This window comes from Danio rerio, chromosome 11, assembly GCF_049306965.1.
Source record: "Danio rerio strain Tuebingen ecotype United States chromosome 11, GRCz12tu, whole genome shotgun sequence".
Taxonomy (NCBI): domain Eukaryota; kingdom Metazoa; phylum Chordata; class Actinopteri; order Cypriniformes; family Danionidae; genus Danio; species Danio rerio.
Genome location: NC_133186.1, coordinates 2,140,613 through 2,267,705, shown reverse-complemented (window position 1 = coordinate 2,267,705; position 127,093 = coordinate 2,140,613). Strand labels below are relative to the sequence as shown.

At 35.1% G+C, this 127,093-nt stretch overlaps 8 protein-coding genes, 1 long non-coding RNA gene and 1 other non-coding gene across 30 annotated transcripts; 4 read left to right on the top strand and 6 right to left on the bottom strand.

Moving 5' to 3' along the window:
• Positions 1–12,106: 12,106 nt before the first annotated feature.
• On the top strand, positions 12,107–17,485 carry LOC141376500 (single-strand selective monofunctional uracil DNA glycosylase-like). The gene is made up of 3 exons (XM_073916226.1): positions 12,107–12,194; positions 14,281–14,560; positions 15,679–17,485. Exons 1-3 carry the CDS (start codon positions 12,169–12,171, stop codon positions 16,204–16,206), a joined length of 834 nt encoding a protein of 277 aa, XP_073772327.1. The 5' UTR covers positions 12,107–12,168; the 3' UTR covers positions 16,207–17,485.
• A 1,385-nt stretch (positions 17,486–18,870) lies between these two features.
• Positions 18,871–22,656, top strand: smug1 (single-strand-selective monofunctional uracil-DNA glycosylase 1; the record flags this gene model as incomplete). Its single annotated transcript, NM_001386344.1, is given in 3 exon segments — positions 18,871–19,150; positions 20,680–21,702; positions 21,732–22,656. Coding segments are annotated over 2 exon segments (808 nt in total), but the record flags the coding sequence as incomplete, so codon positions are not given.
• Positions 22,657–28,365: 5,709 nt separating this feature from the next.
• On the bottom strand, positions 28,366–34,012 carry LOC141376503 (uncharacterized). 3 transcript variants are annotated; one of them, XR_012386920.1, is made up of 5 exons: positions 33,749–34,012; positions 33,136–33,177; positions 31,498–31,618; positions 29,308–29,350; positions 28,366–28,760 (listed from the first exon to the last, which is right to left on the bottom strand). It is a non-coding gene; the product is annotated as an uncharacterized lncRNA (long non-coding RNA). The 3 variants fall into 3 exon arrangements; XR_012386921.1 differs by having other exon boundaries at positions 29,308–29,347; XR_012386919.1 differs by lacking the exons at positions 33,136–33,177; positions 33,749–34,012 and having other exon boundaries at positions 29,308–29,347; positions 31,498–32,868.
• Positions 34,013–34,770: 758 nt separating this feature from the next.
• hoxc6b (homeobox C6b) lies at positions 34,771–40,682 on the bottom strand. Of its 3 annotated transcripts, NM_001328159.1 has the most exon segments (4): positions 34,771–35,673; positions 36,073–36,410; positions 38,852–38,866; positions 40,514–40,682. In NM_001328159.1, coding segments are annotated over 3 exon segments (645 nt in total). In that variant the 5' UTR covers positions 38,857–38,866; positions 40,514–40,682; the 3' UTR covers positions 34,771–35,371.
• Positions 40,683–48,653: 7,971 nt separating this feature from the next.
• Positions 48,654–48,763, bottom strand: mir196c (microRNA 196c). Its single transcript, NR_030653.1, has one exon. It is a non-coding gene; the product is annotated as a microRNA 196c (primary transcript).
• A 6,064-nt stretch (positions 48,764–54,827) lies between these two features.
• On the bottom strand, positions 54,828–59,603 carry hoxc11b (homeobox C11b). Its single transcript, XM_009300573.5, has 3 exons — positions 58,850–59,603; positions 57,857–58,118; positions 54,828–56,112 (listed from the first exon to the last, which is right to left on the bottom strand). The coding sequence occupies exons 1-2, from the start codon at positions 59,535–59,537 to the stop codon at positions 57,886–57,888; spliced, it is 921 nt and encodes a 306-aa protein (XP_009298848.2). The 5' UTR covers positions 59,538–59,603; the 3' UTR covers positions 54,828–56,112; positions 57,857–57,885.
• A 6,544-nt stretch (positions 59,604–66,147) lies between these two features.
• hoxc12b (homeobox C12b) lies at positions 66,148–67,261 on the bottom strand. Its single transcript, NM_131545.1, is given in 2 exon segments — positions 66,148–66,386; positions 66,649–67,261. Coding segments are annotated over 2 exon segments (852 nt in total).
• calcoco1b (calcium binding and coiled-coil domain 1b) lies at positions 67,040–124,306 on the top strand. Of its 11 annotated transcripts, none has more exons than XM_073915558.1 (14): positions 67,040–67,186; positions 108,656–108,815; positions 108,881–108,983; positions 110,757–110,959; positions 112,531–112,743; positions 113,307–113,455; positions 115,138–115,207; positions 115,908–116,162; positions 118,020–118,145; positions 118,458–118,520; positions 118,603–118,690; positions 120,725–120,864; positions 122,400–122,479; positions 123,078–124,306. In XM_073915558.1, the coding sequence occupies exons 2-14, from the start codon at positions 108,684–108,686 to the stop codon at positions 123,103–123,105; spliced, it is 1,650 nt and encodes a 549-aa protein (XP_073771659.1). In that variant the 5' UTR covers positions 67,040–67,186; positions 108,656–108,683; the 3' UTR covers positions 123,106–124,306.
• Positions 74,190–77,367, bottom strand: hoxc13b (homeobox C13b). Its single transcript, NM_131546.2, is given in 2 exon segments — positions 74,190–75,056; positions 76,678–77,367. Coding segments are annotated over 2 exon segments (822 nt in total). The 5' UTR covers positions 77,237–77,367; the 3' UTR covers positions 74,190–74,793.
• zgc:174719 lies at positions 79,699–84,166 on the top strand. Of its 7 annotated transcripts, none has more exons than XM_073915389.1 (9): positions 79,699–79,752; positions 79,893–79,936; positions 81,353–81,517; positions 81,975–82,059; positions 82,157–82,294; positions 82,414–82,507; positions 82,904–83,072; positions 83,202–83,319; positions 83,692–84,166. In XM_073915389.1, the coding sequence occupies exons 3-9, from the start codon at positions 81,445–81,447 to the stop codon at positions 83,750–83,752; spliced, it is 738 nt and encodes a 245-aa protein (XP_073771490.1). In that variant the 5' UTR covers positions 79,699–79,752; positions 79,893–79,936; positions 81,353–81,444; the 3' UTR covers positions 83,753–84,166.
• Positions 124,307–127,093: the final 2,787 nt, after the last annotated feature.

Below are 127,093 nucleotides of genomic sequence, written 5' to 3'. Positions count from 1 at the left end.
AGCGTTAACTCTACATTATAAAACATTAGCGGTTTACAAATGCTGTATTGTTGACTTATAAGTAAATGTTTAATGTGCTTAATAATTGTACCTTCACACTTTGCTTCTGATTATTTTTTCACTACTAAATTAAGGACTGCATTATTTACAAACCATTTGTATTTGAAAGTATGAATTATAAAAGTACAATTGTTAGGCACATTATAAATGTGCTTATAAGTCAAGAAAACAGCCTTTGTAGCTGTATTTAGAAACCCATTACTAATGTCTTATAATGTAGATTTAATGCTTAACAAATAGTGAATTAACTACTGTACTTGCTAATGCTTAATAAATAATTTATATTGTGTCGTTACTATAAAGGGTTACCTAAATGTTTGAAGTGTTTTGACTAGATTTGACAATGATTTATTTTGTTAAGACAAGCACCTTACATGTGGGTGAATGTATAATCAGTGTGCTATGGTTATTAATTTCTTTCACTAGAGAAAAATTTTGAAAATGGATGTTTCATACATATTTGACATTTTATTGGCATGCGTAAAAGATATGAGTTCAATTTAATGAATACTTTTATAAAGTGAGTTTTTATATTATGTACAATGAATTGCTGTAAAACATTTGAATGCATTTGGGAAAATTAAACAGTATGTGAACAGTGTTTAATGTTTCCTGTGAGATTTTGTATATTGATTTTACATTTATAATATTTTTTACATTTAAAATTACAAAAAATGAATAGTAACACACAGTTGTGTTAAACACATACAAAAATAACACATCTGTGTGTCAACTTATGCTGCACATTAATGTGTTACATTTTATGACACATTTTGTGTGTTAAACTTAACTCAACATGTGTTGTCCCTGAGCACACTCAGGACATGTGTTGAAAATAACACATGTTGTGTTGTTTTCAACACATTCCTTTTTAGAGTGTAGAGATGGGTTGCGGCTGGAAGGGCATCTGCTACATAAAAACTTGCTAGGTTAAATTGGTGGTTCACTCCGCTGTGCCGACCCCGGATTAATAAAGGGACTAAGCCGACAAGAAAATGAATGAATGAAGTTGAAGGTTCCTTCTGTGGTGGCAACCCCTGATAAATAAGGGTCTAAGCCGAACGAAAATGAATGTACTTTTCCACTGAATTGCGTACACGAAAACACACTTAATTGTTTTTACTTATGAATTTCATTTGTCTAGAAAATACTTGTTGATTTGTTAAATATTTGAACTTAAAACAAGACAAAAACTCAAAGTAAGAAAAGCATGTTGGCCTACGTCCTGTGAAAGGTGTTTCTGTCCATCTGTTTCCTGTTTGTAGTGGACAGAATCAGCAGGAGACCGGAAACAACCCTGTCACCTCAGTGAGACCTTACGAAAACAAAACGTGTGTGTGCGCGCGTGCGTGCGTGTGTGCGTGTTGCCGCGCAAGACAACGAAGAGCTGACAGAAACTGACAAAAACCATAAGGAAAATTGATACCAAGTAAAAGGTAAACAAAAATAAGGTAAAAAAAATAATAAACGTACTTGTAAATGTTTGAATGAAATGAAACGTTGAATTTACAAAATGTATTGTGTTTGAATGGAGTTGAGTTGAGAACTGGCATGAGTAGGGCTATAACTCAAGAATTGAATAATATGAGTGAATATTATAATAGTTACTCTGAATCCGCTAATTTGAATTAAATACGAAAACAGTTTATGTATATATATATATATTGCTTTGTAGCCTACTTAAAGTGGAAATTGTTTACAGTTTTTACAAAAAAAAGACCACAGCAAAGTTAAATCATGTAGGGATATATATATATATATATATATATATATATATATATATATATATATATATATATATATATATATATATATATATATATGTGTGTGTGTGTGTGTGTGTGTGTGTATATATATATGTTGCAACTGTAAGGGCATCCGCTGCGTAGAATATATGCTGTATGGGTTGGCGGTTCATTCCGCTGTGGCGACCCCTGATTAATAAAGGGAATGAATAAACCTCGTGTTTATTTCCCTATGATCTAAATATTGCTGGCGCCACCGTGTGGACATATATATATATATGTGTGTGTGTGTGTGTGTGTGTGTGTGTGTGTATATATATATATATATATATATGGAGGACTGCATCCATACATCTCTGCAATGACTCAAATCACTGATTAATAAAGTCATCTGGAATGGCGAAGAAAGCGTTCAGCAGGACTCCCAGAGTTCATCAAGATCCTTTGTGTTCATCTTCAACGCCTCCTCCTTCATCTTACCCCAGACAAACTCAATAATGTTCATGTCTGGTGACTGGGCTGGCCAATCCTGGAGCACCTTGACCTTCTTTGCTTTCAGGAGCTTTGATGTGGAGGCTGAAGTATGAGCTGGAGCGCTATCCTGCTGGAGAATTGTCGCTCTCCTGTGGTTTGTAATGTAAAAAAAGTCTTGATGCCTCAGGCTGTTGATGTTGATCATCCATCACTCTGCAGATCTCCCCATACTGAATGTAACCCCAAACCATGATCTTTCCTTCACCAAACTTGACTGGTTGCTATGAGAATCTTGGCTCCTTGTGGGGTCTTCTGCAGTATTTGTGATGATTGGGATACAGCTCAGAAGATGATCCATCAGAGAAATCCACCTTCTGACACTTTTACACATCATCAACTAGAAGTCAAGTTATTACAACAAGACTTTTGTCAAGGAGGTGAATATATATATATATATATATATATATATATATATATATATAAAGAAAGAAAGCTTTATTTTCATATGACTAATCCACAACAAAAATATTTTCCATCTTTACCTCTGCACATGCATCATATATTGCACGGTTACAGTAACTATGAACTTTCTTTGCTTTCTAATCCATCCTCATTATCTGAGGTTACTGTAATCCCCTGCGTGTGCGATTACATTTATAATATTATTAAATGGCTATTTCTTCAAATACTGATGTAAATCTCATTGTGAATGTGATGCATCATCATTACATATTTCTAATTTAATATTAATTGCATTGTAATTATTCATATCCGCCGGGCTTATGGCAGTGTAATGCAATAGATGAGGTTATTATAAATGAGACGACCGCTCTTGTTTTTCTCCTTGATTTTAATGAATGAAGTCACTTTGGCTTCATGTTTAACCTTTTAATAACATCATGCTGTGGAGCTACTAATAATAACGTTTATTATCATTTCTGTTCATAAAGTTAATGTTAGACCTTTTGTTTTGATTTATATCTTATGCAGTCTTTATTTATAAGCTAAAGAGTCTCTCTTATATACAAAAACTGCATGCAACTGTGCTTCAAATAATAGAATATATTAAAAGTTAACTCATACATGTATGTAGATATGTGTATATATTTTCTTATAATAGGTGAATCTTGTAGGACGAATGTCTGTTAGTCAAATTAAAGTGTCAATAAAAGCTGGAGTTATTAACTTATTACCTTCTTATTATTTTCTTCTGATTATTATCATTATCAACTTATAATATCAAAAACTAATAATGATATAATATTACATTAACTTCAATTATTATTAATATTAGTAAGATCTTATAATAGGGTGACTTAGTGGCACAGTGGGTGTAGTGCCATTGCCTTACAGCAAGAAGGTTTCTGGTTCGAGCCTCGGCTGGGCCAGTTGGCATTTCTGTGTGGAGTTTGCATGTTCTCCCCGTGTTGGTGTGGGTTTCCTCCGGGTGCTCCAGTTTCCCCCACAGTCCAAACACATGCGCTATAGAGGAATTGATTAACTAAATGGCCATAGTTTGTGTGTGGGAATGAGAGTGTATGGGTGTTTTCCTGTGATTGGTTGCAGCTGGAAGGGCATTCGCTGCGTAAAACATATGCTGGATAAGTTGGCGGTTCATTCCGCTGTGGGGACCCCAGATTAATAAAGGGACTGAGCCAAAAAGAAAATGAATATTGACTTTTATTATTATTATTATTAATAATAACAACAATAATAACTTAATATGTTAGGTTATTATATTAAGTTATTAACTTATATTGTTAGTATAATTAATGTTGTTTTTATTATTATTATTATTATTATTATTATTATTAACTTGTAATGTTAAATTATTACCTTATATTATTTTTTAATATTCAGTTATTAGGTTATTGACTTACATTTTTATAAGCATTATTAATACCTTATTAAGTTATTGATTCACTTATTATATTTCTTATTAATATATTATGTTATTATATTATAAGTTAATGTAATTATATTATATTATGTTATGTTAACTTATATTATTGTATTATTAACTTATTATATATTAATGCTATTATATTCTGTTAGCATATTATATTAATAATAATAATAATAACTTGATATGTTAAGTTAATATATTAATTTATTAACTTATTATGTTATTGTTGTTGTTATTATTATTATTATCATTAATAATAATATCAACTTATTGTTGATAACTTATTAAGTTATTAACGTATTAACTTATATTATTAAATTATAAGTTCATTATATTATATATACTATTATTATTGTTATTATAAATATTATTATTAACTTGGTTATTAATAATTTAGATTTTCAATTTTTTTTTCTTTTGATATAAATTTTGAAAGCATAAAAATCTTAAAAACACGCATGCATAATTTGAATATTTTTTTTATTCTATATCAAGAACAGTTACTTTTCTTTGATATTCAATTCTCTTTAGCTCACTAAAGGCTCATTTTATTTGATCAAAAATACAGTAAAAAAATAATTAATTAATTGTAAAAACAGAAATCAAAAGATGCTTTGATGCTCAAGAAATGTTTCTTATATATGTTTTCTTAATATAATGTTTCTTAATATTATATTATATTATATTATATTATATTATATTATATTATATTATATTATATTATATTATATTATATTATATTATATTATATTATATTATAATTTATTATATTATATTATATTATATTATATTATAATTTATTATATTATATTATATTATAATTTATTATATTATATTATATTATATTATATTATATTATATTATATTATATTATATTATATTATATTATATTATATTATACTATAATTTATTATATTATATTATATTATATTACATTATATTATATTATATTATATTATATTATATTATAATTTATTATATTATATTATATTATATTATATTATATTATATTATATTATATTATATTATATTATATTATATTATATTATATTATACTGAAAACAGTTTAATTCAGCAAGGATGAATTAAATTGATATTTGTTTAGGTAGCAGTAATAATGTTTATGTTTAAAGCTGCAGCTTACTAAACTTTCCATTGATCTAATATAAAATAGGCTATTCTAATAGGCAGAATAGTCCATTAGAATGATTTCCAAGGGAGCATGTGATACTGATGACTGGAGTAATGATGCTGCAAATTTAGATGAGGAAAATAATATATGAAATAAAAGAGTAAATATGAAAATAAATTTAGTTGTAGTTTATTTTAAAATATGTTTTTCACCTAAACGCAGCTTTAGAGAACACATTAGACAAGCTTATTGATCTTTCTGCTCCTTATAATAAATGTATGTTGTTTATGTTGTTTATTCGTATGAAGAAAACCTAAGTGATTTTTAAGCCTATATGTTCATCTAATTATACATAAAGCTTTACTGAAGAATGACTCAATGCATGCCTTAAAATGCAGTAAAACACATGCAAGCAGACGAACAGGAGCGTCAGATCTGAAACCCACAATAATTAGTGGTGTTCAGGCTGAATAAATTGAGATTAGTACTGATGTTTACTTTCCATGTTTGTGGCGGTTTAAAAGCATCCGTCTTGTTCTCCCCTGAAATCAATGTGACACTCTCAAGTCCCATGTTGCCACTTCATAACGTCTCTTATTGAGCCCGAACGGCCTCACAATCTGATTTGGCCACAATAAACTTGCCTAATGGGTTTGAATGTCACATTTTCAATGCAAACACAAATTCTGATTATTATGCTGTGTTAGAAGAGAATGTCAGAAATCAATTATTGGACTAATCCACATTAACTTTAAGTCAAGATTTCTGTAAGAAGCTCATCTGTTTATATTCGTCACAGTCTTGTTTTTGTTTCTTGACTGAATTTTTTACACTGTAAAAATTGCTGGGTGCCACACAATTCCTTAATCTCATTGCATATGAGTATAAAACAATTAAATTGTCATTAAAAAAAACTCAAGAACTTGTTTCGGCTCATTTTAAGTAAGCAGTTTGAACAAGCAACAATTTCTTTGTGTTTATTTGCATGAGCTGAAACAGGGTACGCATACTGTAAAGCCTTTAATGGAATTTGCAGACACGCTAAACGATCCGCACGCGGCAATAAATCTGTCCAAAAATAGTTTAAAAAAGACAGCAGAGGCAATCAGGGTGAGAAATAGACAAAAAGAGTCCAATTCCAGTCCAAGATGTTATTTATGGCTATTGTTATATATTTCACGACAAAGTATACACACTGAAAGGAGTTTTACACTGGATTTACTACATTTTATTAAGGTAAGTGGTTGCAAACAATTGATATAAGCTGAATATAACCAAACAAATGAAATTTAGTAATGTTCAACTTCATTTGCTTGTTTAAATTCAGCACATTTCAAATGTTTGCAACCACTTACCTTAAAAAAATAAAGCAAATCTAAGATAAATCAATCATGATTTATTATCATCAATAAAATGATTCAGTGTGTATACTTTCACATGAAATACACAACAATAGCCATACATAACATCTTGAATCATAATTAATCCAATAGATTGTTTTTTTCAGTGCACTATAGCGATGTAAACATAATAAACATATCATCTTCTTGTTTTATGTTCAGTTATTTACTGAATTATCAAACAATAAAACTCCTATATTACTCTCTGAAACCACTACTGCTGCTTATACTGTATCAAAGCAGTTAGAAGTTTAGAGTAATTTGCATTTTTTAACTTTTTCGACCTAATATTTAATTGTGACCGTGTCAAATAAAACAATTTAACTATTCAGCTAAACAAAAACAATACAAAACCAAACACATGTCCAAAAGGAGTAAGCATCAGCTTGTTAATGAATTGAAAACTTCACTTAAATTAAGCTCAATTTAAAAGAGCCGTTTTCTGTTTTAAATTTTTTTTAAAAATATTAATAATTTCCTTGATCTAAATTTTCAATATCATTACTCTGGTCTTTGACATCACACAATCCCTCAGAAACTATTTTCTATATGCTATTTTGCATGTTATTTACAAAATAAATGCAAAAAAAAAAAAAAAAAAAAAAAAAAAAAAAATATATATATATATATATATATATATATATATATATATATATATATATATATATATATATATATATATATATATATATATATATATATATATATATGTAATAAACTAAACAAAGCGATACAACCCAAAGCAAAACTATTTTACCTTCACTCTAATGTTGGTACAGCATGGTACAGCATTGGAACAGTAAAGCATTTACCACTTTGTAATGTTGCTGTTCCTTTTCACAATATTTAAAAGGCATTTAGGGACTGTTTCAGGTCTTATTTTGTCCCATTCTTCTTGCAAACATGTCTGAAGGTGGGCAACAGTACGGGGTGTTCGTTGTCACATTTTGCACTTCATTTCATTCTCTATTGGAGACAGGTCTGGACTGCAGACAGGCCAGTCAAGCACCTTTATCCTCTTCCTCTGCAGCCAGGACTTTGTAATGTGTGCAGAATGTGGTTTTGTATTGTTGAAATATGCATGAGCGTCACTGGAAAAGATGGCAGCATAATGTGCTTCAAAATCTCTCTGGTGCAGTACAGAAGTGCAAATGACCTTTGCCAAGGGCACTGACACAACCCCAGACTATGACAGACCCTGGCCTTTGGACTTCTGGATGATCTTTTTCTTTGATCAGGAGCACACGGAGTCCATTTCTCCCAAAAGTACCTGAAAAACTGATTCATCTGACCACAGTACGCATGTCAACTGTGTGGTGGTCCATCCCAGATGCCTCTGAGCCCAGAGAAGTCATTGACGCTTCTGGACACTGTTAACATATGGCTTCCTTTTGGCACAGTACAGTTTTACCTGGCATTTGTGGATGTAATTACGTATTGTGGTACTTGACAAAGGTTTGCAGCAGTAGTGCTGAGCCCATAATGCATATAGATGAATGAGGATTCCTGATGCAGCGCTGCCTGAGGAATCAGAGAACTATCAGAGAAAGTTCAGCTTAGGCTTGTGTCCTTATTTACGCACTGAAACTCCTCCAGATTCCTTGAATCTTTTAATGATGTTCTGCACTGTTGATGGTGAAGTATCCAAATGTCTTCCTATTTGTCTTTGAGGAACATTTTTTTAAAACACCCTGCTGAAAAATCCAGCTTAAACCAGTCTAGGCTGGTTTGCTGGTTTTAACTGGTCGACCAGCCTGGATTTAGAGGGGTTTTGGCCACTTCCAGGCTGGTTTCCAGCCATTTCCAGCCAGGTCTTAGCTGGTCAGGCTGGAAAATGGCCAGCCAAATCCAGCTAAAACCAGCTTGACCAGCCTGGTTTAAGCTGGATATAGCTGGTTTAGGCTGGACTCCCAGCTTGGCTATAGGCTGGTCAAGCTGGTTTTAGCTGGTCATCTCCCAGCCTGACCAGCTTAGACCAGCCTGGAAATGGCTGGAAACCAGCCTGGAAATGGCCAAAACCCCTCTAAAACCAGCCAGGTCGACCAGCTAAAACCAGCCAACCAGCTTAGGCTGGTTTAAGCTGGATTTTTCAGCAGGGATTTTAATAATTTTCTCATGTATTTGTTGTCAAACTGGCGATCCTCAGCCCATCTTTGCTCCTAAAGGACTAGACCTTTCTTGGATGCTGCTTTTGTACCCAATCATAATTACTATTACCTGTTGACATCACCTGTTTCACATCACATCATTATTTAACCAGTTTACTTGAGAACTAGCCCTAAACTGCTCTTGTCTCGACTTTCCTTCGACAGGAAAGGATGTATATTTACAATTGAAATGAAGTTGACCAGACAAAACATAAAAAAGTCCAAGTAAATTTGGAAATCAATACTTTCTTTGTTTTATTTATTTGCGTTTTCCATACTGTCCCAGCTTTTTCTGGTTTGGGGTTGAATTTTTGACCACAAATGCAAGATAAAAAGCTGGTTTTGTGGTTCAGGGTCTAATATTGTATGAATCAATCAATAATCAAAATTTCTTCATATTATTTTATGAATATATTTATGCTCCAGTAGGGGTTTATTTGATTAAGAACCAGCATAAATTCTAATCAAACAGAACAATCAGTGTAACTGGTGATATTTTATATTGTGGGCTTCGTTCTGCTTCTGAAGGGCAGCACTAATGTGTTAAGTAATGTAAGGTGCTCTTAAAAGGCAATGTTATTCTGCAAAGTCATGCACTCTGCCAAACATTAATAACCCAAAGAGCTTTTACTGCAGACTCTAATCATCAGCCGAGTTCACACGGAGGCAAAGCAGATCAGTCAGAGACAAGAAACAAACATCTTATTTACCTTTAATTAATCAGATCTCTCACACATTTATACAAACAAGCTTAGATCCATGGTACAAAATAAGGTGGATGCGTTGTAAAAAGATTCATATAATAAAAAATAAATAAATAAAAAAAACTGGCAGCTTTGGTTGCCAGAATATTGCTGTTAATGTAACCCCGCCGGTCATACACCGCCCAACCCGCTCCGAGCTGGGATTGAACCGGCGACCTTCCGCATGGGAGTTGGTTGCTCTAACAAGGAAGATAAAGATCATGTCCTCTAGCGTATGTTGCTAGAGCACCTTTAGAGGTCAGAGGAGTGAGGTTTACCTCCACAGCACTTACTAGCTGGCCTCCGTTTCACTCACCCCGCTAAACCTCACTCCTATCCGGGTCACAGCACCAATGTAACGAGAGTGTTGGCAGGTATGGGTTTGGACTTGTGGGGGAAACCGGAGCATCTGGAGAAAACCCACACCAACACAGGTAGAACATGCAAACTCCACACAGAAACGCCTGCTGGTCCATCAGGGGCTCGAACTAACGACCTTCTTGCTGTGAGGTGACAGCCCTACCTAATCATTAAAGGGGACCCGTTATGCAAGATGGAAAACATGTCTCCGATGTCCCTGTGTTTGAGCTCAAAATACCACACAGATGATGTGTTATAACTCTCTGAGGCCGATTCTTTTAGGCTTTTATACTGATTGTGGTGTTTTGGTGACTGTCGCTTTAAATTCAAATGAGATTGTTCTTTTTTCAAAAGAGGGCGGAGCTACAAATGCCTGTGTGTCAGCAGAGTGGCAGATTCAAAACAAGACTGAACTCCTATGCTAATGAGGGAGAGATGGTCACTAGTGGCTTTCCCGCTTTGATGACATCATACAAAGGGAGAATGTCAATCAAAGTGTTTCTGCTGACTCTATTATCAAGTCTGATTATAAATAAATAATGTTAATCAATTGTAATTATTAGCAGCTAATTATATTCACACACTGCTGCAAGTCATTCTTGCATAATAGGTTGTCTTTAAAACAGTTTCCCCCTCATGAACAGCTAATGAGAAAAGTTCTTGAAGATACTTCCTCATGGTCTTTGAAGATTTTATACGGATTCAGCTTGGGACCCATTTGGGAGCCATATTTAAAGCTCATAAGGGTTTTTCATTTTCATCATTTAATGCAGGCTGCAGGCAAAGTACAATAGATTAAAACAAAAACAGCGAAACATACCTGGTGATGTTCAATCATGCATATTTGATACTCATGATGCTGTTCATTTCACATGGGTTGTTGTTCTCCTGTGTGTTGTGTTTCTGTGATCATCAGTCAGTGTGAAGAAGCGGTGCTTGAAACTGTCACTCTCTGACCTCCAGCAGGTTCAGATGGAGGTCAGGCTCTCTCTCTCTCTCTCTCTCTCTCTCTCTCTCTCTCTCTCTCTCTCTCAATTCAATTCAATTCAATTCTATAATTGCTTTATTGGCATGACAAATGTAAAAAAAAAATATTGCCAAAGCAGTTATAAAGTTACATAAAAATAAAAGAACATACATGTTTAAAATAAAAGAAAAACACAGTAAACAGTAGCAGTAGTAGTAAAAAAAGAAGATATATAGATATAATAATTAAATAAAAATATAAATAATACTTCATATTATCCAATATATCACATTATTATTCAATATATCATATTATTATTCAATATATCATATTATTATTCAATATATCATATTATTATTCAATATATCATATTATTATTCAATATATCATATTATTATTTAATATATCCCTCTTTCTCCCTCTCTCTCTCTCTCTCTCTCTCTCTCTCTCTCTCACATTAGTATTATAATTAATAATAATAATAATAATAATAATAATAAATCTGAATAAACTGTACACTTAAAAATAAACATTTATTGATAAAACAGTAATATTAATAATAATCAGTATTTTTACAGTGATTTATTTATAATAATCTAGGTGTGTGTCCGTGAGTGTGTGTTTGCAAGTGCATCATCACTAATCATTCTCTCTCAATTTAATTCAATTCAATAATTGCTTTATTTGCATGACAGATGTTACAAATGTATTGCCAAAGCATGTATAAAATGTATTATTGTATGTATTATTATTTTATTATTGATTTATTTTTCATTCTCTCCTAATTAAATTCAAAATTGCTTTATTGGCATGACAATGTACACAATACAAAATTGCCAATAATAAGAATAAAATATCAAAATTAAATTAGAAACAAAATATCAGAACGATTTAAACTTATTTATCTATGCAGCCTGGGTAAGGTCTTGAAGGGATACAGCTGCGGATTCTTACATAAATACATGGCATACTTTTGTGACCATCTACAACAATTATTAATATTTTACATTACTGTGAGGGTTAGGGTAGACGTTAGGAAAATACAATTAATGGATAATTTATTAAATAATAAATAATTCGCGTTACACGTCGACTGCAGCTGTATCCCTTCTAGTAACAACCATCTGCCCGCTGACAACACTAGAAAACCGCAGGAGAAGAAGAAGAATCCCGGCATGCAGCGCGCTCTCATCGCTCTTTTGTTGCCGGAAAAAAAGAAACCTCAGGACGAATCATGTTAGCACAGCTCGATACAGAGAGGTAAAGCACAAATACGCGATCAAATAACAACTAATATTAGTAATCGATTTTATATAACGTCTTTTTGTGGGAATATTCGCGCCATGTTTGGTATCGAAGCCTGTGTGTATGTGGATGGACGAGAGAATTGAAAATATTCATCACGAGCATAATGTTAAATTTAAACTCGCTGTATTGTTAATATATTGGGGGAAAGTTGATTTTATATGCGGATTTTCTGCTTAATAATGTAATTTCAAAAAAGTATTTAAAAAAAAACAAGTTTACCTCAGTTATTAATTGGTATAACCATTTCATGTAGTGTGTATATTATAAGTACATTTACAAAATGTAATCAATCAGTGTGGGACAAATTGACCACTGCATACAAAATCAAACCTGCACTGAAAATGAAAGTTTTTTTGTTGTCCGACTACAGTAAAACTATATTTTATAATAGTGTAATTACTTTATATAGTAATTATAGTAAGTATATTTTCAGTTTTTTACATTAGTGTGCAGTCTGAATTGCTGTTTAGAATAAAACTGATTTAATTCAATAGAACAGCCGTATACTGCAAATAAAACCTCAATAATTATGATACAAGAGCGATCTGATCAGGATTTTTGGGGCTGATAACCAATATCTGAAAGCAACATCAGCTCATAACACATCAAATCACCAACCATGGAGTCAGTCTGAGGTCCTTCTTTTATCATAGATATTAATATGATCTTTTTTTTTCAGCTACAGTAAAACTATATTTTATATTTTATTTATATACAGAATTTCTCCTTAATAATGTAATTTCTGAAAATTATGTTTTTTGCAAATCCTAGGGACATTCTACCAGAAACGTACATTATCTGTCCTTGAAATAGAAATACAGTACATAAAAAAGTATTTCATCCCAGAAATGTCTAAAATGGACTGATGGGTGATTTCTGTGAGTTGTTCTGTAAAGGAATATGTCATTCATTTCACTCTCAGATTTTTGTTCTTTATTAAAAACACATTACAAATGTACAAACTCTGTCATCAGCACAATTGAACATACAGCTTTAATAATTTTTATTATGCTAAAAACTGTTATTTAGAAAAAATATACTTCAGAAATTGCAAGTTTAATTTATCAATTACATCAATTGAATAAAAACATGAAACTAAATAAATACTACAAATATATAATAAAAATAAATTTACAATTTATCAAATTTCCCATTTAATGTATTTTATTAACGTCTACCCCCATTCCAACCCTAAACCCAACCGTCACAGCACTGTGAAAACAGTAGTTGTACCGGGTATTATTTATATTATCTATTAAATTACCCAATAAATTGTATTTTTTAAGACTTACCCCAACCCTTAACCCAACCATCACAGTACTGTAAAAATATTAATTACTGTTATATAGTGTCATTAAAAAATGCTGCTATATTAATGTGCATATCCCACTTCCGGCCTGCCCACTTAATTTTGCTTTGTCCAAGTAAAGCTACTTAATCGTGCTGACATCCATCCAATCACCAACAATACACTTCAATAAAACCTATAGACATTATAGCAAATTCCCCATTAAATTCCCTAATCAGAGAAAGAAAACCAAAAATAATTGTTCTTCATGATAATACTGGGCCGTTAGAAAAAAATCCTTAGTGTTTAAGTCTAAAATTTAATTCTTAATGGTCTAAAAAGGGGTTTTAAAGGTCTTATATTTTACTGAATAAAATCTGCAGAAACCCTCATACAATATAGAGAGCGTGTTACAAGCTGTCACTGTTCAAAAATAACCGAATGTTAAAAAGTTTAGACATTAAAAACAGCTGATTATGTTGCAAATTATCTGATATTTTTTTATTATCTTATTCTGTTTTTATGTACAGTCATGAACACACCTATTTGTAGAGCAGGCAGTTTGAGTGTTTTCTGCCCTTCATTATTCCTATAGTCATTTCTCCTATAGGCAGAAGTTCTGCGTTGCAGAATAAGCTCAATAGGCTACTTGCATGCTCGGTGAATAGAATTGCCCCTAGTAGACAAATGAAGTCTTAATTAAAACTAAATCATTGATTCATTAACTTATGCGAATTGTTTGATGTGTAGGTTGGAAAGTGGAGATGCATCTAAGAGAGAAGTGCCTGATCTGGCTGTTGAGCGGCTCTTCAACAGCTCCACAGCCGCTTCCCGGTTCTTGCAGGCTGAGCTGGAGCTGAACGCCCGGCTGCAGATGCTGTCCTTTGGAAATCCCGTGCGGTACACGTACAACCCCCTGGAGTACGCCTGGGAGACTCATCAGTGTTATGTGGAGAATTACTGTCAGGAGGGGCAGAGTGTCCTCTTTCTGGGCATGAACCCGGGACCCTTCGGCATGGCACAAACAGGGGTCAGAACATTTTCCTTCTTTACTCTCATTTTTTACTGCATCTGCTGGTGTTCAGTTAGAAATTTAGATGTAGCATGGTGTTATGTGTGATTTACCGATGTACAAACATTGTCTTGTTTTTCCAGACTTGTATGATGTTTATTTATTTGGTCTAGACACTTTTATTTATCTAGCAATTATATAAATATTGGGTATATACAGAACAGATGTGTTTTAAAGCAGCTTAAATATATAAATGGTTAAATATATACATTTTGCTTACAAATATGTACATCTAGTGTATAGAATGGTGTAAAGTATAAAGTACTAGAGCTGGGCGATTAGGCCTAAAATCAAAATATTAATTAAATGAACATTTATCTTGATTATGATTAATGAACGATTATTTTATTTATTTGTTTATTTATTCGTTTGCTTATTTATTTGTTGGCCGTCATAGTTCACTGACAAGTTTTGTACAGCCAATATGCTCACATATTACAAGTGAGTGATTTCTGAATGAAGGCTGCATTACTTGATAACTTGACGCGGTGGCGCAGTAGGTAGTGCTGTCACCTCACAGCAAGAAGGTCGCTGGTTCGAGCCTCGGCTGGGTCATTTGGAATTTCTGGGTGGAGTTTGCATGTTCTCCCTGCATTTGCGTGGGTTTCCTCCGGGTGCTCCGGTTTCCCCCACAGTCTAAAGACATGCAGTACTGGCGAATTGGGTAAGCTAAATTGTCAATAGTGTATGAGTGTGAATGAGTGTGTATGGATGTTTCCCAGAAATGGGTTGCAGCTGGAAGGGCATCCGCTGCGTAAAACATATGCTGAAAAAGTTGGCAGTTCATTCCGCTGTGGTGACCTCAGATTAATAACGAGACTAAGCCGAAAATGAATGAATGAATGAAACTTGTAATACACAAACTAAAGTAACATTACCAAAAAAGTTGACCCCCCCCATCATCACTGTATAATTCGCACACTGATTATAACCACTTGAGGGAGAGTAAATAGTGAGTCTATGTTCATTTTGGGTTGAACTGTCCCTTTCATAGTTAGTCTTTGTCATCAAATGATTCTTGTTCACAATATTAATTTGCTCAGAAATTCTCCTTGGTTTTCTTCATCGTGATCAAGGTTCCATTCGGGGAAGTGAAAGCGGTTCGCAATTGGCTGAAGATCACGGGAAGGGTGGGGCGTCCGGCAGACGAGCACCCGAAGCGGCGAATCACAGGCCTGGACTGCACTCAGAGTGAAGTGAGCGGCGCTCGGTTCTGGGGCTTTTTCCAGGAGCTCTGCGGAGAACCGAACAACTTCTTCCGCCACTGTTTTGTGCACAACTTGTGTCCTCTGATCTTCATGAGTGAGTCCGGCAAGAACTTGACCCCTCCCGAGCTCCCGGCGGCAGAGCGAGACGCTCTCCTGTCCTGCTGTGACTCTGCCCTCTGTCGGGTCGTCACAGCACTGGGCATCTCCATGGTGATCGGGGTGGGGAAACTGTCAGAGCAGCGTGCCCGACGAGCGCTCTCAGAGGCGGGCATCAGCGTCAGGGTGGAAGGCATCATGCATCCATCCCCTAGAAACCCACTGGCTAATAAAGGCTGGGCGAGTGTAGCCCGAGATAAACTAAATCAGCTGGGGGTTTTGGGTTTGCTGACTAGATGATGAGGATACGGCTACTTCATATTAACTCTTCTGTGTTGTTGCGCATGTTTGTCTACTCTGGGGTTGAATTTGAGTCCTAATTTGGCCACAACTTTGTTTCAGCAAATGGAACAATTTTTGGTAAACAAATCTTATTTTGAAGCATATTTTAGGAAAATGCTTTGAAATGTTTTAAAATCAACAATGCATACTAATTGACTACCCTTTCATTATGTTGGGGGCTGTTTTTGCCCCATTGACTTCCATTATGACAACACTTTTTGAATGCAAAGCCATTAAAAGCCATTGTACCTTTGAAAGAGTACAAATTTGTACCTTAAAGGTCCATATTAATACCTCAAGGGTACATATTAGTACTTAAAAAGTACAAACGTATTCCTCTTCAAATTGTTTAGTTACTAATATATACTTTTGAGGTACCAATATGGACCCTTTAAGTACAAATGTGTACCTATTAAAAAGGTACAACCCCAGTGACAGCTCATGTATCTTTATTTCTGAGAGTGTAAATACATCATGTAACATTAACTAATTGAACCTTACTGTAAAGTTTTGGTAATCTTAAGTGTAATAATGAAGTGTTTTATCTTTTTATTTCTTTTTTATGTTTAATATTTATCTGTGTGGGTGTAAATACTGTATATAAATAATGATAGATAGTTTTTCAATTTATTTTATGTTAAGCTGTTGCCGAATATGCGGTAAATTTGATCATTACATTTTAGTTTATTTAGTTTTGTATATGCTTTAGTGTTTAATTTGGCTAAAATATTTAAATATTTGATTTGGATTTTTACATCCCAGTGCTTATGTGTGTCTTATTTTACCCAGCATTGAAACAACCCAGCATTTCTTTCCCATTTTCTCTTGAATATTTAGATATCATGCCTCTTTAGGAACTATAAAAAATGCTTTAATGTTTAATTTGGCTAAAATATTTAAATATTTGGGTTGGATTTTTACATCCCAGTGCTTATATTTGTCTTTTTTTAGCCAGCGTTGAAACAACCTATCATTTCTTTTTAAAGTTTTTAGGTATTATGTCTCTTTTGGGGCTAAAAAAATGGGTTAAAAAAAGTCAAATCTATATGACTAAATGTGACTTAAAATATTGTGTTACTGTAAATATGTTTGATTATAACACTAACTAACCCACTGTGAGTTCAGGAAGTTGTGTGAATGAAGTTAAGTCTGATTTTTCTTTGTAATGGAGGTAAATCTGAATGTTTAGTCAGATATGTTGGTGCTGGCAATAAAATCTACCTCATGTTCATCACCATCCTGTTATTCTGTGTTCATCTGTTAAAGGTAAACCAATACATTCAGCATATCTGATGTCAATTAAGATGTTTACTACTTTAATCAGTTTTCAATTAAGGCAAATAGATGATCATACAAAATATGAAAACCGAAACTATTAAGTAGCTTTATGTTTATATATATATATATAACTGGAACTGTTAAGTTGATTCAACTTAATTTTATAATTATGCACATATTTAATTTACTTACAAATGTTTAAGGCAACAGGTTTACTCACTTTTTAAGTGAAGTTAACTAAACATTTTAAAAGCAACTGGTTTACTATTTATTTTATGTTAGGTCAACTAATCACAATGTACATCGCCCTCTGAAGGGCACTGGAGTAAACAAATCATGGCCGACTAATCCAAAATGCTTAAAACTGGCCACCTCCAAGGGCATTTTGGAGGGAAGGATTTTGAAAATCATATAATTTGAGCAGGAATGTTTTTTGGGGGTCACACACTGCATTCAACTCAGATGGGCTCATCTCAATGCTCTAATTCCTCCATAGGGATCTTCCGGAGGGATTAGGGCATAGGGATAAGCCTTTCCAAATGGAAATCAGTGTGTGTGTGTGCGTGTGTTGATAAGAACATTAGATCTTATATCAGGTGAAAATGAAATTTTTTTAAATGTGTGATTATAATTTAACAATGGGTGACATGGTGGCTCAGTGGTTAGCACTGTCGCTTTACAGCAAAAAGGTCTCTAGTTTGAGCCTCGGCTGGGCTAGTTGGCATTTCTGTGTGGAGTTTGCATGTTCTCCCAATGTTGGTGTGGGTTTCTTCTGGGTGCTCCGCGGTTTCCCTCGCAGTCAAAACACATGCGCTATAGGGGAATTGGATAAACTAAAGTGGGCGTAGTGTATGAGTGTGTGTGTGAATGAGTGTGTATGGGTATTTCCCAGCCGGAATGCTGTGTAAAACATGTTGTATAAGTTGGTGGTTCATTCCGCTGTGGCGAGCTCTGAAATAGAGACTAGGCTGTAAGAAAATGAATGAATGAACAAACAATCTCTTTATTATTTATAACAATGACAAGATTGTCCTCTTTTGTACTTTGGGTGTGTAAAGTGGGTTTATTCTCATCTTTCAGTTTCAGTTTTAGCTTTAAGACACACACATTTGTAGTTCACACATGATTCTTATGACATGCTCTTTGTTAACACTTTTGCCTGACATGCTCTTTTGCCTGACAAAACTCCTGGAATTTTTTTTAGGCAGAAGTTCTGCGTTGCAGAATAAGCTCAATAGGCTACTTGCATGCTCGGTGAATAGAATTGCCCCTAGTAGACAAATGAAGTCTTAATTAAAACTAAATCATGCATTCATTAACTTATGCATATTGTTTGATGTGTAGGTTGGAAAGTGGAGATGCATCTAAGAGAGAAGTGCCTGATCTGGCTGTTGAGCGGCTCTTCAACAGCTCCACAGCTGCTTCCCGGTTCTTGCAGGCTGAGCTGGAGCTGAACGCCCGGCTGCAGATGCTGTCCTTTGGAAATCCCGTGCGGTACACGTACAACCCCCTGGAGTACGCCTGGGAGACTCATCAGTGTTATGTGGAGAATTACTGTCAGGAGGGGCAGAGTGTCCTCTTTCTGGGCATGAACCCGGGACCCTTCGGCATGGCACAAACTGGGGTCAGAACATTTTCCTTCTTTACTCTCATTTTTTACTGCATCTGCTGGTGTTCAGTTAGAAATTTAGATGTAGCATGGTGTTATGTGTGATTTACCGATGTACAAACATTGTCTTGTTTTTCCAGACTTGTATGATATTTATTTATTTGGTCAAGACACTTTTATTTATCTAGCAATTATATAAATATTGGATATATATAGAACAGATGTGTTTTAAAGCAGCTTAAATATATAAATGGGTAAATATATAAATTTTGCTTACAAATATGAACATGGCGAAGCAGTGGCGCAGTAGGTAGTGCTGTTGCCTCACAGCAAGAAGGTCGCTGGGTCGCTGGTTCGAACCTTGGCGTTTCTGTGTGGAGTTTGCATGTTCTCCCTTCCTTCGCGTGGGTTTCCTCCGGGTGGTCCGGTTTCCCCCACAGTCCAAACACATGTGGTACAGGTTAATTGGGTAGGCTAAAATTGTCCGAAGTGTATGAGTGTGTGTGTGAATGTGTGTGTGGATGTTTCCCAGAGATGGGTTGCGGCTGGTAAGGGCATCCGCTGCGTAAAACACTTGCTGGATAAGTTGGCGGTTCATTCCGCTGTGGCCACCCCTGGATTAATAAAGGAATGACAAGAAAATAAATGAATGAATGAAATATGTACATCTAGTGTATAGAATGGTGTAAAGTATAAAGTACTAAAACTGGGCGATTAGGCCTAAAATCTAAATATTAATTAATTACATTATTAATTAAAAATAACATTTAACTTGATTATGATTATTAAACGATTATTTTATTTATTTATTTATTTATTTTTTAGTTATTTATTTATTTATTTGTTTGTTTGTTTATTTATTTGTTGGCCGTCATAGTTCACTGACAAGTTTTGTACAGCCAATATGCTCACATATTACAAGTGAGTGATTTCTGAATGAAGGCTGCATTACTTGATAACTTGACGCGGTGGCGCAGTAGGTAGTGCTGTCACCTCATAGCAAGAAGGTCGCTGGTTCGAGCCTCGGTTGGGTCATTTGGAATTTCTGGGTGGAGTTTGCATGTTCTCCCTGCATTTGCGTGGGTTTCCTCCGGGTGCTCCGGTTTCCCCCACAGTCTAAAGACATGCAGTACTGGCGAATTGGGTAAGCTAAATTGTCAATAGTGTATGAGTGTGTATGGATGTTTCCCAGAAATGGGTTGCAGCTGGAAGGGCATCCGCTGCGTAAAACATATGCTGAAAAAGTTGGCAGTTTATTCCGCTGTGGTGACCTCAGATTAATAACGAGACTAAGCCGAAAATGAATGAATAAATAAAACTTGTATTACACAAACTAAAGTAACATTACCAAAAAAGTTGACCCCCCATCATCACTGTATAATTGGCACACTGATTATAACCACTTGAGGGAGAGTAAATAGTGAGTCTATGTTCATTTTGGGTTGAACTGTCCCTTTCATAGTTAGTCTTTGTCATCAAATGATTCTTGTTCACAATATTAATTTGCTCAGAAATTCTCCTTGGTTTTCTTCATCGTGATCAAGGTTCCATTCGGGGAAGTGAAAGCGGTTCGCAATTGGCTGAAGATCACGGGAAGGGTGGGGCGTCCGGCAGACGAGCACCCGAAGCGGCGCATCACAGGCCTGGACTGCACTCAGAGTGAAGTGAGCGGCGCTCGGTTCTGGGGCTTTTTCCAGGAGCTCTGCGGAGAACCGAACAACTTCTTCCGCCACTGTTTTGTGCACAACTTGTGTCCTCTGATCTTCATGAGTGAGTCCGGCAAGAACTTGACCCCTCCCGAGCTCCCGGCGGCAGAGCGAGACGCTCTCCTGTCCTGCTGTGACTCTGCCCTCTGTCGGGTCGTCACAGCACTGGGCATCTCCATGGTGATCGGGGTGGGGAAACTGTCAGAGCAGCGTGCCCGACGAGCGCTCTCAGAGGCGGGCATCAGCGTCAGGGTGGAAGGCATCATGCATCCATCCCCTAGAAACCCACTGGCTAATAAAGGCTGGGCGAGTGTAGCCCGAGATAAACTAGATCAGCTGGGGGTTTTGGGTTTGCTGACTAGATGATGAGGATACGGCTACTTCATATTAACTCTTCTGTGTTGTTGCGCATGTTTGTCTACTCTGGGGTTGAATTTGAGTCCTTATTTGGCCACAACTTTGTGTTTCAGCAAATGGAACAATTTTTGGTAAACAAATCTTATTTTGAAGCATATTTTAGGAAAATGCTTTGAAATGTTTTAAAATCAACAATGCATACTAATTGACTACCCTTTCATTATGTTGGGGGCTGTTTTTGCCCCATTGACTTCCATTATGACAACACTTTTTGAATGCAAAGCCATTAAAAGCCATTGTACCTTTGAAAGAGTACAAATTTGTACCTTAAAGCTCCATATTAATACCTCAAGGGTACATATTAGTAGTACTTAAAAAGTACAAACGTATTCCTCTTCAAATTGTTTAGTTACTAATATATACTTTTGAGGTACCAATATGGACCCTTTAAGTACAAATGTGTACCTATTAAAAAGGTACAACCCCAGTGACGGCTCATGTATCTTTATTTCTGAGAGTGTAAATACATCATGTAACATTAACTAATTGAACCTTACTGTAAAGTTTTGGTAATCTTAAGTGTAGTAATGAAGTGTTTTATCTTTTTATTTTTTTTTTATGTTCAATATTTATCTGTGTTGGTGTAAATACTGTATATAAATAATGATGGATAGTTTTTCAATTTATTTTATGTTAAGCTGTTGCCGAATATGCGGTAAATTTGATCATTACATATTAGTTTATTTAGTTTTGTATATGCTTTAGTGTTTAATTTGGCTAAAATATTTGAATATTTGGTTTGGATTTTTACATCCCAGTGCTTATGTGTGTCTTATTTTACCCAGCATTGAAACATCTCAGCATTTCTTTCCCATTTTCTCTTGAATATTTAGATATCATGCCTCTTTTGGAACTATAAAAAATGCTTTAATGTTTAATTTGGCTAAAATATTTGAATATTTGGGTTGGATTTTTACATCCCAGTGCTTATGTTTGTCTTATTTTACACAGCATTGAAACAACTCAGCATTTTTTTCACTTTTTCTTTTGAGTATTTAGATATTATGCCTCTTTTGGAGCTATAAAAATGCTTGAATGTTTAATTTGGCTTAAATATTTAAATATTTGGGTTGGATTTTTACATCCCAGTGCTTATATTTGTCTTTTTTTAGCCAGCGTTGAAACAACCTATCATTTCTTTTTAAAGTTTTTAGGTATTATGTCTCTTTTGGGGCTAAAAAAATGGGTTAAAAAAAGTCAAATCTATATGACTAAATGTGACTTAAAAGATTGTATTACTGTAAATATGTTTGAGTATAACACTAACTAACCCACAGTGAGTTCAGGAGGTTGTGTGAATGAAGTTAAGTCTGATTTTTCTTTGTAATGGAGGTAAATCTGAATGTTTAGTCAGATATGTTGGTGCTGGCAATAAAATCTACCTCATGTTCATCACCATCCTGTTATTCTGTGTTCATCTGTTAAAGGTAAACCAATACATTCAGCATATCTGATGTCAATTAAGATGTTTACTACTTTAATCAGTTTTCAATTAAGGCAAATAGATGATCATACAAAATATGAAAACCGAAAATATTAAGTAGCTTTATGTTTATATATATATATGTATATATATATATATATATATATATATATATATATATATATATATATATATATATATATATATATATATATATACACAACTGGAACTGTTAAGTTGATTCAACTTAATTTTATAATTATGCACATATTTAATTTACTTACAAATGTTTAAGGCAACAGGTTTACTCACTTTTTAAGTGAAGTTAACTAAACATTTTAAAAGCAACTGGTTTACTATTTATTTTATGTTAGGTCAACTAATCACAATGTACATCGCCCTCTGAAGGGCACTGGAGTAAACAAATCATGGCCGCCTAATTGAAGTCTTGTTCCAAATTGCTTAAAACTGGCCTCCTCCAAGGGCATTTTGGAGGGAAGGATTTTGAAAATCATATCATTTGAGCAGGAATGTTTTTTGGGGTCACACACTGCATTCAACTCAGATGGGCTCATCTCAATGCTCTAATTCCTCCATAGGGATCTTCCGGAGGGATTAGGGCATAGGGATAAGCCTTTCCAAATGGAAATCAGTGTGTGTGTGTGCGTGTGTTGATAAGAACATTAGATCTTATATCAGGTGAAAATGAAATTTTTTTAAATGTGTGCATATAATTTAAAAATGGGTGACATGGTGGCTCAGTGGTTAGCACTGTCGCTTCACAGCAAGAAGGTCGCTGGTTCGAGCCTCGGTTGGGTCAGTTGGCGTTTCTGTGTGGAGTTTGCATGTTCTCCCTATGTTGCCGTGGGTTTCCTCTGGGTGCTCCGCGGTTTCCCTCGCAGTCAAAACACATGCGCTATAGGGGAATTGAAAAAACTAAAGTGGGCGTAGTGTGTGTGTGTGTGTGTGTGTGTGTGTGTGTGTGTGTGTGTGTGTGTGTGTGTGTGTGTGTGTGTGTGTGTGTGTGTGTGTGTGTGTGTGTGTGTGTGTGTGTGTGTGTGTGTGTGTGTGTGTGTGAATGAGTGTGTATGGGTGTTTCCAAGTGATGGGTTGCAGCCGGAATCCTGCTGTGTAAAACATGTTGTATAAATTGGTGGTTCATTCCGCTGTGGCGAGCTCTGAAATAGAGACTAGGCTGAAGGAAAATGAATGAATGAACAAGCAATCTCTTTATTATTTATAACAATGACAAGATTGTCCTCTTTTGTACTTTGGGTGTGTAAAGTGGGTTTATTCTCGTCTTTCAGTTTCAGTTTTAGCTTTAAGACACACACATTTGTAGTTCACACATGATTCGTATGACATGCTTTTTGTTAACACTTTTGCCTGACATGCTCTTTCTCCCAATGTGAGCTCGGAGAGTAATTGCAGCTTCCTCTAATAATGATTTTCTTTCTCTGTGCTGTATTATTAATTAAGCCAGTGAGTCTTGCCAATAACATTCACTTTGTGAATAAGAGCCTCTGACTACAGGAAAACACACACTGATTGAGGGCGAAGTGAATACAAATGGGGGGAAATTGTACTTCAGAAAAATGCATGAAAATAAGAAAGAGAGAAGCAGATTTGGAAAAAGTGAAGGAAAATATCTAAGCATTTGCAAAGAAAAGTCTGCTTCACTATTACTAAACTAATATACAGTTTACTTATTACTAAAAGAGCTTGCTTATTTCTAAATTAATAAATATTGTTTGCGGCTTAATCCCTTTATTCATCAGGAGTCGCCACAGCGGAATGAACCCTTGCGAGCATGCAAACTCCACACAGAAATGCCAACTGACCCAGCCTAGGTTTGAACCAGCGACCTTCTTGCTGTGAGGCGACAGCGCTATACCCACTGCACCATCGCTCTACATGTTTATATTTATTTATAAATCACAGTTCAACATTTATTAATGCTAATGCATTGTTAAAATCTGAAGTTGTGATACTTTAATAAATGCACCGAGTTAGGAAGGACGCACAATGAATGATCGTATTTCATTGATGTTAAAAAAGATGAACACATGCTGTATAGCAGCGATTTCCAACAGGGACTCCCAGCCCACAAGAGGGCCTCAGCTAGCTCTGTAGGGGGTTGCATCCTATTTAAAAAAAATAATAGTGGACAATTAGTGGACAATTTGTGTTTAAAACATTCTTTTATGTTGTTGAGGCCAAATTCTGACCGACCATCTGAATGTGTCAGCAGAAATGGAGACTCATCAGAGCAGGCAACGTTTCTCCAATCATCTATTGTCCAGTTGTGGTGAGTCTGTGTGAATTGTAGCCTCAGTTTCCTGTTCTTAGCTGACAGGAGCGGCACCTGTGTGGTCTTCTGCTGCTGTAGCCCATCCGCCACAAGGTTGGACGTGTTGTGTGTTCAGAGATGCTCTTCTGCAGAGCTCGGTTGTAGCGAGTGCTTATTTGAGTTACTGTTGCCTTTCTATCAGCTGGAACCAGTCTGGCCATTCTCCTCTGACCTCTGGCATCCACAAGGCATTTGCGTCCACAGAACTGCTGCATACTGGATACTTTCTCTATTTCAGACCATTCTCTGTAAACCCTAGAGATGGTTGTGCGTGAAAATTCCAGTAGATCAGCAGTTTCTGAAATACTAAATAAAACAACCATGCCACGTTCAAAGACACTTAAATATCCTTTCTTCCCCATTCTGATGCTCAGTTTGAACTGCAGCAGATCATCTTGACCGTGTCCACATGCCTAAATGCATTGAGCTGCTGCCATGTGATTGGCTAATTAGAAATTTGTGATAATGAGCTGTTGGAGAGGTGTACCTAATAAAGTGGCCAATGAGCTGTTGGAAAGGTGTACCTAATAAAGGGGCCAGTGTGTGTGTGTGTGTGTGTGTGTGTGTGTGTGTGTGTGTGTGTGTGTGTGTGTGTGTGTGTGTGTCTSTGTGTGTGTGTGTGTGTGTGTGTGTGTGTGTGTGTGTGTGTGTGTGTGTGTGTGTGTGTGTGTGTGTGTGTGTGTGTGCGTGCGTGCGTGTGTGCGTGTGTGTGTGTATATATTTGTATGTGGATGTTTATTTTTATTCAGAATCAGAATGAACTTTATTCACCAAATGTGCACAATAGTTTTTTGTGTGTTTTTTCTGGAGCACGGGATAAATAAATACCTAAATATCAACACAAGAACACAGAAGGACATTTAAATAAATGTAAAATACGTAAACAATAAACATTATGATATTAAATATATAGATCTAGATGGTTTATGAGCAATGTGCAGCTTTTTTTTGAGTGGTCACATAATTTTTCACCCTCAACTCTTATTGATATTCTGGCCTGGAGATGAACTGAATTGCTTTACTAAAAGAGACTGAAAAACTGCAAAATTCATGCTGATCTTCAGTGCTGTATTGTTATTCAGTGATCCCACAGAATGAAGGCAATGTGGACATGCAGGGTGACCTCCAGCTGAACCCGGGGAGCCCGAATGTGGAGACACTGAACATGAGCATTAGCCTCTGTTTAATGGCGGACGCTTGAAGAGCCATCAATACAAAGACAAATGAGTGCTCAGGTTATTACAGCAGAATTAGAGCCGAGGGACGGACAACCAGTGTGACAAATGAAGAGGTGTGGAGATACAATGGAGACCGTGAGCATGAGGAAGAAACCAGTGCAGGGAATATGATGACAGAACAGAGATGGTGTTACTGTTTTATCATATCCAGGAAGGACATGGAGGCAGAACCGCAGAGACTGGAAAAAAAAAAAAAAAAGATTTGGCTTTTGAGCTTAAACTCTCTGTATATAGATGATTTGGTCACACTTTACAATAAGGTTCATTAGTTAATGTTATAATAGTAATGCATTTACTAACATGAACAAACAATGAACAATACATTTTCTACAGTATATATTCATGTTAATCAACGTTAGTTAATGAAAATACAGTAGTTCATTGTTAGTTCATGTTAACTCATGGTGCATTAACTAATGTTAACAAGCATGGACTTAAATGTAACTAATGCATTAGTAAATGTTCAATTATGATTAATAAATGCTGCACATGTGTTGTTCATGATTAGTTCATGTTAGTTGTTCCTTTTAGTGTTTCCGATGATTTAGAGTATTACCACTTAATCTCTGTACGTGTGTTTTGGCAGTTTGTTTGTGTTTTTGTGTTACAAAGAAATGAATTGTCATGTTTGTTGTCACAGAAATAAAACTGAGGTGGTACTTTTTCAATCTGTGTACTTTTTAGGCACTCATAGACATTGGTTTTGTCGTATTTGTAATTTTTCACGCACAGAATTTAAGGTACTAAAGCTTTCGAGGCAGCACTTTTTCAATTTTACTACTTTATAGGCACTAATAGACAATATGTGGCCTGATTGCACACGTCTATGGGTTACAGAGGCCAGCTGAAGTGCTGTGCAGGTAAACCTCGCTGCTTTGACCTCTAAACGTGCTCTAGCGACAGTCATTGGAGGTCATGGTCTTTAGCCTCCTTGGTAGAGCAACCGACTTCCATGCGGAAGGTCGCCGGTTCGATACCAGCTTGGAGCGGGTTGGGTTGTGTAGAACCGGCGGGGTTACATTGGTGACATGACTGAGATGGGAGTGAGGTTTAGGGGTTGATTGTAACTGACGCCGGCTAGTGAAGTGCTTTGCAGGTAAACCTTGCTCCTCTGACCTCTAAAGGTGCTCTAGCAACAGGTCTTTAGCCTCCTTGGTAGAGCAACTGACTCCCATGTGGAAAGTCGCCGGTTTGACACCACCTCGGAGCAGGTTTCTTCTTGCAATCAGTCACAATTACAAATACTTACACAGTTGATGCAAATGTTACAAAAATGTGCTGTAATTCAGATACATATAATAAAAGGAGTAAATTAAGGAGACTTTTATTTTTAAAAGTCATGTTTGTACAACACTAATCACATTTACTGCTTTTCCTCTGCCCTGTGACTGTGCTTATATTAGTGGTTTAATATTTAATTAATATGTCTTCTAAATATAGCTTGCCTGTGTTTTCATTACAGCCTACGAATCAGTAAAAGGCTCTGCTTGTTCTGTAAGTAATCAAAGTTCTTGTTCAAAAATGATCAAATGAATATTTTGTGAATCAGTATCCCAAATTAACGTTTATAATAAAGTTTTTTTTGCATTCATTTTCTATTGATCCACATGTGTCTCATTATATCAGGAAACAAAGAAGTCATTCACTTGAAGATGAAAGGTAGTTGACAACAGGTAAGAGAGACTCCAAACAATAGCAGAAAACAATTTTGCAATAAATCCTGAATCAACATTGACTTGGTTTTTCAAGATCTAAAAGACTTTAAAGCGACTCAAAGATGCTTCTGTCATGTTCAACAGGTAAGATGCTTCATTTTTAACATGAGTTTGTAGGATAGCACTTATAATGTAATATTATTGAGTGTTGTCATACTGTTGTGTTGAATTGTACAGACTGATGAATTACTAACCAAACAGGTCACCAGATTAACAACATATAATCAGATGTCTGAAATAATTTTTGCAAGATCAGTTTTTCCAGTTTTCTATTTTGTTTACACTAATATTTACAAAAGCATGGCATTTATTCTCACACGTGACATTGTTTTTGTTTTAGATTTGAATGTGTATCTTCATGCCCAGGATCACAATTATGCTTGTGCAGGTAAAACACACTCATGTTTCTGTATGACATGTAGTTTTAGTTTATTAAAATCCAATTAATGACAAAAAAAAAACATAATGTACATTTAATATAATAATTAAAACAATTCATTAGTAAAATCTCCATCACCTGTTCTTTTCATAATTAACACACTGTTTTCATTCAAGGTTATTACATCATTTACATTTGCACAGCTGTTAATGTACACTTAATGCTTTTAACTTTTCTTTTCACATGGAATTTGTCTTTTAATTCAACATCAAACTTCATCATTTAATTTGAACCTCGCTCATTTAAGATATTGATTTGTGCGTTTGTAGTTGCTTTGATTGCTACTAAAAAGTCCCTTCGCTTCCTTGTGTGTGAGTGTCTGACAGCTTCAACGGACCTGCAAACACCGGAAAATTATAAAAGAAAGTAAATATATGGTTAAAGCATCATTTAGTCAACAATACACAAAAGCGTTTAGACTATAACACACAATTCCCGTCGATAATGAAGCTGTTTTGTTATTAAAATATAAATCGGCTCTTTAATGAGCAGACTGAGGTCAAACTGTTTAAGTCAGGGGTGTCCAAAGTCAGTCCTGGAGGGCCGGTGTCCTGCATAGCTCCAACATCCTCCAACACACCTGCCTAGAAGTCAAGTATACCTAGAGATATCTTGATTAGCTGGTTCAGGTGTGTTTATTTGGGGTTGGAACTAAAATATGCAGGTGACCAGCCCTCCAGGACCGAGTTTGGACACCACTGGTTTAAGTATTAAAATTGAGTATTTATTTTTTTGGATTCAGTTGTGGTTCAATGAATCTGCAAATAGATTCTTTATTTATTCTTTTACAAATTAATGCATTTGTTATTGTTATTTTTTTATTGTTATTTTTACTGTCAATTAACTAGAGCACTCATACATTTAATAGATTTTCATGAACTCACCCATAAACTGATATGTCATCCCATTTTAGAATCCCAAAATCTGCTTTTTAAAAAAAAAAAAAAAAATTTATTTTTAATTTTTTGACTTTGTATAATGAAATCAGTGTTTTCCAAAAACAAATTCCTTTTTTGGGAGTAAACCTATAGAACAAAATCAATGCCAAAAGTATTGAAATAAAAAGCTTATCGAATAGCATAAGCTGAAAAAATAATACACTGAATTAACATCTGCTTGCATTTCAAATGTCTTGGATTGCCAGGGTTTGTAATTTTAGGTCCTGAAATTTAACACATCTGTTTATTCAAGCTGTGAATATTTCAGCTAAAAATATTTCAAACACATTTTCATACTTAAAAATTAAATAATTCTTATTCAATTTCCAGATTTCATGTATAATATTTAAAAGACAATTTTCAATTCACTTTATTTCAGTAAAAAAATTGCTTCCAGAAATTCAGTGGATCAAATTCGGTACTGTTAAAATTAAAATGTTGTGCTGTTATTGGCTTTTTTCCTCCCTTATTTACTGGTTTAAACATACTAAATTGGTCCTCCTGCTAGTGAAAAAGCAGCTGGAGATTGTCAATCTGCAATCTATTCTTTTCCTGCATTTCCCGGATGTAATGTAAATTTTTAAGAGCCGAATTTGATCCACTGAATTTTTAGAAGTGAATAAATTTTTTAGCTGAAATAAAATTAACTGAAAATTACCTTTTGAACATTATGCTTCTTATTTTTCACCGGTGTTAAATATTTTGTGAGTAAAATCTGGAAATTGAATAAGAATTATTGAATTTTTAAGTATGAAAACATGTTTGAAATATTTTCAGCTGAAATATTCACAGGTTAAGTGTTAAATTTTAGGACAAACCCTGGCAATCCAAGTCATTAAAATGCAAGAACTTGTTAATTCGGTGTATTATTTTTGTCAGTTTGTGTTATTCATCAAGCTTTTTATCTCAATACTTTTGGCATTGATTTTGTTCCATATAAACCTTGAATTGGTTACTTAAAGTGATTGTTTACCCAAAAATGCAAATTCTGCTATCATCTACTCATCCTTCACTTGCTTTTTTGTTTCACAAAAAAGAAGATATACTGAGGAATGTTTTTAAAAAATAGCCATTGACTTCCATAGTATTATTTTAACCATAACTTTGCATGTCACCTTTTTCCAATATCCTTCATAAGACCTTGTTTTGTGTTCAACAAGTAAGAAATTCATAAAAGTTTAGAACCACTTGAGTGGGAGTAAATGGAGAAGATATTTTCCCTTTTGGGTTTTAAACAAATAATGAAATGTAGTAATGGCTACCTGAAATACATGAGTTTCTTGGCTATATTTATATTTTCAGATCATATTGCTGTAGGGTGATACGCTAAAACTATATTATGAATACAGTGCTCAGCATAATTGTGTTCGCCACATTTTGAAAATGAATGTTTGTATTCGTTTCTCAGTAAATATTGGCAGTGTATTTTGGTGCATTTAAACAAAACTGATTTATTAAACAGATATATTTATTAAAGTAATATTTTAGTCATCAAACATATTTAGAAATTGAAAGATACTACAATTAATCCAAGCAAAAAAAATTAAACCTAAATTTTTTCATTTTGTTTTTTGCTTCTCTTGATTTTTCATCTTTTTTTTTTAAAATGTGTATTTAATATTTTTCTAAAGCATATAAATTTGGATGTACTAGTTTTTGGGCCATTATTGTAAGTTATTTAGTTAGATAAGCTCCAGAATTGGCTTCAGCACACTCAAAAAAATACAAATTTGTCTGCTTGTTCAAACTACTTATTTAAAATTAGCTGAATTAACACAATTCATGAGGTTTTTTTGGAATAACTTAAATGTTTTACATTCAGTCCCCTTACATTGGTAAAACAATTAAGTTAACTGAAGAGATTTGTGTTGGAATAACATTAAGGAATTGTGTGGAACTCTTTTTGTGTGCTGGCTAATCTAATGTATAAACAAATATAATATTGCATGATTACATACAATATTACAATGCTGAGCACTGTACATATAAATTGTAGCCTATTTAAATTGTTGATTATATTTCGCTTTTTTATCCCACAGTTGTTTAATTCAGGTAATCAGAAGTTGCAGGTGTTGCACATGTAATTACCACTGAGTGACCAATATTATGTTTATATTTAGCTATAACCAGACAAACCTGCAGATGCACATGTTTATGATTTAGAAATATGCATGTTCGATCTACGTCTGGCTGTCCAGAAGCAGTGTTCACATTCAGATCTCCTTAAAAACTCTGATTATTTAACATCAATGGTAGCCTTGAACAAAAACAAGAAGAAAAGCATGTTGAGTTGCTTGAGATAGCTTAAAAAGCATTTCTCAAGCAGGCATTCAATTACTTTATTAATTGGAATCACATGGGTTGGAAAGGGACAGATATATATTTCATTACAACTTCATTACATTAAACAAGATTATTAACTGTAATGTGCGGGGGGAGCCATTTGCCAGAGCTAATCAAGCAGTTCGTCTAACATTTGGAGCCACGCTGGACATTTGCTTGCTGTTAATTTTGATACCAGCTCGTGCATTGTTTGTGGGCTATAGGCTACATGTTCTCTTGACTACATGTCCTACTTTACTGTGTGTTAAAATATGTTCATGCACACAAAAATTCACGTCAATTAGCCTATTAAACACATCACAACGCCACGTATGACATAAAGTATGTTACTTGTTTTATGCACCGTGGTTGATAATAGATTTTTCATACTTTTCCCTCAAAAGTCTTTTTGGAAACAAATTTTAACATTTTGCACGGTAGTTTGTTTGTTCAAGACACCCCCAGCAATGTCTGTTTAGCTAAACAGGAAGCAACTGTCGTAATTGCAGATGTAAAAGGAAAGCCATAAAGTTTTATGACGTGTAAGGGCAATAAAGTTTTACAAGTCTGTGGTGTAAATGATTGAAACAGAACTAAGGCCAGTCAATCAGCTCGCATCACTGCAGATCTTACTTCCTGAAAATGCCAAAACAAATAGTAAATAACGCAAAAGTAGGCTATCAGGACAAATAAACGCAATACATCAATATATGACACTTAAATAGGGCTGAAGCGGTTTTTATTTTTGTATTCGTCTAAAAAACTAAGTTATGCTAAGTTTTCCGAAAAAGTAAAGCTAAAAAAATGCGCATCTATCCTTTAATTTTTCACCGAAGCATGTATTTATAACCACAATTTAATATTTATTTAAAGACTTTATTTATTAAATTTTTTGTCGACATAAATGACTATTTTATAAATTTCTAAGGCATCCAAATAGCGATTTTAATATGTAGTGTTATTATAACTCTGAAAAAGCGGGGAAAATCACTTAGAAGTTATATTTAAGTTTTACATTTAATTAAAAAGAAACGGCAAATAAGACATTGGTGAAAACGTGAATATTTTAGGTAGAAATATTGCAATATAAGAACAGGCGGGCTTTTTTGACTTTCCAATTCAAACTACTAATTTTAACCGAGTTGTGTAATAAAATCATGAAATGTTTTGTTTGTTTGTTTCGTTGCATTGTTTTCTTATCTGAGCTAGCATTACGATATAAACAAGTATGTTGGAATTCACTTGGTATAAGTGCTTATAATAAGACAAAACCCGCTCCGTGCACTGCATTATAACAACACTGCTTTTAAATTAAGACTGTGCGAGAATTTAACTGAGACCTAAAGTTTGTCCTTAACCCCCAGCTTTAAATACCTCATGCCTTCATATATTTATTGTGAAATTATGATCTAGACGGGGAAATGCAAATGCGATTCAAATTAAGTTTCTTGCCGGGTTTGATGTACCAACTCGTCATTTTTTTTGTCAATCGTTCTGTGTTGGGATCACAATTCAAAACACAGTTACAGTGGTGTTAAGCATATAAAACAATGCATATTTAATATTATGTATATTCACATTTAATATTATGTGCTAATATAGATACATTCTTGTTAAGAGCCTATCAGTATGTTTTAATATCATTAATTTGAAAAGTGATTTGAAACTAGCACTTTAAACAGATGTATATAGTCAACATTTGAAGAGGATCAAAACATTTCATAGTAGTGCTAAAACTATTGAATTTCAACCATTCTTGTCTTAGGATTAACTTTTTGCATCCACTTTAGATGTTGACTGTAATAACTAAAATCAAATGTTAATACTTATGTACAACGTGCTGTTAGTTTAAAGTGTCACGAAAAGTTTGATTCAATCATCCCGTCATAAATTTTGTCTTGCCGGCATTAGCATGCAGTTTTACGAGCATCTGATGACTGTTATAAAATTTACTACTGCTAGTTTTACCATTTCCGAATAAGCCGTATATAACTCTCAAATAACAATGAATAAGTTACGAGAAAACGTATCACGAACACTGAAAACTAAAACAAGAAATTCTTACCGTGCCTCAAGTGTGGTTGTCCAGTATAGCTTTATTGTCGCTTATTCAATTTAATTAGATTTAACTTTGAACAATCCTCCAAACTGAACATGAAACAGAGCTCGAGGTTTATTCTCAAATGCATATGTGTGTGGTACGATGTTTCTGTGGATCAATCATCTTTCGGGAATGCTACATTTTCATGTATATTTTTCGGAATTAGATGACAATTTGAAGGATCAACTGCAAGCTTCACATTTGTCGACGGTCTGTCCTTTATTCGTTCACAGGAGACAATCAAGCAAAAGCAAAAATCCAATGCATCAAGACATATGTCCAACTATTGTTAGAAAGCTTATGTTTTATCATTTTTGTTTACCAAATTATGCTTCAAATGAATACAAGTATCGTACAATCGGTTAAATGAGCAGCTTATGCCGAAATATTTTAAGACTGTAGTTGGGAGTTTAGAGCACAAGGGAAAGAAATAGACAGTCAATTTATTTCCTTCACCAGAAATGGAGTAAATGCATAATAAACATGCGATGTTTATCACTACAATTGTCGTTAATATACCCCTTAGCTCATCTCAGTTTTTGGGAACAAAGCAACAGAAAAAAGACCATAAAACAGAGTTATCTATTAATTAATCTATTAATGTTATTTGTATTTAGGCCTATAATTAAAATGTGTTCTTAATTCCGATTAATAAATAACGGCTCATTACCCGGTCCATGCTTCCCAAGTTTAGAAATATCGAGCCTACGTGTGCAGGGTTGCATATTGTTCAAACCAATTTATTAAAGATTGATCTAGTGTTAGTTTTCTGTATAGGCTACTCTAAATCACTCTGTAGGTCGTAAACTGTGGTTTATTAGCCTATTCTGCACGTCGTCGTCCCTCGAATTGGCTGCATGAAAATCTCCTTTTGAAAGATCATGAAAAGGAAAAAAACTTCTCAGTATATATTTCTGGTGTGGTTCTCGTTAGTTAGTTATTTCAAGGTGCACACTTGCAATTTAATAATAAACAGGAAATCAGGCATTGTTATATTGATTACAACTTTATTGCGTAACTGTTCGAACATTTTATTATCTTGCTTTTTTGCTAAAATTCAACATTTGGAAAAAAAGAGTAATGAAGGATACTTTTAACAACGTATGTGGTTCTTCCAGAACGCATCACAAAGTAAAGAAAAAACACAAAACAGTACGTCAAGCTAAACAAATGCTCATCAAAAGTATTTGAATCTCATATTTACAAACATGTACAATGCACTTCCTAGGACCAGAAGAAATGATTGTAGTTTAATATTTGGAATTTTCATATTTGGTCTACATCAACAGTCCCTTATTTGCACTTCAGAGTACATCAGAACAAATAAGATGTTTAATGACAAGATTAAATCACACAAGATTGGTAAAACATTTTCAGTCAGAGCACTGATTTATGAATTAAATTGCTCTGGATAAACAGCTTTTCAGAATCATAGTGAAATAAGTGGCGAAGCAACACACGCTTTGCATCTAAAGGAATTGTAACAGTTTTTGGTTTTAATTGTGCAAATTGTGTAAATTCCATAGGTAGCTTAGTTATGTAAGAACGTTTTCAAACGGAATGTCTTTTAATTAGTTAGTAAGTCAATCAGTCATGCTCATCTTTTTCGGCGGTTTCCCCTGTTTCTTCTTTGTCCGTGTCTTGGCCAGCTCCTACCGAGCCATTGTCATTGAGGATGGACGTGAGATTGCTCTCCTTCTTCCATTTCATCCGGCGGTTCTGAAACCAAATTTTAATCTGGCGTTCCGACAGACACAATGTGTTGGCAATCTCAATTCGTCTGCGTCTTGTCAAATAGCGATTGTAATGAAATTCTTTCTCAAGTTCTAAAGTTTGGTATCGCGAATAGATTTGGCGACCTCGCCGTCTGTCAGACCCATAGCCAACTCCTGTGAGGAAAGAGATCATTTGGTTAAAGTCAGTAAAAATGCTCCGAATGTTGTACACTCAGACAGTTCGGCTAATATATAATTTTTTTAAAGTCAAGCGACAAAATTCCTTAATAAATTGTTAATTAAATTCCTCATTAAATTAATCAGACTTTAAACTAGGAGTTCTATCCTTAATATAGCCAAAAATGTGACCCTATTGTACAATGTTTTTTTTTTTTTTACACAAAACGTTTTGCATTGAGCAGTGCTGTTGACCTATGTTTCAGCCAAATAGATGCTGCAAGGCATCAAGACGTTTCATTAATGCTTTATGGGGTTATAAAGCGTGGCTTTCCCAGTCGTAAAACAGTCCGTCGCGCACTAAATATAGCCTGTCCCTTTTGTTTCTGTACTCACCACTATGCGAGTTCATCCGCTGCATCCATGGATATATTTGAACACTTCCTTTCGGTTCCATAGTCTTGCCTTGGTCTGAAGCGTAATCCTGCGTCAATGAACCCTGTGTTTGCCCAAAGCCTTGCCTGCAACTTGGAAGCACATCTTTGTCCTGGTAGAACATATTTGACCCGTATTCGTACGGTCGGCTTGACCCAAACATAACGTTTTCTTGGTGTGAATAGAACGGATTGGAGTATATCCGGTTTTGGGCAACGGCGGCGCCATATGGCGAAAAATGTCGCACCGGGTCATAGTTTGTCGAGCTGATGGCAACGCTGGGTAGAACTTCTTGACCGCTGTTTAAATGACACGACAGCGATGGGTTCGTAAAATAGGAATTCATCCCTTCTTCTTTAAAAAACAACACTTTTTTTCCTAGGCCTCTCTTCCCTAATCTTTCTACACACTCTTTTTTCTCTTTAATTCGCAGTCTGTATCCTTGTTAATCTTCGTGTGTAAAAACTTTAACATTTATATCACGACATTAACAAAGAATATGTACGCAGCCTAATAGTTCCAAATCTTCGCTATACCATGGACCAGATGACAATGTCAGCTGACCACTTATCCTCCAATAAAAATCAGGAAGCCACAATTAAGCAGCGAAATAAGATCGGGTTTTCTTTGCCCTGTTAAAGCAGCGTAGGAAAAGGAACATAAAGCATGCACACCCCCTTATATTGAGATATTTGATTATTGATTCTTCTCTCTCTCTCTCTCCCTCTCTCTCTCACTCGCTCTCTCTTTCTCACATACACGCACGCGCGCAGACACAGATACACAGTAAACAGCAATCGAAATGTGTTGTTTTAATAAAAAAAACATTGCTAACATAGTTTGAGGGTGTCGTGGTTGTATAAATCATCCGTTTTTTGGCTCGTCAAAGTAATGTCATGTAATACAGAATTATGCCCACAGGCCTCAGCCCCCTATAGAATAAACTAGATTAAGGTTTAGTAATACAATTACGTAATTAGTGAATAGCTCTAGCTTCACTGGCCTGGTCAAAAAATCGATTAATTTATTTTGCTTAGACGCCTAACGACGCAAAGAGTGCAAGCTGTAATTGTTTTTCATTTTATTGAATTTGCATGCATTTTTCATTAGGGTTATTAAAATGATGATATAACATTTAAAACATTGAATGTTACTGGGCAGAAAAAAATCGAATACAATCACAGCCTACTCTTGCTTGAAACAAATTATTTACCCGCGAAAGTCATAATAGCGATATGCACAATAACCAAGAAATGAGCAACAAAATCTTAAATTTGGATGTGTAATTGTTTATTCAATGCTGTTCATTTCACTCGACTCGGTGACCTTTTAATCAAAAATAAATACATTTAATTTATCGTTAAAGGTTAAAATAATTTTGCCGACTTTTTTATGTCTGCAATGATGAAACAAAATTGACCATTTCAAATCATTAAATTAACCCACTACTTCAGGTGAAGACAGATGCCCCTTAAAAATGTTCGACTTCGACTAAATCGACCAAATAAATGTTGTTTCACCCGTAGTTCAGAAGGATGTTTAAAAGAGGGGGTGGTTTATGGTTTTACTGCAGAAGAATTCCTTAACGCCTATGCAAGTCGTAAAAGCAGACAAACGACATCGCTTCTGGTTTATTGGCTTAAACAGTTATGCATATGTTGTGATCTAACATTGAAATGACACAGATTTGCTTGCTTTTAAAGAGCATCTGATTGCACCATGCATCTGAGTCCTTGCCAGTGGGTTACTCCAATATGTTCTCGTTTGAAATTGTTTTTCTGTTTTCTTTTTAAATATAGTATCGATAAAAAATGCATAAGATGAAAACAAATTATTTGTTATTTGATAAAAATGTCTCTACTATTTAAGATGCAACACGACGGATAGAGGCTTACATTTTAGAAATGTTCTCAAATATGTTTACATTAATCAATGAGAAATATTTTACAAACATACAGAAATTGACGGAATATCCACTTTACAATCAGTATATATTTATGAGGTATTTATTGTGTTCATGCTTTAAGCTACTGCAAAAACATTGTTGCTATTGAGAAGGAGCAAATATGTAAAGGATCCGTTAAATCAACGGTGTTATCGTAGACTTAAAGTTACATAAACTGTTTACACATCAGAATAAGTATCGTGTAAAATCATGTGCGCCAAAACATTAACAATTTAAATATACTATAAAGGTGTTTTAAAAGGCAAACAAGAAATCTATATTTTAAGTTGTAAAGAAGCCTTGTTGTTTGTGTGTGTGTGTGTGTGTGTGTGTGTGTGTGTGTGTGTGTGTTTATGTTTTGTTTGTAGTAAGTTGTAGACAGGTCTACATAGCACTTGGTGTTTTATTTAGCTATTTTTGAGAACAGTTTTTTAATTTGTTTAGATTTTCTTTTAGTTGTAATCAAAGCCGACTAATGCATATTTTGAATGACTTGTTGAAATTGATATATATTTAGAAAAATGTCACGTGCTCTCTCAAAATAAAATGTAACTAAACAAAAAACACACGCTGTCATGAGTGTGCAGGAATGTGTTTTTATTGCAGTTGTCTTTGGCGGCTTAAGGCATTTTACAATCAGATAACAACCCATTCAATAGAGTGCCACATCCGAATCAGTTGTTTGCAATAGTTCAATGAGACGGCAAATGCCAGCTAAAAGTCGTAAACACACATTGCTTGTAAAATACTAAACAGCAGTAAATCCATGAATAGTTTGGTTAAATAAATACTTACAACATAGTTCCAAATCTGACGAGAAAAAAAATTATATTAGCATAACACAACATAAATTTGGCAACAGAAAAAACAGCAATGATAATAATAATGATAAAAAAAAATAATAATAATAATAAAATAAATAAATAAAAAATAATAATGATGTAAAGAAGTAAAATGGTTTTATTTTCACAGTGGTTTTGTATTTCCACTACCATTTAAAATATTTTAAAACGACTTTGAGAAAACTGGATTAAATTGCTAAATCACACAATAGTAGAATTAATTTCATAATCAATAGTCTTTATATGATCTTCTAAAGTCTATCTTTGTTTTATCCAAACAGCTGAAATATTTTGTATCAAGCCTTGTTAACCGTTTGAACTTAGGGCCCCTCAGTATAATGCTGTTTTTGTTATTTGTGCATATGTTTATGGATTTTTAGAGATTCACAATTGCTATGCAGATAACTGTTATTGGTATATTAGAGATTTAAACATTATTGTTTTTTAAATGTCTAATTTCACATAGTTTTATACATTTATGTATTAATTTATTGACTAATTGGAAACACCGTATTTCCCAATAACACGCATTCAGTTTCTCTTCTGTCTTCTATGAGTTCTAAGGCAGTTTAGAATTTGGTCCACATTTGGACTTTTACCTTCTTAAAATAACTTCAGAAAAGTATTATTTGCAAACTCTAAAGAATGATATCGTATTAACAGCCAATGACTATCAAAGTACAACATTGTTCAGTAAATGAAATGGTGTTAATTGTGTTTTGAAGTCATTCTTGCATGCGATTTCTGACCAAAAATTCAGAGTAGCATGGTAATCATAAGGGACCGTGTCGCAATTTGTCACTTTCTTCAAAATTGAACAGTTGAATTTTAGCCAATTACAGCTGTAAAACACATTACTTACATTATTCACTCTAATCAGATGATTTTATTGATCACTATCTAAATCTAATCATACTTTCAAAATATATTGAAATGTTTGAATATGCAAATATTAAACTAACTGTAATTTCTAAGGCCCACAGTTACTAATCATTTTTAAATCAATGCAAGATTTTTTAAGTATGGCAACAATTTGTTCTTTATGTCTAATTTTGTTTGCAAGATATGATGCTTAGAATTACTGCTATTAATAAGCCATTCATTTTGGATTTTGCGTCAAACTCCATATTAGGTGTTATTATGCTGCATATTAATAGTTATTAAGGTGTAGAATTAGATCGTACAGAATATGTTGGCTACTTTATAAATAATAAACAGCCAACATCTTAACAATAGGCAGGTAACAATTCAATTTATTACTTAAACTGAGGTATTACCGAAGCTTCTTTCATTGGATATTTTTCGCACCCTTTTACAAATGTGTACTAAAAAAATAATGTGAATGGCCTCTAAAATTGACGAAGAAAAACACTAAAGACATAGCAGGTAATGAACGCTAGATGGCAGTGCTGCTAGCCCCATTTATGCCTACAAAGATAACTTTAGGCATTACTTAACATTCTAATGTGTTCGTGTGAACTAAAAACAATTTGCATAGACATTTTTATTTAAAATATAATCTGCGCATGTGTAAAACTGTGTGTTTCTGAATGTGCTCAAAATTCCACTTATAAGTTAGCTTAAGCAGAAAGAAAGCGCGGAAGCCCAGACTTACCATATCTTAACACATTTCTCTTGTGACGCGTTTTGAGAGATCTTCAGCTCCTGAGGAAAGGGTGGGAGGTAATTGCAAGAGCTTCAGAATTAGCTGCGGTAATCCAAAGCGAACATCCATTTCTTTTTCCTTCACAGCAAAGACAACGTTCTCGTCTTAGTGTACATACATTCTTACTAATGTAGGTTAGTCTTCTACCATTTCTTTCCTAATCTGTGAAAACTAAACGCGATGAGAGAGGTAATGAAGATTGAAAAACAGTTGTCAATAAAATATTACAGTAGCTATTGCAATCGAAAGACTAAAAACTGAATGTTCCGTGTTCAGCCTGATGGGGAACGCATATGATTGAGCCAGAGACAACAGTATAAAGTTCATTATCATGGAGAGGACACCATGTGACTTAGCACAGCCAATCCAATCCTTGGTTTAGTCATAAACTTTTATTACATAGCTGTAAATTTTCCACCAAACAACTAAGAATGTGCTTTTTTTCTATCCTGGACGGCCACTATTCTTCGAGGGGGCTTTCTTTTGCATATGAATGCATTCAATCTAATTTTATATTTTTCAAACTTTAATTTTGAGGTTTTTTTTAATATGTGCATTTATATAAAGACATTTATAATCTGCTTCATGCATATTACCTGTAATAGTTTTCTTAAATTGGATAAGATTCAAATAGTAATTAAAATTGGCCTGGTGCATTACTTTAAGAAAATGAAACTCAATAATATATTCACTTGCTTTGTTTAAAAATGGTCGTGGGTTATTAATAGTGCATTTGATGTGTCTGAAGCTCTATCTGAATATAATTTTTATACGGATAGAATGTTATTCTCACTAAAATCAGGCTTTTCCAATTTGGCCTAAATGGTCTTGTTTTGACGTCACATTACTTTACGCAAGATTTATTATGTCATAGACTAAACTTTAAAAATGAAAGAAAGAAAGAAAAAAAGAAAGTAAGAAAGAAAGAAAGTAAGAAAGAAAGACAGAAAACGCCTGTATGTTTATTCTGAAATATTGAATGTGGCCTTACACAGTTGTTAAGAGTTTCATGACTTCAGTTTCCAGGATAGCGATGCCAGTTACTTGGACTCACAGACACGCAAGCTCGCGCGCCTACATTACTAGCCTGTTTATATTTCATTGCCATGCTCGCTGGTAAACCAACACATTTCCTCTCTACAAACGTTCTTACATTGCGCGAATTGTCTGAAATAGCCTACTAGTAAAATCTTAAAATGTTAAATAATAGGAAATCTAGACATTCTAAATGTGTAGTATACTGCTGAGGAAATACTACATATAACATGTTAAAATTTTTCCGGTTCAAATGTTCTTCATAAATATTGCAGGATAATGTTGAAGACAAAAATGGACTCGCTTTATTTTAAAAACTACATTTTTGAATAAAATGAAAGCAGAAACGTAGCGCTCCCACATGTTATAACCAAATGCATTAAATGTTATACAGTATATATGATATAATTATTATTGTAAACAAATTCACTTTTCTTGTTTAGTTGTTCTAACCAATTTAAAGTCGGTTATGCCCTTGCAAAGTTGTAATATTAATAGAATTTCTTTGCACGATTTTGCTTTAATAATATGAGGAACACTTGATATTGTTGTGATGGTTGATAGTATGCCAATTTTGAGCCCAAAGCACTGATAGCCTACTTTTGCTGCAAGTTTTTTCGAAAGCATATAGACTATAACAATTCTGATAACCAAAATCATCCACGCATCTAAAAACAACTATTAAAATGCAAAATATGTAATGGTCATTTTGTTTAATGCAACCAAACTGCAGTAAGTCAGTATTGCACGAATCGCTCTTGTCTTAATTATTTTTATTTGACATTAAGCTATTCAGAATATATTGTGTCATATTCGGAGCACAGCAATTGACGGAGTGATTTTTATTGTTTAATGTGCGACTTTGTAAGTTATAAACTCCTAAGAAAAATAATATTTACCACATATCTTTCTTTTAATCATATATACACAAGAAGGCAGTTTGCTTTATAAGTTATTTATATAATAATTTATTCATTTTAATTATTTTGTTGCTTTAGAGTGCACTGTAAAATTATCCAAATTGTGGTTAGCCTAAAAGCCGAACGAAAAAATAGCTACACATAAATCTTTAAATTAACTCTTGTTGAGAATGAAAGCGAAAAAAGCAAACATGATCATAAAATACGATGCCGTTTTCTTTCTTTTATGTCTGAATTCTCAGCCAATACATGTCAATGTTCAAATATAAGTCGTTTAACAATAAAAATAGACAACAGGGCCCTAAAATCATTATGTTAATGCCCCAGTATTTAATCCCCCATGTTTCTTTTCCCTCACATATTTTTCTTCTTCTTCATCGGTTTTTAAAATAATATTTACTATTATTTTACACGTTAATTTTATATAATGTATAATATGAGATAAATTATTGACGTATGGCAAATCCCTCAATTGAGAATGTTGCAGACTGTTATTATAATTTAACCCACCAGATGGGGTTGGTTATAATGAGTCTGTGCAATTCTGTTGTTAGATCCAACCGGAGGCTAACAACAATTATTATATTATTATTTATATTTATTGGTTGTTATATATTAAATTACCCCCCACATTAACTCAAAAATAGTAATTCCTTTAAATATGTGTTATGTTGATGTCCATATGCCCACTTTCCGCAGGTGTATCCCTTCTTGAATTTACTATGCAGTTGGTGCTGGTGCCACGAAAACTTCATACTCAATCAAATTTAGATACTTTAATTAGAAGGTTTATGCGTTTAATGATGAAGTTGAACTAATTTCAGGCTCTCAACAGAACTGGGCCGTTGATCAAATATTCAAAACATTTTTATACGACAAGAGTTATCAAACAGCAGATTATAACTTTATTCCAAATCATCAATACTGGATTATAGATATGTATATAGCGCACAACTTACAAGTAAGATCATCGTTATATGTAGTTAAATGTTTTGCACCACCACAGATTGAAACGTGATGGATTTGTTTTTAAGGAAGTGCTGCTCTCTGCTGGTGGATAATTGTAAATTCATATTCTAACATCTGGTCGTTATTCTATACATCAGTGTTGCCAGTACACCTTTTTTTCTGGCACGTCCATTGCCGATCTATTAGGTTCAAGAGCTCACAAAAGTATAATATGCAGGCCTCCAGAAATAAATAAGCACTAAGCAATGCTATAAGGCACCAAAATGGTCAGAAACGACTTTCTAGTCAATACAAAATATAATATTGTAAACAATTTAAGATTTGTTTAAATGCTGAAACAACTTCTGTTTAAAACGAACAGAATAATTTTATATTGACCGAGAGTATGTGTATAGCCAATGTCATGAACGCAACATGGTTTGACATGGAGAGCAGTGACACCTAGTGTTCATTTCAATGCCCTCAATGGACTGTAGATTTAATAATGATGCCTAAAACCAAAACTATACCAAACTGTTTTATTTTTTGCTTCTATCTTTGAGATGCGTTGTTTTTGTTCGGGATTAATTTGAATAAAAATGACCTAAATAAATAGGGAATATTATAAATATGAATTTTGATACTGCTCACACTGGGAATCTAAGAGTAGGAATGTGGGAGTTTATAAATCAGGACCAAACCAAAGTTTTACAGCCCTCATAGCATACTATAAAGTTATTCTTTTGCAGTTGTTTTGTATACATTTTAGTTTGTGGAGCTGTTAATATTCCAGAAACGTTTTATTTGTTTGACTTTCGCTATACTTTTAATGCTTTTATTATCCTTTACCCCACATGTCTAGATCCTGCTTTGCTTGGGGCGATAGTTAATTGCACAGGCTAATCGAACAGAGTTGTAAAACAGTTATTGCTGTTTGAAACCATTTTCACCGTCAGATTTGTTTGTGGTTCGTTAAAAAAAGCCATAAAGAAATGAGGCAATGAGAGTAAAATGCAACCTCAGTTATTTAGTTTGCTTGCCGAAAACCGGAAATGTCCAAAGCTCTAAATATTAACAATGCTAATGACCACAAATGCGGCTGAAAGTGATTTGTTAACCGTATTCTCTTGCATCTCTGCACCTTGGTTTAATTTCAGACACATTCTTTACGTTAGGCTTTACCTAAAATACGAGCCTGAGTCCTAAACCTGAGATTTTCCGTGTTAATGTTGGTAATATATTTGCAGCTGCATTTCCCCAAGCGATAAACACAAACTTTAAACACTTTAAATGAATCCGAACAGGCAAAAAAAGTTCTCACGCCAAACCCGAAAAAGACTTTAGATCGTTGTTTCAGCTTCACGCGTGTTTTGAGACCTTAATCGCAAATTTATAGTGGAGCTTCGTTATGAGAAATCGGAGAGGTCTGGGTTATGAACATGCGATGCGGCGGTGGAAATGTTACTGTTAGACCTATACATGACTGCAAAACACAATTTTAGGATGAACATCTTTGCCATCCCTTGTTTTGTAAAAAGAACATCTCATTCAAAGGTTTTTATCAATTTCTATATCTATATTTGATTTTTTTTTTACGAGATCGTACTGTTTAGAACAAAAAAAAAAACATTCTTCGTATGTGCAGTATGCAAATATGAACGCATATATCTATTTTAAAGATTAAAATTTTGATTTTGGCAGGAGAGTTGGTTTTAACAGTTTTGTGATTACGAATGCGTCTAAAGCAGGGATGCCCAAACTAGAGCTCGCAGGCCAAATATGGACTATGATAACTTTTGATTTGGCCCCCTTTGCCATCTGAGAATAGTTCATAAATTGTCTTTTCAAATTTAATATAAACTTGTTTTTTTTTTGTTAAAATACAAAAAAGCTGCCTAAAATTAAAATTTTTAATGTAAATGGTGTAAATTAATCAGATAGTTTAAGATGTACGACGGAGAGAGGACAATGCAGAGACTTTGAGCAAATCAAGGCAAAGGCAGATTCTGCTTGACTCTGGTATTCAGTATTGAACTCTAGTGTGTTTTAAATGGTATTGTTTATGTTTTTATTGCAATAAGTTAAGTTATAAAAGTTACTGCACTGCTTAATGCGATTCAAAGTATTGTTTTCTTTTTATATGAAATAAATTAGGAAATTACCCATGGAGATTTTAATTTAAAATAGTTTGGTATATTTTTGGCCTACGACTATCAGTGATTTTTGGTTGCCCTTCAAACGAAAAAGTTTGTACACCTCTGGTTTAAAGTATCCCAACATCGCAAATCTAGTCATATAATCCCATTATCAATACTTTAATCGATTCTATACAACCGTACATTCCAATTACAATCCATTAAAAGTAAATATAAGACCGGTGATCTACTCACTATAGTGTTTGTTATGTCTTTTCGTAATAGACAAATATACAATTTTCTAATCTAAATAAAACAATACAGACTTCTCTTCTGGGTTATATAATAAACGCACTTTTAAACACTTTTAATCCATTACAAATATTTTCCGCAATACCAAAGCTCTTAAGATTCTACAGATAGCCTTTCCAAAGATAGTTGTCCAAACATTTGCACATAACTAGGATATTCATTACTCAGCTGTTTGAAAAATGTCCATGCGGGATTAAAGATTAGAGAGTTTCTTCCTCCTGCCACCTGCCTTTAAAATCATTAAGCTCCAGCGAGATCGTGTCCATGACTGTAACACTGACCTGTTAAAAGACGACAAGTCAGATCTAATTTACTAATGTCCATTAAAAAGAGATCATGCCTGCTCTCCTCGAAAGCAAACAACATCACACCATCTTGCACCTTCCCGTTAATAGTCATCTGTTATCTGAAGGCTCTTAATGTGGGTTTTATTTTTGTCAATTAACCAATGTACTGTCTTGTCAGAGCAAATGTCGTCCAACGATAATAACCTATCCAATATGATGTTTTCTGATCAGGGCTTCTGGAGGTTCAAGAAACGTCATTGTGTGACACAAAAATAAGGCAGAACATCTTTTCGTAGGACAGCTGGGGAAGCAGCCATTTCCATTGAGAAAGTCGCTTCTATTTGTCTTTAGAACTGTTCTGTACAGAAAACACGCCCACATATTTTACCGCTCTGTAAATTAATCAATAGGAGAAGACAGACCCCTAGCCCGATTTCACCAATGTTCCTTGATTAACATCTATGTTGATCATGGAACAACAATCCAATCAGCCAATCAGAATTAAGGAATAGTTAGGTTAGGTTTATGCACTTCTACATGATTGGTATCCACTATTATTCCCCCTCTGATTTTGGGAATAATTTGCAGTTATTGGGTTTATGGTTAGGGAATGGGTACGGATTACATTTTCGAACAAAATTGATGTTCCAACATGGATGTTAATGCAGAATCGTCCTGGCAAAATCATGACGTGCGAAGACGGACTTGTAAAATTAACATTTTGGCTGCATATGCATGGCTTATTAGTTTTCCCCCGTTTTATTTTAGCACAGTTGGTTACCCTAAAACCTATGCGTTTTTTGTTTGTTTTAAGGTTATAATGTCGCTATCCATGTATTTGTTAGCAATTACTGCATGAGGCTAAAAGAGATTATTCCCCAACCACCAAAAAAGTTTCTAAAAGGCTCAGTAATAATACCAACATAATATTATAAGATTATAGAAAAAGAAATAAGTTGTTTAAGTTATATACTAACTGTTTAATCACGAGGAAGCCTCAAACCGCACCCAAATATACTGTTTTGTGGAAGCATTGTGTTTTCTGTAAGCACATATCCTATTTTTAGCAAACGATTTAAAAACTGTACAACAAATTTGTATGCATTAATTCCTAGAAAACTATTTACTGCTAAAGCTATAAGAACAAGCCCACGGAAAGGACATGGACATATTTATGTAATCTACATTTTTGTGAACTCCAATGGTTGATAATTAAAGATGTAAGTGGAGATTTTGCAGAATTTTCAAACATTACATATGACACAATTTTATATTTGTGGAATCCAAACATGAACTTGTATGCTAAATATATTTATTTGATATAAAATCAGATTTTATATACTATCACTTAAGTGAAACTCAAAAATGATATTAAATATTAATCCAATTAATCGCTACCATATTTTTAAACACACATTTAAGTTTGAAATGAAAAAAGCTAAGAAACAAACTCTGAAAACCGGAACATTTTCCAGTAATATAGGCTAACTTTCTGTACAACCATTTCTTTCTGCATTGTCACTGTCAAGACTATAAACAATGTAGAAATTAACAGAAGATTTCAACTAAGTTTTCATGTTGCACTAAGAAAAATTTCATGAAGGTAAATTTAGCAGTTAGCTTAATATTTAATTTGTGGAGTGCACTGCCGATTAATGAAATTGACAAAATCGATTTTTAATGTAGCATATAAAAACCCAGAAAATCAAATCAGTTGTTGTAAAAGTTCTGCATGTATTGAAATAGCATATATAAATCTGTTTGTATATATAACAGTGCTTCTAAAAATGATAAGTAGATAACAGAGCGAATACAACAATAATTCGAGTGCTTCTTTAGCACTGATAAAATAAACAGCGTTTCACAACAGATTATATGGCAGTACATTTTATTTGTTGAACAGATTGCACATTCAGTTTGAAGTCATTACATATAGGCTACAAACATCTGAATTTTGCATTTACGAGTCAGTAAACCAAATTATATATCATATTTTCAATGTTTAGGTATACTGTCAGGTGCACAATATTTGGCTAAAAATAAAAAAGCCCAGGATTACGTATAATTTTGCAAGGTGTATCAGTTTGTAGCCTAACTTTAATGAGAATACATATGAATAACAACGCCCATAAAAAATCTATGTATATTTAAACGTTTAAAAAAAATGATGAGCCACGAATTGATTTGAGCCACGAAATCCCCGTTCGCCAACAAGCTATGTCAAGGCGTGTCTGTCTTACCAACAAAGCGGAGAGATTGTTTCTTACAACCTCTGGGTTTATAACCCCAATTCACCCACTGGAAGCCATAGAGTTTTCTTTTTACTGGCCACCATATAAACCCGACGAAGATGTTGAAAGGATAGAAGGATACTGTGTATTGTAGAGCCGCCGGCGGTGGTTCATTTACAATGCCATTTGCGCAGTCTGCAAGGGTAATTTGGCGGAAATGAACGGCCTTGATGAAGGCAAACTGACGTAATCAAGGCAGTTTCTTGTTGTCGAGCCAGGAAGTCAACCCCAACAACATCAAACTACCTAAACCACGCATCAGCTGGACGGGCTATCCACTTCAAGACCTTCCTTTATTATCAGTTCGGTTAAGGGTATTGGACATATTTAATTCTCATACAATATCAAATCAACTGTTATCTGCAAACACACGGAAAATACCCGCGCATAATCTAAAGCAATGCTCCAGCCATGCCCTTCGTGAGATCACAATACATTTCTCAAACAACCGTAGACGACGCCAGATTGACATCCATTTATTCGACATTAAAAATTAAATTCATTGTATCGATGCATTTCAATTATCCTCTCTTCAGAAAAATATACAAAAAAAAAATCTTCTAAGATAATTCAAATATATTAGTCGCTCTAAAATGATAATAAAATAGCACACAGAACATTAAACAGTGACGTCACCACATATCCCCATGGTGTACATAATCATAACATTTTAAGAACAAAGAAAGATGTTACAATAAAAGAAAAAATCCAATGCATTTATTTAAATTTGATAACACCTTCAGCTTTAAATGTGCTGTCCAAGTTAAAGCAGTGTGTGGTCTTACCTTCTTTCCCTTCTGCTGTCGACGGTTCGTGATCCAGGTTTTTTATATCCATATTTTAATATCATCACGCTTCTATGTCCCTCTTATAATTCCCCTAGTATTATAAAACAGTGCCTGCATGTAATAGCATCCTCAAAAGGGCGAAGCGCCATTGTGCACCATGAGAAATGAGCTCCAGAGAAAAACACGAAAAAAATCCCCACGCAAGCCCGTCCTCCTCTTCGCATTAAAACGCATCTTTGTCGCGTCTGCTCTGTGTAATTTGCTGGTAATAAAATCCTGATCCAGCAATCAATCGAAGCCGATACTGATAGCTTGTGATCTTTACTTACATTGCGTTACTTAAATCAACACAATTTTGTTACACTTTATTTAAACAGCACACTTCAAAAGCGTTTCATAGCCTTCTCATCAGACATGGGGATATATTGTGTTCCGTATAGGACTAAGTAACATATAAAGCCTATAAAGAAGTAAATTTATGCATAAAGAAAAACTGTGGGCCTACAGATATTATAGTATGTCTCGTTATATTGAGGCTAAATTTAAATCGAATATCATGCAATTGTTTTAGTCTGGTATATGGAAAGGGATTGAAAGGGATTTTCACTTGTTATTGGGGCATGGTAGAATCTGCATATTTAAATACAAACACTTAAATAAAATTGTGTTTGCGTTTTATGTTTCACAACGTTTGTTACATTTATCCAAATATTTTATTTATTTATGCTGCCAAATTTAAACGTTCCTAGCTTCGTTACCTTAAAATATCTATAGTATAATGTTGTATAGGCAGTATTAGCTAAATTACAGTGGATAGGCTATAGGTTAAAACAAAGTTGAAAAACGAGGGATCTTCAGAATATTGCATATAGTAAAATGTATGTACTTCAGATAACTACATCAGATGATATATTATATAAAAATTCATGCTTAAATATGATCACTTTTATTTGATTTAAAATAAAATATATTGTCCTGCTACAATATTTGTAACATTAATTAAACGTGATAGTTATTGTGTCTTGTAACTGCAACAAAGTATTAAGCATTTGTTTAAGCAGGTTTAAATAAATGCTTTATGAGGACTGCTTTGAATGCGGGACTGATGCAGTCGCCATTGTGAATAGCTTTTTATGGTGTAAGGGTGCCACCATTGAGGCAGCACGCTGCAACTGCAGTCCTACGACTTTCTATCCAGTATTCATGAAGCAAACGATCACGTGCATGATATATTTCCAATATATTCCAATATCTATGGGGATGGCATTGGTAGATAAAATTAGGTTAAAAAAAAAGCACTAAACACGATTAAAAACATCAAAACACGATTGAACACCGTCAGCTTTAAAGATGCTGAGACTAAACATGCACTGACGTACAAAATAGCTTACATGTAGTTATAATAAGTTCGTAAATGTTTTTTTTACACAGTTTTATGTTTAGTATTTATGAAACGTAAGACCCACCCCTAAATAGCCTGCAACTTGAGCAGATCGTACGGAAATTGACCATCCAGAAATTAATCAATTATTTGCCATGAGATTGTGTTGTCTTGTTAGACTACTTGTTTGTTTGAACACACCCTAATGCAGTCTTTTTTGTTCAAAGTATCTACATTTAAATGATGACCCTTAAAGCATAATTCTGAGCGTTTAAAATGAATTTTATGTTTCATTATAACGATTTCTTGAGAAACTGACTTGGTCAGGTATGGTGTATTTTTTGGAGATAGAGGGCTCTGTGTCTTCACTACAGAAAACTGGCAAATTTTTCCGTGTTCTACTCCATCTGGTGCACAGCTTTGTCCATGTAGGATACTCAACCCCGGATGAGCAGTATTGGCCAATCATTCCGGGTATAGTTGATTGTATTTTAAGTATACCCAATCTCAATCTTTAAAACTGTTAACCATTTACTTTCATTGTAATGTTTTCCTACTATTGATGTCAATAGTTTCAGGTTTTCAACATTCTACAAAATATCTTCTTTTGAAAAAACTCAACTCAGTGGTTTGGAACCACTTGAGAGTGAGTAAAAAGTGAGTTAAATTAAATGTTATGGTTGAGCTATCCATAAAAAGGCTTAATTTTCCACATTCAACTTCATCTTGTGCATGTCTTAACTTACACTGAACTAAACTGAACGTCATCTGTGAAAACTGTGTGGACTGTGGCAGTTTGAGTTTGCTAGAACTTCATCTATGTTAGACTGCTTTGACACAATCGACATGGTTAAAGTGCTAAAAAAATAAAGATGAATTGAATTGAATCTTTTAAGCATACTCAACCACTAATAAGCATGGACAGATGGAGGGGAGGCTGGGCTGCTTGCAGACAATATGCGCTGGTGTCCACAGTCTTGATGACCAAATGCGTGTCTGTGTTCTGCAATGGTCTGCGCAATTTCCTTGTAGTGTAATTGTCATCATCAGAAGCAATCTTTGCAAAATGTCCTTGTGTAGCTCAGTTTTTCTGACATAATGTGAATGATCAAACAGAACAAGACCACTGGGTGATACGGTGCATGTATTACACCATCTGCATAAGCTCAAAATATATCACCCAAAAATGAAAAGTGCTTCATCATTTCCACATCTTTAACTTTTTCCTAATTTATATGAATTTCTTTTGTTGAACACAAAAAAGATTAAAAAACAAAACAAAATGCTGGTAGTTGGCACCCATCGACTTCTTTATTAATTTATTTTCCACTATGCAACTTAAAGGGAGTCCACAAACACCTGCCTTCAATCAATCAATCAATCAATCAATCTATCTATCTATCTATCTATCTATCTATCTATCTATCTATCTATCTATCTATCTATCTATCTATCTATCTATCTATCTATCTATCTATCTATCTATCTATCTATCTATCTATCTATCTATCTATCTATCTATCCATCCATCCATCCATCCATCCATCCATCCATCCATCCATCCATCCATCCATCCATCCATCCATCCATCCATCCATCCATCCATCCATCCATCCATCCATCCATCCATCCATCCATCCATCCATCACCTGATGATTTCTAAAATCTATTAATTTTTATTAAACCTTACGAATTACCATATTTTATCCATAACCTACAGAAAAAAATAAACGAAGAATAGACCTGGGTCTATTGGTGTGTGTGCACCATTGCATGCAAGGTTTCTGTATTTATTTATTCTGTATTTAGGTCGCGAGTCACTGGCATTGTCATTTTGGGGTTTGCGGGCTAAAAAGTTTGGGAACCCCTCATATATATATATATATATATATATATATATATATATATATATATATATATATATATATATATATATATATATATATATATATATATATATACATACATACATACATATATGTATGTGTGTGTGTGTGTGTGTATGTGTTCAAGAGAAGAATGAAACTAATTAAAGGTTTAAAACCACACTAGGGAGAATAATTTTACTAGAGAAGTAATTTTGATATTTATTAACTATTATTTTTAATATACTTTAAATCTATGTGGACAGATTTAGTGTATACAAGACAGAGCATAACAAGGAAAATTATATGTACATTACAGCCTTGGCATTAACTTGTCAAAAGAGGCTTTCGAATCAGTGGAACACTTTCACAGTTCTTAAAAATATCTCTAAAAGTAGCTGCTTTTTAATGCATGGTTGCACTGTGGGAACTTTAAATGATTTTAGTGCTAGGAATGCTATTTGGGGAACTAAATTACCTCCTATTTCAGAGGGTGTTATCCAGCACAAATTGTGAAATGTTGTTTTAAAATGTTACTAGAAATTTAAACAGCTTATGTTAAGGCTTTTGCGTGAATGCATAAAATACAAAATGGTGACAGTATTTTGAAGAAAACACTCAAATAGGTAATGTAGCGGTTACCCTTTGTGTTCTTTTTTCTAATCCTCTAAGATATATGTTATCATGATATATGACGATATAAAGCAGTCATGGAAGGTTTAGTCCTTCTTCTCGCTCTTTCAGTTGATGTTGATGTTTTTATCAAACAAATAGCACACAAGGAAACACAGCTTTAGTCTTGGTTGATTAGTTGTTGATTTTGTTGAATTCAACTCTTGATGTTGCTTTTGGCTGGATTGCATTACTTTAGACTTTGAAAGTAATACTTGAAAGTGTGAAATGAAATCTCTGTGAACCAGGTCTGGTGGCTAGTTCCTATAACTGTGTTCCTGTAACCTGCTGTGAAAGTCAGTCAATGTTTACAGAGACTATAAGTGAATAAGTATGCCTTTTAGCCACAACAAATACCCGTAATTAAACACTGTTTGCATAGTACATGTGCTTTGCATTGACTGCTTCTGTTTTGGCTTAATTTCTTATCAGTAGGCTAACCAAGTTATAGTTCCAGTGTTTACCTTGTCTGATATGAATTGCAATAGTTATAGAGTCTTTATTAATAATTGAAGTTGTCCTTGCCAATCATTTTTTAACCTCTTAAGTACCACAGGCATTTTAAAACAATACTATCCTATATCAAACATAAACTAATATTGAGAAATTACTTAAATCTTACTTTACTTAAATTATGTAGTGATGGTAATTTAGAAATTTATTGCAGGATTTTTTTTTCATTATTTTATTAATTTGAAAGTTGGCTTTTGTCACAGAAAAGGTGATACACACATACAGTATCATGAAAAAAGATTTTTAAAAGTTGTATATATAAGTATGCATGTATATTGTTATTTATAGTAATAGTTTTTTTATGTATCCCATCATATGAAAACATATTTATTTTTAATGTTTTTAAAAATAATTAAAAACCTATCAAGATTTTTTGATGGTGGTTAGAAGATTTTTTTAATATTATTTTGATTCAAACAAAAGGTTGTAAATCACACTGTTGTGGTGTAAATCAAGGAGCACAACCAGCACCTAGTGGACAGTGTTTGTAGCTACTAAAACTCCTACTACGAATTTTTTTGGTGGGTTGGGTGTCAGATGTGGAACAGCTTCTTCATATGTATGGATTTAATTTGACATTTAATTTAATCTTGAAATGAAATATACAGGTTTTTTTATATCAATACATGATGCAGTAAATGTTTATTAAAAAATAAATAGCTTTTTTATTAACTTTAATGTTTTTTATTCTATTTAATGTTGAAGATGAATCAATTTTCTTTCAAATTAAAAAAATTAATTAATAAATTGGCGAAATGGTGGCTTAGTGGTTAACACTGTGGCCTCACAGCCAGAAGGGATTTCTGTATGGAGTTTGCATGTTCTCTCCATGTTGGTGTAGGTTTCCTCCGGGTGCTCTTGTTTCACCCACAGTCCAAAGACATGCCCTATAGGTGAACTGAATAAACTAAATTGGCCATAGTCAATGTGTGTGTGAGAGAATGAGTGTGTATGGGTGTTTCCCAGTACTGGGTTGCAGCTGTAAAGGCATCCGATGTGTAAAACATGCTGGATAAGTTGGCGATTCATTCCGCTGTGGCTACCCCTGGTGAATAAAGGGACTAACCTGAAGGAAAATGAATGAGCCCAAATTAGTTAATATTTCAAACTGTTACAGAATTACATTGATTTTAATCTGGACGCTCATTTTCAGGCATAAACATTATTTTAAACAACATAAGTCTAAGCAACAGTTGTATTTAAGGTAAATGAACCTGCTCAGTATTTATCTGTCTTTCTATAGTTGTTGGGGCATTGATATTAGGGATAATTAAGATTAATTCAGGCATTAACTAACACAAATCACATAAAATCTACTCACAATATCACAAATCACTTACATAGTTTTGTTCATAAACTATGACTAGGACTGCATTACAATATTGATTATAAGTCATATAATAGGGCAATTATAGTGACTGAAATCAAAATATAATTTACATTGCTTTACAATAGGAATTTACAGTTTTATATATTAAATTGCATGTTAATTTGAATATATAGGTTGTTGTTTCAGAATAAATGCACTTTATGAAATGAAAAGTTGGCTACTGTCAAACATACTGCATCAATGATAATGCTTGTGAAGATAATAGTCGTATAATTACAATACTGTTACAATTTTAGAATTTTGCATTTTTTTCATCCAGTAATTGTTCCCCTGCTCTTATATTCAGTTTGATTTGATTTTCTTCTTTCCTCCTGCTGTTTTGTAATTTGCTTAATTGCAAAAATACCTTATTTAATACACATTGTATACACTATGCCATGGGGGTAATAAGAGAGAGTGTGTGTGTGTGTGTGTGTGTGTGTGTGTGTGTGTGTGTGTGTGTGTGTGTGTTTGTGTGTGTGAGCGTGTGTAGGTGGTGAACAACACAAGTAAACAACAGATATACAATGTTATATGTTATTTATTTTTTAAACCGCATATTTTAGAATGAAACATTCCATATTTACTTGTACGCATTTACGTTTTTTTTGGCCAAAGCGACAATCGAGTAATACAGCAAGCGATTCATTTAAAGATGGTAATAACGCAGGAGCAACACAAACTTTTAACAACGTCCATAACAAATCAAGGTATAGAACAAGGGTGTGGGTGGATGGGTGGGGGTATATAAGTTGCATATGGAATAGGCATATTGTCTGCTTTTAAATGCTCTGGGAAGAGATTTTACAGGTTAAAAAGTTAATATTGTCTCTGCTTCGGCTTTCCGTATAAAGTGTTTTCTTTCCACCAGCAAGAAAATCGTCCTAAAATCGGAGGAACTATGAGTCGTCGCTCGCTCACCGACCGCGGGCTGGAGCAGAACACGAAGCCGTCCAGAAGGTAAGCCACACCCGGTAGCCAGTACAGATTAAAGGTGTGCGCTCTTTTTGTCTCGTTGAAGAATATTTTCATCTATGACAAACAGACAAGGTTAAGTTATATTTTAATTTTGGTACATTCGTAACAATGAGCAAATAAGAAATTAATTGTTCCTATATGGATGAGATGCATTTACTGAAATGGTGACTTGCTTTATGTAGCTTTACAAAACTATTAGGCTATATAGCTAGGTAATTGGTTCGATGGGGAAATGCCGAAATGCACACAAGGTTATAAAGATGCCTGCTGTGTAAGTCGGGCGCACAAGGACGCTTGAAGAGAAAGCTTCTATGAGTTACCGTCCATTCTCAGCTGCTTTTTAGTCTATAGAAAGATGCGCTCATTTTAGGGAGGGGCGGACAAAATGGGAGGACTTTCGTAGGCGTGACCCGGCATGACCTAGGCGGTAAAAATCTGCGGGCCAAGTCCAAAGTCACTTGTCATGTTGCATGTAGTGATTTAGCACCAAAACCCAACTGAGAATCCAATTTGAATAAAATTAACATTAAATTAAATTATATATGTATTTTCAAAGCAATCCACGCTCGTAGGATATATAAATAAAATAAAAAACAATGTGTATGGCCTCAAGCTGCTTACGTTGTAGACTTTCTGCTTGGTGTAGGGCTGTTGTAAACAGATTGTATATATTGAACATTTATTCGTTGTTGTTTAAACAACTAGATATTTTTAGACAGGGCATTCACGTGTATATAATGGTGTTAATACCCTAAAAGTGCAAATATAAAAGAGACCTTCTGTTTCTGACAGAAGACGAAATCTCAGTTCAGCCTCAGGTACAATTAGGCGGAAAACCAGCTCTCGCCTGTATGCCTTTACGACTGTGTCTAGACTTGAAGAGTTTCCAAACGACCATTGAAAAATACTTTTAGTGCTGTCTTCCCACTTCACGCTCTCTCTTACACATAAGGACACACCAAATATGCCAAGATGTTTTTGTTGTTCCTGTTGTTAAATAACTTTTTTTAATCAAGCGAATTTCCTTGCAGTTTACTTAAATGTGCTCACTACGAAAATTCCAAAGAAATATTGTTAAATTTGTAAGCAGTGGAATTGTATTATTGTTTACATAAGTAGTTGAACATGTGTTTTATATTGCATTTAAGTTTAGCCATTTTATTATACGTGTAATTTCATGATTCTATTGGTATTGGAATATGGTGTAGTAAATAGTGAATTAAACGTTTTTAAGTTTCTATATAAACAAATATGTAATGTAATTTAATAACTGTCTATTAAAAAATAGCTAAAATTTATTTAACATATTTATGCGTATGACTTTATCATGAAAAATACAACCTTTGTTAAAACACTATAATTTTAGCTGTTAACCTTTCCTATTTCCTGTCTATTATTATTATTATTATTATTATTATTATTATTATTATTATTATTGTTGTTGTTGTCGCACCGGCAAAACAGTCAGCTCAAGTAAATACAAATATACACGAACCACAGCCCCTATTTTGGAATATTGGTTTTAATTGCATAGCATGTTGATGTAAGATTACAATATTCCTGTGTTTTCAAACAGTTTGTTGATCAATACAGTAATAATTATAATAGTGATAATAGTAATAATAATGGAGGTTAAATACTGAGGATCTTCTCATTGAAACAAAAAATGATTTTTCAAAAATGACAGTTTTAATTTTTTCCCTCACGCCAGTCTCTTTCTGAGAATATCCACTTCAGTACACATGCCATTATTGTCTGAAAACAAAATCGGTTTAATTTCCTTTCAGAAATAACATACTTCTTGTCCCTCGGAGAAATGTTCACAGTTCACATCAGCGGGTTTCCAGAGAAATAGTGTAGGCGATCTCGGCTTAACTTCTTTTCCTTCATTCGTCTGTTCTGAAACCAAATTTTGACCTGTCGGTCAGTAAGGTTTAATATTCTGGAGAGCTGAAGCCGTTTCTCCTTGTTGATGTAAACGTTAAAGAAGAATTCTCGCTCGAGTTCTCGGATCTGAAACTTGGTGTATGGACATCGCTTCTTCCTCATTCGCGGAGTAGCTTAGAACAAATAAACAAATGAGAAAACAGTCAAAAATCGCCACATGAACATCATCAGTTAATATTGTTTTTATTTTTCCCATTATTGTACGTCTCGCGCTACCCAATAGCTACTTTAACAAGTGTACCTTGGTAAATAATAATAATAGTAATATAACCGCATATGGAGGCTGTTTGTTATTGTTACATTCTATTTATCCGTAAAATGCATGTTAAGTAAATTAAATAGCCTATGTACATAGCAAATACTAAATTAATAAAAAATACACATTCGGGTTTGGTTGGTAAAGTTCTAAATAAAAAAAGAGATGCAAATGATGCTCTGTAATTGGTAAAACATTCTGATTAGGTAGATATTTGCTTGATGGGTTTTACTTAAACTGGTTTCAGTCTTCTCAGATGCTGAAAGCAATGTTCTGCTCAATTGCTTTTTATCATTGACTGCTTAAAGTTACATCCCCTAAAATGTTCATCGCAAGTTCATGATCAAAGTTACTATTTGTCACAATTGCTCCCTCTTACAATTTCACAGACTAACAGATAGTTCGCCCGTGTGAAACATGATGTTTTTTCAAAGACCTTTCCCATCGTAAAAATTCTTCCCGTGCAAAGAAAAAGCTTTGTAGGTTATAATAAAATCCCTTGAATGCTTATAAAACTCCACATAAAATCTAACAGACGAAACGCCGCTCTACCCCAACCTTTCTTTCTTTTACAATCGTTATACTTACTAGAGTGACCGGATTTGGTTTGGTTGTCGTTTTTTGTTCCCGACGAGGTTTCAAAAGAACCCGAGGTAGTGTTTTTCTCACACTCAAGCTCTTTCTCCCCATCTGCAGTACTGCGGAGAACTGAAGACACTTGAGACGCCGACTCCGGCTTTCCAGAGCTGCCTTTCTGCAAACAGTTACCTTCAGATCCACCATCTGCTCCGCTATGGGCACAGTCTAAAAAACGATCAAAACTCTGCGGAAGAACGTTGGTCTTTCCGATGCTCGAGTAAAAGCCAGTGCCGGGATGGTTAATAGCCGGGTGGTAGTGGTGGTGATTGTAGACATTTTCGTTTTTCATCAACATTTCCGTCATGGTGGCTGACGGCGGAAGGCAATCTCTGTGCACTAAGTCCTCCTCCGCATAACAAGATGAATAGTTCCCCCTGTGGTGCCACTTTCCCGACGGATTCAACTCGAATGGCAAATCCCTCACTTGCGGTACTTGCGTGAAGTTAGTGGAATAGGAATAAGTTATTTGCCGTGACTGGGCCTGTGGTAAAAACGAAGAGACTGTAGAAAATTCTGGGACATAATAGGTGCTGGGGAGGTACAGATTTGAGGCGCAGCTCGCCCGCTCACCGAACTCGGAAGTCCTTTCTTTACGAGACTGGGAGCAGAAGTTGCCTATATTGACAGAGTTGAACATTATTCCCTTCAGTCCTCCGCAAGACCAAAATAGATGCCTTGGATTCGAACAGTAGAGGAGAAATTTGGAAAGGCGAGATGACGTGCTATCCCACTAACTGGTCCTTAGACACGTGATCGAAAGTAGATATTCTCATATATCAATTTGGAACGGTTGCAAACGTAGGAGTGGTTCACTCAAAGGTGCACGCGCTAGAAATGTGCAGTTTCAAAGCGACGAGAGCATAATTGCTTTTAGCTGTTCCCTCCAGTACTTAACATTTCAATCTAAATTTGAGTGTGTACATGTGTAATACTTGCAATTGGTACATTTTGGAGCGTTGCGGCAATTTATAATAACGTAATGAATGCCTTTAGTGTATAAATGGAATTAGCTTTCTGACCGCTTTTTTTCTGTCAACAAAAAGTAAATCTCTGAAGTGAAATGACTTAATGCTGTGGTAATGTAGAGCACTAACCCAAAAACAAAAGTAAACGTATAATGTAAAATATTATATAACACTGATATCAATGTCTAAAATGCAATGTTAATTCATGATAATCAGCTCGTATAGCATGTTTACATGCAAACCTACATTGCAACAGCAACAGCCTTTAGTCCTGCGGTCGCGTCAAGTGAATGTCTATCTCCAGTCAGTCATTTCGGTTTTGTTGAATTTATTTCATGTAAATGCTGCTGTATAAGTCAATTAACATTTCACGCATGAGTTTCGAATAGACTTGTAATATATTTGATAAGACTTTTCACGTTTTATAGACTATCCTTAGTCTCCAGTTGTACGTCAATACAAACAATACGGCTAGCTATTCCAGAGGCTATATTATAAGCTGTTATGTTATTCGGTTCAAGACTAGGTAGCCTAAATGCTGTTATCAATGGCGGTGTGTTCACCGAAGCCGTAGTTTCACCAAACAAATACTAAAATAATTCAAGTATCATGAGGACAAAACCAACAGCTGGGATTATAATTAAAATGTCATTCAAATGAGTGTTCAACATTGTTTACGTTGAAATATGAAAAGAGTATTGAGAAATTGGTAATCGACATTTTTATTCAAGACAAAAAGTTCTTTAGCAACCAAATCTGTTTTATGGATTAGATAGCAAAGTTTCAAAATAGACAAACCATTTTTTGTTCCTCAAAAATCCTTGAAGATAATTTTTTTAATAACCATTTTTGTGTTTTTTTACGTTTTTGCGTCATAGAAAATATTTTGAGCACTGACAAATTTTTATGAATGCTTAAAGTATTTTCATAACAACAAATAACCTTTATTTTTAAAACTGCTTTTCTTTGTGTCAACCGTTTAGTTTTATTATAGCAACAAAGTGTGCTGTCCTCTGGTCTCCGAAATAGACGCGACAATGCCGTTTGATAAAGGTAATTTATTAAACAATCCTGTTTGCTGGTTAAGTTTAGACTATATGTCTTTGTATCATAGTGGCAACACATTGTCAATTTTTTTTATATCAACTATGTAACTTAATAGAATAAACGTATATCTGCGTATTTACATCGAATTGTGCGTTGAACAGAGACCAAATTCGCAGCAGGTTAGATGTGGCATATGCATATACGAACGTATTATTTGACTCTTTAGTCTACGGTTATGTTAGTTGGATGATAGCCAAACAGTTAAACTCCCTTGCTTAAACTGTGGGCAGTTTCAAGTGTGAACCAAGGCCGTGCAATAATAACAAGGCCAAGAGTAAGCAGGCCAAGTAACAAGGCCAAGAGTAAGCGAGCAGCATCAATTTGTAACAATGCTTTGAAGCTGATATATTGATTCAGTCTTGTTAGCAACCAGTTGTATTTAATCAGTTGAACTCTTTAATTTGTTAGCAGCCTATTCCGAGAACGGATCATAAGCCACATGAGACTTGGTGTACTAGCTTACTATTTATGACTGAATAACTGTTGGCATGCCTCAAGGGGCGGGATTGGGAGATAAGACTATGGCAATCCATATGTGCACACACTATAATTTTACCAAGCTATACAAAAAAAAAAAAAAAAAAAAAAAAAAGAAAGAAAGAAAAAGAAAAGAAAAAAAAACTTAGGCCATTTATCTTCTTAATTTCTAAAAAAGAAATAAAAAATAATAAATAGACTATTTCAGTACTTTCATATTATTCCCTGTAAGCCAATTTAGTTTTCAAAACGGTGACAATACATATAAATTGTATTATATTACAATTTATTATTCTGTTGTCTTTTAGAAACCACACAAAACCCATGAAACAAAGTACGAAAGACTTTAGATTTTATTTCATAAAGCTGATTAGTTTTGTTGCAAAATATAATTATAAAAAATGTCAGCGTTACAGTACAAAAACACCAACACAATTATTACATATTACCAGGGTTGCATGTGTTTAACGTTTGCTTGAGAGGGTGAACTTTTAATGCAAAACTTTTAAATAAAAAATTGCCTCTTAGTTATCATTCCTTAAAATATTTAACACTGCACGTACTTTTCCTTATCGAGAAAAAAATCGGAAGTTGCAGAAATCGCTTGCAGTCATGCATGGCGCCCCATGAATGTTTCTCACTTTGTTTAATTTCCTCCGCTACTTCCTACCATTTTCAGTTAAGAGAAAACCGAGTGTTTGCGTTTGAAGTTAGTTTTCGAATCACTTCAGATATATTACCTATATTTCCTGTTCTTCCTGTCCTTCCAAAATATACATTTCGAGCCATTTCCTTGTCACACCACATCTAGCTGTGTTGTAAGTTTTATTTTATTGCTTTCTCTGCTCTGACAAAACAAATCGAAAACCGCAGTCTGAACTCAGCAGGACCAAATTCTCAAGGTTTTACACACAGTAAAGATTTTAGAGTCAACGAAAACACGCTTTTTAGAAAAACAAACAAACATTTTGTTTACATGTTGTGAATCTGAATTGCTTAATTAAAAACCAGCCGATTTATCAAACATTTCAATGTTTATGTGTATAACGTTTCCCTGAGTTGGTGTTTTAAAGTATTTTTTAACCATAAAAGTAAATAAATATTTGATTAAAATCATCTCCTATATTTAAGCTTTTCAGAATAGTGCATTCAAAAATATAAAAGGAAGCAACATAAATAATAAATCACGGCTAACTTGCTAAAAATATGTACATTTTGTGAAATTTTTATAAAAGAAAATTCATACATGAACCAAAACTTATCGATTTTACAATTCTTTTTTTTTTTATTACTTTTTTTATTTATTTTTTTGGCTAGTCTAAAATTGTCCAGTGAAGTCGACCCTTCGCTTTACGAACAGCAAACAAGAAGAGATTAGTTAGATCCGTATGGACCAAATACGCTTTAAAACATCGCGTGAACATCTTTATGTCCAGTCTTCCTATTAAAAAAATATAGGCATGTTTATGTTCAGTAAAACCGTTTAATATGGACCGACAGACCTTTAATAACTGACACACAATGCAGATTACTTGTAATAAACCACAGGAATCCTTTTGTTCCTTCGTGCTTTAAGTCTCAGGTCACACAGTAAAGCCAGGAAACGAGAGACAACGCGAAGACAAACATAAAAGATTATATCTTAAAATGTCTCTCAAAAGCGTTCGAATTTGTTTAACTCGTTAGCCTACAACAAATATAAAAGCATGTCTTAAATATAAGTGTATGTCTAACGACTAGAAATACAAATGTAGTCCGTTTGGTTTTGCATTATGCGAAAGGTAAAAAAAAAGCCAATAATATAATGAATAATCTGAACGAAGTACGTTTAACGGAACGAATATATCATTGAACCATAAGATTTAATAATTAATGAATGAATAAGAAATATTGTTTAAATTTATACTACCTGTAATCTAGATTAAACAAATTGTTTTGGCCGATATTACTTTAAACATTCACAAAAAGCATACTTTAGTCTCAGGTCACACAAAGCGAGAAAACAAGAGACAACGCGGAGAAAAACATAAAAGATTATATCTTAAAATTGCTTAATAGTATTCGAATTTGTTCTACTTATTAGCCTACAACAACTACAACAGTATGTCTTAAATACAAGTGTATGTCCAAAGACAAATGTAGTCCGTTTGGTTTTGCATTATGCGCAAGCTAAAAAAAAATCCAATAATATAACGAATAATCTGAACAAAGTACGTTTAATTGAACGAAAATATTATCAAACCCCAATTTTACTCATTGGTTTATGTATGAGAAAGAATATTTAATTTTATACTACCTGCAATCTAGTTTAAACCAATAGTTTTGCCCGAAATTGCTTTTTACATCCTCAAAAATCGATGGTTCCATAAACAACGTTTAGACTCCACTGAAATGGTTTGACTGTTTGCTTCACAAAAAGCTTCTGTAGTGAAAATTAAAATGCTCTTCACTTAGAAACTGTTCACTGAGAGTTCCTATGGGAAAACAAAATGGTTCCTCCTTTGCCATCACTACCTACTGAAAGAATTTACTAAAGATTTTTGAATATATATTGTATGAGCCTAGAATGTGTATTTTGAGTTTACAAAGATTTAACGTGTACTAGCCTACTTTCATTTGTATTAAGACAGTTTCCTGATTTCGGGTGCGATATAAAAAATCTAATCTGTTCGCCTTTTTATTGCCCAAGAAGCGAAATAAACGCATTTAGGAAGACATCTGCAATGTCCATTTTCTTTCACTATAGGTCAATGTCCAGCTAACCCCCCTCGGCCACATTCAAGGTCTGCTTCAATGCCACAGACAGGCTGTTGTAAAGATGCCCGAGTCTGTCTCAAAGTCGAATCCGCTGTTACCTTAATCCTTTAAGCACATTTAGCCCTCCCGCAGAAACAAAAAGCGTGTTACGTGTTGACGTTCAAAGTTTTTATACCTAGATTCTTGACAATGCATCCTATCTGACAACTTCATAAAAAACACTCAAAGTGAATAACACTGATATCATTTCCATAATAAATATGCATGTTTTACACAACTGAGGGTTGTGTTTGCACAAAAAAATTAAATAAATAAAGTAAAAAGGACATTAAAGCGACGAATTTCATTCATTTTGGTATGCAACGTTAACTTTAACAAACTCTAAAAATGTTGATAGCTGCACATTCAGACATTCTCCCTAATACACAATTTCAGAAATGTATTCTTTGCAAACTCTAAATAACTCTAAATCACATTAGCAGCCAATGACTATCAATGCACAACATTGATCACAATCAAATAAATAGTGCTAATGTTGTTTTGAAGTCATACTTGCATGCGATTTCAGGCCGAATATTCAAAGTAGCGTCACATATTGTCACTGTTCAAAAATGAATGAACGAATCGAATTTAACGAATATAAAATCAACTTTACCCGAGTGAATTATTTCCCAAAGTGACAAATTCACAAAATAATTTAAGTTACCCTATTAGAAAATTTAGTTATAGTTAATTCCTAATACGGAAAGGGAAATATATTGTTTTAGCAACAATATTTAGCAATAAAAAATGCATGCTCATTTCGCGTGATATTATTTGTTGCAAAGAGGACGTTTTTTATATTAAAACAAATAATGCAAAATACCAGATTATGTTATTGTCAGACAATAACACAACACAGGTAACAGTTACACAGGTGACCACTTTTATTAGAAATTAATTGCACACTTACACTGACTCAATCATTTAATACTTATTGGTGTAACAGACATTTACCACCAGGTAACATGTTTTAACAAAAACAAGACATTGCACTGATTATAAATTCCTATTATCCACAATAACACTATACATTGCTTTGAATATTCAGTAAACTAGCGCTATAAGCACTTTCGCATGCAAATACTGTATCAGGGACATATCCGCGGTCTGCCCTTTTGTCTGGACATCACCGAAGCACCAAAAATTGGCTATCACAGCTTCATTTTTACTTACAAGCTAAAATTGCCACTAGGATGGCCTTATGGCAATCTTTTATCTGTTCCCTTACCCGCAGAAAACCTGCAGTTATCATATTTAATCTTTTTGGGTGAAAGTTCCACCAGTTGTGATATATAAATCGTACGATTTGTATAGAATTTAAAGTAAACAGTAAAACTGTAAGCTGTTACCTCAACCGCTGGGCGTGAGCAGATTGAGATGATATCAGTTCATAGGAATTTTCCACCAATTTGCATAAACAAAAATTAGGAAATCTAATGAAACTTTTGAATAGTTCGACATTTACAGCTTTGCCTTTAATGTGCTGTTTGTACGAAGGTGCATGATGGAATCACATTTTGAGGCATTTAAGCTATGCACAGTGTTGCAGAAAAAATAAAAGCTTTATTATTGTTTTAAAACTGTTGTTTTTATTAACAACAATAATAAATATATTAATTATTGTCCTGATGTTATATTAACACTTCTGTTGTGTATAGCAAGCTTTTCGAGATGTATGCATGATGCAGGGTGTTTTATATTTCTCGTGTAATTCCATGCGTTACTAAGAACTGTAGTGGTTACTTAATGGCCAAGAATGAATTATTATTTGTGCACAGCGAACTGATACTATGCGTCATACATATCAACTGCATGTGTGTAATTTGCAAACAATCAGAAATATGTTCAAATAGCATGTCCTGTTGCCAGTTTATGTATAATCCAACATCATCCATTGCTCTAAAAGTAAGATAAAGCCTGCTCTCGCATCAAGAGCCTTTTCTTCTTCATTCGACGATTTTGGAACCAGATTTTCACTTGTTGGTCCGTGAGATTTAGCCGGTCAGACAGTTCCCTCCTCCGCTGTCTGGTGATGAACTCGTTGAGGATGAACTCGCCTTCCAACTCGTTCAGCTGAAGTTTTGAATATGGTTTACGCTTCTTTCGAGTTTGTCTGTGCATTGGGTACCACAGAGCACCTAAACAAACAAAAAAAGTATGTTAACATTAATGTTTGCCCAATACAAAAGCTCTAACAAACAGTCTTATCAAAACATATACAATACGCAATGGCTTCGCATATCGGATGACTTTAAAGAAAACCAATTAAAACATTACATATATCAAACACTAAATCAGAATGCTATTTTATTCACATTTATAAAACATGCATGGATTATTTTCAAGATCCTCATGTTCATATGTTGATCTTATTAAGATATATAATAGAAAAAAACTCACCTCCGTTTAGTGCTGCAACACTTGTTTGGATGTCAGGGGATGTTAGTGAATGCGTGATGCCTGATGAGGTCTTGGCCCCCTCGTTTATGAACGAACAGCCAGAAACCGATTCAAGAGACCGACACAAACGAGGATTTGGGATTGGCTGTTCTGCAGGTGTCAGGCAGTCATATTTTGAATAACTTCCTCCGTTGTCCATTCCGTTCAGATTGTTCTGTCCGTTCTCTGCAGTAATGGATACAGATGAGTTATCCAATGCTTTCTCTTTTGATATAAGATTGGTACTGTTATTGTCACCACCGCCGCTGGTGGCGCATGCACTGTCACTATAAAAACATTTGTTGTCTTCCTGCCGAGTAATGTCGCATGATTGATTGTATGTGTGGTTTAGGGTAACGGGGCCGCTAATATGAGATTGTGGGTATCCACTGCATGCTTCCGATGGGTTCCAAGGCAAAGAGCAGACATTATCTCTTCTGGATAAGCGGAGGGTTTGCAGTCCTGCTAGCTGTCCCCCCGACGCACGGAAATTGGAGAGGTAAAATGCATCTCTTGCATTAATGTTAACCAATTGTCCAACAAACCCCGGATTAAAGAGATTATGCTCGCCCATTTCGGCGGGCCCGGCTAAGAGTTTGTAGTTTATAGCAAATCTGACATTTAACGTATAAGGAAACCAGGCTGCGCCCCATTGGCTGTATGGTCACATGACACTGCTTGAGAATGAGTCGCAGAAGGTGCCACCCACTGTTTTTTTCTCTTTTTACAAAAAGAAGTATTAACCTTAAAATATTAACAACTTATTTTAATATTTTCTTGTTAAACGCCTCCTGAACTGCTTTAAACGATTGTTTTTCTTTTATGTGCGTGATTAAATATTTTGTTTAGCACTTTATTATTATTTTGTCATCAAATCAGACGTATTTCATCTTAGATCAATGCAAATGAGAGCATCATCCTTAAATGAAATGTCAAGTTAACTTGCACTGCTTTATTTGAGCATTGTTGTTATCATCATTCACTCATCCTTGTTCAAAACCTGTTTGAGATTCTGTCTTGTGTTTTACACAAAGGAAGATAAACTGAAGAATGTCAGAAAAAGCAGCAATTGACTTTCATAGTATTTGGTATGTTTTCTGATCCAGTGGATGTCTGCTGCTTATTTCCCCAACATTTTTATCATTGACTTGTTTTGGGTTTAAAAGAAGAAATAACTTATTAAAAAGTTTAGAATTACTTCAGTGTAAAGAAATAGAGAGGAAATTGTATTTTTTGGGCGAACTGTCCCTTTAAAGCTCACAAAAAGAGTAGAGGCTCAGTGACACGTTTCCCTCGTATACATTTTATCAGCTAGTCTCATTTTAAAATTATTTTTATATTGAACATTCTGATTTTGAACAAATCCCGAGATCCACTCAACAAAAAATGTAAAATAAAATAAAAAAAAACAGCAATATTGTAATAATAAGTACACAATCAGGATTAAAACATAAACGATACAGTGTCCCTCATATTTAACCAAAATTGTACAGTTTTTTTATTTTACTGGCACCATTTATTTTGGCTGTGGTGTGTTCCAAACTAATAATGTCCAGTAGATAGAGCCTCCAGGATAGATCAGTTAGAGCAGATGGATCCAGCCATAGTTTCAGGATTTATTTATTTATTTATTTATTTATTTATTTATTTATTTATTTATTTATTATTATTTATTTTTATATATTTAGATTTATTTATGTATTTATTTATTTTTGCAGCAGCAGTCAACAACTGACAGAATCTTTCTTTGGTTGATGGATAAAGAGAGTGATGAATCAGCATATAAGAAAAAGCAATGGGTCGCATTGGCTCTGAGTTTCCATTAGTTCTGATAAAAAGTGCCTAGTCTCATTATGATTTAGCAATTCTCAAATTATGCATTTCTAACCAAATACAGGTTTCCAATGACCATGTTTAGAGTTGTTTAGGTGATATGGACAATATTTTAGTATAACTAAGGCAGAGTGCGTCCCCAGCATCCTCATTAAAGTTTACATGAGGTGCAAGCTTTTGATGCATGATTGGAGAATATAATTTTAATAAATGTAAATTTTATGTAGAAAAAAGATAAACAATTTCCTAAACGTAGCATTTTATTTTAAATATGTTTTATGTTCCCATCATCGTTTATCCATTGCACGTTCAAGCATGGGGAATTTATAAATGTAGAGCATTTGATGCATATTTGGAGAGGTAATATAAATTTGATAAAGGCTTTTTTGTCGAAGAAATGTCTTAAATGTAGCATAGACCAAAATATTTTATATAAGTGTTTAGCTTTATCGTTTACTCGCCAGTTTATTCATTGCACGGTCACGCACTACAAATAAAATAATCGTTATCTAAATATGTAAACCAATGCTTGTATAAGCAAATGTAATTAAATATAGTAATTCATTTTAAAAATAACTTTGCTTCTTAATTTAGCATTTTAATATTTAACAATTTAAAGTGTAAAGGTTTTGGATGTGCTGCTATTTAATGACCAAATCCTAAAATTAAATCTCGACCGCAGAACGACATAAGGGGTCAATTAATGAGAAGATAATTTCGATGTAAGGCCAATAAACCCTTCACATAACATCTTAAATCCTTCTCCGCTTCCCAATATTTGTATTTTAACCATGCAGTGCCGCACCCACACTCTTCTCTGTAAAGCTTTGTCCATGTTTAGGCTTTGTGTCAGTTCAAGGTCACTGCCTGGATGCGCGGAACATTTAAACAACAGGGTTGTATTACGTGAACTTGAAATCCTTCATGTATAGACACACACCACCATCACATTGCAGTTTGGCCTTCCCAAACAACCGAGCTGACTGTGTTTTCTGCATTTTAAAAGCATTTACTAAAGACAATCGTTTGTGAAGCCGAAAGTGCTGATCTGAGAAACAAATTGCATTGGTACATTTTAAAAGTAAAAGTTATAAAACATCTATGTACATCAGTGAGGCCTGACATTTATGTAATTTTCATTGAAACTGTTAGATTTTTATTGCATTTAAATCTAAATGGCTTCGAGATCCATGTTTGGCCAGAGATAGGTAAATTATTTTAGAGGTTATAACGCGCGGTTGTAAATAAACTGTATTTTTATTGGCAGCCATCTCATGTTATTTTATAATTACACTTGTAATCAAAATCACAATTCGTAGTTTAGTTACACACGTTAATTTTATTAAAAATCAAATTATATGTGAGCTGAAGAAATGCATATTTAGGTTTTCGGATGAAAGTTTGTGTACGTGCATAAAAGTAAAAGGAAAAAGGAGGGGAAATAAGAATAAAATGTAAACGAGAATTAAATGTAAAAAGAGGCAAATAGAGGACAGAGAGAAACAACTGGAATGACATATCATATCTAATCATCTTCACAGACAGATGAAAGTATGTTCTTTAATTGCAATTATGCAAGGCCAACAAATAAAATTTACCTATTTGTCAAATTCAGATTATACGCTGCAAGCCACATTTTGTTGTAGGTTATACTGAGCATTAATTCCACAAACTGTAAAAACTATGCTTTAATAAGATTACTGAGGTGCGTTAAACAAGAAATTACTATATTGTGTTTTGTTTCCCTATTATGTGACCGTTCCCATTGCCCTTACATTTACACTCTTTCACCACTAGAGGAAGTCAAAGACCATCTTCTAGGCTTTTTTCCTCTTCTGTGCTGAAAGGATCTAAATAAGGCAAGCTAATTAATCAGAAAGGAACTCTGTTTTCGCACTCATTCATTAAAACGAGAAGAATAAATCAATCAAATCGCATATCCTTGTTGGTTTTTGATGGAAAATATTTATTATTATGCCAACAGTTGCTCATGGAGCAGAATGATGATGTGGGACACTCTAAAAATAGTTTGAAAAACACATAAATTATGGCTAAAATAAGTTAGTTAAAATCATTAAGCCTATTTATTATTTTTGTTTATCCCAGGTTTATTTGGCCATATTTTACTCAAAACAACCTGTTAAAGGTTAAAGGTACTGTTAAAACAACCTAGCATTTTTTAGAGGGTTATCATGTATTCGTGGGATAGACCATTACAATGTGTTCATGTCATTGGCTCATGAAAATGTCCAGCTTGTTATCAAACTGTTTTATAACTGTAGGCGATTCAATCATAACTTTATGTTAAAACAGCTACCACAACATTATTTATCAATATGTGGCTCTTTTTGGATTTTCAGAAGCTATAGGAATTGATATGCGTCGGGACCCTTGTTTGTGTTTACATCCCTCAGAATGGTCTGCCAGTCGACACAGCGTGTTTAAAATTCAACATACTTTAGATTTGATGAGATCATTGCAAACTGTAGAAAGAGCTACGTTTGCATCTAACAGAGGTTAATAGGGGTTTTGGACAATTCCATGTTGGTTTCCAGCCATTTCCAGCCTGGTCTTAGCTGGTCAGGCTGGAAAATGACCAGCTAAATCCAGCTTGACCAGCCTGGTTTAAGCTGAACATAGCTGGTTTTGGATGGGCTCCCAGCCTGGCTATAGGCTGGTTAAGCTTGTTTTCTTCCAGCCTGACCATGCAGCTAAGACCAGGCTGGAAATGGCTGGAAACCCTGGAAATGGAAAAAAACCCTTCTAAAACCAGGCTGGTCAACCAGCTAAAACCAGCCAACTAGCCTAGGCTGGTTTAAACTGTTTTTTTAGTAGACATCATTTTTTCATCAATTATGTGCAGTCCAAAAAGTCTCCCCATGTTTGCATCTAAAGATTATAGAGATCTTCTTGCATATTTTCAATGCCGCTAAGCGGTTTGCAGCATTTATAAATCTCCCATGCCTTCAGTTTTTTCAGTATGCGATTTAGCTTCTATGTGCGATTTGATTTGACGGAAATCAAAGAACTGATTTTTCTACTCAGCCAATCCCAACAGACGAGAAAAAATAAAGCAGTGATTGCAGTCTGAAGGAAAATAGTGGAGTAAAAAATACCAATACAGCACAAAAAAATTTACTTAGGGGAAAGTGAAAGTACGCATTATTAAAACTGCTTAGTAAATTACAGTTTCTGAGAAAAACTACTCAATTACTGTAATTTGAGTTTTTTTGTGATTGGTTACTTTACACCAATGGTTATTAACAAGTATTTCAGTCAATGTTCATCGACGTTTGATTATATGTAATACAATGTAATGTAATGCATTGTAATGGATCTCGGCTATGCACATTTTAATATAGCAAACTAGCTTGTCAACAATAAGTTGCCAACTTCGCAAGGAACCCCCGGAGTGTGACGCAAGGGGGAACCCGCGTTAAATGAACATCACGAAAAAGAAAGAAAAACGACAGGGAACAAAAACAAGCAGCAGCCTAGTCGTCATCCATCGTCATCAGATTATTACCCCACAATCTGGGCGTTTCCTAACGCAGTTTACTGTTTTATAATCTTTAAACGACGGAGATGTGATGCAACTATAAAACAAATTTCACAAACGAAATCAGTTACTACTTGTGACTTAATTTTCCAGCAAACAATGTTGTGTTTAATAGACGTTCAATAGACATCTAAACATAGACAGCTTGGCTAAAACAAGGCAAAATTTTGACTGTTAGTGAAAATCCAACAGACATCAAAGAAATTAGATTAGTCGTCAAATAGACAGACTTTATATGTGTAGTCATTCATTTATGTTTATTTGATGACTAGTCTAGTTTTGGCCTATTTATAGACGTCTATTAGATTTTCACTGACAGCACAAATTTAGCCTTGCCTTAGTCAAGACGTCTTTTAGACATCTTTTAAAAACAAGAAATGCTTGCTGGGTGTGCAGCTTTTCACCTCTGATTGTTGTCGAACGCATCATAAGCAGGTTATTTGTTTCCAAAGTTGGTAGCACACAAACTTCAAAATTCGAAAATTATTTGGTTGTAGTTCAGCACTCTAAAAAATGCCAGGTTACTTCAACACAATTCTGGGTTTATTAGGGACTAACCCAACTTCTTGGGTAATTAAAAAAATTAAATTGATATAACTATATTACGCAATTTTTCGGTTAGTCCACGTTTTACCCAATTTGGTTTTAAATGGCTCAGCATTTCTTAGAGTGTGGCTGTTATAAAACCTAAATTTAATGTACAGAACATGTAGAGAACCATGCACACAAAAATTCATAGACCTATGAGCGGGGGCAGGAGTTATAGACAAAATTATAAATGGGGGCCCAAAAATGTATTTTGCCTATGTGACATAGTAAGGTTACTCCATGGTGTCCGTTGGGTCTTAAAAGTCTTAAAATGTGTTAAAAATAGGCCTAAAAGGCTTTACTGAAATATTGTCTTGTAGGTCTTAAATAATTTTAATGGGTTTTCTTTTTCCTTTGCTTATATATACCCAATCGATCCAACACGCATCCAGTTACCAACAATACCTCTCAATAAAACTTTTAGCAAAACTCTATTTAGAATATCACAGTCTGCTATGTATACATTTAAACAAGTTTTTAAAAGTCATGTTGGGAAAAAATATTAAAAATCCTCAAGTCTAAAATTTCATTCATAACAGTCTTAAAAAGACTTGGTGAAACTTGCATAAATCCTGAAATCCGGCCCTGCCTATCTAACCCCATCTAAACCCAGGGCAATGTCATCCATTGATTCCGTTCTATAAAAACTGACTGACAATAGATATTTGATGTTTTACATGTGAACACTTTTCACACGCATTCACACACTTTACAAAGCAGAAACGGACTGACAACATCAAATGTTCTCATGAGCTGACATAATGTAAACAATTTCAGTTCAAAAAGTAGAATGAATTAGAATTAAAAATAAAATACACAATGTACGTGTTACCCGTGGTGCACGACGCACGCACGCACGCACACACACACACACACACACACACACACACACACACACACACACACACACACACACAAACATTTTGAAGTTTGAAAAGTATTGTAAATAGATGATGTTTGTAATAAATCCTGTACATTTAATTTAGAAATGTAACATGCAGACATATGTAGCAAATAAGTTGACATTATAGGAGTACAGAGAAGCTATAGTGTTAAATGATTGAAAGCAAACATTTTACAAACACTGATTGGTGTTTACATTTTAGCAATTAATGCGTAATAAATATGTAGCCTATAGGCCAACTGGCCTGCCTATACTGTCCATGCACTCTAGTTATATATGCAGTCTTAGCATGTGCATTTTGTGGTGCGGTTTGAAACATTTCTATCCATGAGCAGACATTGCTTTAAAAGACTGCAGAATAAAATGGATAACGTTTGAAAAAACTTATTTCAAGAAATAACACGATCTGCAATTCGTGACTTTTTGATTTAGTGGCTTATTCTTACGATCTCAATTGGTACAATTTAGTACGATTTGCTTATCCGCCAAAGACGGCTGGGTTTAGGGTACTGCTTTGTCACTGAACGTATTTTCTGAATATATTTTTGACTGCATTGCGAGTGGACCATTATTTGAGCTTTGACTTAATCAAGATAGAAAAAACTTCACAATGAAATTACATAACACAAACAGTTTAATATTGGGGGAAATAAGTGTGTGATTTTCTTGTGTTCAAACCTAACGCTAAGCTTTATTTCAGCTCCTAAATACTTTAAATCGTTTTTAAACACGACACCATTGCTATAAAATTGAGAAAACACACCACGAGGGAAAAGTACATTGACAGATGAATATTAACCAATTCATGGATGACATTACGTTTTGATAACCGAACATTTTGACATACATATTACTATATTTGAATTGAAAACTTTTTTTAAAAGTTAAAATGGAGTTAAAACTATGCCTCCATCGTAGTCTTAACAAACAATTTCCATTTCTTTTTCATTAAACAACAACAACAGTACCAACAGAAAGGTTGAAAGTTGTAACAACATGGAGTTAAAAAAACAGTAATATTATAAAGCGATTCATGTGTGAATGTCTTCTGGAAACTCATTTCTTACTGCAGCTTAGGTCTACTACATCTGTAAATGCAGGACCTTATCGATGCATAGGTCTGTGTCGGATCCGCCGCCGTCATATTTAGGCCTTATTAAGCCCACTTAAATAAAAAGAAATTCCTTGATGAATTTGTCGAACCAAAGAACACCGAAAATAATCAAACTGAATGCATGTTAGTGCTTGACTTTGAGGATTTACAAACGAACTTCTTTTCCTTAACACGTCGGTTCTGGAACCAGATGGTCACCTGGCGCTCGGAGAGACTCGTTGTGGCGGAGATGCGCCTTCTTCTGTCTTTGGTGATGAACTTGCTGGCTGCATACTCCTTTTCCAGTTCCTTTAATTGGATTTTAGTGTAAGGTACCCTCTTCTTACGACCGCGACGGTAGCCGTTCATCTCGGCTTGGTGTGGCACCACATCTGCAAAAATAATTCAAGAAGTGAACAACATCTCAGAATGCATATGATTTGATATTGCCTATATTCTCTCCAAGTAGCCCACCATGAAGTTAGGCCTAATTGGGACTCGTTCAATAGGGTTAAATGCTGGGTTATTTCTACCCAAATTGGGTAAAATATGGACTAAGCCAAACACCGGGTTAAATTTGGTCCCAATGACCAAAAATTAACTCAGCAGTTGGGTTAGATATCAAATTGGGTTAAAATAACCCGACGTTTTTTTGGAGTAAATGGTACTGATCACAATTCTGTTTTATATAACACACATTTTTTAGAGTGTATGGATTTATTAGCTTCAGTGCAGTATATATGTAGATATATAAATATGTAATTTGAGTTTTTGTCGCTCGGAAATAATTTCAAATGGATCGGAAGTAGGGTTTACGCTCGACTGAAGGAATTGTTTTAAGTGAGGAAGTCAAACTCCAACAATCATTTACAAATGTTGACCTGATACCGAGCATAGGTAAATGTCAAAAGACTCAATGGTCCATTAATCATCAGTCACGATGCATTCTTGTTTTGCCTCTTTATTTCTATAAAAAGGAATAGATTAAGTGCATTTTTTGTCCATAAGCTTTCCCTGAGGGAAATAATGCTATTTTTAAGAAGCCAAAACCAGTTTTATATGATGCATTTTAAAGAACAAAAAACATGGACTTTTCCTCACTATATTTAGACTACTAAATACACTGAAAAGAGTTTGTTTGGATTTACATCAATTAGGCTAATCATTTACGTCTTTCCAGATTAATAATTTCTGTAACAGTTTTTTCGCTTAACCTCAGCGTCATGAACTTAAGCTAAGGTAAACCAAGGGCAACCTGTATGCTTGATTATAAATAACAGAATAAATTAAGTTACAACTTTAGTTTTGATTAATAATATACACTTGCAACTAGTTAGGGAGATTAACGACTATTAAATAATGCAATTTATGTATAATATTAGATATACACTAATAGTTAGTATTTATATCTTAATATTAAGGCTATTATTATAAAAAATCCCTGGTGGATTTTCAGTGGCACCACATGTAAATATTTTATTTCTTATTTTTTATATAACAGTAGCCTACCCAGCCCCGTTTTCTAATCCTGCTCTGAACATGCTTAATTTCGGCATTTGTTTGTGCCATCCACAATAAACTTCAACAAACCTCTCTTTTGAGTTGGTTTATATTTGCCTTACATCACTGAATATAGTTTTACCCCAGTGATATTGTTTATAAACACCATTAATATGAATATTTCTTTTAGGAATAATGTACGTCCAAAACTGTCAATGCATATTTTGTATTATTATTATTATTATTATTATTAATAATAATAATAACATTAATTTTTACTTCGAATTTGGAAAAAAGATTGGCTACGTGTAAACCTTCACCTGTTAGAAAGCTGTCACAGAAAGTCACTATGATACAATTAAGCCTTACATTACCATAAGGAATATCACTTAATGGACAATGCACGACTGCCTTAGTTTTTAAAAGTTAATATACATTACAAGTATAAATGAAAATTTCAAACATGTATATAGTAATGCCAAATTGTATAATATTCGCTGATCTATATTTTACCCGAAAATTGGGATTTCCATAGGTGGTTAAAATGTGTTTGTTCCTTAGAACAATACAATTGCTCATCCCAGCCGTTCGACAGTGCCCAGTGCTGATAACTGTCCATAGGAAACAACGCTTCATGCCTGGATTCTGGGTGCGCACTGATTCCTGGCACAACTGGGACGTCCAAATAGCCAGGGACAGTTTGATAAGAGCTGGCAAAGCTTGGGTAAATAGCAAATTCTTTTGACCGGCTGGAAAGCTCTTCAGCTGGCAGCGCACCGCTTGTTTCCATGTATTTTTCGGCAGGATGGTATGACTTCTGTTGCAAGTTTACGTTGTGAGAGTAGGAAAGACGACATCCATAATATGGACTCCCGAATGCGTATCCATAGCCCAGTGAAGTCCCCGACGAGGCCTGGGGCGCAGGGAATTGCCGGCCGGCATCTTGTGTCGTGATATCCGGGTACACTGTGCCCTGGTGACTCGCGAGGCTCCCAGAGTGGCGTCCCAGCGCAGGGTGCGAGATAAAATCCCTGCAATGAGAGGCAGGGCAATTCCCGCTCAGTCCCTCCATGGTTTTATGAGAATAACTTTCATTCGAGGTTTTTTTCTCATTACACGTAAATCAGTGTGTCCGCCCAGCGTCCATGCAGGATCGGCGAAATCATGGTCATGGGTTGTCGATGCTTTTTAAAACTCGACTACTCCTAGACTGACACCTCACTTCCAAGCTAATTTTCTCAGCGCACGCATGCGCATCCGCTAAAACGCAAACGTCTTTCACTATTAAGAACGACAGATTACTGACAATGATGTCAAGAGAGCGAGAGTGAGGGAATTTCTTGCACGAGTAGACCTAACTTTCTCTCCCCTTTAGTCACTCAAGACTTAAAAGAAGAACTAATTTGAGGGCTTGCAGGTGCATATCATGCAACATTTTCATAATTATTGTAAAAACAAATAAATTACTTATGTAAATGCTGCAGATACAGTATTAGATTGTTTCAAGAATATCTTTTCTTATTGGTGATTATTATTTTTGAACTATAATTAGGTTTGAACCGTTTCGCTTTTTAAAATACGCAACTTAACACGTATAATGCCAACAATTTCGGCCTATATTATAGCAGGCAGAGTGTCTTTAGACATACATACGAATATATCAGTTTCAAATGATGCAATACAAATAACTAAACATGCAATTATAGCATTTAGTATGATGTGTTTAACAGGGAATATATAGTAATATAGCTCTACATACACTTGTCTATGTGTATATTTTGCATTCACTTCTTTCTGCTTTTTATTTATTAATTGTCCTGTCTCTGTAATTATGTTGCACTGTAGAAGCTCTGTCACAAAAACAAATTCCTCGTATGTGCAAACCCAACAATAAAGCTCTTTTTGATTCTGATTCTGATTCTAGAATTAAGTAAAAAATGTCTGTTGAATAAAGGAAGTAAAAAAATATTACACCTCTCTGTGCTATTTGTTTGTTTTTCCAATTTCGAGATCGAGATTTTTCAACAGGACTTATGTTATTTCGAGTAATTTCTTATTACGCTTCTTTTGGTAACGTCGAAACTAAACGAATTCACTTAGTTTCGCTAGTTTCATAGTTATGCTTCAAAAACATTACAATTGCAGTTCATTTAAAATTAGTTAAGAATAAAATACACTTACTTTGCGCAAGTAGCTCCTTGTCTAAAAGCCAGCTGCAAGGAAATCCAAGGTCAAGGTGGAAACGTAGACAAAGAGGGTCGTAATACGTCTAGACAGACAAGAACGAACTTCACACTAACATTCTTGAGTTCACGTGCAAATTAGAAGTAGAGCAGTCTTTTTTCTACCAACACGAACGCTCTTTGACTAGTTCTCATCGTCTTACACAAATTATTAGACTACCAAATTGATTTTAAATCTAAATGATCCCATCGACCAAAATATTTTTAATTAAGACAATTTATGTCATTTCAAATGTGTCTAATTGGGAACGTATATGAAGTAACACTTTTACCATTACAATCCGCAAACAAAGGTTGAAGCATCACGAGCAACATTTTGGAAACATAGATTGTTCAATGAAAACTCTTTGCTTGTTCATACATTAAGTTAATTATAAATGTTAATTATGAGAATGTTAAGTTTTAGAAAGCCTAAAGTGCATTATTTTAAACTGTATATTTATAGAATTAACCTAAAATCCTTTCATTGTTTTGGTGCATTATGAAGCAACATCTTAAAACTAAATTAAATAAGCACGATACATCTCTCAAAACTTATGCGTGACAAACTGTGCTTCTTTAAAATTATTTTACAAAGTCCAAATTTCCTCGTGCAGGCTCCTACATTTTACACCGACCCTACACGATATTGAATGCGAATGACAAATGAGATTCTGTGATAGGCTAAAACATAATTACCAGTTATCAACACAAGACATAGCCTTAACTCGTCGAAAGTGAGCGACAGTAATAGTTTTTGGGGATTGTGGAGAATTAATTAAAATGTTTTCCAATATTAACCTTTAAATTGCATGTTATCAAAATATCACATCTTTATTTTGATATGAATCTTTTAGTGATGCTATAGGACATAGAAATTAAGAACTTATTTATACAAAAGAGGGCACATATAGTATGATTAATCTGTGTTAACTGCAATTATCCGTGCTCTAATTTGGTGCTCCTGACGGCCGACTGGAAAAAGTCGATAGTTACACTTCCATCTGTCTTTCTTTTGACCTACACGCCTTTTTATATTTACAAAATGCAAACCATATTACATTGATTTAATAAAATAATGCAATGAGTAGTGAATAAACCAATTTTTTCAGCTATTACACAGCAAAATTTCCAGTGTTGTTTGGAGTTGTTTTTACAGTGTAAATTTTTTTGAGTTAAAAAGTGTTATTTGTGGTGTTAATTTACGTGACATAAACACCTGCAGTGTACCCTTGTGGTCAGAGTAAGGGTTAATACTGCGAGTTAACATAGTTAACACTATAAACAAGTTGTTTCCATTTCCGGTCGCTTCACCTTACTTCCTCTTTGATTAATGGCGGATGGCACATGGAGAGCATTCAAACAGGTAACTGTCATATTACTTATTTAACCACAAATATTCAATACATTTTTACATGCTTTATGTTTCTCAATGTTAAATTAATATTTGTAAATATTCTAACCGAGATTTCAAGTTCTAACCACTTGTCAATTTATACACGACAGACATCTGGAGCCACGAGACAAGCTGCTTTAGCGGGAAAACAAAGGTAACTTTAAACATTTTACAGTTAACAGTTTTAAGGAGTTCCTATATTTGAATCGGGTTCAGTTCGAGCCTATTATGAGAAATAGGCAGTAATGGCTCATGCAACCGTTTGAATTGTTTAAACTGTTTATTTGTTTTAAATATCTGCAAAGCAGCAGCTGAACCGTAACCTAGCTTTGTGTGTAATCTAACGTTATCTATAATGTTCACTGTTCAGTGCGATTGATTTGTGGCGCGAGCAGCGAGGAGTCGCGGGCTGCCTGTTCACGCTTTCATCGGTGCTTTTAAACGGTGAATAACGTTATACGATTCAAGTGTACAGGTACAGACCTGCAGACCATAATACTTTAAAAACAAAATACATTCGCTGTAAAAGTTAGCCGTGCTTGTTGACATGAAGGGATAACGTTAGCCAGTTCAGAAATGATTCTTCTTTAACCGGTTCTTTTCAGTGAATCAATCTAACCAGTTCACTATATTGAACTGAATCATTTGAAATTGTTCGCTTCTCCGGTAAGCACCAATCCTTAAAATGGCTTACTTTATAACCTGTCTGACACTCAGTTCCTCTCAAAAATACCGTATGTTGAGTTTCGACTTATTCAGTAACTGTAACAGACGGAACTGCTGTGAAAAGAACTGATGATGAGCGCGAATCGAGTAACGTGTTCCCTATAAGTGGAGCTGAGCTCCACTGACAACGACCGAAAAATGCTGAGCTCAGAAGAGACGAACCCAAGCAGAGTGTTATTGCCATTGTTTACCTAGCAAATTTCATTGTTGACTTTAAGGTAGTACTCGAATAGTAACTTTATTTATTTAATATTGAAGTGCTGTTCAATTGCATTGCATGAAGAGCTGGCTTAGATAGAACTGTACGTACTCTTAACTTTTGAAGATCTTTCATTAATGTGTAATGTGAAAAAAATGTTTTTTTAATCTGTAATGTGCATTTATACAAGTATAATTTTCCTATAGCCTACGTCTTGCTAACAATACTAGTTAGAAATTGGTATGTAGAATCCTTCATAATAAAAAAACAAAAAGAACGTAAATATAGCTATTTTTAGAAAAAGAAAAACATAATGTGCTTTTTTATTTATATGTACTATTCATAATAACATCGGCTTCTGTATCACCTTAACATGAAAATGAATAAATTAACTTGATTTAATTTTACTATGTCAAGTTTGTGATAGATTCTTGTTAATAATAAAGTGATATATTGTGTATTTTTCAACAGCTTCCATCATGTTGGTGAAAGTTCTGTATTAAGGAGTGAAAAAATATGTAAAATTGCTTACTGATTTTACATTTCAATGTTTTCGCAGTGAAGATAAGTTAAGATTGTGCTGGTCAGAGTTGTGCTCACTAAAGTCATAACCATTTCCTGAGTCTATGTTTTTTTTTTTTTCAGTGAAAAGCAAATTTGGATTATCAACAACTGCAGATCCTCAAGTTTTCAATGACACGGACCCTAATGTAGAAGAGGAGATCTTCCACGAGTTAATGGACAGCAGTCCACATTTATGCTTGACTGTTAGATGTTTGGAAGAAAATATTTCTGCTGGCCTGCCTGAGGGTAATTATTCAATAAATATTTGGACAGTTTTAAAATGCCTCTGTTTTACAGTAGTATAAGTCAAAACAGTTAGAATTAAGTAAAAAGAAGAAATTCATAGAAGAGCTTACTGAACAGTGGAGTGTGTATAGAAATAAAGAGTTTTTATATGTTTCTTGACCCTTGCCAGGTGTTCGTTTAGCTTAAGTTCATGTGATGCCCAGTGATGAAAGGTTAATCAAAATAATCTGTCAAAACCACAGTGTAGAAAAACATTGAGGATGATGTTGTATAGTAAAAGCTATTAGTACAGCATTGTTTTAAATTAAGTTGAAATATAAGATAAATTTATTGTAAACTAAAGAAAATATTACGTAAAGGTTAATAATAATGTTTTCCATTTCTCCATCAGTGATTTCACCCACAAGATCATCAACAGCCAGCACATGTACTGATACAGTTTCACTCTCTTCAACAGATCATGAAGACCCAGAGCGAACAATGCAGAATCAATTGACAAGGACTAACAGCTGCTTGATAGTAGATGGTAAAGGGCAAAACAGGTATATGCATATGTTTTTTGTTATGGTTAATTCAATCATATACTAATTCAGTTTTATTATTTTACAAGTATAACCATTTTTCTGGTCACTTTATCAGATTGTTCAAGATGCATTGGGAAAGCAATCTGGTGGTGATGAAGTACTTGATGAATACAAGGTCACAAAAACTTAAGGGCCACAGCACTAGACGGCAGCTGGTTAATATTGTCGTCAGTCACATGAAAGAGATTCATGGGTAAGATTTCATTAAATATATGCAAAAAAAGCATGGATTTTTTTTAAACCAAAAAAAAAAATAAATAAAATGTAAAAAGTTAAGTACTGTCCTTAATCAAATATTTTACTGATTGTTAGGAGAATCCCCACGTGCAAGCAACGGGAGACTTATGCTTTGGGCATTATTTCTCTTTTTCCCAGCCTGAGAGACCCGTTTTCCGCAAAAGGCTATGTAAGAAATTGTCTTATTGTACTTAACACAAACTTGTTCATCCCTTTTAATTATTTAACGCAGAGGTGCCCAAACCTTGGTCCTGGAGAGCCAGTGTTCTGCAGAGTTTAGCTCCAACTGTAATTAAACACAAACTCTTAACTAGCAAACTAGAAACTTTCAGGCAGTTGTGTTGAAGCAAGTTGGAGCTAAACTCTGCAAGACACTGGCCCTCCAGGAATGAGTTTCGACACCCCTGGTTTAAAGGTTTGTGTTTTTTATTTTTATTTGTATCATACAGTCAGTCTTTTTAATGTAACTGGCATTTTAAAAATATTTCTATCTATATAACAGGAACATTTTTACGATCCAGAAAAGGGAACCGTTTGTAATTAATCTAATATGCTTCTTTCTTAGATTATTCAAGACTTTAGTCTCCTGTTCAATGCTGAAACATCCAACAAGTTGCTTGAGAGGTGGGAGACCGCATTTAAGCACAGGATCATCAATGAGGCGAAATCTCTGACTTCAACTGCCAGACTTCATTGTCTTATTAATTCAGCAGAAGGACAAGAATCTGAAAATGGTACGATTTCTAAGGATTTTGTAGTTTGAAATTTGCTTTGGTTTCTTTTGTATTTGTGAGCTATAAGTGTGAATGTGGGCTTGCTTCATTTTAATATTAATACGTATAACTTTATCATCATTCATTCAGACTGGGATAATGATGTCATCTGTCCTACTCCTTCTGCATCTCCTACCTCCTTCAGAGAGAAAGAAGACTTAAGATCAGTTCAACAGAGGCCTTTGAAAGACTTGTGCATTTCCATAAGGTAAACTCACAATATTTTCGAAAGTCTTTTCATTGTTATTATTAAGGTTGTTAAGACCATTATGCGATGCTGTAAAATGTACCTTTTGAAACTTTTTTTTTAAAAGCCAATACATTCAGTTGAATGCTGTTAAAGAATGTATGTTACATCTTGGATGAAATGAGGGTTTATCAAAAATATATATAAACATATTTTTGTGGTAATTCTTTTCCCTGTCACACTACACAATGAATGACATGAACACATTTTATTTTTGCACTTTGGGTAAAGGTGGTTTTGTTTTATTTTTTGTGTTGTTTTCATTAACAAAATTGTAAGTTTCCTAATTGGTTTCCTGCATTTAATGACATATTTTTGGCTGTGTTTTTGCAGTCTTGCACCAGCATTGAAGACCATCTCAGTGAGAGGAAGGGCCACCAGCCATGTCGCCTAAGATCAGGAAGGATCAAGGGGAGGATTGACCATTTCTATGTGGTTATGGACAAACATCTCATCTCTTGTGCAGCAACCAGGTCCTTGAGTGCTGTTGATGAACTCTTTAAAGACTATGTGTTCAACTTGACGTACGAGGAAGCCCTTGTCTACATTTTTACCTTTCTGCAGACTACAGTCTACAACATCGATGTTGGACCTACCAGTGAGTCACCCAGGGTAAAGAAACTGCGTGCAAAGCTTTTACACTAAATGTTTCTTTTACAATAATGTGTTGGTGTTGTCAAAGCTTGCAAGCAAGCAGCACCTCTTTAAGACTCTCACAGTTTTTGATACTGAAAATGCTGTACATTTTATGTTGGTTTAACTGTGCGTTTAAGATGCATTGTTAAAAATAAAAGTTTAAACTGGTAAACTGTTCGGATTTTTTTTTTAACTGATCAATGCAAACTGTCCTGTAATGCAGTAAACAATATATATATAACTAAAAATACATTTAAATATCAACCTAGGTATGTATGAGCACTATATTATTAGTGTTAAGATGAACACTCTTAGTGTTAAGCTATTAACACTGCGAGTGTAGTTTTAACATATTTACTTTATGCAAATAGGGAAAGTGAGTGGAAAACAGAGAGTTAAAGTCAACACTAGCAGTGCTTTTTTTAACACTATGCAAGTGTAAAATAATTTACTCTTTTTCAAGTGTAAATTTAACTCGATTTAGTGTGGACCTATATAAACACTAAAGAAGTGTTAATTTTCACACTTTGAGAGTGAAATTAACACTTCAAAATTTGCTGTGTAAAGACTGGATATTTAACCTGGATGATTAAATAGCGTAATCACGATCTGATAATACTTCAAACCATAAAATAAGTGTGGCCAATTTTAATTAATTTCCACTAAAATAGCGCTTCACCCTTTCGCTCAGACCACAGGATGACGGAAGCGTCTCCAGAAGTCCAAGTTCAAGTTAAAAGGGACCTCCGTCCGTCCAGACAATGGTCCTCAAGCAAAGCTTTCTGTTTCCTCTAAGGCTGTGTGACGACAAAAATGTTATACATATAGAAAAAACCTTTCTGATGTGGTCGGCAGTGACAAATATTTGTACATTGCATGGTTTCAGAGATGCATATTAAAAATAGAGGATTACCTTTCATGAAGCAAAACAAACAACTTATTATTTAGGCTATACAGCGGCTATTGCCTGTTATTAGGTATTATTTTTAAACGCGCAACGAAATAGCCTACGTTATGATTGGTATTTAACTTATCTCTTAATCTGACTTTTAACATATAAATAATATGCAAAAACAATGTGAAATTTGGAAAACCCGAACTACAAAATATCTACATTCTAAAATATGCTTTTATTTCAACCCAAATATAATATGGGTATAATATGGACTAAACATACTGCTAAGTAATCTTTTTAAATTAAATTTATATAGCCAAACTTAACCCAATTTTTGGGTGTGTCCATATTTTATTCAAATTTGGATTGAGATAGCACAACATGTTTTTTTTTTTTTTTTTTTACAGTGTAGCCGTTTCAAATAACACATTCATCTTTCAGATAATAAAACTTAAGTGTTATGATTAGAAACGTTAAGAACAATTTCATAAAGCATATCTTTTTATAGACATTTTGGTTTCAGAAAGATGATCTTTCAGAGATTCTTGAGATCACGTTAATTAATTATGTTGATGGATTGTTTGTTTTTGCATCGGATTATTGTATTTTTGTCACCCATAGCTGTAAGTAAAACGCGCACAGAATCTGTGCAACTAGCATGTGGATGTAAATAAAGTAAATGTAAGATTATTAAATGACTGTACAGCCAACAAGTAAGCGACCTGCAATGGATCGTCAACAAACAAAGAACAAATTTGGTGCGCTGCGTGCTTTTTGGCGTTTGTTAAATGACTTTGGGCCTAAAACAAAGCCAGTCTCCTGACGTTTTATCCTACCCATCTGATTATGCTATCAACACTGTATTTGAATGGTTCTGATGTTGGGGTAAGGGATTAGATAGGTTAGGGCGGTATGACAGCTTCATATCGCATTACTGCACATTCAAATATACACTGGTAGCAAAATCTGATGATAGAATATTTTGTCATCAAAATGTGCTTCCTTTTGAATTGGAGGACAAATCGACACCGGTTTAGTCATGTATTTTTCAGTTTACTTTGTGCCAACTCTGGATTTTAGGCACCATAAATGCGGCTTGATTTCAGTTGTTAGCTCAATAACCTTGAACAGAAACTTGACTAGATGTGAGCAACGCGACACATTTCTAAATCAATAAGTCACTTCTCATTCTTCAATTATTATAGGAAAATAATATAAAGCTATATATTTTTAAACTTTAATTTTCCACACATATTTAATTATACAAGTTGAGTTTAAATAAATATAATATATAGATATATGTAGTTTCAGTCTTTATTCCACACCTTGTAAAGACACCTTGTAAAAAAAACATTTTGTGGATAGCTTTGCAAATGTTCAAAATAGCAATAACAATGAAGAAAAATCAAGTTATTGCATTACAAACATTAATGCCATCTTGTGTGATAGGCTACTTGAAATGTACTGTAGCTTAATTTGGAGCTTTCCTGTTTTACCAAAACATCTTTGAAATGTTTCAGCACTTCAGCTGGAATTAACATGTGGCAGATTCTATTGATTGGACATGGTTTGGAAAGCCACACACTTGTCGATATATGGTGTAACAGCTGATTTAAACAAGCAAAAAACAAGGTGAGGTCAACAGGACGGCCTGCAGAAACAGGTTGACACACATTATATTTTCTTAAGTTGTTTCTGCTTTGTCTGTAAGGTGTTGAGTGATGTGAGAGAATAAGTAATTTAATATTTAAACTTGGACAAATAAGGCACTGGATTGACACAGTTTCTGGAATCTCTGTGGTTTTAAAGGGATAGTTGGATTTTTCTGTTGAATATATAAAAATAACTTTACTTGTCAAATGTTAATGTTGCTACAAATTGACTGCAATTGTAAGAAAAGCTTACCTTATCAAGTTATAATAATTAGTCAAGTTGTATAACAGTGGTTTGCTCTGTACACAATTCTAAACAAATATTGCTTAAGGGGGCTAATAATACAGACCTTAAAATGGGTTTAAAAATTTAAAAACTGCTTTTATTCTAGCTAAAATAAAACAAATAAGACTTTCTCCAGACGAAAAAAATATTATCAGACATACTGTGAAAATTTCCTGAATCTGTTAAACATCATTTAGGAAATATTAAAGAAAGCATTTAGACCACTCTAGGCCTTCATTGGTTACATCTTTCCAAAAGATGCTATAAAGTTAGTATTTTCTCTTTATATGCTTTTGCCTGGTAAAATTGAGGAAACATAATTTTAATTCCATTGTTTTGTAGTTATATAAATGTACTTACCATAAAAAAAAAACAAGACACAAATGGCAAGCTTTCAATTTCCTGCATCTTCATGAGCATTTTTGCATGTGGTCCAGCATCTCAACTTCTTTAAAAGCAAAACCTGGCATGTTAAAATGTTGGGCTTTATTGAACTCAAACAAAACAAGCAGTTATTTTGTTAATGCATTTTTGCCAAATATCAAAAATATCACATCAGATCAGCACCCAGTGTTTCTCAAAAACTAATATATTCTCATTAATACAGTACATTCTATTACATTTTATTGTATTATATTGTATTTTAAGTATTGTTGAATTCTGACTTAATTTTGTTTCCATTCACTTGTACTATGACTCTAAAGTACCTTGTACAATGTACATTGCAATTAAATATATTAAATGCAATGCTTTATAATTAAAATCAATGATAAAAATGTAATCTGTTTTAGTATAGTATTTTTCTGAAATTTAGTTTTTGCAATTGTACTGGCTCAATACTCAATGTAAAAACCATTTTAAACAAAGATGTAAAATAAAGCAGATTTTAGTAATTTTTTATTTTGCAATTGTACTCTTTAATTCTTCTGAAAATTACCCAAAAAAAACTCAAATTTGATTCTATTCATCATGTTTTCTTGCAATTGTACTCTTCAATCTTCAATGTGAAAATAATCTTTATTAAACTAACTTCAATTTTAGTACTTTCCATAAATCATGTTTGTTTTGTGCTCATCAATACACAACAAATGCGATAACTGAAAAGTACTAATAATTGAGACATATTGCAAATAAAATCTTCATATAGTGGTTTGCATCCTTTTACAATTTGTTTACACATCACCAAAGACAGTGCAAGTGTTCCCAATTCAATTGTCGGAAAAACAAGCGATAGTTACACATCTCAATCTTCAATCCCAACATGATATCGGTTTTGCTGCTCGCTCAAAGCTATTAATTCCTTTCTGATTCCCTGGAGCTGAACCATTATTTCCCTTTCAGACTGAAATGGCTTCCCTCTTCATTTACAGCGTCCCCTGTTGCTCTTTTGAAGTGAGAAAAGAGGCTGCTCTGAACTGTTTTTTAGGAGCTGACAGAAATGTGGGTCAGGAGAAGTGACCAGTAGCCCAGAACTGTTTGCCAATGTTTAGAGGCCAAGGGCGGCATGGTGGCTTAGATATTAGTACTGTCGCCTCTCAGCAAGAAGGTCGCTGGTTCGAGTCCAGGCTGGGTCAGTTGGCAATTCTGTGTGAAGTTAGCATGTTCTCATGTTCCCGTCTTTCGGATGAGACGTTAAACCGAGGTCCTGACTATCTGTGGTCATAAAAAATCCCATGGCACTTCTCGTGAAAGAGTAGGGGTGCAACCCCGGTGTCCTGACCAAAGTCCCTCTATTGTTACCATCATGGCCTCCCAATCATCCACCAAATTGGCTCTGTCACTGTCTCTCCACTTTACCAATATGTGTGTGTGTTGAGCGCACTGGCGTTGTTGTCCTGTGGCAGCCGTCGCATCATCCAAGTGGATTCTGCACACGGGTGTTGGTGTGGAGAGACCCCCCCTTCATGATTGTGAAGCGTTTTGGGTGTATGGCCATACACAGTAATTGCGCTATATAAATACACATTACATAACATGTGTTCGCGTGGGTTTCCTCTGGATGCTTCAGTTTTCCCCACAGTCCAACATATGCCCTATAGGTGAATTGGCTGTAGTGTATGAGTGTGTGTGTGTGTGTGGCTGGAAGCTGCGTTAAAGATATGCTGGAATAGTTGGCAGTTCATTCCGCTGCCGCGACCCCTGATAAATAGGGGACTAAGCCAAAGCATTAAGCAATTAATGAGTGGCGAGGCTGCTGTGTAGAAGTTCTGGTTATATATGCCTCCAGTGATCCCAGAACCCAAAATTTGCTCTTCCACTGCAGTTATAAGCATGAACATAATAATACTTAAAGTCCAATTAAAGTCCTGCAGCTTTGCTCTTTTCCCCTCCAATTATTCCTTATCCCTTTTGTCACATTTTTATCATGTTAGGTTGCTTTTCAACTTTTAATTTATATTATTATTATTTTTAAATGAGGGAAAAATACATACTAAAAAAGGCAGACCTCGTGAGAAACTTAATACATTTTCTTTTAAAGATTAACAAAGAGAACAAAGGATGAAAAAATAGTAATAAATACATAAACAATTATAAATATTGATAGTGTCTTTATACAGTTGAAGTCAGAATTATTAGCCCTGTTTATTTTTTTCTCCAGATTCTGTTTGACATAAAGCAGATTTCTTTAGCACATTTCTAATCATAATAGTTTTAATAATGCATCTCTAATAACTGATTTATTTTATCTTTGTCAAGATGACAGTGAATAATATTAGACTAGTCAAGACACTTCTATACAGCTTAAAGTGACATTTAAAGGCTTAACTAGGTTAATCAGGTTTACTAGGCAGGTTCAGGTAATTAGGCAAGTCATTGTATAACAGTGGTTTGTTCTATAGACTATCGGCTATAAAATACAGCTTAAAAGGGCTAATAATTTTGTTCTTAAAATGGTGTTTAAAAAATTAAAAACTGTATTTATTGTAGAATAATTCTATTGTATTGTTCTCCAGAAGAAAAAGTATTATCAGACATACTGTGAAAATTTCCTTGCTCGGTTAAACATCATTTGGGAAATATTGAAAAAATATTTTTTAAAAATTCAAAGAGGGGCGAATAATTCTGACTTCAACTATATATATATATAATATAATTTATTCATTCATTTATAAATAATTAATAGAAGGTTAGTAATGGGTCATTGTTTCAAATGGATTTAATTAATATAGAAATATTTTAAGGGCTTGCCATTTATCATAAAAATAGCCGTGTCTGGCTTACTGAGAGTATCTTATCTTTTCTATCTTCAAAAAATAGATGCATAAAATCCACACTCCACTATGCCACTGAAATACCTAGTGGTTTGGTGGACTTCCAAAGAAATAGAATCCGTCATCTAGCCAATAAAGAAGTGAAGGCAAGTGCATCTATCTGTTTACAATGTAAACCAAAGGTACAAATTCCAAGAGGACACTGAGAGAAACAAAGAAAGAAAGAGTTTACCTTTTAAATATATAAAGCCTACTATGTCATATTTGATACAGGAATGACTAAATGATTCGGTGGTTCGATGGTCAGCACTGTCGCCTTACAGCAAGAAGGTCGCTGTTTTGAGTCCCGGCTTTGCAGATGGGGTTTCTGTGTGGAGTTTGCATGTTCTCCCCGTGCTGCTGTGGGTATTTCTTCCAGTGCTCCGGTTTTCTCCACAGTCCAAACACATGCGCTATAGGGGAATTAATTAACTAAATTGGCTGTAGTGTATGAGTGTGTGTGTGAATGTGTGTGTATGTATGCTACGGATAAGTTGGTGGCTCATTCCGCTCTGGTGACCCCTGATGAATAAAGAGACTAAGCCAATGAATAAAGAATATTTATTTATGGAACTTCAGGTTTTTTGTCAGTGAAAGTCAGGGAAATTTGACATCTGGCTTAGATTGGGAACTCTAGTCTCCATCCTTTATTTCTGAAGTGATCCTTTAAAATACATGTTAAAACAGTAATGATGATGGATGCTTAGCTAATGATCTGTAACCAGTTTCTACTGCAGATTTACACAAATCCTTTGCAATGTTTTCTGAATAGCAGTGCTAAAATGCTACAAAGCTGTCATTTCCAGAAACCATTGTTATGCAACTAAAATCAATAAATTTACATTTGCCAAAAATGAAAGCAATGGATGTTGGTAGATTTACATACATTTCAACCATATATTTAATGCAATAGGACCTCTCGTAATGCCTGCAAAGGAGCCAGTTTCTTTACATACACAAATAAATCAACAGAATGCCATATCTATAAGGAATGATCATAAATAAATTGAGAAGTGACCTCATATGAGCATAAAAACATTTTTGAAATATAGGGAGTTTTTTGCGAAATTGTTCAATATGTAATTTCAATTTGCACAATTTGAAGGGTAATGCCAGCCTGTGACCAATAGGAGGAGCACAGCTGCTCTTTCATTCCTTCATTCATTCCTTTTCTTGTCGGCTTAGTCCCTTTATTAATCCAGGGTCGCCACAGCAGAATGAACCGCCAACTTATAGCAGCGGATGCCCTTCCAGCCACAACCCATCTCTGGGAAATATCTACACACACATTTATACACTACAGACAATTTAGCCTACCCAATTCACCTGTACCGCATGTCTTTGGACTGTGGGGGAAACTAAAGCACCCGGAGGAAACCCACGCGAAGGCAGGGAGAACATGCAAACTCCTCACAGAAACATCAACTGAGCGACCCAGCAACCTTCTTGCTGTGAGGCGACAGCACTACCTACTGCGCCACTGCCTCGCCTTCTCTCCTTCTTTCATTCCTCTACCTTTCAAAATGAAGAAGTGATAGCACTGGTGATGCTACAGTAGGTGGAGTTATGCAAACGAGTACCCAATGCCAGTTTAACTTTAATTATTTCCGCCATTTCCAATGATGAAACAGTCAGTGCAAAATCACCACTTCAGTAGATTACTATTTTATCTGCATATTTTCCCACAATAACTGTCTTAAGAAAGAAATTTAGTTTAATCTGAAGTCTTAACCTGTCATGAGATCTGTCCTTGCTCAAGGGCATGACCTCAGCTGGGGATATTGATTATGAAAGAGAGCGCTGTTCATTCACTTCCCCCATTCCCACCAGTGCTGAGCATTAAACCTGCATGAAGAATTGAACATGTCTGACTTTTTACCCACAACTGCCACCTGAGTCATTTTGAAAGTGTGTGCATGCACGGTATATGGGAGTATATACTAATGTGGTAAGGTGAAAATCTCACATCAGTGGAATTTGGAAACTTGTAAATGAAATGGGAAAAAAAAGAAAATACCCAGATGTGAACCATGCCCCACATTAAAATGAATTTCTGTGGAGACATTTGCTTACCAAACAAGCACACACGATACACTTGAAGGTTTTGTTTGGTGTTCAACATCTGTCTCCTCAAAAATGGATCTCTAGTTTGAGTGCAAATGTGATGTTTAGCAGTAGTTATTACTCTTCCCTTTGCACGGCATCGCTTTGGCAGCTCTGGATATTTCAACCAGTATGGTTAATACTGTATGGTGCATCTGCTACTGAAATGCAAAGGCTTCAGAAAACACTGATCACTAGCTAATTGTTTTTTTTTTAAATATCATATATACTGTATTATTGTTAAAGGGGTAGGATAGGTGATTTGATTCACAAATATAATCCATCCACCCAACCATCCATCCATCCAAACATTTATTTGCCCATCCATCCATCCATCCATCCATCCATCCATCCATCCATCCATCCATCCATCCATCCATCCATCCATCCATCCATTTCATCCATTTAAATGTCCATCGGTCTATCAATCCTAATGTCCATTAGTCCAAATATATCTATGCAAACATCTATATTAGTGTCATTCATTCATTCATTCATTCATTCATTCATTCATTCATTCATTCATTCATTCATTCATTCATTCATTCATTCATCCACTTTCCATCCATCCATCCCTCAGTCAGAATTTCCATCCATCCAAACATCCTTCCACCAAATAAAACCATTCATCCTTCCAAATGTTCATTCATGATCCATCCTAATGTAATTTATCCAAACACAGTATCTGTACATCATCCATTCATCTACCTTAATGTCATCAGCGCACATGTCTATTTGTTCATTCATCCGTCCATTCTAGATCTATCCATTTTTGTTCCTATCCATCCATCCTTGTTTCTAAACATCCATCTGTCAGTTTTAATCCATCCATCAATCCATCCATCCATCCATTCATTTTATATCTATCTATTTTTGTGTCTATCCATCCATCTTTCCTTGTTTCCAAACATCCATCTGTCAGTTTTCCATCTATCCGTCCATCAATTTTAGATCTATCTATTTTTGTTCCTATCCATGCATCCATCGCTGTTTCCAAACCTCCATCTGTCAGTTTTAATCCATCCATCCATCCTTTCATCCATCCATCCATCCTTCCATCCATCCATCCATCCATCCATCCATCCATCCATCCATCCATCCAACCATCCATTCATCTATTCATCCATCCATCCATCCATCCATTTTAGATCTATTTTGTTTCCATCCATCCATCCTTGTTCCCAAATCAAAAGAGTCTAGACAAGAGACCAAAATATAGAATCTTTATTTTTATATTTATAAAACAACTAGGGGGTCTGGGGCTTCACAGTGGCGCAGTGGGTGGCATGTTCACCTCACAGCAAGAAGGTTGCTGGTTCGAGCCTTGGCTGGGTCAGTTAGCGTTATTGTGAGGAGTTTGCATGTTCTCCCTGTGTTCGCGTGGGTTTCCTCCGGGTGCTCTGGTTTCCCCACAGTCCAAAGACATGCGGTACAGCTGAATTGGGTAGGCTATTGTGAGTGTGTGGATGTTTCCCAGTGAAACATAAATGTACGTAAAACATATGCTGGATAAGTTGGCGGTTTATTCCAATGTGGCGACTCCAGACTGATAAAGGAACTAAGCCGAATTTAAATAAATGAATGAACTAGGGGGTCTGATTGTTACAGCTGAACCACTGAAGTCACATGAACTGCTTTGACAAGGTTTTTGTTTCCTTTTCTATGGAGAATGATCAGCTCTAGGATTTCATCTAAAATATCTTAATTTGAGTTCTGAAGATGAACGAAGGTCTCAGCAGATTAGAAAGACATGAGGAGGGATAGTTATTCGTAACAGAATTGCCATTTTTGGGTGAACAATATGTCTAATACCATGTTAAGCATAACATTCCTTGGCACGTGTGGATCATATGAATCATATGAAACCATTCATGTAGCACCTACATAGCCTATTTGTGCTATAAAGCACTTTAACCACTTCGAGGAACTGCTGGATAACCATTACAGGCTCGTTTAAGGTTATGATTACAAGCCAACGAACCATTTTTTCAGTGTAGTAATAAGACCTAAACAGGTCAGTTTTCCTTGTTGCATTGACAATGTTGAGAGTTTCCTTGGCTGGATTTGGGGTCATTGTCTTGCTGAAATGTTCACCTTCATCATCCGCTAATGTAGGTGTAGAACTGAAGCATTAATTTCCACTGATGAGGAGCAGATGCTGAATAACTATTGAGAGATTTCACTTGCTGTCTGGGCTTTTCATGCCTTTTTACACCTTCCTTTCTTCGTGTGTTCAGTACTTATTCACTGATTTCATTTGATTACACATAAGTTTCTAAACTAGTTTGTTTTTTATGTTCTGTATCTATTATTTTGGTTGATACTGACATCTGGTGAAAATGTCAAGTCAGCAGCACTTTTAGAAATATGTTTTCTGAGATGAATTGTGGCATAAGCAGACATTTTTGTCTCCCCGTTGTGTGAGAAAAAGCATTTGGAATCATTTATGCTGTGTGCAGAAAAACATGCCACTATAAACACACCAGTGGCATCAGAGAGGAGCTCCCTGTGTGTTCACATGCAGGTGCTCTTTTTTACACAGCAGTTCAAAAAAGACCTTTGTGACCTTGTGATGTGAGAGAAGACAAATCCAGCTCATAGCCCAGATTGAAAAAGGATGTCGTCTCTTCAAAACATGATTTCTTTGAATGTTTCATTTGCGTAAAACATTGAAGGGGAAGTCGAAATATAGCCGTATGTATTCAAACACAAGAAGCACTTTTGTCTTTGTATATTTATGTGTGTTTTCTTGCACATAAAGAGGCAGTGTTTCATGAAGTTGTCTAACAATACAATCCTCTCAGTGTTCTTGGAAACATCGAGCAATAAAAACAGTGATAAATAAAAATGACTATCATGGTTTAAACACGAAATGCCCCTCCATGTCTCTAGACAGAAAAAAAAGCTTCTGTCTGTCGCCTGGAAGTTAAGTTTGGTAACTAAAAAGAGAGCGCATTGTTTACAACTTGGCAACCGTTCAGATTTTGATGCCATGCGCCGAGTCTATGACAAGATTTACTGCTGTTGTGAGTCAGAAGTCTGCAATCATCATTCACTCTGTCTGTACTGAGACAAAGCAACCCCGCCATGTGTGCATGTGTGCTGTAGCACCATCTTGCCGGCAAAAACGTAAACTACAACAATAAAACGGTCTTTGTTTTCCTCGCCCAGCCCCCACTTTTTTCCATGGTGGTCCATTCATAAAACTGCTGGAATTTGCGGCAGACTCTTAAAATACAAGAGGGACAAACCTACACTTAAAAAAAATGCTGGGTTGGAACGAGCTAGATATCTTTAAGGCAACCATTTCCCCACATCATGATTAGGTTTTTACACACATCTTTATTTCTGTATTTGTTCTATTCGTTCTTTTTTCTGTCTCTCTAAAATGTATTTATATTAATTAATTAATTAATTTATTTATTTTTTCATTCATTCATTCATTCATTCATTCATTCATTCATTCATTCATTCATTTTCTTGTCGTCTTAGTCCCTTTATTAATCCGGGTTCGCCACAGCAGAATGAACTACCAACTTATCCAGCACAATTTTACGCAGCGGATGCCCTTCCAGCCACAACCCATCTCTGGGAAATTATTTATTTATTTATTTATTTATTTATTTATTTATTTATTTATTTATTTATTTATTTATTTATTTATTTATTTATTTATTTGTTGGTTTGTTTGTTATTTATATACATATTTTTTTCCTTTCTCTACCTCAGTTCCTGGTGTTATCCTCAAAGGTACAGCTCATTTTAGAGATAGAGGTGAGAGTGTATTATTAAATAATAAAAAATATTAATTTATTTATTTAATTTTCGGCTTAGTCCCTTTATTAATCCGGGGTCGCCACAGCGGAATGAACCGCCAACTTATCCAGCATATGTTTTAGGCAGCGAATGCCCTTCCAGCCGCAACCCAAATCAAATCAAATCAAATCACTTTTATTGTCGCATCATCAGCAGCACGTGTGCTATGATGAGTGAAAATCTTAGGTGCTGGCTCCAGACAGTACAAAATACAGACAGTGCAAATGCAGCGACAGTGCAAAATACAGACAGTGCAAATAAAATGACAGTGCAAATACAACGACAGTGCAAAATACAACAGCATACTCCCAAAAAAATAAAATAAAACAAAGCGGTATGTGCAATGAATACATTAAAGTGCAGTGCATGCTATTTCCCGTACTGGTAAACACCATACACTCTCATTCATATATATATATATATTTTTTTTTTGTTTGTTTGTTTAGAAATTAGTATATTTGAAATATATATTGCATTAATATTTAATATTTATTATATTTATTTTGAAATATATTAGAATTTTTTTTTTTTAACAAATTTCTGAACAGAAATACAAAAACGCAGATGCTGTCTGGCTTTGCAATCTAAAAGAATTTGGAGAACAAAGCATGCACATTTTTACACATTTCAGAAATCCAGAGAAATATGACTAAAAATAATTGATTTATTCATTTTCCCTCAGATTAGCACCTTTATTTATGAGGGGTCACCACAGCGGAATGAACCGCCAACTTGTCCATCATATCTTTCACGCAGCGAATACCATTCTAGCTGCAACCCAGTGAAAAACACCCATACACACTCATTCACACACACTCTCATACACTACGGCCATTTTAGTTAATGCGTTTGGACTGTGGGAGAAACCGGAGCAGATATTAAAGTGGAAACAGAATTAAAGCAACCTATTTAAATCACACAGAAGGATTTCTCAGTAGTTTTTTTCTCTTAGCAGATGAGAAACATCAGTTTTTCCAGCGTACAGCTCAGCTGCTAATATAAAATGCCTGAGAAACTGCTTTACCCGTGGAAAACCATTTAATAGCATGGCTGTTGAGCTGTGTGCCCTTAGGTTTTTGTTTTTTATTGCTGTCCTGCACATTTGGCCTCATGCCACTTCTGTATGCGCAGACTGGCTTACACAATACACTCATCTGTACTGGGCTGAATGCATGACTACTGCATGATGACTAAACAATCTGCAGAGATTTTGATCAGTCACACTATATTCCCATGACCTTTGGAAATGACAAGTGAAGTATAAAATTAGGCATCTTTGCTATAAGCCTTGAAGAGGTTGAACTTGTGAATTTGACATTCATTTGCAAGGGCTGAATAATTAAATGAACACAGCAAGCTGTTGTATAAACTGAGCTTAGAGGCTTATTAAAGGCTGTAGGTGGCAGCAAAGACCCCCAAATCTGGATCTCTGAGACATAAACCGTTTGGTTTCATATCTGGCTTAGTGAATAATGTGCAATCTGTGTTGTGAGCAGATTAGCATCATAACATATATTTAAATATTTAATATATTTGAATGTTGCATATTTTATATATCTAAATATTCTTAAAATATACTGCTGAAGACACAATTATTAGCCCTTCTGTGAAATGAAAACATTTTCAAATATGTTTCACTGAAGAGGCTTGTTGTCCATTATAAAACGTTTTAGGTTTCAAACTATTTAAAGCAATGCCTGACAAAAACACCCATATGAAAATGTCTGAGTTAAACTGTAAAGAAACAAGGTCGCTGGTTCGAATCCTGGCTGGGTCAGTTGGCGTTTCTGTGTGGAGTGAATGATGGCAGTGAATATTGACAGGATTTTAGATTGAAAATAATCATACAAACAAGTCCAAATCAATAGCCAGGCTTAGATGACACACTGAGGTGTTGTGAAGCAAAACCATCTGTCCATTTCAAGAGTTCACACTTAGCTGATGATTGATTATAAGCAAGTTTGGCATGCTGTCCCGGGAGAGAGCCCTGAGCTCGAAGGTTCTTGAGCCCTGGGCTCCCTCCCGTTTGGAGGAAGAGAGGGGAGCCTTGAGCTCAGATAGATCTCGACAACTCCCCCTTGATAAGAGCTGATGACTAAAAATTGAATGCTATTAAAAGATATGCTGCATTATGAGATTACCTGTATTGCAAATTTAGATTTATCAATTCACTTGTTGTGCATGTTTTTGGAATGTGGGAGGAAACCGGAGGACCCGGGGAAAACCCACGCAAGCAAGGGAAGAACATGCAAACTACACACAGAAACGACCACCGGCCTGTTAAAGGACTAGAACTGGTGACGTTCTTGCTGTGAGGCGACAGTCACTGGGCCACCGTGCTGCCCTATGGAGGGAAAAGGAAAGGGTGGAAGGGAGGATTCTTCAAATCGAAGATGAAAAAAACCCTGGCTCTTTATAGTGGTTAGGAATGGCCTGATTGGTGGATCATGCATGCTAATGCAGAACCAGCCGTGTTCAATCATAATTACGTGCTCCTCTCGAAATTAGTTAATGAATAAACTTCACTTAAGAAACTGAACATTATTTACAGTATTATTAGTCGCACGTGTGAATAAAGTCCAACTGTAGTCCAAAACCGTGAGTCAGACTAATATTTGTTTGATCAGGCTGTGGAATAAAGCTGATAATATTGTAAATAATGTTCAATTTCTTACACAGAGCGATGGATTTGTTTTACAAGACCTCAGTGTGTCATCAGGAGCCATGGCTATTGATTTGGACTCATTTGCACGTGTGTATTTTTTAACCCAAAAACCCTGTCCCCTTTCACTGCCATTATATGAATCAGCTCAAAATCGTCTTTAATGATCTACCGAGGAATAAAACTCATTTTAGATGACCTGTGACTGAGTAAACAGGACATTTTCATTTTTGGTGTGAACTATCCCTTTAAACAATTCATCCTGATTAATTTTCTTAATTTTTTCTCTCTCTCTCTCTCTCTCTTTGCACCTATTCATCATTAATATTCTAGTGCCATCCTACTGCAGTACTCTGCAAATGGAGGGATGGGTGTAATTTACCTAAAATGCAGCTTTTTTTATCGTCTATTTCTCCTTAATCAGAGCGGCACAAGGCGATTGATGGCTGATGGCACCACTGACTGCGTGGCGTTTTTATGGCAAGATTTACAGCCGATCTGCTGCAGGGACACTTTACGGCTCACGCTCACCAAAAACTGCTTAATTCCCTAGAAGGGTTAAACACAAGGGTAAAGCAAAGAAGGGTGTGTGAGAGAGGGAGTCCACGTTTACACATTTTCTCCAGTTGTACGTATATCGTATGCTGTTTGAATATAAATGAATGAGTTCTGTGCATAAACAAACACGTATAGGACTGGACTGGTTTGCAAAAAGGAATGTTAAAAAATGAAAATAACCTCGTCATTGACTCCCCCGAAAACCTTTACAAGTTTATTTTCTTCTGATGAACACAAAATAAGGTATTTTGAAGAATGCTCGATGTGTGTGTGTGTGTGTGTGTATATATATATATCTCCTGTCTTACTCGTGGCAGATGCACTATTTTAATAAAAGTGGCTGTATTTCAGAAAATTGATTAATGATGTACCATAGCATAAGGTTGGAAGACAGGTGAAAAGATTGAAAGAGTGTCAGACCAATCACAATTCAAAAGTGCTAATAAACAGTTAATCAGTCGTTCAGGGCGGAGCTATCAGTCGTTTTGGGTGGGACCATCAGTCATTTAGGGTGGAGCTATCAGTCATTTAGGGTGGAGCTATCAGTCCTTTTGGGTGGAGCTAGCAGTTTTTTAGGGTGGAGCTATTAGTTGTTTTGGGGGAGCTATCAGTAATTTAGGGTGGGGCTAATAATCTTTTAAGGTGGAGCTATCAGTCCTTTAGAGCAGGGCTATCAGTTCTTTAGCTACTTGGCAGTCATTTAGGGTGGAGCTATCAGTCCTTTAGGGTGGAGCTATCAATCCTTTAGGGTGGAGCTATCAGTCCTTTAGGGTGGAGCTATCAGTCATTTAGGGTGGGACTATCAGTCCTTTAGTGTGGGACTATCAGTCATTTAGGGTGGAGCTATCAATCCTTTAGGGTGGAGCTATCAGTCCTTTAGGGTGGAGCTATCAATTCTTTAGGGTGGAGCTATCAGTCCTTTAGGGTGGAGCTATCAGTCCTTTAGGGTGGGACTATCAGTCCTTTAGTGTGGGACTATCAGTCATTTAGGGTGGAGCTATCAATCCTTTAGGGTGGAGCTATCAGTCCTTTAGGGTGGAGCTATCAATCCTTTAGGGTGGGACTATCAGTTCTTTAGGGTGGAGCTATCAGTCCTTTAGGGTGGGACTATCAGTCCTTTAGGGTGGGACTATCAGTCCTTTAGGGTGGAGCTATCAATCCTTAAGGGTGGAGCTATCAGTCCTTTAGGGCGGGACTATCAGTCCTTTAGGGTGGGACTATCAGTCCGTTAGGGCGGAACCATCAGTCCTTTAGGGTAGGACTATCAGTCTTTTAGGGTGTAGCTATCAGTCCTTTAGGGCGAAACCATCAGTCCTTTAGGGTGGGGCTATCAGTCCTTTAGGGTGGGGCTATCACTCCTTTAGGACGGGGCTATCAGGGCGTGTCTCTTTCTGCTTTTATCTCTTCATCAATCTTCCTTCATTTTGTTGGACACACCCATTTTCCAATGATCCAGTTAGTTCCCAATGGATGGAATCATGCACCTACTTTTTTCCCCTCATTTCAGGACTGTTTTTAATTTAAAGTACGTCATGATAAGGGAAAAAAGGACAGTCTTCAGTTTCACGGCGACTTTAAAGGATGAGTTCTCAGTGTGTTGACTGCTATGATCTTTATCAAGTGAATACCAATTCAGCATGACTTACTGATCAATGCATTATGGTGCCAAAACATATGTAATGGACTACATCAATGTCCCACAGCGTGATTTGTAGTGATCCTGATTCATAAGACTTCACTTTCTATAAGACTACAGTCATCTTCGGCTGACTTGTTGGTTTTTGGACTTTGGTTATTATATCGTTCCACATCCTATAATAACATCTCGGGCATATTTGGCATGCACACTAAATCATTTTGATGAATTTTATACAAAAAAATGACTTTGTAATTGACTTTCTCTAAGACAAATAAAAAAGGATTGGCATAGAAGAGGGAAAAAACAACAACGATAAACTGAGGATGAAATTCTTAAGCAGGAAATACCAAGAATCCCAATGAAAAGCGCAGCGACGTTGGTCATATGGACAGTCAAACACAAATCATTCCCTTTTGGCCCAGCAAGCACAAAGCTGTCATTAATTTTGTGGAATTACATGAAATCCAGAGCATTCTTTATGTGGCCTGCAGCCGAGCGACAGTTATACGACAGGGACTGCTGCACTAGGCAAATGGAGCAGTATGGCTTTGCATACTAAGTACTTTCATCTCTGTTTTTTTTCACCCACACCCTCAGTCCCACCCATCTCAGTCTCTCTATCTTTCAATTTTCATCATTTCCAAAGCCTTTAATTACACTATACCTTGGAAAAAGGCCAGACGTTGTTCCAAATTTTGACAAATACTTAATACAAATACTTTTGGTAAGATATGCAGGTTTGTGATATGAGATATTTAGATATTTACAGACATTACATACCACTATTAAAACACAAACTCTACAAGACAATGCACTTTTTAAAGTTTGACTATAAAAAAACACAAGATCCAAGTTCAACTTTTTATATCATTGCTATATATATATATATATATATATATATATATATATATATATATATATATATATATATATATATATATATATATATATCATCAACACTGTAGTGTTTTTAAACCACACTAGAGTTAAGTACTTGAATTAATTGACGGTTGTTGCTAGATCAGACACGATTGCGGCCAGAAGTTAATGAGAAATATTTATATTATTTGTAAAAAAAAATTTTTATATTTATTGTATTTTATCAATGTCTACCCCAACCCTAAACTTAAATGTAAAAACAGCAGTTGTATCGTGTATTATTTATGCTATCTATTAAATTACCCAGTAAATTGTATTTTTTAACACCTACCCCCAACCCCTAATCCCAACCATCACAGTACTGTAAAAATATGAATTATTGTTATATAGTGTCATAAAAAAATGCTGCTATATTGATGTGCAATAGCACTTAAGGCTGGCCGCATAGTCAATGTACTTTACTGCGTATTCTATCTAGACTTTAACAATTAATTGGTTGTGTCAACTCAATCTCACGGCAATTCGTAGCTTTTTAAATTTAGTGGCTAATTCGTATGAATTCGTACAATCTAATTCGTACAATTTATTACGATTTGCTCATCATCAATGACGGTTGGGGTTAGGGATGTGGTTGGGTGCCACACCTCCTTTTAAAAATCGTACATTTTTGTACGACTGAACTTGTACGAATTTTTTATACGAATTAGCCACTAAACTGATGAAACGTAAAATACTTACGTTTGCTCGTGAGATCAGGCTGGTTGTGTTGGTTATTTAGTTGCTATAGTAAGACAACAACTAGAGTAAAATAAATACATGACCCAATACTGTAGTTTTCTAACGTGTATTATACTACAATACACAACTGTAAAGTATAATACAGTATTTACTAGATTATCAATTCACTATAGTTAATACATAAGCATTCATTAACAACATTTTAAATACTAAAACATATGCAGTATTTATAATTTACTATTGTATAATAAAAAAATCACTTGTAATTATTATAAAATATTAAAGTAATTTTTCATTTAGGTGTTGTTTTTGGTTCGATGGCAGCATAATTCTCTGGTGTAGATGCAGCATTTCCAGCCTGATCTCATAAGGAAACTTATTTTACGTTTTGTCAGTTTAGTTGCTAATTCGTACAAACTTGTATGATTATAAAAAGGAGGCGTGGCACCTAACCCCACCCCTAAACCCAACAGTCATTGAGTGATGAGCAAATCGTACTAAACTGTATGAATTAGATCATACGAATTCATGAGAACTAGCCAATAAATCAAAAAGGTACGAACTGCCGTGAGATTGCGTTGGCATTTCACGTGTATATTTGTGGCTGTGACACAACATTGTGTACATTGCGTCTGATCTGCTATTTCCACCAAGTTAGTCCTAAAATAAAAAGTATGCCATCTGAAATTAATTTACCAATACATTAATAAAAATGAATAAATTTATAAAACAAATGTGAAAATATTTTTTTATTTAATATTTTTTAATAAAAAAATGAATAAAATTGAAATTAAAATAAAATACATTTAAAACAAAATTAATAAAATGCATTCAATTAAAAATAAATTAATTAATTAAAATAAATTAAAGTAAATAAATGTGAAAAGTCAGCCGTTTGTATTGTTGGACGGGTTTGTTTCACTGGTTGTTACAGTCTCCCCCCACCTCCACACAGAGCTGTAAAGGCTGTTATATTAGCTGGCTACCATGGAATGGTAATTTAATGCAGCCGCTGTGTGAAGCAGCCCAATAAAAGAAGCGTGAAGTGTTTTAACAGGGTAAAAGCATGAGCTGAAGCCAGAGCTGCAGTGTGATGAAGATGCAGACCACAGGATATCAGTCTACCAAGAACATTACAAGGAAGATTGCATTATAAAATCACACCTTTTACAAAAGTGAATACTGTTTTTGTTTGTTTGGTATTGTGTGTATTATTAAGAGCCAAAATGTTGAGGTGAAACCAGTCGATGTCATAGGAGGAGTATTAAAAACACAGATGTGTTGTAGACTGCAGAAAGGAAGGATTTTGGGAGACTGTGATGACATTATGGATAGAAGAAATCCCTCATAAGTTATGTGAAAGGAAATATTGGGAAGACTGAGGAAGCAGAGTGAATTAGTTTTTATTTTTGATGCTGTTTTGAAATTTGCTGTACAATTCAGTTAAGTTTTAGTTATTGGTATTAATCAACATAGGCTCGTTCCAAAAACGTAGCCCTATATACATTTCTGGAGAGCATGAATTATAGAGCCAGAGGTATGTATGGCTGCATTTCGTTCCAGACTTCTGTGGCTCCGCTCAGCCACTTTGCCCTTTTATGGTCAGCCCCAGCCGGCTGACCAAGTTGGCCCCGCCCACTTGTAGCTTCATTTGCGCTCTTTAGAAACTTATGGGTGATGTCACAGACACTACCTTCATAACTCAGTAAACAGCGGTGAGCTTGGTTACCTTCATGGGCAATCACAGTCAATTCTGATGAGCAAGTGAACACAATGGCAAATCAGCGCTAAAATGTTTAAGAACGCGCTCAACAGCGCTCAAATGCTAACGGGTAATGGACGTTTTTAAAATTTTAGTATTGATTGATACCAAATTCCAGTATCGTGACAACAAACCTGCTCATGTAGTGTAAACAAGATTTCAAATTCAAAATCAAAATGAACAGGTCTGCTCTTGGATGTCAACGAGAGCATTGTGAGCTTGCTTATTTTGGACTTCATTTCCCATAATGCAACAGATTCTATTGGTTATAATCAGACTTGATAAAAACAGTCAGCTGAAACACTTTGATTGACATTCTCTCAGAGGGGGAAAGCCCCGCCCACTAGTGAACATCTCTCCTTCGTTAAGAAGATAGGCTGCGTCCGAAACCGCATACTTCCATACTATGTAGTATGCCAAAATCAGTATGCGAGTCGAGTAGTATGTCCGAATTCATAGAATTTGAAAATCAGTATGCGAGAAGTACCCGGATGACTTACTACTTCCGGCGAGATTCCGGAGTGCGCATCCCATGCATGCTGCGCTATCACATGATGCCCCGCGAGCGAATTCATGAATGGAAGTAAAGCGACGCAACTGACGCAGGTAGGTCACGTGACCATGACAAAATGGAGGATGTAGTACGTCCGAATTCCATTCATACTTTTCACATTCATACTGTATAGAACGTACTTTTCTAACGGCAGAGTAGTACGTTTAAATTCAAATGCAGTACCTACTGAGTAGTAGGCGGTTTCGGACGTTTTTGAATTTGCCACTATGCTGACACATGGACATCTATAGCTCCGCCCTCTTTTGAAAAGACCACAATCTCATTTGAATTTAAAGCGACAGTCACCAAAACGCCACAGTTTGGATTAAAGCCTCAAAGGATCAGCTTCAGAGAGTTAGAAAACATTATTAATGTTGTATTTTGTGCTGAAACCTCACACACACTCTACACTATAAAAAGGGATAAGTTACTGAAAGCGAGTTAACCATTTGCCTTGAAAGCAACAAGTTGACTTCACAAAGATAATGTAAGTAAACCCATTGTGATTTGGAAGTTGACTTTATTTTTATAATTATGCTAATTGTACTAACTAATCCATTTTTACAGTGTCAGACTATTTTAGCACATCTCTTTTCAAATAATTACTACAATTACAATAATTATTACAATATTTGGTGCTTCATTAAGTCTATAAAATTTTCAATTATAGCCTTATTGAATTGAGAAGACACACTCGAGTCTGGAAGAGCAGATCTATTTTAGTTACTGTCATTTTGCTAGATACTGAAAAGCTGGGAATATATATAATAAAGGTGTACTGGAAATAGAGATTAGTTTACTTTTATTGTTAAAAAGTGAGTAAAATTAGCATATTTATAAAAATGAAGTTAATGTATTAATATCATACACCTGCATTATCGAAACAAACAAGTCTGAGAGTAATGGGATCTTGCTTATTTTGGACTTCATTACCCAGAGTGCACCAAAGGGGGCGGTTCATTAGCATGTGCTTTTGTTATTGTTAAACTCACACACTCATCTTAAGTCTCGTCATGATCATTAGCACATGTACAACATATCTCAGGTGATCTGAATCTGCCATCAGCCTCATTTTGTATTAAGGTAAGAGTCAGATTTATTTCTGTTTTAAAGGCATGCTGATTAAAGGCAGATGTAAACTAAAATAAGTCATACCGAATGTTTTAATTTTGCTGTTTAATTTATAATTAATGATAAAATGGATTGCATTGTAAATCACATGGAGGATGCTGTCTATTAAATGCAGGAATGTCATTAAATCTGACATTTGAATGGTTGAAAAGGTCTCAGTAAATTATTATTATTATTTTTGTTGCCATGATGTTGTCATTATTAGCCTGGAATTTTTTGCACAGTATTTCATATAATATTTTTTCTTCTGGATAAAGTCTTATTTGTTTTATTTCGGCTAGAATTAAAGCAGTTCTTAATTTTATGGAAACCATTTTAAGCTCAATATCATTAGCCCCTTTAAGCAATATTAGTTTTGCATTGTTTACTGAACAAACCACTGTTATACAATGACTTGCCTAATTACCCTAACTTTACCATAATTAACCTAGTGAAGCCTTTAAATAAGCTGAATACTAATAAATATGTAGTCAAATATTATGTGCTGTCATCATGGCAAAGAAAAAAGAAATCAGTTATTAGAGATGAGTTATTTAAACTATTACTATTACGAAATGTGTTAATATCTGAAGGCTAGATTTTAAAATAGATTATTACATCTTATGCTTAAATAAAAAGATTGCTAACACTGAAGATCTGGAAATGATGACGACTCCAGCTTGTATTTGACTCGTAGACGTTGAGAGAAAGAATGCTGTTGCCCCATGCACTCTCATGCAGTTTCACAACACATGGAAATCTAATAGCGGCCTCCTGCAGCGTCAAGCATGGCTGTAGTTTGTAGTTTAATGGAAAGACACTAAATATAGCTGAGCACACAAACATGATTGTGCTGAATCACATTCCCAAGAATGAACATGTCGAGGGATCATTTACATCTGATCCATTATTGTCCAGCAGGGTCAGTTTGACATCTGTAAATGCGTGTTTTAGTCGTACAGGAGAAAATACTATAGCAAATTTATAGTAAACAAAACTAAACTAAAACATGAACCACGCTAGAGTAAAGTGTATTATAACGTACATATTAAAGTGTTCACAGGATACTGTAGTTTTATCTATAGTGAGCTGATAGATACTGTAGCATGCTTTAGTTTTTACTACAGTAAACTGTTGTGTATCGTGACATTATTTACAGCTGTATTGGGTTTTTACCACAACAGATTCATTCATTAATTTTCTTTTTGGCTTAGTCCAGGGGTGTCCAAACTCAGTCCTGGAGGGCCGGTGTCCGGCATAGTTTAGCTCCAACTTTCTTCAACACACCTCCTTGGAAGTTTCCAGTTTACCTAGAGAGAGCTTGATTAGCTGCTTCAGGTGTGTTTAATCGGGGTTGGAACTAAAATATGCAGGACACCAGCTCTCCGAGTTTGGACACCCCTGGCTTAGTCCCTTTAGTCACAGCGGAATGAACCACCAACTTATCCAGCATATGTTTTACACAGCGGATTCCCTTTCAGCTGCAACTCAGCACTGGGAAACACCCATACACACTCTTTCACTCACATACACTACAGATTAAGCTTATTCAATTCACCTGTATTGCATGTCTTTGGACTGTAGGGGAAACCGGAGCACCTGGAGGAAACCCACCATGGGAGAACATGCAAACTCCACACACAAATTCCAACTGACCTAGTTGGGGCTCAAATCAGCTACCTTCTTGCTGTGAGGCGATCGTGCTATAACTGTGCCACTGTAATGTCCTAAAACAGATTCATTTGAATATAATATGTTTTAAAAACACTACAGTATTTGCTAAAGATTACTATAATATTTTTTCATGTGGTTTTTAGAGGGTTAAGTTGTCAATCAAAGACAAATTGACCCAATTCAATATTTACCATCTGTAAATGCATGTTTAATGCCCAAATTAAAAAAATACTATAGTAATTTTTTAGTAAATACTTAATGTTTTTTTTTTTACCATGAAACATATTATACTGTATATATTATAGTTGACATAATACTATAGTTTAACTACAGTAAGCTGATGAATACTGTATTATATTTATTATAATATTATATTTATATTTTTTATAAATATTTATTTATTTGTTATGAATATTATTTATTTACTTTTTACTATTGTAAGCAGTGATATATTGTGGTATAATACATCCTGTTGGTGATAAAACTGCTGTATTGGCTCATTTGTTTGTACTAATTGTTGAGTTACAATAGCAACACTCTCAGAAATAAAGGTACGTGAGCTGTCACTGGTTTGGTACCTTTTCAAAAGGTACAAATTTGTACCTTAAAGGTCCATATTAATACTTCAAGGATACATATTAGTACCTAAGAAGTACAAAAATGTTTCTCTTAAAAATTGTAAGGACTAATGTATACTTTTAATGTACCAATATGGACCCTTAAAGTACAAATGTGTACCTTATAAAAGGTGCAACCCCAGTGATGGCTCACATACCTTTATTTCTGAAAGTGTATAGAACTATCACAACAGATACATTTTTAAATACTTTATTATTAAAGGTTTCAAAAACTATAGTACTTGCTAGGCGGTTCCTTCTGCTTTGGGGACCCCCGTTTATCAGGCAAAATGAATGAAGGAATAGTACTTAGTAATTTTGACATGGGATATTTAAGCTCACCAAAGTCAACATAAGACATATTACTTGACCAATTTTACTAAATTAGGCAGGATCAAAGGTTAATAGGAGGGTTAAAGTTTGACACTAGACATCAGTTTTTCTCACTCATTTGTTTCTTTCTCAGTCATATGACCTGATTTTCAGCTATAGCTATGGAAGAAAAGCGATTTGTGCATTTCCGAGATGTTGCTGTGAGCTATTTCTCACAGACGAGAGTGGATTGTCGATACACTATCAGCAGTCAACACGACTGGAGCAGTCGGGACTGGATTGGTCTTTTTAAGGTAAATCTTAATTAAACTCAGTGTCGGACAGAAATTCAGTTCATATAACTCGTCTTGTTTCTCAGGTGGGATGGCTGACTGTGAAAGATTACTACACTTTTGCTTGGGCTCTTGCGCCAGAAGGCTACCAAAAAGGAGCAGATGCAAATTGCAGTGTGGCCTTTCACCGTATGTTTACATTTAATGCAAGAATTTTTTATACATCAATGTTTATACACACATCTACATTTAGGTGCAGGTGCTTTTGTCCAACTTACAAATGATAGAGGCATTCGGCGATTCAACAAGAAGAGGCAATACACACAACAAGAGCTGCTTATACAAAGGAACTGTTTGTAATTAGAGAATTGAGAGCTAAAGTAAGAAGGGGGGATATTTATTTATTATATATATATTTATTAATTTTTGTGCTCAGGTAATCATGGAAAAGATGGGTTTTTAGTTGTCGTTTGACTACTTACTAAACTTAAACCTTCCAATTAAAGTTTAGACCTTTTAATGTTTATTATACAATTAAAGATGTGCTTATTCCTCTCTCAACTACATTTTATTTAAATCTAAAATACATTTAATACTTTAAAATTGTAAAAAAAATATATAAATATATATGTTATTGCAATATGAGCAACAGGCTCATTTTCAAAACGTAGCCCTATATACATACATAAGGGGGTTCAAGTCCAGCAAAGAACGGTTTCAGAAAGCAGGTAAAACAGAAACAAAAGCCAAAAAAATAAAATAAACAAGTACACAACAAGGTGAGAAAATGGTACAATCTGAAAATGTGGTAAAAATCAGGCTGCAGCGGGGGCTTTTCTTGCTTTTGTAAACATTGCCGATTGGGTTTAGGGAAGGGGGTGGGCACTGGACAGTCAGTGCTTTTTAAAAACACTGTCGGTTGGGTTCAGGGAAGGAGGAGGGTGGGAAGATTGGTCAGTCAGTCAGCAGCAGCCTCTGGTGGAGTTATACAAGAACAGCAAGTGTGAATGACACTCGCAAGAGAAATTTGAGATCGGAAAAAGCGTACACATCTGCCAGATTTGCGAAAACAAGAACTACAAAAGAAAAAAAAAACGTTGCTCCTGGGACACATTTAACGCTCTCCAGAAATGTATACAGGGGTACATTTTCAGAATGAGCCAGGGTTGAAAATTAAATAACTGATTTTCTATTGAATGTAGTTTAAAATGTCATTTATTTCTTTGATTTAAAGTCAAAATGTCAGCCCCAGTCTACAGTGTCACATGATCCTTCAGAAATAACATGATGATCAAAAAAAGCTTAAAAATAATAATAATAAAAAGATGATTATAATGATAATATTATTATTATTGTCAGTCTTGAAAATGCTTTGTTTTATCCACACTATGATTTCCACACTTGAAAGCAGGAAAAACATAATTTTCACAAGTTAACACTAATAAATGTATGAATCTTTACTAATAGTTTTGCTCCAATAATAATCAATATTAACAGGACAGCAAATCATCATATTAGTATGATCACTGAAGGACCATGTGGCTCTGAAAACCAGTGTAATGATGCTGGAAATTCAGCTTTAAATCTAAGGAATATATTAAATTACAAGCTACATTCAATAAAAATATATAGCTAAAATTGTAATAATAATAATTCACAATTTAACAGTTTTTACTGTATTTTTGATGTGTTAGACGCAGCCTTGGTAAGAAAAATAGTGTTATTTTCAAAACTAAAAAACTACTGATCCCAAATCTTTGTGTATAATTGGACCCATTTGCATATCACATGCTCTCAAACGTCAAGTGCAAAAACAACTGCAGTTCTTGGTAGAAGAAGAACACTCATGATCAGCCATCTGATACTGTTGCAACACTATTGCAAATGCCTGATGTCCCAACCAGGCTGTTTATGCGTGTCTTGTTTTTGATATTTATGATCATTATTCCTACAATCTTTCAGCATCTTACCTGCCAATTCCGGGTGTGGAGGAGTATCAGTTCGTGTATGTGGATGAACGAGGCGACGTTTGTGCAATCAGCTCTCAGTTCACCTTCGCCGCTCCGAGACCTCTGGATGAACTGGTTACACTGGAGAAAAGCGGAGAGGGAGAAGAGGACGGAGATGACCTGCTGCTGGTGGTCCCAAAAGCTCTGATCCTGCAGGTATATCAAGATATCTGAGAGAAGATTCGACTAATGATAGTGCTTTTCAATTAACCCTGTTCTTATTTACATACCAAAGGCTTCAGAGGGATATTTCACACAACAAAGTGAATCATTATTTATTCTCCCTCATATGTTTTGGTAATTCAAACCATTTTCTACTGGCTTATTACCTGATTATTATTAAGATAATAACTGTTTATTAGCACTTATAAATTATGAGCTTACACCATGTCCTAACTACACTACAATATGTCTGTATGCACCAAACGCGACGTGACACAACAGAAACATTTAAATACCAGCCATTCATTCAAAACATCAGCACTCCAGATGAAATAGTGAGGGTTATAATGTAATGAATACATATTTAACCTCTTCAACATTATTTAAAGGCTACTGAGTAACTGAGGTTGTTGGTTTGCACTGAGTCGCAGTTCTGACGTTCATTTTATTTTCATGGTCTGAGGTGAACTATCTGCTGCTGCTTTCAGTAGTATAGTATTAAATGGGATGTAAAATGGTATTTAAACTCATGTTGAGAGCATTTATTACTGAATAAAGCACATAATCTATACCTGAGGTGATCATAGTAGTTTATTCAGGGCCGGTCCGTCCTACAGGCAATATAGGCGGTCACCTTGTGCCCCGCGTTTCTTGGGAGTGCCCCATGAAAGCTCTTGAAAATTTATTGTGAACATAATAACTGGCGACGCAGTGGTGCAGTAGGTAGTGCTGTCGCCTCATAGCAAGAAGGTCGCTGGGTCGCTGGTTCGAACCTCGGCTCGGCTCAGTTGGCATTTCTGTGTGGAGTTTGCATGTTCTCCATGCCTTTGCTCTGTATAATTCATACAACAAAGCCGAAAATGGGGGGATGCAGTGGCGCAGTTGGTAGTGCTGTCACCTTACAGCAAAAAGGTCGCTGGTTCCAGCCTCGGCTGGGTCAGTTGGCATTTCTGTGTGGAGTTTGCATGTTCTTCCCGCATTCGCGTGGGTTTCATCTGGGTGCTCCGGTTTCCCCCAGTCCAATTACATGTGGTACAGGTTTATTTGGAACCCATTTCTGGGAAACATCCACACACACATATACACTACAGACAATTTAGCCTACCCAATTCACCTGTACCGCATGTCTTTGGACTGTGGGGGAAACCAGAGCACCTGGAGGAAACCCACGCGAACGCAGGGAGAACATGCAAACTCCACACAGAATTGCCAACTGAGCCGAGGCTCGAACCAGCAACCCAGCGACCTTCCTGCTGTGAGGTGACAACACTACCTACTGCACCACTGCTTCGCCAACTACAGAAGTCAATGGGAGCAATTATTTTTGTATTTGCATGCACATTCAAAAAAGTCATTTATTAAATGGAAAGTAGCTGAATCGTTCAGTAGTGAAGCATAGATGTATTTTACTCTAAAATGCTCCACTGTTCTGCTATGAAAGGTTTGGAACTACTACACGAATCCTCTTTTTAGACTTTAGGATTTAGTGTCAGATTTGAGTCGCTGGATCTGTCATGCTGTAACATTACTTCATTCTCTTCTTTTTTTTGGTAATGTTCCTCCAGAATCTGCTGGAAGGATGTCAGCGTGAGTTGCATGAGCTGCATAAGAAGTTTGAGGCTGTGAACGGAGATGTGGAAAATGAGCGGCAGAGGTGGAAGACAGACAGAGATGAGTTTGAAATATTACGAAGCGACATGAGGAGTCAGATTGAGCAGCTCAAAACCAACCTGAGGCACAGCACTGAAAAAACAGAGGAACTGGAGCAAAAACACAAGGTATAGATATAATATAAGGTATAGCAAATTGGTGTTCGAAAACAAAAAATAAAAACAGCATCTATTAATTGTAATTAAAATGATTAACCCTCCTGTGATTTTTTTTTCTGTTTAATTATTTCCCAAATGATGTTTAACAGAGTCATGAATTTTTCACAGTATTTCCTATAATATTTTTTTCTTAATTGTTCTATTTTAGCTAGAATAAAAGCATTTTTTAATATTTATAAAACAATTTTAAGGTCAATATTATTAGCCCCCTTAAGCAATATTTGTTTGGGATTGTCTACAGAACAAAACCACTGTTATACAATGACTTGCCGAATCATCCTAACTTTAACCTAATTAAGTTAAATGTCACTTTGAGCTGAATACTAGTATATTGAAGAATATCTAGTCTAATATTATGTGCTGTCATCATGGCAAAGATAAAAGAAATCAGTTATTAAAAAATCTTTCTGTTAAACATAAATTGGGGTAAAATACACAGGGGTGGCGAATAATTCTGAGTTCAACTGTATATATATATATATATGAAACCCTAAAATCATATTCCTCATCAGGAAGCGCAGAGCAGCAGTGAAAGCATGTCTGCTGAATTCAATGCACTATTAGCTGAGAGAGCAGAAAACCAGCAGCGGATCAAAGAACTGGAGCAGGATTCTGCAACTCTGACTCAACAAAAACAGGACATAGAGGCGGAGCTTGAAAGGTGATTTGGACATATTATGCTTTATTTATAATATCTGACAAACGTTCAATTTAAAGGGGCAGTTTACCCAAAAATTAAAAATATGCCATGATTTACTCAACCTCATGGGATCCTGGGTGTGTATGACTTTCTTCTTTCAGTCTAATAGTCAGATTCATATAAGAAATTATCTTGACCCATAAAAATGTGATAAATAGGAATATACGTTATATATATTAGTGCTGGGCAAAGATTAAATGCATCCAGCATAGTTTTAAAGTTTGTTTTGTATATGTGTGTGAATGATATATTTACACATACATCCTCCATTGGAATTACAATTATGTACATGTTCAAATAGCTATAACATTCTATATTTGTTCATATATGGCCATATATCATATTTCTGTATGGGGTCGAATGTTTTTTTTTTTTATCAACAATCCAAAAGATAACCTATAAAGTAGATTCATCATGAATAAATTGCCTCACACAGCTCTGGGGTCAATAAAGATCTCGGGAATCCATGCATTTTTGCAAGACAAATGTTAAAAGCCTTATAAACATTTTTGTCTGACTTCTGGTGACTGCCGTCTGTTGTCTTCTTCTTTTTTATGAGGGGCATTTTTTCGCACCAGTTGGACAAGACTGCATTTTGTTTGTCTCTATTCACTAAACTTCCACATTTGTTTTAACTGTTCTTGCAATTCAAACTCAAAAGATAAAAATAAATCACGCCTGTCTTTTCGGTGGCGATAATGCACCAAAATATAAAGCTTAAAGAGACGGAGAAGAAGACGACAGTGATCATTCACTGGCGTCACAATCACCAGCAATCTAATCCTTACAGATCACTGGTAAACTCACAGATTTTGAAAAGGTAACACCCCAGTGACAGCTCGCGTACTTTTATTTCTGAGAGTGTACAAATCTGCCGGTATATGGACTACAACAGGGGTGTCAAACTCAATTCCTGGGGGGCCGATGCCCTGCACAGTTTAGTTCCAACCCTACTCCAACACACTTACCTGTAGGTTTCAAACAAGCCTGAATGACTCAATTAGTTTGATCAGGTGTGTTTAATTTGGGTTGGAACTAAACTGTGCAGAGCTGCGGCCCTTTTAGAACTGAGTTTGACATCTGTGGACTACAATATCCAGTCATGCAACACACACACACACCTGCTCCAAGTCTTCATTGATTACATTGACTCTAAAGTCAGCACACAAGCAAACACAAGTTGCTGAGTCTCGTTGAACTGTGAGTGAACATTATGATGCGTTTTCCTTGCTTTGCCTTGCCGTGTTTTTGACACTCGCTTTGTTTTGTTTGTTTACATTGTATGCTGCTTGCCTTTTTAACCATCTGCCTGTTATTTTGACTACGACTCTGGATTGCACTTATGCATCTGTTTGCTCCTGTGTTTACTGTTGCTTGCCTGACCATTCTCTGTTCAATAAAGACTCTGCATTTGGATCCTGTTGTCAGCGTCCGCTTCACATTACAATTGGAAGTTACAAAAAGCAGTTTTGGACTGCTAAAAATCATGCCATTGTACAGCTGGAAAAGCACAATATAAAATTTTGAATAAAGCTTAGATTGGGTTTGACTGAAAGAAAAAAGCTCTATTTTTAATTGATTTTCAGTTTTGTGTGAACTAACCCTTTAAACTGAGGTTAACAGGGAAAATGTCTTCTGTGCAGAATGAAGGAAAGAGTTAAAAAGATGACCATTCAAAGGCGAGATGAAGAAACGGAGAGGAGAGATTTGCAGGTTAGTAATTAATTAATTCATTCTCCTTCAGCTTAGCCCCTTTATTCATCAGGGGTCGCCAAAGAAAATTTTTTTTCATTGAAAGGTTGAGATTAGCATGGAATTGTTCGATTGTAAAAAGATGTATATATATATATATATATATATATATATATATATATATTTGTTGTACGTTCTCATTCACTCTGCTCTACCTTTACCAACTATGACGACTGATCAGTGTGTGAACATTAAAGTCTGCATGAACCAGAAGTTGCATCTGTTTTTTACCTGTATTGTGACGCAGTTCCTAGAGAAACAGAATATTAAATGAGTGGGCGTGGCTTGTATTTTTCTCCTGCGAGCTGATGAGATGTAGTAAAGTATGCATTTCATTCAGAAAGATGGGGGAAAGGGTTTCGGGAGAGTTATTACAACCTAACAGACTCCTCCTGCTCACCATTTCTGTTTGTAGTCAAAACTGACAGCTGAAGAGGCGTGGTTAGGTATGTTAGCCACGCCCACAGACAGACTTAATCTGAGAAATGAACTGAACACAAACAGGAAGTGCATCTTCAGATTTCAATTGAAGATTACAAAGGCGAACCATTGTTTGTCTGAATGACATGATGAATTGTTCACCACAAAACTAGCACTGTGAGCTAACAAAATCAACATGGTTAGTTTTAATTTAATGTGCACTTTAACATGTGTTGTGCAGCTGGAGAATGAGCAGATGCATGCTGATCTGCGGACGCTGCAGGAGCGTTTGGAGGCCAGCGAGCGCAGCACCGAAGCCCTGCGCAGAGACCTGAGTGAACTGGGATCTTTGCAGAGTCACAGCCATGCAGAGCTGCATCAGGTCCGGCTGCAGTCTGCGCAGATGAGCTTACAGCTGTCCCAGGCCAATCTGGCACTGCGAGAGGGACAGTCCACCTGGGCCCAGGAGAGAGAGACTCTCAGACAGAGTGCTGAAGTAAATATGCCCTCTCTCTCTCACTGCCATTGACACTTTTGTACCATTATTATTCGAGAGAGCAATAGCAGTAGTTAATGTAATTTAACCCTTGTGTACTGTTCAAATTGACTACTACAATGGGGCTGTTTTTGCCCCATTGACTTCCATTATAATGGCATTTTTTTATTGCAAAGCCATGACACAGTAAAATCATGCATTCTTGTTTTCGTTTACCGTTGATCATCAATTGGCAAGTTTTGTGTCACTTTATTTTGATGATCTGTTTGCTGAATTTAAGTTACATTACAACTAATTCTCATTAGATTATAAGTAGACTGTTAGTTTGGGGTTAGGGTTAGTGTAAGTTGACATGTACTTGCAAAGCTTCTTATAGTCAGTTAAACATCTGTTGAAGGAGCAGTATCAGCAGATATTTAGCAGACAGTCTACTAATACTTAAATGGACCATCAAAATAAAGTGTTACCAAGTTTTGGACTTTTATATGGAGTTCTGTGGAGTAAAACAGCAGATTATGGTGTGTGCCCCATATAGAAGGCAGAAACTAAGCTTTTTTGCACTGCGACTGATGATCAATAGTAAAAAATGTCAAATTTGACCTCTTCCCAACAGGGAAAAGCAGCAACAAACAACAATGCATGATTATTTATATGGTGTAATGGATTTGCAATCAAAGAAATGTTGCTATAATGAAAGTCAATGGGGCAAAAACATCCCCAACATAACAACAGGGTAGTCACTTTGCCCAGAGTGTATTGTTGGGTTTTTGGAAAATTGCAAAGCATTTTTCCAGAATATGTTTAAAAATAAAATTTGTCACCAAAAATCTTTCAATTTGCTGAAACACAGAGAAAGTTTAACCAAATTAAGACTCAAAATCACATCCCCAACAGCAAACTAGGGTTTAAAGCAGTTATCACCAAACTTGTTCCTGGAGGGCCGGTGTCTTGCAGATTTTAGCTCCAACCCTAATCAAACACACCTGAATGAGCTAATCAAGATCTTACTAGGTATACTTGAAACACCCAGCCAGGTGTGTTGAAGCAAGCTGGAGCTAAACCCTGCAGGGACACCGGCCCTCCAGGACCGAGATTGGTGACCCCTGGTTAAAAGGCTTAGTTCACCCAAAAGCGAAAATTCTTATTAATTCCTCACACTCATGCTCCAATCCTCAGAGACTTCCATTCGTCTTCAGCACAAAAATGAAGATATTTTAGATGAAATCTGAGAGATCTCACATTGTCCAAAATGAGAAGGCAAAGCATTGCTATCTCTTGCTGACCCACGAGCTGAGTGATTTCTGTTTTATTAGTGAGAAATCTGGATAATTTGCGGGCAATAAGATATAGAGTTACTAACTGACATAAAGACATGCCTGGCCTGTGCTTCTACAGAATTCCTTCACAGAAGGAGCAGACAGAAAGGAGAATATTCTGGATTTGTGCTGAATAATATTTAACAATAATTAAAGAATTAAGTGAAGTTTCACAAACTAATTTCGAGAGGAGCATGTGATATGATTGACCGCAGCTGGTCCCTCATCTACAATCACTAGTTAGCCAATCAGATTAATCCAAACTCACTATAAGTAGCCCAGCTAAAATTACTCCCTATCTTCCTTTTCCGAAGAAACCCTCCATCCACCCCTTCTCCCCCTTTCTTCCTTTACCTCAGGGAGCTCTCGGGAACTACCTGATCTCGTATTCATTTACATGCTCTATCGACCAGGCGAAAGCCCTGGGCTTAATTATCACCAAGAGAGGTTCTCTCCTGGAACAACACGGCAAATCTGCTAAAACTTGTCAGACAATATCTAAGTGTGAAAATTGATATTTTTATTTCATGGTGCTGTAAAGCTGGATAAGGACCGTGTCCAGAAATTGAGCCGTGAGCTCCAGAAGAAGGAAGAGTGGCTCCAGGAGGAGAGAAGCGAGCGTGAGAAGCTAGAAGTGGAGCTTGGGATCGAGAAGGACTGTAACCGGGTAAATATCCCACCACACATGCATGGCCTATAATTAAACTTTCACCTCAGTCGGAGCTGTCTGTCCACATATGTGGGTCAGGTTTCTGCTCTGGAAGTATGAGGCAAGAGTTGCTCTAAAAAAACCACGTGTAAATAAGCTGACCAAAATAGATATGAAACACCACTATAACATGCACACGTATATGCTTACACTAGTGTTTTTTTCCCCCAGCCTTCATAATCAATGTGTGAGGTTCCTGTTGTATAGTTCAATTGATTTTAAAAATCGGAGACTTGAGGGTGAATTTACCTAACTCAATCGTGTGCACAGGAGCAGAGAGCCAGTCTGAGAGCCCTGCAGAAGGAGCAAGAGCAACATCAGCTGGAGAAACAGGTCTAAATGCGTCAATATTTCCGACCTGTATGATTATATGTGATGGCATGTTGTGACCGGTAGTGTTTTCATTCACAAACAGGAGCTGTTAGATCACATCCATGTTCTGGAGCTGAGGCTGGACACAGAGACAGATGCTAAATGGGCCGAGGCAGCGGCTACGCCTATATGTCAGTTCGCAAAATCCTACTTGCATAGAGCGGGTAAAATAAGTAGTGAACACTATTTACTTACAAAACATAGTACTAAAGGAGCTGTTGACTTGAAATTTGTACCAGATGTGGGTAACAACCAAAGCAATCCATACATACTGTAACGAAGTGGCTGAGACAGAGGGATCCACAGTTTAATAACAAATAGCACACAAATGTTGTGCGTGCGCAAACTCACATCAAACACAGTTTTATATTGTCATTGGGCTGGCGGCAGGTAAACACAGGATGAGTAAGCAGGCATGGGTCAGAGGCAGGCGGCTAGTATCAGAGTCGTTAAGCAGGCTAGAGTTCAAGGGAGGCGGCGAGGATCAAAGTCGGGATTCAGGCTGAGGTGCAAGGCAGGCGGCAGACAGGACTGGGTCAGAAAATGAAGCAAGATCACAACGGGAAAGCAGGCAAGGATGAGAGCGCTCAGTAGTGCTAGCTAGGGCAGAACAAGACTTTGCAATGAAGCAGCATGTGTGTGCTGCTTATATGTGTGTGGAGAGTGATTAACTGGATGTGTGTCAGGTGTGTGGGCAATCAGTGTAAAAGGATGACGTAATGTCAATAGTCCGGTGATGATGACCTCTGCTGGCCAGCGAGGGGAATGACTGGGACCGAGTCTGTGACACATACCGTACCTGACAAACGCCTTGTCGCCTATCCAAGTTGTAGGAACCACAAATTATGACTTGGCTTCTAGTTGATCATTTGTTATCAGATGTGGCTTATATAAATAAGTAATCTGAAATGGCAAAGAAAGCGTTCTTGCAGGACTCCCAGAGTCCCAAAATTCATTGGACTTTTTCATCTTCCCCAGACGTGCTCAATAATGTTCATGTCTGGTGACTGGGCTGGCCAATTCTGGATCAGCTTGACCTTCTTTGCTTTCAGGAGCTTTGATGTGGAGGCTGAAGTATGAGAAGAAGCGCTATCCTGCTGGAGAATTGTCCCTCTCCTGTGGTTTGTAATGTAATGGGCAGCACAAATGTCTTGAAACCTCAGGCTGTTGATGTTGATTATCCACTCTGCAGATCTCTCCATACTGAATGAATTCCAAACCATGATTTCTCCTTCACCAAACTTGACTGATTTCTATGAGAATCTTGGGTCCATGCTGGTTCCAGTAGGTCTTCTGCAGTATTGGTGATGATTGGGATGCAGATCAACAGATGATTCATCGGAAAAATCTACCTTCTGACACTTCTCCAAATGATCAACTAGATCAAGTTATTATTTGTTGCTCTTACAACTAGAATGGATGACAAGACTTTTGTCAGGTAGTGTACAAAAGAAAACAAAACTAGTTTAGTAATTAGGTTATGTGCAATAAAAAGAAAAGTATTGAACACATGAAGAATGGAAGATGTAAAAAGGCATGGAAAGTCCAGACAGCAGCTGAAATCTCTCATTATTATTCAGCCCATCATCAGTGTAAATGAATATTAGCTGCTTCAGTTACAAATGATGAAGACAAAGGTGGACATTTCAGCAAGACAATGATCCAAACAAGCCAAGGAAACTCTCAAATGCTTCCAGAAAAGAAAATAAAGCTGCTAGAATGGCCCAACCAATCACCTGAGCCGAATCCAATAGAAAATATGAGCTGAAGATCAGAATTATAGATTAAACCCACATAACCGATCAAGTTGAAGTCTGGGGGGGGGGAAATCTCACTCCGTTGTGGCTCATTTCTCCATACGAGAGCCGTCTTGAAGCTGTTGATCCCTAAAAAGCCTTTTATATAAAGCATTAAACACATTTGGGTAGTTCAGTACTCTCTTCTTGTGTCATTTCGTTGTTATAACACATAATTAATTTTCCTAATTTTGTTGTTTGTTTACATGTTTGGATTTTTACCAAAATCTGGATCATTTTTATGTTCTTTAGAGAAATATTTACCTAGAGAAATCATAATATGTTAAATACCTATTTTACCTGCTGTATAATTCTGGTCAAAGTGAGCTTGTCCTGATTTTATATTAAATCATCTTATTTTTTTAACAGCTTACATCGATAGCCTTCCATCCATTGACGAAAAGCCACTACTAGAGTCTTCATCTGAGCTGTCGTTAAGTGCACTAGACAGTGAACAACATGATGAATCAACAGAGAAAAACCCAAAGGATAATGAGGATGATGTGATGGTGAGTACCGCAAAAATATATCGTAATCAGTAGTTCATGTAAATGTAAGTAATGTGACTGATTTTAATTATTGAAAATTGACTAGTTCATGACGTAAATGTAATTGATAACTTAGAAAGAGGGAGGAGGAAGTAAACTGAGGAACGAATTGAACCAACACGTTTGATTTAGTTTCCTTGTTAAAACAAGAATATTAGTATGATTATTTGGAATATTTGAATGTTTTGGATAAATCCTTATTGAAATAAGCAGCACAAAAATTAAATATTCTTAAAATTAAAGTCTATTTTACCAAAAATCTGTTGATTCAGTGGTCATTTTTGCATTGATGCAACTGTTTTGGACACAAAATTCCATCTGTCTGATTGGGAAAATCCTGCAATTTTTTTAAATGCCTGGCACACTTAAATAAATAAATAAATAAATAAATAAATAAATATATATATATATATATATATATATATATATATATATATATATATATATATATATATATATATATATATATATATATATAAATATATATAAATATATATATATATATATATATATATATATATATATATATATATATATATATATATATATATATATATATATATATATATATATATATATGTATGTATTTAAAATCAGAATACTAAAATGCTGTTGCCCCCTACATGGATTTTGCATTTGCATACACTATTGTTCCTTTCGGAGCTGATCTGATCAGATCTGTAAAGTCAATTTCCTTCAAGTTCACAATGGCATTTTGTGTATCATTTGTGTAGCATTTAAATATGTTCAGCAACATATTATATATTATATATATATAACAGTATATACATACACACACACACACACACACACACACACACACACACACACACACACACACACACACACACACACACACACACACACGCACGCACACATTGCTTGGCATAATTGAGTACGCCCCATTTTGAAAATGAATATTTTCCTCCATTTCTCAGTGAATATAAGCAATGGCATTTAAACAAAACATATTTAATAAACAGATATATTTATTAAATTAATATTTTAGTCACCAAACATATACATACAATTAAATGTAAGCAAAATATTGCAAAAAAAAAAAACAAATACAAAATTAAATATTCAACATTTTTTTTTTTTTTTTTTTTTTTGCTTCTTGGTTTTTCCTCTTTCTTAAATTTGTATTTAAAAGTTTTCTATCAAATATAAATTTGGGTGTAATGGTTTTTGGAACTTTATTGTATGTATGGACAAATATAATATTGTATAGTTTCCTATTAAAATCATGAATTAAAAAAAATATATATTTGTGAGGGGTGTACTTATATATGCTAAGCACTGTAATGCATATATATATATATATATATATATATATATATATATATATATATATATATATATATATATATATATATATATATATATACATATATAAAGCTCTACACAGTGCTTTTGTTTTTTCTTTAAAAATCAGTGTTACTTGTTAATTTAACATTTGTGAGTAACTTTCCGTCTATTCAATCTCTTATAAAAAGCAAGAGGATCTAGAAGTTCAGCCTTTTTCCAATGGCATTGCTGACCAAATGCTTTCAGAAGCCAAAGACAGTGTCTTCAGGTGATTATTGTGCACAAATTCTGTGCTTTTCTGTTTTACGAATTAAGCTTGCAGACATATTTGCTTTAATTAGCCACTGGCTCATCTTAAGTTACCATCTAATTGTCAACAACTAAAAGTGTTTAAAGATGTAACAATGCTAAAGTTTTACCCTTTTTTTGTCATTTGTATTGCCAAATTATTACAAAACAACTAGAAATTGACACAGACAGACATTTAAAGCGCTTGAATTTTGACTATAACACTCGAGCGTGTTTTACATGAAAACAATACAATACTTTTAAATGTAGTTTATTACCACAGTGTTTTTCAACCATACTAAAGCACAGTGTCTTACTGTATAAATTATGGTATATATTATAGTATTTATACCTGTTTTTTGTTCTACACAAAAGAAGATATTTTAAAGAATGTTGGAAACCTGTAACCATTGATTGACATCCATAGTAGGAAAAACAAATGGAAGTTGATGGCTGCAGGTTTCCACAATTTTTCTAACTATCTTCTTTTGTATGTAAATGATTGCAGATGTTTTGATTTTGGGGTGAACAAATTCTTTCTCTTCAGCTCAGACCGTCTCTGTTTCCCCCTCCCTCAGTGCTCTGGCTGACGCCCCCTTGTGGTGAAGCATAGGCGGAGGAGAAGATGCGGCTTGTTTACATCAGCGCGTGAGGATCATGTGCTCCTGAACAGTGTGAAATATCAAAACATTTTTCTGAGCTGGCTTGTTTTATAGCTGGTGTAATTTAATATATGCAAAGAGTGATGTCTGAGGTGTGAATTTTCCAGTTAGCGCAAATGAGTTTCCATTAAGAGGACGGTTACATTACATGCAACTTTTCCAATTATAGACAATTCAACATGAAGCATTGCTCGCATGACAGAGCACAGGGGTGTGATTTTGCATGTATTTTCCAGCAATTTAAATTAAACATAATTTTGTGGGGTGTGCTTTTGTGCTGGTGTCTTAAATAATTAAATCTGACACCAAAAAAGCACTTGGAGGAGGCAGCAAATCCCTGTGCTAATGAGTGATTTATTGAATCATCAATTCAAACGATTCATTCAACATTTAATTGATTTAGAAAAGAAGAAAGTGACTGTATTTATGAATATATTGTTGAATCACTGACTCAAATGATTTATTTAAATACAGATCCTATTAATCTTCATGAAACAGTCAGTGCATTTGAAAGGGGTCTGGCTGCAGACCTGGTGCAGTGCAATCTGGGCTGCATCCAATGCTTTTTAATGGGCTCACCTAACCCCACCCCTAACCCTACCCGTGACCGTGACGTCACTAGCTCCATTTGAGTGCAATGTATCTGACATTGCATCGCTGAGTGATGCAGTCTCAGCTTGCATCATAAAGGCTGCATCCAGATACTATTGGTGCATTTGGACTCTTGAGATATTAATTAGATTTTTGCAGTGAGTTACAGACCCTTTAAAACAACAATGCTTTATGAGATTGTGTCAAACACCCCTATACATGTGCAATAATACAATATTTTGAATCTAAATAATGTGAATTAATTGTTATGCAAAAATTAGACTTTGGATTTTGTTTAGGAGTGAATCATTTCATTGATGTGTGGGTCCCAGAGCTATTTAGGAGGCCCATAAATATATAATGAGGGTCCCTGGACAGTGATCTTAAAACAATAAATAGACTTTCATCATTTTATTTCCCGGTAAATGTATTTTTTTTTCTTTGTATAGTTAGGTGTGCTGGTTATGGTTGCTTATTCCATATGACTTGACAAAGCTGTAAGGGCATTTAAGTGCTTAGTTTCCCATTTTTCTAATAAACATGTTTATTCTTCAGTTGTTTTTCGCAATCTTTGTACATTTGTGCATGAAGACTATATTAGAAAAAAAAAATCTCTATTGAACAGCTTTATTTCATTTATTTACAATGCTGATGAGACTTCTAACTGAAATGGAATATTAAGTAGGGGGCGTGGCTTTTTTGCTTATTATTCTAATAGTAAACTGGAGGAGGGGCGTGGTTAAGAATGTTTTGGCTGAAGGGTCAAACTGACATCATCAGAGAAGGAGCCACACAGACGCAGATGCTCAGACTTTGAGTAAAGATATTGTTTTTTCTTCTGTGGATTAACTTGCACACATTAATTGTTCACCTAAATAGCAATGTGAGTGAGCAAAATAAACATTGTGAATTTAGATTTCGCAGACTTTAAGCTAATTTTTGCCAAATGAAGTAGCTATACCAAGTGGCAACCTCCTGCTCTCCCTCTTGAACTCAACACGGAAGTAACTGAAACTGCAGTTCATCGACTCGCCTTTGGGGGCAGGCTCCATATACTCCAGATGTTCATTGACTGCAATGCTAAATTGGCCAATTTTACAGCTGATATAGACATGTTTACAGCCTGGTACAAGCTAATATTATCCTTTATGACAACTTTGAGGGGGTGGATTTTTCTATAACTCATCCGTTTAATTTTTATTCACTTATATTAAGTCTGCATAATTAAGGGCGTGGCCACTTGAGCGCCGTCAAATCCCCTCAGCTGATTCCGGTTGATTAGCCTCTGAACTCAACATATATATTGTATTTTTGTGTTGTTTTATGTTTCTTCACACAGTCAGTTGCCTTTTGGGATTATTTCTTGCAATTATCAGATGATATGGGATGCTGTGTGCACATAAACCATTTACATGGCCTCCATTTCCCAGGTGAGTGATATACCATCTCTATAAATGTATTTGTTTTTAAGATCAATTATCATTTGTAATTGTCTTTAGGCATGTAAAGCACTCCAGAATCTGACAGATTGATTAGATGTTGGCTCTAGAACAGTCGTCTAAAGTGTTGTCATACAGTGTTATGCCTGGATTTCATTAATAGTCTTGCGTTTATTAACACACTCTATATCTGAAGTATTTGGATGTAATATGTGCTTTCCTCTTGTATAAAAAACATTACAAGAACAATGTTTAGTGGCTTAATGTATTACAACAGTGGTTCAATAGTCTAAACACTTTATTGATGTAGTGAACAGCCATACACATGTGGTCAGAACACAAACGAGTCGCAGGTAATGAAGTATTAAGCGTTCTCCCAAAGAAAAGCCTATCTAAGCAAAATGCTAGCAGGTATCTCTAGCTCCGCTCAGGCTCCGCCTCTTTACCCTTGTTTGGTATCCCCAGTCTGTGCAATGACATTCGAACAAAATAACAACAATTGGCCACGCCTACTTGTAGTTTCTTTTGCATTCTTATTAAACCCATGGGTGACGTCACGAATACTACGTTCATATATTTTACAGCCTATGAACTATCCAGTGTGGCAAGCCTCTTTTCCTTACTTCTGGTTACTTGACACACCCCTTGCTGCTGATTGGCTGCAAATGTATTTTCCGATATTACATCGTGTTTTGCAAATATTACTTAGTGCATCTTTAAAGTGATTTCAAACAGGCCTACATCCTTTTTTTATATATAATTAAAGATAATGACTGATTATTTATGGAGAATTAAAATTCTGAAATACTTCAATTTCATAACAATGCAAATGGCTTTCCTCCCGCCTCTTTCTCCTTTGTGTTTCGTGTTTCTTCATTCTCCTCCTCCATCCCATTTCCTCTCTCTCTCTCTCTCATTATGAAATCAGGTGTGGCGCGCTGCTGTTTTACTGCCTCCTCTAAACCTTTAACCAAGAAATAAAAAAGCTGAGTGATGGCCCTCTGCTCCTCTAACTTTATTAATTAGAAACAGAGAAGTCCCTAGCAGACCTCCAGGACCACAATAGATTTTTAGATTTCTTTTATGTTTACTTTAAGGAGCTTTCCTTTCCCAGATGAGCAAGATTGTGTCAGTCTTAATCAAATTTACAACAAATCGTGTCATGGTTAAACTTCAGCACCAGAAACTACGAATAAAACTAAATATAAAATTGTCAGGACATTCATGTTGACTTAAGAAAGCCTTGCCTGAATATTCTAGCTGTTTTATAAGCAGCCATAGATATATACATTAGCTATTGTGAGCATGCGTCAATATCGCCGCCATATTTGTACAGTCCTCCCAGGACAAATGTCATTCAACCGCACAAGTCAAGACTAAAGCCAATGTGAAAATGCTGGACTTTAGCGCTGTGTAGAAAAGAGCAAACAATGAAAACAAAGCATAAAGGCACAACATTGCATGGGTAAGATTTCGTTTTTTTAACGTTTTTGTAGGTTACAAACTTTTGTGCTCAACAAGTCACGTTATTGATGATAATACAGTCACTTACTGCCCTGACCATGAGGCAAAATAGCCCCAACTTGCACGAAATACTAGTTTTGTTGAATAAAATCAGCAAACAATGTAAATGAAATATGATAACATGATGCCAGAAACTTCCCACTTGAATGTGGGCCACTTTAGGCAGTTATGCCGCACTGGTGGTCTTCTATCGGCCCAGACAAAATGAGTGTAAGCCTGAAGTGGTCCACCTGTACAATGGCAAAGGGAAGCCAAAGATTCCAATTCATATATGGGCCATTTTTAAGGCAAAGATTATGGCAAAATGTAATCTGAATGTGAGCCTAATGTGGCCCATGTGGAAAATGATCAATTTGGCCCAAATGATGGAGGACAAAT

Excerpts from the sequence above, each read along its gene's own strand:
- LOC141376500 (XM_073916226.1), top strand. The coding sequence starts at position 12,169 with ATGTTAGCACAGCTCGATACAGAGAG. Across the intron at positions 12,195-14,280 it reads GCACAGCTCGATACAGAGAG|GTTGGAAAGTGGAGATGCAT; the intron begins GTAAAGCACAAA and ends TTTGATGTGTAG. Across the intron at positions 14,561-15,678 it reads TCGGCATGGCACAAACAGGG|GTTCCATTCGGGGAAGTGAA; the intron begins GTCAGAACATTT and ends ATCGTGATCAAG.
- hoxc6b (XM_073916079.1), bottom strand. The coding sequence starts at position 36,457 with ATGAATTCCTATTTTACGAACCCATCGCTGTCGTGTCATTTAAACAGC. Across the intron at positions 35,674-36,072 it reads GCGGATGAACTCGCATAGTG|GAGTTGGCTATGGGTCTGAC; the intron begins GTGAGTACAGAA and ends CTTTCCTCACAG.
- hoxc11b (XM_009300573.5), bottom strand. The coding sequence starts at position 59,537 with ATGTTCAACTCTGTCAATATAGGCAACTTCTGCTCCCAGTCTCGTAAA. Across the intron at positions 58,119-58,849 it reads AACCAAATCCGGTCACTCTA|CTACTCCGCGAATGAGGAAG; the intron begins GTAAGTATAACG and ends ATTTGTTCTAAG.
- zgc:174719 (XM_073915386.1), top strand. The coding sequence starts at position 81,334 with ATGTTTTTTTTTTTTTCAGTGAAAAGCAAATTTGGATTATCAACAACT. Across the intron at positions 82,295-82,413 it reads CACATGAAAGAGATTCATGG|GAGAATCCCCACGTGCAAGC; the intron begins GTAAGATTTCAT and ends ACTGATTGTTAG. Across the intron at positions 83,320-83,691 it reads GACTTGTGCATTTCCATAAG|TCTTGCACCAGCATTGAAGA; the intron begins GTAAACTCACAA and ends GTGTTTTTGCAG.
- calcoco1b (XM_073915555.1), top strand. The coding sequence starts at position 108,684 with ATGGAAGAAAAGCGATTTGTGCATTTCCGAGATGTTGCTGTGAGCTAT. Across the intron at positions 110,960-112,530 it reads CAAAAGCTCTGATCCTGCAG|AATCTGCTGGAAGGATGTCA; the intron begins GTATATCAAGAT and ends ATGTTCCTCCAG. Across the intron at positions 118,521-118,602 it reads AACATCAGCTGGAGAAACAG|GAGCTGTTAGATCACATCCA; the intron begins GTCTAAATGCGT and ends ATTCACAAACAG.